The sequence below is a fragment of the Halichoeres trimaculatus genome, unplaced genomic scaffold (assembly GCF_033239565.1).
Source record: "Halichoeres trimaculatus isolate MK-OKI-2021-1 unplaced genomic scaffold, fHalTri1.1 fHalTri1_scaffold_23, whole genome shotgun sequence".
Taxonomy (NCBI): domain Eukaryota; kingdom Metazoa; phylum Chordata; class Actinopteri; order Labriformes; family Labridae; genus Halichoeres; species Halichoeres trimaculatus.
The window spans coordinates 5238828-5369365 of record NW_027437201.1 but is presented as its reverse complement, the minus strand read 5'-3'; the positions used below and the strand labels follow the sequence as shown (position 1 = coordinate 5369365).

Here is a 130538-nt window from a genome sequence, read left to right as displayed (position 1 = left end):
GACGTTATTTCTTTTTGGAATGGGGCTTTATGAGTTACATATCACTACAAATTGTACTCACCACAAGAGTTACCCATTAGCTTAACTCCTTCAGTGAGAAACTGCTGGGAGGAACAGCGCGCAAGCTAGGCTACAGTTATCAGGGCTGAGTCTGCCGTGTAACTCATCTAATTTTGAGAGACTTTGACCTGAGCACTCTTCTCAGTTAAGACATACGCTCTATTGTAAGTTTTTTCAGCAGTTAGCTTGATCATTTTTGCAACATTTAAAGAATTTTTGAACAATTACAGTTGTGCTCTTCTGCCTTCACATAAAGTGCTGAAAAAAGCAGGCTTTCAACTAACAGAGAAAGAAAGAAAAAAAACTAAATAAAAACAACTATAAAACATGTTAAACAGGGGTGTGTCTGAAATTTTTGACTGGGGTGGCCTTGACATGGGCTGGGGTGGCCGGGGTGAATAGAATACAAAAACAAATAAAAAACAGTACAATCTCGGCCTTCTCTTTCTACTTCAAAAAGTGTCATTAAAGTATGAAACATTGGAGTGAAAACAAAATAATCCGCTAAGGGGCCATTTACATGTCGACAGTTTTAGGATGATAAGCAAAGTTGCATTGTAGCATTTCAGTTTCTTGTTTATACTGAAACGGCGTGTTAGCCAACCTTAAATAGAAACTTTTTGAAAATGGCCTCCAGGGTAGATTTTTTTCTGGAATGGAGCAGCCACCGTTGCCATGTAACAGTTAGCTGGAGTTTTAAGTGAAAATGTTGATGCCACGCTCCAGTTTACGTTTTACACTTTCATTATGGCAACTCAGATTGCCTTGCAAAAACTAGACATCAGCACTAGGAATGATGGCAAAATACTGAATCTGCAGACCGCCTTTTAACGAATTAGGGAGGGCTAACAAAAAGACTCTATGGTTATACCGCCAACTACAGGCCTGGCATGTGCACTACAGCCACTCTGCATTCCCGTGTATATGCAGATTTTCCCAAGGTTTTTTTTTCTCCTTTTTGGGTGAAACGGTGTCGTATAAACAGACCTTGGTCTTGTTTGTATTTAAAAATATCTGTCCAAAGCCTCAATCGAAGGAACAAACAAAAGAAAGTGTTCTACATTGAAATATAGATGTACTATGAGTAGAAGGGCTATAATGCAGCAAATATTCAGAGGGTGTCTTTGCCTTCTGCCATGTCCTCCATTTTTAATTAAGTCTATTGTTCATAAATTACTTTTTAATTCTATACTTCTCTTTGAAGAACTATCTGTTCAAAGCAATATCACAGTCAAGGTCATGTTTTTCTATGACATACTCTATCTGTGGTTATCCTCGGCACTCAGCCTGGGACTCAGTCACAATCGCCCCATTATTCAGAACTTCATCCTTCCCTGTTCGATCCGTCAGATTTTCCGATGCCAGGCTGCAAAAACAAAACACACTCAGCCAAGTGCTGGCTGCTTTTTTGACAGCCCATCCAGTCCACTGACCCACGCCTAAACAGAAAGCCTCTCCCAGTCTGAGCATATGAAGAAACCACTGTAAAAGCACTAGCTTTATATATTCCTTTATAACCTTTAACCAGGCAGCTGAATCCACAACTGGTAAACACGCAGATGCATCGTGGAGATTGTTTTTCCACTTGCAAAAGGCATAAAGAGGTGGAAATCAGGTGTGTGAAGATATTGGGAGCAGAAAGGTGGAATAGTATTTTGGGCTCAGTGCGGCGTGGTGGTCCAGGCTGCGTGACCCTTTGTGTGTGATGGTGTGATGGTGTGGGTGGACGTTACAGACAGCGCACTAATATGCCGCCAGCTGGATCAGGATCCCACAGCGCTCTTGGCTTGTTCACTCTGCTGCTGACAGCGGAGCCAGTGCCCTGATTGCCTCCCCACTCCTCACCCCCCCTCCCTCCCTTCTTCCTCATTCCTCCCTGGACCTGATAGCTGCTCCTGTGAAGCCCCTAGATGCTGATTATGCTGAGCAATGCGTGCTGGGAGAGCACCAATTACCCTGATGTGCCTTTTCATGTTTGCACATTGTTGAGCAGCACACACACACACATGCGCGCACACACACACATGTGTTGGAGTCCCAGGTGGACACGGCGGCACACATGTCTGCAGAGGCAGCGGTGGTGACAGCAGAGGTGACTTTCTGTGAAGGATGATGGGTAAGATGGAGGGCACAGGGCTGACTGTCACAGGAAACATCATGAATATAAAACTATGTAGAAAAATCACCTAATGAACTGTGGTCTCTGCTCCACAGAGCCTGAATTTTAATAAAGGGAAGCACCGTGTGGGGGAAAGTGTTATTTTTTTTAAACATCCAAAAATCTATTCAAACATTTGAAGCACTGGGTGTTTGAAAAACAATTCATCTCTTTGTTATCTAAAGTACAGAGAATAACAGAACAAAACTAATCTGGAATAAATTTTACAAATGGACAACCAGCAAATCCTCAAATTTGGGAACTTTATGCAGAGATTTTTTGGCTGTCTTGTTTGCCAAGAGGAAATCATGCATAAACATGACCCAGAAACACCAGCAGCTCTGGAACTTTCACCACAAACTAGGGACCTTTTCAGGAACTGTGTGCATTTTGACCACAGGAACCAGGGTCTAACTTATGTTCTAGAGTGGTTGGTCGAATCCCAGAGAAGCCCTTTCTTGGGCGTAACATATTACATTCCAAAGAATTGACTGCACTTCACTTTTTCTGCATTTTGTTATTTACAGCCTCATTCCAAAATCAAATACATTTATTTTTTCTCCTTAAAATTCTACACACACCACCCCATGATGACAACATTAAAGAAGGCTCAGGTTCATCCTGTTTCCACTGATCATCCTTGAGATTTTCCAACAGCTTCACTGGAGTCCACCTGGGGCAACGGTTCATAAAATTAGCTGATTGGACATGATTTGGAAAGGTACACACCTTTCTATATAAGGTCCAGGCACAAATCTGAGGAAGGGTCCAGAAAAGTTTCTGCTGCTTAGAAGGTCCCAGTGAGCCCAGTGGACTCCATCATCTGTAAATGAAGAAGTTCAGAACCACCAGGACTCTTCCTAGAGCTGGACCCCCATCAAAAGTGATGGATCAGAGGAGAAGAACCTCTATCAGGAGGATACCAGGAACCCAATGGTCACTCTGTCACAGCTCAAGGGTTCCTCTGAGGAGAGACGAGAACCTTCCAGAAGGACGACCATCTCTGCAGCAATCCACCAATCAGACCTGTATGGTAGGTAGGCCAGACTAAAGGCACTACTTAGTGAAAGGCTCATGGCAGCTCACCTGGAGTTTGCCAAAAGGCCCCTGAAGGACTCTCAGACCATGAAAAAGAAAATCCTCTGCTCTGATGAGACAAAGATTGAACTCTTTGGTGCCATGTTTGGAGGAAACCAGGCTCTGCTCATCACCTGGACAATACCATCCCTACAGTGAAGCATGGTGGTGTCAGCAGCAGGAACTGGGAGACTAGTCAGGATTGAGGGAAAGACAAATGCAGTGACATACAGAGGCACCCTGGATGAAAACCTGGTCCAGAGCGCTTTGAACCTTAGACTGGAGCAATGGTTCATCTTCCAGCAGGACAACGACCCTAAGACCACAGCCAAGATATCAAAGGAGTGGCTTCAGGAAAGCATCCTAGAGTGGCCCAGCAAGAGCCTAGACTTGAATCTGATTGAACATCTATGGAGAGATCTGGAAATGACTGTCCAGGTCCAGTGTGGCTTTGTAAACTTTTGACTTTGAGATGAACCTATAAGTTGATATTGTTGTTGAATTGTTTGATGTACATGTTAAAATATCCTCATCATGTACTAATAGTGTAAAATGATGATCTAAAACCACTTTAAAAGGATAGTTTCCTCTGGAAGTTGTTGATCGATGGAGTTGCACTTAAAGCTGAAACACAAGTTGATCTGCCATGACTTTTTTAATCCATTTCTTTGCTATAAGTTGTTTATTTCATGTGTTTTCTTGACACATCAACGGCCTGATTACCATAATAGGCATCAACTTCTGGCCTCAGTGGAAACACAGACAACAGTGGGCTGTACCGTACCGTTTAGTTCCTAGTAAGTAGGTCCAGGAACTGATGGTACCTGGAACTCCTTGTTAATGAAAGTGAAAAAAAAAACGTCCTGTGATCTGATGACACTATTTTGACACTCTTTTTGGAAATTATGGACACATAGCATGGCTATGTGGCAGAAGAAACCAGGTTTGGTGCATCATGAAGTGAAAACTGTGACAAAGGAGACGCCAAATGTTTAAGCTGAAACAACATTTGACATGATTCACTTTCATAACTCCAGACAATAGTTTCCTCATTTCCATCATGGCCCAGTGTTCAGAAGTGCTCAACCCTGCATTTCTTAATATTCAATTTTTTAAACAGTTTTTTCTTATTTCTTTCCCCACACAACAAATAAAAAATTACTAAATTGAACTTAATGTTTAAATTTGGCAGAGTGACCCTTTAATTAATGATCTGTTAAAATGCAGTCGATTTCACCCACGCTCCATTTCCCACTGGAGCTAAAATCTTGCCTGCAGTAATAATATCTCATCGCTGCGAGCCTCACTCTCCAGTTTTTGAACTCTGCTTCCAAAGTGGTTTAATGTGAACGACTGCGAGGAGAAAAAAAAGACGACCTCACGTCAACTCCAAACCGCGCTCTGACCTCTGCGCTCCTCTGCGCTGTTATTAGCCTCGCTGGCACTCAGCTGATGCTGCGTCTCACATTCCTCATCACAGAAACAGGAAGCAGGCAGAAGCAGGCGGACTGCATCATTGAAATTCAGACACGGTGAGATGTAATTTTGTGCAGCTGTATGCTAAGCTGGAGGATAATTGGACTCAATTTTGTGCATTAAATCGTTAAGTGTCCATTTCAGAATAAACAGTAATGCTTTAACGCTGCTTTACGTAATGACTACACAACATTACAAGTTGCTATTGATGTATACATTAGGATGAATGGAAAAGAGCTTGTCACACATTTATCTCTGTTAAAGTTCATTAATGCTTGAAGCTCAGGCTGACTCACTGAAAGCATTGGAGCAGCTAATCTCATTCCCATTTGTGAGGACCAACAGAGAGCACGCCTGCTGTATGTAGAAATAGGTTTTCTATCTGTGATGTGATAACATCTCTGAGCGATTCATCTGCAAAAATTGTTTTGTTATCATCTCAACAGGTCGCAATTTCAATCACATAGCCGAGGTGCTCTGTAGGTTCACGGTGCTGCTTTCACTTTGGGTTAAAAAGCCAATAATCTGCTTCAAGGTCTGTTTGAAAAAAATATCAAATTAATTTCTGACTTCTTTCTGGAGGGGGCAGCAAAGCTGTGTGGCGCTTCCCAAAGGGATCCAGCCCATAATGCCTCTGTCTAACCTCCTGGGCTGAAAAACAATCAGGAGCAGGCTGGAGGTCTCATCTGAGCGTCTGCTTCAAATAATAGAACCTGCCTCTGTCTGCTGGAGGCGTGTCATGTTGGATGGCTTCTAAAGGAGCAGCTTTTGTCATCGCTGGAACAGAGGAGGCTGAAACTCTCCAGCTGAGAGCTATGAAATGTTTGAACAATGTGGAGATAGAGAGAGGAGCCAGTGTCTCACCACGGTGATACTGGAGCAAAGGGTTCAAATACCAAGATACAAAACACATCACAGAAAAAATTTAATATGGGATACTTAAAGAAGGTGTCTTTGGAACCTCTATAACAGGTAAACATGATTCACGGTAGAATGAAAATGCCTGTTTATCCCACACTGCTGTTTAGAAAATCCTCATTTCATTTTCTGTTTAAGCTGCTGTCTCTTTAAGGCCCCCCACCCCTCACACCCACTTTCCTCTGATTGGCCAGCCATTTGAAGGCCTGTCAGGGCGGAGCTATGGGCAGACCTTGGTATTTGAGGCCAACCCTCTCATGTGTCACTGTGTCACTTCCAAAATCTTTATGCAATGACCTCATCATTTCAGCAAGTGTCATGATGATCTTGTGATTTTTTTTTTCAGAACAGTCCATTTTTAGCAGTTTACAGTAGGGCTACACAATTAATTGTTAAAAGACCATGATTTCAATTCACACAGGTACCTGATCTTATTTTTAAACACAGATGATTCTAAAGCATTTTATTTCATGTGCTACATTGTAAACAAATGCCCCCCCTAAACAGCACCGCTGCTGCCTTCTCCTTCAACCAGTGGTTAAGCGTCTCAACGCCTGCCGGCTGCACTGTCCTTGAACAACAAAACATTCCTGGTTAGAATGGATAAGAAATGGTTCAATCCATCATCATTAGCCTCAATGATCAATGATTCCCTAGTTGATTCTTTACCTTACACTAGAGTGGTTGGACCTTGTGTTGACTAGTATGCTCTAGCTATCTTAGCTTAGCAGCTAGAAAACAGTTTTTTAAGAAAAAACTGTTTCAGTTTTTTCTGCTCAAAGAACTGAACACACAAAGAAGTGTACATTAGTCTCTCACAAGATTATTATTAAATACATTCAACATGATATACATCTAATGGACCAAAAATGAAATAAAAACCATAGAAATAGCTTGATGCTAACGTATAAGGTAAATTGTAGCTATACATGCTCACGGTAAGCATACAATGATACAACTTTTTAGCTCCTGCCTACCTGGGGTCCCTTATCTGAATCTACACTTCTTCTGGTCCACTACGCTCTGCTTGTTAAAAGATGCCTGGTGCTCCCAGCCCAGAGTGGCTCTGAATCTCTAGCCAGACTCTTCTCCTCTGTTGTGCCCAAATAGGGGAATTAATTACCTAACACTGTATGATCCACAGATTCCCTTTCCACTTTTAGAGATGTCTGAAGACTCATCTGTTCAGGGAACACTTAGGCCCTTAATCTGACCCTTCTCCTCTTTGTCCTCAGAGGTAGAATGAGTCAGTAGGTCTAAGACTCAGCTCTTAGTGAATTTTCAGCACTATTACTGAATGTTGTTGAAGGTTGAATTATATCATTGCAGCAATTAATTGTGGTTAGTTGGCTTGATTATTCTACATAATGAAAAAAATCCTGCACCTAATGGTACCACCTGCCCGAGAGCACTAACTAGGTTTTCCTTCTGTCTAAACCAGGGGTGTCAAACTGATCCAGTAATGGGCCACTGTGGGTGCAGGTTTTCATTCCAACCAAGCAAGAACACACCTGATCCAACAAATGAACCATGTAAAGACAATCCAGTTGATTGATTGAATAATTTGCGTCAGGTGTGTTTTTGCTTGGTTGGAAAGAAAACCTGCAGCCACAGTGGCCCTTTACTGGATCAGTTTGACACCCCTGGTCTAAACTGTTGCTTGTGTTGTATGTCGCTTTGGATAACATATGACAAAACAGTACAGTACAGTGACTTTTAATTATTTTCATGCATTTACATCCAAAGATACCCGGATCCAGTGACCAGTGTCATATTTATTTACTTATAAACTCAATAAAATGTTGACAGAGAAAATGTGTAAAACAGACTTGTTGTTCATAGAGTGTTTACCGGAGGGATTGATAAGGGAATTGATGAAGAATCGGATCGATAAAGGAGATCAGAAAGGGCATTGGTATCAGTAAAATCTTATCATCTGGTCTTTATGAATGACCATTTAAATGTGCAACAACATTTTGTGAAAAAATTGTGCCAGAAAATCCTGATCTCAGTTCTAAGCAAAAAAAAATGTGAGTCACATTTTTTCCCAGATTCCTGCAGCCCGAGTTTACAGACAGATTCAGGGATTTCTAAAATACAGGAATTTAATAGCATCTTAAAATGTTCACTCATTCAGTTTGGACATCCAGCATTGTTACTTCAGAGCCTGTTTGAAATAAAGGAAAGTGTAATACCCCCTCTTTAAATCAAGTATTCTAACTCTTCCATTTAAAGTGATATTAATGCTGCAAAACTGACTTGAGCTGTGGACGACACCGCTCTGTGGCACCACATCACTGCTCTTCTATTCTTTATTACAGCGTTCCACTGGAGTGGAGAGCTGGATGGCTGTGTGCCACGAAAGCTTTGTCCGTGGAGAAAAAAGCGAGGACAGGTACAAAAACATGAAAGTAGACTTTGAAAAAAAATGGTCCCATAAATCTATACTGGGTTCTCTCTGTCTGTTTTTAATGTACAAACTTTCCAACCTCAGCAAAGCTGGAGAAATGTTTTATTTTCTTAAAGTTTCCAGTTTTTTTCTTTCGCACAAAGTGAAAAAGCTTTGAAACAGGTGAATGGAAATGTACCTTCAGTCTTCGGCGCCAGCTTTCTGGAACAGAAAGGCATGCTGGTTTGGTCCTGGTTTGTGCTTTCTGAATACAAATGACAAGTATTCAGATTTTATTCAGGCATGAATGCGGTTTGAATGTAATAATATATTCCCCCTCAGGATACCATGTGAGATTCACCCACAAATGAAAAACTATGGACCCTACTGGCTCTGAGGAGCATCTTTTAGTGTTCACTGAAGGTGAGCAGCAGCATCTCCAGACTGTGAAACACTACATCATGAAAAGGAACAGTGTGATTTAATATTCCAGGTCAGGATTGTGGGGCTGATAAATTGTCGCTTTTTGAGGGTCATGGATCAGAAATCCCAAGTGGGATGTTGTGGTAAAAATGGGAAAGCAAACACAAGGGATTTTCCACAATTATGGATGCATCTTAATGAATATTCATGACAAGAGGTGAAAAGTGGAACAGAATACAGAGAGCCCGTTTTCATCTCTGAGAAGCTCCAAACTTAGCCTAAATATTCCCAGCAATGAATCTTAGCTTAAGAGAGATTTAGAAAGTTTCTGAGAGCAGCTCTGAGCACAGAGGGGACAGAAACTCTGATCTGAGTGAGGTGGTGTGGTTAACACAGTCTCCTAAAAGCTGTGATTGGTTGATACAAAAAAGGAAAAATAAATTAAATCATTTGTGAGACAGCTTCAAAACATCTGAACATACCATATTCATATTCCAATAACAGTGATTAGCTTATAGTTGTGTTTACTGTCCATGCTGGTAATTCTACTACTTAATGCGTTTGATATTAATAGACTATGATAAACTCAGCTGTCAGCACTTCCTGTGATTCCTGGTGTCGTTTTAAAAAGTGATGATTTGGCAAAACAAGCAAAACAAACAAAATGGATTAAAAAAAAGAACTAGACAGCCCAACTGTACACAGAGCAGAGCCTGCTGTTGGCTCAGCTCGTGGAGGAGAATCAAAGAGTATTACGAGGGAAACTGGGTCCAGAGATCTGGTACAAGGGAAGAGACAGACTTGGGAGCTCATTGCTCAACAAGTGTCAACATGTGTCATTCCCTCTCCTTGCGAGCACATTGCAGGGGTGCAAGAAGCGCTGGTACTTTCTGCAATCCCAAGCAAGAGTGGAGATTACAGCACACAAGTAAAGTTGTTCTCAAACAGTGTTGTAGGCTACTAAGGCTGCTGACATCACTTACACTGACACCAGTATCACCGGCCACACTTAAGCCGCATTTTCACCAAGCGATTTGGTTCAGTTCGTCATGGTACGGCACACATTTTGTGGCTTATACACTGACTTATCCTGGGATAGGTCCTTGAATATTCAAGACAAACTGTTCCACTCTTTGGGACCTTTCCATTGGGGTGCCAGACTAAACCAATCTGATCCCAAAAGGTGGCGCTAGAACACAACAGTCCATTGATTGGTTGAAAGAATTACCACTTCCCACGTGACAACGGCTGCTGTATTTCTCCTAACGGCACACAGTCTTCTCTGAGACAAAGGGTGATTGTTTTTAGTATCAAAGAGCCACATGACAGTCGCAAAGATGATTGCTGGATGTCTTCCATTGTTGCTTTTGTTTACTGAGTCAAGTTTTTCTTTTTGGATTTATTTGCAGGGTACACTGTTACCCCTTTTCCACCAAGCTGGTTCCAGGGCTGGTGCTAGAGCTGGTTCACAGTCGGTTCAAGTGCGAACCGATTAAGAACCGTTTGCTTTTCCACAAACAGTTGCCGGCTTATTAACTTATCTTCTTCCTCTGCTGTTTTGCTTACCCCAAACTCGTTTTTTTTTTTTTTTTTTTTTTTTTTTAAGTGGCACCCTTCCGTGTTTTTACTCTGCTTTGGTTGGTTGGTCAATAATCCAGCCCCAACCCCTGACATAAGCCCGTAGCCCCTAACGTAACATGGTTCTTTCTGCTGGCCCAGCAAAAAGTTGGTGCTTGCCATGCACCAGTTGTTAGAGCCAGCATCCGGTGGTTAGTCGTGGAAAACCAAAGAACTGGTGCTAAGTCTGGCTCTAGCTCCAAACCAGCCCTGGAACCAGCTTGGTGGAAAAGGGGTACCAGTTGCGGTGTCCAGCTCACAAGCTGTCTACCAAGAAGGGCAGGGTTGGCTGTGGAAGCACAAACGGAATCTGACATTACTGATCCAACTTGTACTAAACTGTACAGATCCATACCGGACTGCTTGATGAAAAGCGGGCTATGGGCATCTTAAAAGACCTCTCCTTCCTCCTAGCAGTTTGTCACCTTAAGAGCTCTCTTAAAACATAAGACACTTCGTGAATAACTTTTATCTCACAGAGGGAAAATTGTGAGAAAAAATCTTAGAAAACTCAAATTCTAAGATTTTTCTTAAAATGACATTATTAAGAGCTACTTTTAGCCTTAGGACACTTTGTTAATATGATCTATATCAGCTTTATGAAGAAACACACCAGGGGGGCTTGGATCCTCTGTGGTATCTCTGATTTTTCCCTCCTGCGCTCAGAGGTTATTCATGGTTTACGTAAATCACAAATTACGAGTGTTATTGGCTGAAGGAGAACGAAACCTTCCCCAGAGAACAGGATGTGTCCATAATTCAAAAACTCTGCAGATGTTTTCCATCAGAAAGGAGAGCACAAGGTGACAAATCGGCTAGCTTGATTCATAAACAAGGCACTCAGTCAAAACTTCCCAAACTGCTTCCTTTGTCCCATCCAATTTCTTGTTTTTCCCTCATGCAGCCAGCAAAACACAACGCTGACCTTTTCTTGAATAAATTAACAGGAAACTCTGCGTAGATGTTCTGAGACATGCTGTACCAACTGCTCGAAAAACTTGGAAATAAGAGGGCATCAGTGCTGACCAGAGTGGCTTTTTCCAGCAAAATGTAGCCTTCATACTTTCCACATTAAAAAAACATGAGCACAGAAGAGTTCAAATCCACATCTTCTTATAGCTGCAATCACACTGACAGGCAGACAGGCCGGAGAGTCCTCACAGGTCGCACACGCTCCAGATGATATTTCCATTAACACGCCATAACGGGCCACTGCTGCAGAGCTGAAAACGTCCATCGATCTCAGACTCTGATGTTCTCCATCAAAAGGGAAGAAGGCAGAGATTTGGCCCTCATACAGCGTGTAATTACAGATAGCTGCTTCTCCAACAGCTAATACGCTTCGAAACAGGAGGGACCTTTCTTTTTTAACACAGAGATCAGACTGTTTGAACAAATAAATCTGTGAGCTGTCAAAGAGAAATACTCATCTCTGAAAGGATCACTCTCCTGTTTAAGATGGTGACATTTAAAGGAGAACTTTCTGGACTTTTAAGACTTTTACCCTTAGATGTATTTCAACTTGGGGTTATCTAAAGAGAGCACCTGCCTTCTTTTGAAAACCAATGTTGTGGTTTACATCACAACAGATTTCCTTTTTCCACTGTATATCAATACAAATAAATGGAAGTAGCTTTGAAAACAGTCAGAAAACAATCCCTCACTTTTTTTAATCATGTAAGGGATAATGTATAGTGGATGGGTGGTTGAGTGAATCAGAATCCCTTCAAACTGCGTGGTCTAGCTCACCCTGTCAAGATTCTAATCTGAATAACCACCACTCAAAATTACCAAAGGACACCCTCCAACTAAAAACTATATAATAATAAAATGCTATGAAATAAAAAAGGCTTTGAAAAGGTTAAAAAAAAAAAAAAAAAAAAAAGGCTCGTTTGCCAAACTGTTCACTACCACCCACTCACCATACACTGTCCAGCTTACTACTCTGCTTTCAGTCAACACAAACTATATTTCTCTTCAGGGATTAATAAAGTAAATTATATTGTATTCTACTGACAAAATGACAAAACGACAAAAAAAAAAAAAAAGTTCATCCAATTCCAAAAAGAGGAAAAGACGGAGCCATGAACCATGGGCTAGATGTGCTGTAACTTATTCCCCTGATTGTTTTGATGTGAGTGACGTGTGTGGTCGTCTGTAGAGTCGTCTTTGTTATTCAGAATTAATCATCATTTTCAATTGAGTTGGACCAATCAGAATCAAGTATTTAACCAGGCCTAGAAAGAAAGCAGGGTTATAAAGAAGTATGTTACAGCTCAAATACACCATGTGGTGACTGGGTTCGTCAACTCTCATTGGGTGTGTGTTTACTCCAGCAAGAAGCACGACTGACAGACAGCTGGAGACACAAGACCTACGAGTCCCTGCGCTTCCTACTCGATTGAAAAGCCTCTCTCCATTCATGTTGGATGATGAGCTTACTCATCAGGATTCAGTAGGTCTCTGTACGGCTTGGTGTCCAGTGTAAATTCACCCAGAAAAGGAAATAGATGAGCATGAGAAATAGGGTTTGCAGTGCTCCAACACAACAACAACAAACCATCATGTAACATAACTAACAGGCACAGTATGTAAGAAACATGAAGAGCTACAGCTGCATCCACCTCAGCTATCGTGGTTAATATGTTGTTTCCTCTTTAGGTGAACCAAAGCTAATCTGATACGCACACAGCTTCACTAGTCTTAAAAGGACATGGCACCATCTATTTAACAGAGTAACACATTCTCAACCAGAAGTCCTGTTCTCCTTTCACCATGTACACAAAGACAAGACTAGATTCCCTGTTGTAACTTTATGATCGACTATGACCTTAGTGGAACCACAGTGTGCATGTAAATGTACTGACTGAATGGAAACCTATACGATCCATCACCATGATGGACCGGAGACAGACCAGAGATGCACACACCATCCACACACCACTGACTAGGAGCAATTTGGGTTTTAGTGTCTTGCTAAAGGACACTCCAGCATGTGGCTTCAGGAGCTAGAATCAAACTCTCAACCTTCTGGTTGAAGGACAATGGCTGTGTCCGAAATGGCATACTAACGTACTACATACTACATGGTCGTTGTGTATATACTGTATACTACATACTATAAGTATGATTAGAGTGCCAACCTTTTACACTGTAGTTTACTACTCGGTTTCCCATGATGCATTTCAAAACCTCCAACGACAAAAATTGGAAGCACACATAAGTCTATGGAAGCACACCAGGCTATCAAATATCTCTGTTGATTCGCCACATTTAAAAGTTTTAAGAACATTTTAGGCGAGAAATTCATCACGTAGAATACCAAAATGTGGTCATTTGGGCCATAAAACGCACGGATACGAATTTAATTTCAACATTTCGGACATTCTGTTAAGAGCGCCAATATGCTATCAAAGAAACTTCCGGTCGGCTCCAAAACAAGAGCCCAATTTACAAAAGCATTAAAAGAACTTGAAGGAGATAATAAAGGGTGCTTTTATTTTGAAAACAGGAAGTTTGCTAGTGGATGATTTCTAATCTAAAAGACGAATTCATTTCTTCTTCACTCTTCAAAAAATTAAAAAATGTTTACTGCTCGCAGACACCGAAGACGATCCGTCCGTCGCCTCAGGCACTTTATTTCTTTGTACTTACGTTTAGGTTTCCCTGTAGGGCTAAGTCCATTTTAGTTGCTTCTCATCTTGTCATCTCATTCACTATTTATGTTTATAAATACCGGGCTCAAAATGCATTATGGGGCGTGTCAGTGCGACTAGTATGCCCACCTCCCATACTTACAATTTTTACCGATATAGTATACATCTGGGTATTTCTCGCGCACAAAATCTTTTCATACTATTTAATGTGAACGCACTGCATACTATTTTTGACATCACACTTAGTATGAGTAGTACGTTAGTATGCTATTTCGGACACAGCCAAAGACTCTATCCCTGAGCCACTGTCATTGGACAGAATTTGATGAATATTTAGACAGTCAGGTTGGACTCAGGCTTTAATTAGGGTTAAAGAGTGGGTATTGCAATTTTTAAGGATTCATTCCTGTCCTTCTGGCTCTCTGGTAGTAGCTTTACATGACTTACAGCCCCCCCAAAAACCCAATTTTTCTTTATTTGGTGTTATGGCTTCATTTTAGCTGCTGTCTCTGTAAGGCTTCCTGCTCTACAAAACCCCCTTCTCTCTGATTGGCCAGCCCCCTGGACGCTTATCAGGCAGGGCTTTGGGCAGACCTTGGTGTTTGCGACGTGTCATGAACCAGTAAGAAGATCCTCATATGATGACCTCATCATTTTAGCAACTCTCGTTGGGGTCTCATTAAGACCTCATGCTATTTTTAGATGAGGCTGTTTTTAGCAATTTACAAACAGTTGCAAGGATTTCTACAAAATGTGATCATGGAGCAGTTTTACAAGTCTGCACATGTGTAATTCAGCCGTTGCATTCACTTTGGAAAATAATTGTCTTTTCCTGATTTGACAAGTTTTTTCTGTTTTTGTTTATTACAAAGTTTATCTTTTAAAGATGCTAATTTTATAAATTAATGAGAACAGTATTAGGAATAAGGAGGAAAAGTTTGAAATAAAAAAAAATAATTTCATCCTTTTTTTTTTTTTTTTTTTTTATTTCTTGTAAAAATGTGGTGCCTCAGTTTTACTGACAGATTTTCAGCAATTGCTGAACTTTCCTTGAAGTTACTGTGAAGTTTACTTTTATACGCAAGGCAAAGAGTGTTACATCACGTTAGTGGATTTAACTCAACAGTCAGAGCCTTTTTGATTTCTTAGGTGGTCTTAATAAAAGCTCCCATTTGAATTTTGAGGCAAACTTAAGCTCTTTAATTAAAAAAAGCAGAAGATGTTTTTTCCAAGTTAACATAATAAAGTTGCTTAACCATTCCCTACAAATGAAAACATAAATTAAAAAAAGAAAAGAGAAAACTTGACCACTTTGTTTTTACTTGGCCTTTTTAACCATCAGTCTTGTCTTGTTTCACTGTGTTTTGAATCTTCTTTTCTTAGTCTTGTGTTCAAGTGTAGCTCACTGTAAAGCTGCTGCCTTGTCTCTGCTGATCTTGTGGTTGTAGATAATTCAAAGTGTAGTTGTAAGCAAAAACAAATGATGCTCCAGAAGCAGCTGTGTGCAAGATAAAATCTCTGTCATCAAACAGTAAGTGTGTAAGGGAAATGAATTCTAAACCCACGTTTAGTGATAAACAGCAGAAAACAACGAGGGCGGCAGCTCAGAGTCGAGAGAGGTAACAGATGCGGGTTTGGTTTAGAGCTTAATTCATCAGATTTAATTTCCAGTTATATCTGCAGGAGAGTAATGACCCAGCTGAAAACCACCAAAGTGCTGACAAACAGCTTTACTGGGCATGTGTAAGTAAACTGAGTCACTGTGGCATGGAAAATGTGAGGAGGCTGTGGGGAGTTCGAGGCCCTTCTGCCCGTGTCAGGGGCCGCACTGAGCCGGGTCCACTTTGAACTTTCTGCCCCAGTTTCTCACAGTCAGACACAGCAGGCATCATCCCACTGTTTCCTCATGAAAGCAACTCAGACCGGCCATTATCCGCCAATAAAGCCTTTGGCTACACTGCGTGGTGTCCAGAGCCCCAGGGGAGGAGATAAGACGTGAGGGTGGATTTGGCTCTCAGAGCTGTAAATCTTTTTTACATGCCCTCCTCCCAGCTCATGTTGGAGACTTTTGCTGTCTGAGCTAATTGGTTGAAACGACTCTCAGCTCAAAGCTATGAAAAGAAAAATGAGCAGCAGAGTCTGATTGGCTTTGCCTACACAGACAAGAGGCTGGGAAATGACAAGAGGATAAAGCAGGACAGAGAAATCAAAAGAAAGGATATTAAGAGGGGGTGGGGGGGGGGGGTGGGGTGGGGGTTTATACCTCACAAAAATGATGAAAATCTATGGATGGCAGAAAAATATGGGACACTTTATTCCAATTACTGCCCCTCCGTCCTGAATGGACTGCACTAATTCAATTCCCCTCTGAGTGTTATGCTTATACCACTCTGAAAGCGAACATAAAACTTGGAGATTAGAAAGTAGAAGTGAAAGCATTAGCCTAGCTCAGCTTAACCAAGCAGCAACTTCCTGTCATTAGAAATTTGATGTGCAGTCAATTCAGAATCCTAAAACTGTGATAGAATGGAGAATAGAGTGTTCTTTTTTGATCCCCAAAGGGAAATTCAGGGTCACAGCATCAATACAAGAAATTATATAATGTAAAAAGTTCAAGACTGCATAAATAGAATAACATAATAAGATTCAACTATAACAAAAAGTCCATCAGAGACAACGGCTTGACCATTGCTCTCCTGTCAGCCTTCACCTCCACAGGGTTTAAGACTGAGCTGGCATTCTCCACCAGTCTGTGAATAGCATGATGCTACTCTGCCCTTTGGTATTCCCTCTGTTGCTGGGTTAGCATCTCTAGCTCAGCTATTCTATTGGAGATAGATCTTACATTCCCCATAACCATGGATGGAAGGACAGGTCCATGTCATCTCTTCTAAGCACACACCCACAGCACCAGTATGTCGTCCTCACCTCCGTCTCCTCAGCTTGCAGGGAACACCAGTCCCAGCACCACTTAGCATCAACATGCTACAGGCTGCTTACAGGTGAATTCTCATGTAAAAAAATGCAGCTGTAGTTGCTCATAGGATCTCTGGATACAAACAGGAACCAAAAAAAAAAAACTAAAAATACCACTGCAGACCCAACCAGTTTGGTGTCAATGGCCAACAAATGAGCCATCAAAAGTATTGACTGGCTGCAAATACAAATTGAACCAAAAAGAGTAGGAAAAAAAACAACAAAAAAGAGAGAGCTGCTGCGACAGGCATCCGCTCAGGTGGTGCCTGAGGCGATGCTGGTGGGCTAAAAGGTTGGGTTGGTAGTTGTTTTTTAATCCTTCCTAAAAGTAGTCCACAGAAGCCTCCATGTTCTTTATTTTAGTACAAATATTGTCTCTTCAAAATAAAGTACCATATAACCAAAAACTTAGATTTTGTGTTCTACATTTATGACCTCAAATTGTTTGGTTCTGGGTGTGGAAGGACTTGCAGGAAGTTGACTGAATAGGCAACCACCATGGCAAGGACTACAGCCTCCTTACATGGGGCACATGTCCCCAAAAAGCTAGGTGGTTAGAAATGTAAAAGTTTGTTGTCTGAGTTAATTCAGTGGAAAAAGTTTGCAGAAACTTTGGTAAGATTTACTGTCTGATTTAGCTGTAACTACACTAAATGTTACACTCTTTCATATTCAATGTTGTCAGATAACTACAGAGGGCAAGGCATGACACGATCAATAAAAGTTTAACTGTGACCACACAATAGCTTTATTTTTTTTACAAAATACTAAATTGTGGCCACAAAGCACACTATACTAATTTATAATATTGATAGCGTTCCCAGACAGCTGGGAAAGCAAATTTAGCGCACCTTCTCTAAGGTCTAAGGTAGAGGCCGCAGAGGAGCTAAAGCTAAGCTATGACCAGGGATATCCCATATAGCTTATGAGTGTATGTGGCGAACTAAGTTAGGACCCTGAGCTAAGTAATGCCTCCTTCTGTGACGTATGGTCTAGGGAACTCGGGAACCAAGGGGGTCCAGTAGAGAGAGGTGGCTCCTGACTTCTTTCCTAGTAGAAACACTGTGTTGTTTGCACAAATAAGTATTTGTGGCTACATGTTGTAACTATATTGTGGACACTTTTTTTATACACTATTTTTTTTTTGACCCCATCATGTCTAAGGCTTCAGATGTAGCATCAGATGATAAAATGTAATGTGTCTCATACCAGGGAATGATACCACTCACTGGAGGTAGCTAGATTTAACATTTTAATCAGGACAGGAAATGAGCAAGAGGCTGTGTTTTGGAAACAGCAGCTTGGAGAGGCGTAATGACCTTGGACACGTGCCCACGTCTGTTCCAGTCAGCAGACTGAGCCCTGCTGTGGTGAGTGATGCTGCTACAACACCTGAGTGAGTGTGGAACTATGTAAGCTATCACAATATGGCTCAGGAGAAACTGGGTCTGTGTGAGTGTGCACGGAGGTGTGTGGGTGTTCAGTTTCAGAACGGTGACTTCAAGGTTGCAGCCGGTTTTAAGTACTATACATTTATAAAATCTGATCCCTGCATTACTCACTCTGCTGAGGAATAATACAACATGCCAGAATGAAACGAGGAGATGTGGAGTAACCCCCTGCAGCTGCTTCTAAATGTAGCTATGTCTAATTACCCTCCCCTGTGGGAGTCACATCTGTCAGAGGTCGTTGTCTTTTGACTCTGGTTCAGCTGTGAATTCACATTTGGGCCTAAAGAATTGGCACGAAACTGCAGTTGTGTGTGTGTGTGTGTGTGTGTGTGTGTGTGTGTGTGTGTGTGTGTGTGTGTGTGTGTGTGTGTGGGCACCATTGTCTAGACTGGTAGCAGAAGATGGCATAACACCAGTTAGATTTGTTCTGCTCATGATTTCTGTTAAAACGAAGCAGATCTTTGTAAATACTCTTACAAAATATGGTCTGGACCAAGGGTTCACAAACTTTTCAATAAAATGAGGTGTCGGAATTTGGTGACTCCGTGTAGTGGATATTTGCTACCAGGGTGTACCAAAAACAGATGATAACAAACTATAAAAGGAAGAAAAGATACTTAATTTTTCTGATTGATATAGAAGTAGACTACCTATGGACACATATTACTGTGTTTCCAAAATCAACAAGCTGCCACTGATACTGTCACTATCCTGGCTCAGTCATGATCAGGGACCCAAGGCTTTGAAAAAGTTCTAGAAATCAGACCAACTTGACCTGATTGTTAAAAATTTTAGAAAGTAAGGCATTTCAAGGCCCCACTCCCCAATATAGGGCCCCTCACAATGGTCCTGACCCCCACTTTGGGAACCCTTGGCTTGGATCCTCCCTAAGTCCAGAGATATCCTTTGCCTTGATTTGCTGAAAGTCTCAAAAGTATGGGATAGTACCAGTTGTTATTTTGGCACTAATGAAAGCTGAGGATTCTGCTGATTTCTACTTCCCTAATTGCAATGGGTAATGTAAGTTGGTCTAAAGCCCCATTTCCATCAAGCAGTCTGGTTTAGATCAGTGCAATTTGATACAGGTTGGCACGGTCCTGTTTGCATTTCCACAGCCAACTGTGCCCCCTCGTGGTAGGCAGCGTGTGAGCCAGATGCCGATAGCTGCATCTGTTTAACAACAGCGTGACGCCATAGCAGCGTGACACAGTGTACCCATATAAATCCAACGAGGAAGAAAAACATGACACAGTAAACAAAGAGCAACGATGGAAGACATCCAGCAATTTGTCTTCTTAGTGATTAACATGTGGTTCTTTGTTACAAAGAACAACCAGAGAAGGTTGAGTGCAGTGAGGAGAAATACAGCCGCTGTTGCACGGTAAGTGACATTTCTTTCGACCAATCAACGGACTGCAGTGTTGTAGCTCCACCTTCTGGGATGATACAGTTAAAGTCTGGGACTCCTACAGAAGAGTCCCAAAAAGTGGATGGTTTGTCTTTGACCTGTCCCGGGACTGGTCAGTTGAACTGCCACAAATTGCGTGCCTTCCCAAGAAGAACTGAACTGAAGCGCTTGGTGGAAACAGGGCTAGAGTGGCGGATAATACTGGTGTCAGACTTTCCAAAAGCACTAAACACAATGTACACTCTGGTATTTGGGGGTCTGCCCCAGGATTAGTCAGTGGAAATGCTGTAAAATGCGTGCTGTGCTGTGGCAAAACGAACCAAACTGAACCACTTGGTAGAAACAGGGCTTAAAAGGCCGCAAATACAGGTATGTTTTGCTCTCCTACTCTGTATTTTAAGGCAGCCTAATGACAGTGGCTCCCATGTAACACTTATACAGACCAAGGTTGTGTATTTCATGGCAGCATACTGCTACCTTCTGTGTTGGAACATAGAGGCTTGTTATGTAAATGAACTCACTGAGGCTGTTTTTACTGGATAAATTGCATTACCAGAATATCAGCATCAAAATATTCCAGTTATTGGCCAATGGATTCATTGGACCGTGGCGCCAATGTGGCTCGGTTGGTGGAGTGGGCGCCCCATGTGGAGGAGTGCAGTCCTCATCATTCTGATTGTGGGATCAATTCCTAGTCTCAGCATGATTTGGCGCCTATCGTTCCCTTCCTCTTTCTGAATTTCCTCTCCCTCTCTTTCTCAAGCTGTCCTATGAAAATAAAGGCAAGAAGCCCAAAAGTAATCTTTGAAAAAAGTCACTGGACAGACATCCATGGATGCCACAGTTTCCTTAAAATCTCTGGTTTTCTGTGTTTATTCAACCAGAAATAACAGGCTGAACATGTCCTCATGGTCTCTGGTGGAAATTGTCGACTGCTCTTTGAAACACATTATTCTTGGTGGCTAATTAGCTGCGACATTGTTCACAGATGAATCATTAGTAAGAACGGTCATTAGTTGCAGTCATAATTATGTTGCCTTCTCAGAAGTGTCCAGCCAAACAAGTATTTTCATTTCACAGGTGCAAGTGAGCACAGCCAGCTAAATACTACATGTCCACTTTCAATTTCCTTCATGATTTCTCTTAACCTCTGCCCTATCCCTCCTGTCCCTGCTCGATATAACCTCCCAGTCCTGGATGAATGAGCCTCAGTGTTAATGGAGGATATGAAGTCACTCCCTTGGCACGGGAACACAGGTTGGCACCTGGACGGAGCAGCTGTCTCGCTGCCTGTGACTGACAGATTGCAGCTTGGGAACCTGGACAAGCAGGCACGCAGCCGGGGAGACAGCAACCTGGATACCTGCCATTCAATTAATCTTCACCAGCATCAGACTCGCAGCCATTTTGAGTCAGCCTCGGTGTAGATGTACACACCTGTGTTCCCACTCCAGACTGGCAGAGTTGAGCCCGGTCAGACAATATCCCCTTTATTCCGTTTCAACTACCGTGGAGACTTCAGAACGCAGATCCAAAAGGTTTGAAATTCATCTGGAACAATGAATCATCCACGGCGCTCTGTGTCTTTTAATTTAATCAATCAACATCTGACAGGCCCCATAACTAACGTCCAGCAAGATGTAATTTCATCGACTAATCTGTTGCCCAGAGGTTGATTTTGGCTTCACTACGAATATGGATGGCCATATTTTGGGAATCATTAACCTCAGGTCTGTGTCTTTAATTCACTGTGCTGTCTACTTATAATCTTAGGTTACAGTAAATGGCTCCATGAAAGCATTACTGTCTGTCAAAATGCTGACACAAGACGCTTTACAATTGTCTCAACACTTGGTAATCCAAGATGGAGTGTGCTGGAGCTACAAATGGTTGCTCAATCACTTAAACCAAAAATTTGGTGGACAAGAAGCACTTTGTTCCATCGAAAAACGTGGCTGTGTCTTAAAAAAGTTGCTGTTGGCTGCTTCACTGTACACATCAACCTGTGATATATGTCAACACAAGACTAGCAGCACTCCTGGGTAGTAGCTGTTCTTCTTTATTAGGTCATAACTATGTAGTTAAACATAATGGGGATATTTTATTGAGTTCATAAATCTTAATTAATTTTGTTTTGGTTGAAAAGACTCTTTAATTAAATACAACAAGTGACCAAACTACCAGTAGGTGGCAGGATTGCAAACTTCACGTGATGAAAACAGATGATAGAGCTACACAGCTGCAAGGAAACTTTTACATGCAGAAATGGATAAACAAGAATACGGTGTAAATTTACTTCTAACTGGGCTACACAGAGCTACACATCTGCATTAAAACTGCACTTTGCTGAATCTAAAAGGAAGCCTTCACAAGGACAGAAAACATTCCACACTCTGAGAGACCCTGAAAACAGACAATATCTTCTGAATTTAAGAGGCAGTAGTGAGTCAGATGAAATCTGTTCTGGAGGAGCACTCAAAGGTAAAAACCATTTCCTGTTAGACGCAATAATGTACAGAGTGCAACATCACTACCAACAGCAAAAGGCTTTAAAATGATACTACATGTTTGTCCAAAACACAACATGTTTCCCAGTGTGGTGTCTTCAGACATTATAATCTTTCAGCACAGCAACTTGTTTCATTTTAGATTAGAAAGAGACATGCCATTTTCACCTGTGTAGGACCACTAACGTTAACTTTTCAAACGCACCTGCTCAATGACCCAATGCATTGTGGGTCAGTTGCCAGGTTACAATGGGTGCTGCAAGTTTTGTAAGAACTTGTCAGTGTGAGTAAAAGATGTTCTTCTCATCCGACCCAAGTCCCAATGACTTGGCAGCTGCTTTCAGGCCAATTGAGGGTTGCTTTTGGACCACATGTAGCCTGCGGGCTGCTAACTGAATAGAGCTGCCTTAAATGTTTAGAAGGGGGGCATTTTTGGCTCTTTTTTGCCACTTTTACTGATGCAGTGGTGTAAATCCCTTAACAAAGAGACAGAACACTGTTTTTTAGAGGTGGGCGATACTGGAAATTTTGGTATCGATTTGATACCAAGTAAATACAGGGCCAGTATCGCTGATACTGGTACTTTTTAATATTAAAGGCTGATGTATCATCAAACTGCTGAACCCAGGACAGAATTTTGGCGAAAGCTTAAAGGTGATTACAGAATACTTTAGTGTAATGATTAACATTTATGTTCAGAAACAATAGAACAGCAACGAAACAAATTTTACCCTAAACATTTTTTACGTGGAATTCTGCTCTTAAGTAAATAAATTACAAAAAATTATCACTTTAAGGTAAAATTAAAATAAAATCTTTTTTGAGGTACAGACTACAATGCAAAAAGAAAGTTCTCCCTTTATTGCACTGTATTTTGTTTTGTTTTTTTCAATAAAGTATAGAGGAATTTTTACACAAAAACAAACATTTAAAAAAAATATATATATATATATTTAATCAAGTCTGAGCCATATGATATTTAGTATATTTGTTTCAATTTCACGAAGTTTTTTTTTTTTTTATTTTCTGTAGTTTTTTTTACCTTTATGTTATCAGTATCTACATGTTTTATATTTGTATGATTGTGTAAATATTCCTTAGAGATCAATTGTTCTGTTCATAATCTTTACGGTTACAGTTATCTGATTATATCTTTATGTATCCTTATTTTCATTTTATTTGCTTGTTTCCCTGGTGCCTCTGAGCCACATAACAGTGCAACATCAAAACACATGAGGGGAAGAGGAGCCATAGAGTGCGCTGCTCCATGCTGTGACACAGCAGCCCTTGCACTTACACTTACACAGTCAGGTCGCCACTTTTATAAAATCACAGCAGTCAGTGTGTGCAGGAGACAAAATCAAACTAGAGAATCGATTTTTTTTACACTGGTATCATTCGATATCAATACCAATGTTGGTATCGATATTATGGATATTTGGATCGATCTGCCAACCACTACTGTTTTTACTTGAGTTGCATATTTTGAGTAACAATCACAGACTACTCCATGTTTGGTTTGATTATACAATAGTCACCTTTTGTGTTCTAATTTATACTTTCTACTGTCTTCAAATTGCCTTATTTTATGAAATATCTATTTTCAAAGTCTGATTGTTGGCGCTCATTGTTGACAGTAAAGGAAAAATTTCATAGTACAGGGAAACGTGTTTATTTGGTGTAAACATGACAAAAAACACTTTCAATCATAAATTTTCAATTTGCTAAATGACTGAAAACACATGACTCTTTGAAAGGCTGTTGAAGACCTGCATGAGCTATTCTTTATTTTTTACACAGTACTGTTCAGGCTTTGAATAAATTGGGATGATACTTTTTCTTAAACTCTAACCTCACCTTCTGTGTTGAAGTCAGCTTGTGTACCAGGACTTGGTTGTTGTAAAAACACAGTTTATGCATTAGTCTCTTATACGAGTTCAAACAAAAGTAAACTTTTTCATATCCTGGTAAGCATCTTTATAAAGAACCCAAGCTTGTCCAATTATATGCGCTGCTGTGCACAATGGACTCACACCTGCTCTCACTTTATCCATCATTTACAGATATAATGGCTGGCTGTGCCTCAGACATGCAAACACTCCTCCAAAGTGGAAGTTATTTCCATGCTCAATCTGCATACTATATTTGTTTTAGGAAATTCATGGGCTTTATGACCTTCTGGTCTCTAGAAATCTCCTGCAATTTACAGAGGTAAAAAAAAAAAAAATCCAATCAGGCAGGCGGTGGGGTTTTAATGAGAAGGTGGTGTTATCCACTCTGCTGCTGTAACTCTGCGTGCTTTAGTTCACAGAAACCTCCCACAGCATGTTAACCTGTCAGAAACAAGTGAGTTTATGCATGGGTCAATGTGCAAGCAAGTAGTCATCATGCTGATTTAAATTACACAATGCACAGTGCAAATCTTTCACGCAACCAATTATCTAGGTTTGATCTGTGACCGGCACACCGGAGGTCTCGTGCCTGTGAAATCAGCTTTAATCACACTTATTTGCATGGAAATGGATATTGATTGGCGGAAATAGCCGCAGAGTTCTGCCACTGAGAGGATTTCTCATTTAGCCTCTTATCCTGTTCACTCAGGGCAGATACAATCACAAGACAACTCCTCTTTTTTCTTTTCTTTTTCTTTTTTTTTTTCTGACGGTGAATGTGCAGTACACACGTCCTCCGAGCTTGGATCCCAGCACATGAAAAGAGGAATCAAGACGTGAAGATATCAAACCCGGATACTCTATCAAGCTGTTTCTCGTGCAGCAGAGGAAATGTGATCCCCCTGTGGTGTACACCCCTGCAACACTGAGCAGAAGATTCAAAGTGAAACACAATGTGCATCCACACTCTGGCAGAAATCACAGCTCAGCATCACTTCAAACACCTGCGTGTGCTCTCCATTACTGCCAATATGACAATATACGCCTTTGCAAAACAGATACTTGAGTCCACACAGAACATATTCCTTTGTTCCAAACTGGCCTTAGAAGTCAAAATATATCCAACATTGAAAACACTTATCAAATAATAAACTACATAAAACATACACTGAATATGAAGAATAAAAAATACACCCATTTTCAGAATTATACTCTAAAAACTGTCTCCGAGCAGCAACTGCTCAGCCAAGCTGCACACAGGCCTACAGGCTGAACATAATCCACATTTGACTGACAGGTTTCCATTACTGTGTAATAATTACTTCATCATAACCCTCGGAGAGTTCCAGTTTATTTGCGTTGAGCTGCCATTTAAAAATCTTATTAAAACCCAGCTAAATGCAAATGGGTGCAAATGATACGTGGTTGTGTTTACCTCCAGCCATCCGTCGCCTCATGTTCAGTTCTATGTTTCTATCTGAATTCCTTTGTCGACTCATTAAAACTTTCAGTTCCAAACCGTTGAGGTTACTTTCCTGGCGTTGGGTTGTTTAAAATTTCCTCAGTGTGGAGCAGAGAGAAGACTCCTTGTCTCCTGGAGAGTGGTGTTTACTTCCCACTGAGCGGCACTTGCTACTTCAGGGAGATGTGGATGTTTTCTGTTTCTTTCATACTTTGCCAAGAAGTAACTTAAAGAATTGAGACTGAAATTCAATGAATAAAGTCCTGCTGGTGGTTGTTATTTCTCATAGAGAAAAAAAAGTACTCAAGACTTCATTTTGTGATGGAAGCAGAAAACTCTGAAAAGTGAGTTACTAAAGCACAGGAAGCAAACCTAGATACAAGGAGGAGAAAAGTTTTCGACACCCTTAAAATTTTACATTATCTCAAATTTCTATTATGAAAATTTTATGGGAAAATCTTTTTTTGTGTTTCAAAGAGTGTTGCTGCATTAGACAGACACCAACAAATATGATATTTTTAGATTACTGTGAACAAGAAAACTAACATAACTATTTTTTGTTATTGTTTGAGATTTTCATGCCTTTAACAGGAGAGGATAGTGGACAGAGTAGGAAAGAGGGCGAAAGTGGGAAGTGACATTTCCAGCAGCTTTCATGCATCCCCAAACCCTGATCCTGCCTCCACCACGCTGACAGTAAGTCCTGTAACTGCTGGAGATAATGCATCCTTCTGGGTCCCCTCACATTAGCAGAGGAAGATGAAACTGGACTTATCTGATCACAGAATTTCCTTCCAGTTCCTGCCAGTCCAGTTTTTGTGTGCTTGTCTCTCATTGATCAGGGTCATCTTGACAGCATAATGGACACCAGTTTGGTTCGACCACTGCTGCTGAAGCTTTTCCAATGTCATTCTGTGTTTTTTCCCTGCATATGTGGATCAGGGCTCTGTTCTACGAAGCAGGATTACTGCCTAGCGAGGTAGCTTTGAGGATAGGTTTCGGATTCCCTGTTCTACAACACGGGATCACTCCTCAGCGAGGCGAGCATCCATGGCAACGTACGCTGAACGGCTAACTAACTCACAGACTATAAAAACCCCGCCCACTGACCAATGAGCCCTCAGGAAAAAATGGCTTGTCCGTTCTTAGAGGATCCCGTGGACATCGGAGCCCGACCCACTCTCTTTTTGGGATGACCACCTTTATGAAAGTTACTGGTTTTCCAGGGAGGGGTTGGTAGTACATGATTCTTTCTACAGGTAGTTAAAGGGAATGAAGAACTCTCATTGCCGTAATAAGGTCTTCAATGCCAACACTTCTGTTCCATGACAATTTGACCATGACTTTTTTCCGTTGCTAGGCGCTACCCAAGTAGCTGCCTGTTGCAGCAGCTCTCTCGTCTTTGTCCGTTTCTTGTAATTTTTTTCGTCTCTTTTTCGTAATCTTTGTATTTGGAGTGGATCATCACTTTGTATGGTTCATTGTCGGTCACGGACACCAAACTTTTTGTGGCTTCTGCGATATTTTTGACTACTTTTCTCCTGTGTTTGTCTGGAGATCCTACATGTAACAATAGCTGCATTGTTTACATGTGAAATTAGCTGTTAGCAGCCTGTAGCATGTCAATGCTAACTAGTGAAGGGCTTGATGATTTCCCTCGAGCTGAGGAGGAGGAGGTGAGGACGACGTGCCGGTTCTCGGGTGTGAGCTGGGAGGTGACGACGTGGACCTGTCCTTCCATCCATCGTTGTTGGGAACGTGGGATCCAGCTCCGGGGGATGGACGAGCTAGCTGTGCTAACCCAGCGGCATCGTGCTGTTCATGGACGTGGCTGACGGAGCTGACATCGGACGCCGCGACACATCGGAGGAGCTTCGCCTGCTGTGGGCAGACAGGATCCAGGAGACAGAGACTGAACAGACTGCTGGGGAGGCTCAGTCCTGGACCCTGTGGAGGTGGAGGCTGGCTGGGCTGGAGAGTGGTGGATGAGTGGTGGACGGGATGTCATCATCTAATTTCTTATGGACCTTTTTGCACTTTCTATACTCTTTCTTACTTTTGTTTTCTTAAATGCTGCGGTGACTCCTGAATTTCCCCTCAGGGATAAATAAAGTATTTTCTATTCTATTCTATTCTATTCTAATATTTTATTGCCTGTATTAAAATTGTGACAGGAATTCGTGTAGGGCTCATGTGGGCTACATATCACACAAAAAATGTAAGCATGATAAGAATGAACAAATGAATAAATTTATCTAAGAAATAAATTAGGTATGTTGCATGTTACAGTGAAAGTGCATGGTGAACAGTGCTATTTCAGGATGATAATGGCACAAAATATTTTTTTTGCACTACACCACTACACTTTCGCATTTAGACTGTCAGCAATTTTCTGCCAGCACTCCTTCCGTGCTTCAGCAGCGGCGGCGGTGCTGCTTCTAACGTTAATTACATGTTTCAGCTCGTCAAACTTCCTCATGATCACCTCCTGCTCCTCCTGTGTGAAGTATGCGCTCCTTCTCTCTCCGGCCTGCTCTTACGCTCCAGACTGCTCCATGTTCGTGATTGGTCAGATGCAGCGGGCTCCGCCTTATATGCGTGCATGCGCTCATTGCCAAGATCCACTTATGAGGTTGATAACCAGCGTCGTAAAACCGTGTAGCGAGACCGCCGGCTACCACGCTCAGTTCAGCGAGGTAGCTCTAAGGCTATCTCGCTAGGCTGAACTTGCTTCGTAGAATAGGGCCCAGGATGGTGTCATGGTTTGGGTTTTTGGTTTGTGTATTTCTGGGTTTGGGTTTCCTTGTGTTTTAGTCTTCTTTTGTTTTTTGGTAATTGTTCTTTTCTTGTCGTGTGTGTCTGTTGCCTGTGTTAATCTTAGTTATTCTTTGTGTGTTTTCTGGTCACTTTGTTGCTCCCTGTGTTTGGTTCAGTTCTCCTTGTGTTTCCCTTGTGATTTATTTCCCCTCATGTGTTTCACCTGTGTCTTGTTTCACACCTGTGTTGATCACTCCCCAATGTATAAAGTCTATGTGTGTCATTTGCTCTGTGTTGGTTCATTGTTTCATGTCAAGTGCATCGTGTCTCATGCGCTTCCCGTGCTTTAGGTTGGTTGTTAGTTTCTTAGTGTTTTTGGTTTGTTTCTTTTTGGGTTTACCATTTTTTCTTTTTTTAAGTTTAGTTTATTAAAGCATTTAAGTTCCATCTGCATTTGGGTCTTCCTCCTTTTTGTTCTCCCTAGGTTTTCATGACAGATTGGATCATTATTTGATGATGAAACCTTTAGACGCCCAGATCTTGGTTTGTATTCCAGGCTGCTGGTTGGTCTGTGTTTCTGCTGGGTGGATCCAGCTGCTGCAGGACTGCTGTATCCAACCTGGCTAAAAATCTGTGCCTTCAGGTAAGTTTCCTGTGTTAGGTTCCTTGTTTTGGATGTTTTAGTCGCTGAAAGAAATTTACATTTGCTACCAGCAAAAAAGATGGCCTTTTAAAATGTAGCACACCCTTCATTAGTGAAAAACTGGTACCAAAATGATCCAACATTCAAAATATCTGATATATTTTTATGGAACTGGTCAATGTAAAGTTATTTATGTTTTTTTTTAGGATTTGTTTAGTGTTCTGGCTCAATGAAAATGCACTTGGAGACTTAAGAATGATTCTTAATGCAGTGTCTTACAATGGGGGTGCAAGTGGTGTCCAGAAAATGTCCACCACTGACATAGTTATGACAAAAGACCTGTATGAGTCAGAACTTGTGAGCTGTTTCCTTCTGCTGATCTCACTCTGAGACTCACTTTAACTGATTATAAAATGCTGAGATGCAAATTTTAGAGCGTGTGTTGGCTTCATTTTCTCTCAGCTGAGGACTCCCAATGAGACTGAAACATGTTTGTTTATTTAGAATGATGTGTACTTTCATGTTTACACTACCCCGTAGTGGTCAGTGCAGTCATGAGCTCAACAAACCTAGATCTCGATTTGGCATCACTTAGCAGTACCTCACTGAGACACTGGTGGGCAGGGCTTTTTTTTAATAATAGCCAGATCAGCAGTTTCTTGTATTCTGTCAAAATCTTTAGAGCGCCATGATAAAAATAAAATTAAAAATCATCATACAGTGTTTTTTAAGAGGGGAAATCAGACAGAGATGTGTATGTTTATTGGACAGTGATTCCTTTAATATTGTAAATGCAGGACATACGATGTAGCTTGGTGGACCAGTTGCAGGGTTTACGGTCTGTCAGTGTTGCACATCAGGCTACACTCATAAGCTTCTGCTCTTGCGTCAAACTGGCGAAGGTTTAAGCCAGAGTTGCGCATAAATAAGATTTCATCCTCAGTTTTACTTTGCAATTGGATTTGACACGACTGAATGAATGTAATCAAGCATCTGTCCAGAAAAGGCGAAATAAGTGTTGTAAACACGAGGAGCTCCTCTCAAAAAAGGAAATGAGACGTTATCCCTGTCTCTGAAAACTGTCTGTACTCGGTAATACTTCTTAAATGTGCCTCTTTTTCAAATCTCCCTGCAAAAACAACTCAATGTTAAACTCTAAAGAGTCACCTTGATGGTTAACACGACAACAATACACAGTCTCTGTTCACTGAGTCTCTTCAGCCTGTTTAATCCATCAGTCTGTACAGGCACAAAAACCACAGACCTTCACTTCACTGAGTCTCCTCATCACCACATTTCACAGAGGAGCACAATCAGGGTGGTGACGTTTTCTGCACAATGCTCTGTTTTAAAAGGCTTACACTGTGAATGGGAACAAACTGAATTAAAGCTGCAAGCAGCGATGAACGGGCCCTCGCCCTGTGTGCGCCAGTCGGAGCGTGTGCTAGTCGCCGCATGCGCTCGTTCAAGGCTTGCCAAGTGGAGTATGTCCCAGCTGCCGCAGGAGCAGCGAAATGTGGCTCAGCCAAAAGCCATAGGTCAAGGCATGAGAGTTGAGCCCAAAACTTATGATGCCCATAGCTTAAAGTAGCTGGACAGGCTGCAGATATCAGCCCCCCGGTGGCGCTGTGGAGCATTAATGTTAGTGCAACCAGTGATAGAAATGCACTGAGGCTGTGACACTCAACCTCTGTGTGCATTTTGGCCCTGATCCAACACTGAACCAGAGAGCAATTAAGGTTTTCATGAAACAGTTAAAATGGTCAACTTTGACCCTCATTTGTGTCCACGCCCATTGACGTAGCAAAAATCTGTTTGGAATGTATCATTGTCAGTGTGTGTTGTGTACACAGGTAAAGTTTGGTGTTGATCCAATGAAAAACCTCGGAATTGTTGCATTTCGTCTGAGGCCAAAATTTGTCAAAATCCGATGTTTACGGGCAAACTGCGAACGTCCTGTTCGGAATGGACTATGGTCATAATACAATTTTTTGTAGGTCCTGGCATGCTTGTTATGCCTGCCAAATTTCAGACCAGTAGCTCAAAGTAGCCGGGGAGGCAAAAATTTTGAGCCCCTGGGTGGCGCTATGGAGCATTTCTATTAATGTAACTAATGATAGAAATGGAATACGGCTGTGACAGTGAACATGTGTGTGAATTTTGGTCCTGATCCAACATTGTACAGGAGAGCTACTAAGATTTTAAAAAAGTGGAAAAATGGTCAACTTTGACGGTCATTTGTGGCCACGCCCAAAAATTTTATAACAATCTTTTAATAACTTTTTGTCTTTCATATGTGTTGTTCACACAGACCAAGTTTGGAGTTGATCTGATAAAAAGCCTAGGACTAGTTTGTTCAAATATGTACCCTATGAACGCATTTTTTGCCAATTTCAGGCCACTGCCACCAGGGGGCGCTGTACTTTTTGGTGAAAATAATTACATGGCTGTGTCCGGGACGCCACCCTGAACATGTGTGTCCATTTTGGTGCATATCGGAAAAAGTTGCAAAAATCCCGAACTTTGAGCCCGTGTCGTAGCCACGCCCAATAAGATAGAAACAATCTTTTAATAACTTTTGATCTTCACTGTGGATTGTATACCCATGCCAAGTTTGGAGTTGATACCTCAAAAACCCTAGGACAAGTTCGTTCAAATACGTTTCCCTAAAACCGCTAAATCACGATGTTTAGGTGCAATTAGCGAAGTTCGTGTTCGGAATTCTCAAAATTCGTAAGAGACTTTTTTGTTTGGCTGGGCATGCTTGTTATGTGTGCAAAATTTCAGGGCTGTAGCTCAATGTCGGCCCAGGGGCTGCAGTTTTAAGCCACTAGGGGGCGCTATGGCACGTTGATTTTTGTGCAAGTTGCAGATTCATAAATTTTCACGGGGTAGCTAATTTTGGGTACACGCGCGTTCACGTTTATTCCAAGTGAAAGGCACGCAATTTGGGGTTGTTTCGGCCCAAACAAATAATAATAATCGCAAGGGTTTCAATAGGGCTTTCGCCCCCGGTTCCCGGGGCTCGGGCCCTAACAAGATGTTCAAAATTGGATATTGTGCCCCAGAGCTGCAGCTGATGATTAAACTCTTTTGTGATTAGCCTTTAAATGATCAGCTTGTTTAATAAGATGAGATGTACTTCACCGTCCCTCAAGGGGAGAAATGACGAGTCTAAGTGCAACCCATAAATTTGGATTAACTTTAAGGGACACATAACCAAAAACAGTTTTATACTCTATTAAAAATGCTGAAAAAGCTGCTCAAAGAGGGGGTTTAATGCTTCCTAAATTTTATAGTTGCATTTAAAGTCACAATGCTTGATGTCCACACTTTTTATGTGCAAATTTTCAAAACTCACAGAAATCCCTGAATCTATTCAAATTGGTCTGTGCTGAAAGTAACACAAGATTTCATCGAGATCTTAATGAGACTTGCTAAAGTGATGAGGTCATTGCATTAAGATCTCCTGAGTGGTTCATGACATGTAAGAGGGATGAGCCTTTTTGGGGGCCTCCAGAGGGCTGGCCAATCAGAGGAATGGGGTTTGTGGAGCCGGGAGATTTAAAGAGACAGCAGCTACAACAAAGGGCGAGATGAAGGATCTCTAAAACACCTGTTTCCCCTTTTTCAACCAAGATGATGCTGATCTGAGTTCCAGGCCAGTGTCTGACTTAGCACTGGTTCTTTGTGTTTCCACTAACAAAGAACTGGCTTTATGTACTAAAAACTGGTAGTTAGCTAGCACCAGCTCTCTACTGGGCCAAAGCGAAACACCAATTACATCAGGGGCCGGGGGCGGGGCTATTGTGACCAACAATCAGCAGTGGAAAGCAGTCAGTAGTAACCCCTTGATGCCTGTTGTCACAAATTTGCGACATACCCTGTCAGGTCTTGATGCAGCTGAAATGACCTTTGTATCTCATTATTACCCATTGATTCTACACATACCAAAGATCGTATCGGATCAACTGTGCCACAATATATTGGTCAAGGGATGAACTTCTCATGTCTATATATAACATAATTTAGTTATAACTATTGTGTGTACTTTACTCAAACTTACAGTCTACACTTAATGCAATGTCTGTAAGAATGCAAAAACACATAAACAACTATCTATTTCTATAATTGTGATTAATTCAGGCAGTAAGGAGGTAACTTAACAGTCTCACGTTATTTAATGACAGGATGTTATTTCTGACTCATTTTCGTGCGTTCACATTTCTCCTCTGCTCTCCGTTCCCATAAGGCAGAGTTCGGCCCCGATGTGTTCACAGACCCACAAACACATGCGCTCACACACACAGATAAGCACACTGTGTGTAGCAGATGGTCAGGAAAAATAATGTCAAAAACATAGATCAAAAATAAAAAATCTGTGCCTGTTTTAAAGCACCATCTTTGTTGCTGCTTCCTGCCCCAAACGTCTAGAGCATATGCTGCCCTCCCAGAATGACTACATATGCAGTGATGTACTGACGTTTTACAGTAACACAATGACGCGTCTCCAACTTTGCTCCTTGTTGTTGTACAACCAACCTTTTTTTTTTTTAATAGAAATAATGTGATTCGAACCAACTTAGAACTAGCAACAAACAAGCGCTGGTGGAAAAGGGATATATGAGAGGAATTTAGATTTTTTTTTTAAAGCCGTACATCATGTAAAGACATAGTATACCAAAGAAATGCCAGGCGCCTTCCTATTTGCTATGGCTGCCTTTTGCAGCAGCTCTCTCTTCTTTGTCTGTTTCTTGTAATTTTTTCACCACTTTTTCGTAATCTTTGTATTTGGAGTGGATCATTACTTTGTATGGTTCATTTGTTGGTCATGGACACCAAACTTTTTGTGGTTTCAGTGATATTTTTACTACTTTTTCTCCTGTGTTTGTCTGGAGATCCCACATGTAACCATGGCTGCATTCTTTTTGGTGCAAGGCCTGATGTCTTCCCACATGACGAGGAGAAGGAGGTGAGGACTACGTGCAGGTTGTCAGGTGTGAGCTAAGAAGTGATGACATGGAACTGTCCTTTATTGGGAACATAAGATCTACCTCCAATAAGATGGACAAGTTAACCATGCTAACCCAGCAACAGAGGGAATACCAGAAGGCAGAGTAGCATCATGCTATTCACAGACATGGCTAACTGAGCTAACACCAGACATCAATGCCACATTGGAAGAGCTTCAGCTGCTGTGAGCAGACAGGATCCAGGAGACAGAGACTGAACAGACTGCTGAAGAAGCTCAGTCCTGGACCCTGTGGAGGTGGAGACTGGCTGAACTGGACAATGATGGACAAGCTGTCAGCATCTATTTTGTTATGGACCTTTTTGCACTTTCTATACACTTTCTTACTTTTGTTTTCTTGATTGCTGTGACTTCAATTTCATTGTACTAGTTACAATGACAATAAAGTTCTATTCTATTCTATTCTATTCTATTCTATTCTATTCTATTCTATTCTATTCTATTCTAAATTTTAAAAAAAGTCTTAAAACCTCAATAATAAAGCGCAATAACCCTCTTTAATATCTAAGTTGTTGATATGGTTCTTCATTTGACTTGCTCCGTCCAAAACCAGGTCTGTATTACTTTGAGGGTGTTAAAGAATCACAAAACAAGATCATATTCCAATAAAATGTGAATTTAATATGTGGTGTGATTAAATTGCACAGAAGGTCAATGTCCAGACCTGCATTTGGGATATGCAGCACGAAACTGTGAAAATTGTGCATTCGTGCAAGATTTCAACTGAAGCACACTGACTTGCATCATGCTGTTTGCTTTTACCCTAAGAGCAATGAGCTTTTACTTTTAACAAATCTGTGTTACGATGTTAGTTCTGCATGTGTTCTTAATAGCCTTTAAATCAACAATCTGCTTTATCTTCACTTTTGATCTGAACATTTCTTTAAAACGATGAAAACACCTGATTACTGCATAATTAATAATGAATCTTATTTTATGGCTGTTTATTGTAGCTTAAGTATGTGTGAAGCTTGTTATCTGGTACCTGTACTCCCAGTTTTCTGCATGCATTAATGTAACTTCTGATGAGTTATTTTGTTGTTTACCCCTGGAGACTGTGCATTTACTCACATATCTGTGAAACTGTGTGGCTGTGTGCACCTCTCAGAGAATGGGTGTAGCACCTGTCTGGAAAGCTGATGTATGGCATTCTTCCCAGCACCACAGGACTCAGCTCAGGCTCTCTCTGTAGACAGGACCACTTCAGCAACAAAAGAAAAGCCGCTCCAACAAGAAACAACCTCAAACACAGCGGGCGCCTCATAAATCAAACTCGTATTTCAGAGAATAGACGCTTCACTTTCCCCCAGCGTGTTTCGGTATATTAATTCTATCGAGTGTTGTAACAGAATATTCTGTTTTCCCACTCATCCGCTGATGTGAAGAGCACGGAGAGGTATGACACGAGCGATGGAGTGTGGCAGCTCCGATCGAAAGTCCCTGTGTGGAGAGATGCTGAGGCAGCAGTGTTCGCCGAGGAGTCAGGTACTGATGTCTGCCTCAGATTGTCGAGTCAAACATCTTAAAGAGATTACAGCAGATTAACACGTGCTGTAATGTTTCCCCTTTTGATCCCAGCCCTGGACTGGCAGCAGATGTAGGGCTCTGCTGGAGGTAAATTTAGCCCACTCTGTGTTGAGCCATCAGGGGATTCTGCATTATTCATCTACACGATGTTAGTCCACATCCAATGAGACCTGAAGAAGTGATGGGTTTATTTAAGCTCCCTGTAATTTCATGTCTCATCTCCTGGAGCTGGAATTGAGTCTTTGATTGGAGAAAACTGTGTCTTCAGGGAATTTGTGTGAGGTAGTGTATGATCGTTTGCAGGTGGTTGTCAGTATGTGAACAGGTGCACAGTGGGTGTATAATGAAATCTTAGGCTTATATGACATTAACGCTTTATCTCCACATGTGTCAGCACCATCATGTGCCACACTTTGAACAACCACTTTTCCTAAACAGTTTGCACAACCAGAAAAACTCTTTGTGAAAACTTGTGGTGATTACGTTAATTTCACGCAGGTGTTTAAGGAAGCCTGTGAATACACACAGAGTAGATAGATAAAAGGACAGCACAGAATAATGGAGGCGAGTTTATCCAAAAACGTTAAAAAAAAGAAGATCCTCCTGGGTTATAAAACCTCCACTGAGGTTTCTGCTTGATTTTGAGACTGAAGGAGTAACTTCATGGGGATGAATGAAACTCTATCTAGTTTTTACTTTGTATGTAGCTGTATATGTTGGTTGAAGCTTGTATTGTGTGGTGACTTTTTTGGAACGGTGAACAAAGTTTTATATGTGAAAGTCAATATTTATAATCCATAATGTGTTAGAACTGAGTACCGTGCTGTGTTTGAAGTGTGTGTGTGCCGTGCACTGCGCAATATGGAGCGTGTAATTTTTGTAGAATAATGTACCAAAATAAGAGACAAAGACTCAAAAATGTTATTGTTCCTATGTTTTATCTTGTTCGAATTCTAAGTTTACCCTGTAAAATTTGCCTAGCCCTACTCATGCTCTCGGTCCCTCAGGTCGGCCAACTAGCTGCTCCTGTAGGTGCCAAGGTCCAGGAAGAAGCTCAAAGGGGACAGGGCTTTCTCTAATGTTGCTCCCCGGCTGTGGAACAGCCTTCCTCTGCACATTCCACACTTTTAAAAAGCATCCTAAAAACCATTTTATTTTTTGGCTTTTAACTTTTGCTAGACTTCTGTCTTTGCCTGGTCTTATTCCCTTTTATTTCCTTTTAGTTGTTTTTACTATGTTTTCTTCAATGTTTCTTTTTCCCTTATCTGTTTTTATCATTTTATTTTGATCTACTTTGTTTACAGCTGTTGTTTCTAAAAAGTGCTTAATAAATGAAGTTGGTATTGAATTTTTTGGTAAAATGTATTCCTATAATTGCAGTGTTTTAATATTTCCGTACTTTTCTCCAGTTTAATCTGTTTTGCTCTCATGTAATTTGCTGTAAGTGTAGATTTGTTTTTTTGTTTTAATACTTACTGTATTTATTTTGGACAACAAACTAAAAAATAAAACAACAATGAAAAAAAAATTCAAGGGTATACAATACCTTGATGCCATCCAAACAATACACAAGTCTGAGTCATGAGACATGAGTCTGAAAAGGAGAAGGAAGAAGCAGAAGCTTTTTGAGGCTTACTCTCCTTTTCACAATAACGTCAATGTGCTTCTGTTCCCTTTTACTCTAAATCCTCCTTAACCTCCTCTTTCATAAAGTCACTCATCCACCCAACACAGACAGAGACACCAGAAAGTGTATCTCAATACTTGATGAGTGTCAATATACCCAATTCAACAGTTTGAATAAAGATGAAAAATAATAGAAAGAAAGAAAAAAAAAAAGAAAAATAATGGTTATAAAAAAAACTTAACGTTTTCATGAGGATTAAGCAACACCCCTTTAAGCATCACTTGGCTAGTACATTTCAAGAAACTTTTCTTCAACTTTTCTTGAGTTGTTGGGAATTTTTACTAATTTTTATTTTTTTCTAGATCATTCCACAGAGTTACCTCACAGACAGGATTACACATTTCAAAGGTAATGCAGACACTGGGTTGTTCTAAACTATTCTCCTCCCTTAATTCATACCCTCCCTCTTTGACCTCAAACAATTAATTTAAGTTACCAGGTAGTAGTTTTTCTCTTTATATACCATTGATACAGTTTAATGTTTTAGTAGATCCATACATTTTAATGTATTTGGCTTTTAAAACAGCTGATTGGTGTGGCCATCGTTACTCACATCATGCACCATCCTGAGAGCTTTTTTTGTAGCATGTATATCTTCTGTAGGTTGCTTTTATAGGTGTTCCCCACACCTCAATGCAAAACATTAAATATGGGAGCACCAGTGAACAGTAAAGGAGAAGTAATGAAATCTCATTCAGAATGGACTTAACCTGACCCAGATAAGTCACAGAAATTGAAAATTCCAATTATTCTAGCAAAATGGGCGAAAGTGCCTTCTCACAGGACATTTCTGACCTTTTCTAGTCAAAATAAGAGAGAAAAAAAAAGAAAAAAAAGAAGACAGAAAGGCAGACATTTGAGGGTTTAAATTGTTAAAGAAAGCCAATCATAAAAGCACTGAAAGAAAACAAAACCGATCTCCAACAATACTGCAGGACCCACACTGGCCAGATCTCCTACAGTACCCACGATGCAGCTCAGTCACAAACACTTCAGTCAGTGTGAGATTCAGGCTTCAAACATAAGGAATGGGCTTTGAGCTGAGTTCACTTCTCTTTAACTCATCACTCAAAGATTATTTTTGTTTTTAAAGTTGAAGTCCTGCCTGGAGTGACATTACCTCAGGCAGTTTATTGCATACTGTGCACTTGGCCTGTAGCTATAAAGCTCTCTTAGTACTTTTTTGTTGCTTATGATGCAGCATTTTCCAAGATCTGCAAAAAAAAATCTGTTTGGACTCAAAGATTGTGATTTTGATCCAAAGTAAATTCTGGTTCAAGGTTGATTTCTTTCTTTATGCCACTCTTTTAACTTACAAAATACTAAACATCAACAGCTTATATAAATTTGAATAATACAACTTCGACTTTTTGTGGGCATCTTTTCAGACTTCAGTGACAGTTTTTCTCTGAAGGTTTTCAATTAAATATGATTCAAATCACCTTTTTCAGCCTTTGTACTGGAGCTGAATAGCTTGTGCAAATATCATTAGGGTCAGACGGTAATCACTGTTCATCCTTGACTCACACACACACATGAGTAATGCTGGGGCTGGTAGAAGCACATGGCAGCAGCTGTCTCACCTCCTGGGAGCTCAAACCTCACTTAGTAACAAACACATGCACAGAGGAGAAACAAAGACATTTTATCCGCTCCTTATGACCCAAAATATTGGAAACACACTTTCTTCACTGGAAACGCTGATTCATCCAACATGAGGTCAGCGCCAGTCTTTACCCAGAAATCCCTGGGAAGATTTTATCAGACGTGCTTTAAACCCACTCCCACTTACAGGCACACTTGAAGCTTTTACTTCTGATCTCGTCTGACCGTCCTGCTGAGCTCTTTCAAGAGATTTTAAACTCTTCCCATTATGACGAACACAAAGAGCCGTGTTCGAGCGACACTGGTGGGCCGCTCAGAGAAATGTTCTTCAACAGAGGAGCTGAGGGGGGTCTCACTCTGCTCAGACACGCTGCTGAGTTTCTTTCACATCGTTTAAGTCGCAATGGGTGCAGCTTCCCGCTTTCTATTCTGGCGAGGGAATCAGGCCGACACTGTGAGAGCATCCTTGACTCAACTACAAAATAAAAGCTTTTCGATTCAGTTTGTTGGAGCTCCAGTGTCAGAGACTTAGAAACCTGAGACAACCAACTTTCACAGACTGTTTTGTGGTTCTTTGATCAATGTTGGAGGCTTAAAAACCAGGTGGTGATGGGGGAATCTGGCACACTGGGAAGTGGATTTGCAGACCAGTATGCAGTGCTGTAATATCACTGCGTTTATTCAGGACATAAACGTGTCAAATCAGGCTTAAAATATGCAAAATAAAAAAAAAACCCATCAAATCTGAGAGTCGTCAGCATAAGAAAAATCCCAGAAAGTCACTCCCCTTGCTCTCTCTGATCTGTTTCCTACTCTTTCCACTATCCTGTGCTCAAAGGTGCTTGTTTTGCTGTTGTGAGCCATTACAATGAGCAGAGAGTCTAAAATGCTTTGCTATCTGTATGGTTTGCAGTTTGTTTACAAAGTAAGTGTGCCATCTCACTTGTCACCCAAACTGTGTCCATGCATGCTTCAGCCCTTAACTACAGTTTCTTTGGCCAGTGTGTCCACAAGTGTATCGTGCTCAGGTACGGTACACTCCTCTGCTCTAGAACACTTTGTAGAGGTGTGCTTCAGCACGGTACACTTTATGCACAAGCACAAGCATGCAGGCATGACGTGTGATCATTCAACAATTGTTTTAAACAATAATGAGGGTGTTAGAGGACTGTGTTAGACCAAAATAACATAAGATAAACCAAAAAGTCACTAAAGTTGTTGCCATGTTCTTTCTGTGTTCTCCATCGTGTTGACTCTGATGAGACCGTGCTACTTGTAAACAGACGCTTCACGATGATGTAGGCAGGCCATGCGTGTGCCTGTAGTCTGGTTCATACTGATGCGGTGTGACCATGGGCCACACTGCAGGACCTGCGCTGCAGGGGGATATAATCGTGCTTGAGTATAGTAAGGTTCAGATGGCCAGAGTGACTGCACCCTAAAGACTGTGTTCTGCCCTCTGCACAAGCGTGATGCACAGATTTTAGACCCACATGATCCAAGAGAATCCAAGAGAATGCAAAAGGTTTTTATGCTTTTTAACAACCCCGTGTGGCATCCGTTGATGTCCATTCCCAAACTGCAGAGGGTGGTGTATCACACACGTACGTAAGAAGTTTGGCTTTGTTTACAACACATTTACACAACTGTCCAGGTTGTGTAAACCACCGTGATAACCACTTGGTTATCACAGTGATCTCTGTGTGAAGAGTCATACAGACGCCTGTATTTCTGCATTCTGACCACTTACGGCATCTTGTCTGCATATCTCCGTCCAGCAGGTTTGAAATTTTTGAGTGTGCGTGGTACAGAAATTGTGGCGTGGTGTGGAAATTTTTTTTGAGGAAGCCAAGTGCAACAAAGCCTCTAATCTGTATGTTTTTTAGGGAGTGGGGTACATAAAAGACTATGTTGCAACTTGTATATCGCTATTTCATGTAATGGAATGACCTGTTAGAGTGCCCAGAGAGCGCTGGTTTTACTTACACACGCTTGTTATGTAACCGACACTTTGAACACCGACACAAGCCTTTTCACTCTCCCACCCTCAGTCACTCATTCACACACGTACATTGTCCTCTTGACTTAGCTTAAATATCTTATTAATTCACTCAAACACCCACTCAAATGCACAACTGGCCGCTTCATACTCACTGCTGATGTGCTAATCTAATTCAGTGGCTTGATAGAATAGAATAGAATAGAATAGAAAATACTTTATTTATCTCCGAGGGGAAATTCAGGAGTCACCGCAGCATTTAAGAAAACAAAAGTAAGAAAGAGTATAGAAAGTGCAAAAATGTCCATAAGAAATTAGATGACGACATCCCGTCCACCACTCGTCCACCACTCTCCAGCCCAGCCAGTCTCCACCTCCACAGGGTCCAGGACTGAGCCTCCCCAGCACTCTGTTCAGTCTCTGTCTCCAGGATCCTGTCTGCTCACAGCAGGCAAAGCTCCTCCGATGTGTCGCGGCGTCCGATGTCAGCTCCGTCAGCCACGTCCGTGAACAGCATGATGCCGCTGGATTAGCACAGCTAGCTCATCCATCCCCCGGAGCGAGATCCCACGTTCCCAACAACGATGGATGGAAGGACAGGTCCACGTCGTCACCTCCCAGCTCACATCCGAGAACCAGCACGTCGTCCTCACCTCCTCCTCAGCTCGAGGGAAATCATCAAGCCCTACACTAGTTAGCATTGACATGCTACAGGCTGCTAACAGCTAATTTCGCATGTAAACAATGCAGCCATGGTTACATGTTGGATCTCCAGACAAACACAGGAGAAAAGTAGTAAAAAATATCGCCGAAGCCACAAAAAGTTTGGTGTCCGTGACCAACAATGAACCATACAAAGTGATGATCCACTCCAAATACAAAGATGACGAAAAAGAGACGAAAAAATTACAAGAAACGGACAAAGACGAGAGAGCTGCTGCAACAGGCAGCTACTTGGGTAGCGCCTAGCAACCGTCAATGATGATTGAATGAATGATGACGATACTGTGATTTGATTGGTTTGAGGCCAAAGATGGGGCAGCTTCCCTTGACACAGTCTTGGCCAATCACAGGTGAGCAGTGTCATGACCACAGCCTCATCTGATTGGTTAATCATTCTTCTTTTTTTTTTTTCACCAAGGGACACCAACTAATTTAGCCTCCTTGCGGACAACAGTGTGCAGTAACGCATTTTTACCACTCTTTCGCCACATAACATTTAGGATGGCGCTGTTTTACGCATCGTAAAATGCTCAATAAGTAGAGGAGAGAAATAAGGAAGAGATAACAGTGATGAAAGACAGAATAATTATCAAAACTGTCAAAAGGAGTATTTTCATTAAATCATAGCTACAGTCTGAAGAAAGAGAGGGGGCATGGGGGGGGGGGGGCATAGGTGAAAAAATTCGTCCTCACCAAGCTGCACAGTTCCCACGGACGCGTCAAGCATATATCAGCCTTCAGACAGTAGGTCTCTAATATTAGCTTGTGCAATGTACTGGAGATGTAAGTGTCTGGGTGACTAAAGTAAAAGTAACCGTTGTCCCCCCCGTTAGCCAGCACCAGAAGTCTCAAGCTTGGTTTATGCCTGATTCATCTGGTAAGGATAAATTACGTCTTTTTTCCGTGCCGTGCACAACCCAAAATGTCTAACTGCTGAAAAGAGATGCATGGACAAACATGAGCTTCTTGTGTTCATGGTCGAAAAATACTGGCATTTATTTGATCCAAATTTTCCAGCCTTTTGCAACCAGAGTAGTGAATCAGAGTTTCTGATCGCTTTGGAGCTAAAAACTGCTTTATTGATGATATCTGCAGAAGCTTTGGCTCAGATATCTGGTGTTTCTCTTGTAGAAGTGACTTAATGATGAACACAGGTCTCAGAAACAAGCAGATGCAAACACCAGTTCTCATACAGCACTGTACTTCCTCTCAATTTCCTCATGTGTTATGAAGCAAAACCAGGGCAGTTACGCAATTTTCTAAGGTCTAAAACACAGAGAGTCAAAGCAAACAAAAGCATTGACTTTCCATTCGTTTTGTTGCCGCTCTGTTTATTTCCTCTGGGCTTTGACAAAGATGGAGGCTGTTGCTGAGAGGCTGGTCTAACTGGCTGCAGACGTGGGGGCAAACTGAACTCAGCATGACTCATATGCTCTGGATGGCTTACTGAGGAGACAACCAACCATTACACAATCACTTCACCACCAACACCACCATCATCATCATCACCGTCCTCACTGCTGTTTCCATCAGGAGCTTTGGGGAGAAAACTTGCCTCAGAAGTCAATTTGATTGGGATCAACCTGGAGTGAGATGCAGCGGATAAACACGAGATTTCATACCGTGAGAAGATGAAACTCTTGGAAATCTATAACCTCCCTGGAGCGAGTTTTTTATTGCAATAAAGAAAAGATATACACCCGCAATAAAAGATGCTGGAAGCTTTTGAGGGAGCATAAGGGAACCAGCAAGTGAAGCCAGCACGGTGCAAGTGATGGTCATGATGATGATGATGATGACTGACTCAGCGACAGCACTTACAGACCCGTGGAGGCATCACAGAACACGATATGGGGCCACGTTATTTCAGCTGAGTGTGAATTTTCCTGAAACTACCTCTCACACATCAAACTGATGCTCAAGACGGCACTACAGATTTATTATTTTCCCTCTTGTTTCATTCATCATTATTTATTCCTGTTTTAGCCAAATGTTTTTCTCTCCTTCCTTTCCAAGTTTTTCTGGATGTCTTCAACGTATAAATCAATTTTTATGGTTTTCCTCCAACTCTTATTTTTCTTCTCTCTTCCACCTTCAACTCATTAATGGGTCTACTCCTGCAAACAGCAATACATTTTAAACCTCTATGTGAAAACAGTGTTTTTTAGATGTTTCAGCAGACACCTGACGTTGAGAAGCAGAAGAGGCTACAAAGAAGACAAGCTGCTACTTATGTTAGCTTATGTTGTTGATCTTGTTTTGCTAGTTTTTGGTTCTTTTCTTCAGTATTTAAAGAAAAAAAAGGTTAATTTTCTTTAACAAACCTACCAAGAAAGTCAATCTTTTTTTAAAATTAATTTTTGGGACTTTTTATGCCTTTAATAAGATGGAAGGACAGTGTATAGAGTAGGAAACAGGGTAAGAGTGGAGAATTACAAGTGGGAAACAGGCTGCGGGCTGGATTCGAACCCGGGCCACCCACTCGAGGGTGAACCTCATGGGGTGCAATCTTGTTAGCTAGGCCATCTGCCCCCCAAAGAATTTTTTTTTTTAATATAAATAAAGCAGCCTCATGGCAAAACCACAGATCAGTGGTGTGCACAAAGGGGGGGCAGGGGTGCAGTGGCCCAAATATTAAAAAAGTGCCCTCCTGGTTCGCAAAACACACAAAACTGCCCTTTTTGTGGCAAAAGACGTGCAATATTTGTCTTTTTTTTTTTTTTGCCCCTACCCTTCAAAAATTCTGTCCACACACATCACTGCCATAGATCAAAGCAGGCTTAAAAGCCTAGCTTCTTTCTCTGTTAGCTTAGAGTTTTCTGTGGCGGCTCACTGTTGTTTTGGTTAGCATAGCTTTACCATTTATTGTCCCCTCATTTTAAAGGAGCTGAATGATTTGAGGAGATCTTGTCCTCCCCTGAAAATAATAATAATAAAAAAAACTTAAAGTCACCATCAGTAAAAATTTTCAAATTGCATCAAGCTAGCACAACAAATTACTGTGTGACAAACTGACATGGCATTATCTAACCTGCCAAATCTATTACAGGGTTCCCGCAGATCCTTAAAAAGTCTTGAGGGGCAATGAATTCATAATTCTAAAAATAAGGCCTGAATTGGCATTGAAAAGTCTTAAATCCAAATTTCAAAAGTCTTAAAATTTGAACACACTGGTAAGATTTATGTTAATTCGAAGTAAAAAAAAAAAAAGTAACATTTATCTTTTTTTCTAAATAATTTGCTGATTTAATCTTGTGGCAACATCGTGTAATCACAATAGCAGAACTAACAAAACAGTGATGTAGTTGCACCAGGAACTTTTAAAGCAGATGCATGTCTTGGTTCTACCTAGGGTGCCTGGAGAGAGAAAAAAATGAGGAAAAAATTGGCAAAAAAAAATCAAAAAGTGGCTTAGGAAAATTGATTATGGCAGCAAAATTGAGAATTAAATTTGAAATTAAATATCAAAAAACATGTAAAAATACCAAAAATGACTTTGTTGTGACAGTGGCCAAAAAAAGATGACTGGGGGCAAAATAAGCATAAAGTTGTAAAAGTGGGGTTAAAAAAAAAGGTAAAAAGTGATGTTTTATGTAAAATAAACATTGTGTTCAAATTGCCTCTAACCCAGGTAATTCATTTGGTGTTTTTGTTTGTTAGTTTCATTTGTTTCAATTGTGGTTCGTTGTCGACTTGTTTTTAAATTTGAGTTTCAACGTCATTAAAAAGTCTTAAAGTCTTAAATTTAACTTGCCTTGAGCTGTAGGAACCCAGTATTACAATTTGGGTAAAAAAATTAGTACATTTTACCTAAAAACAAAACTATTAGATAATATTTTTTGTTTTGTGTTATGGGGGTTTACGAATGTTTTCATTCAAGAAAAAAAACCTCATAATATATTAGCTCAAGCTAACAGGTCGCACAAGCTTTAGTTCAAATCTTTGGCTTTATGTCAGAATTTAGTGAAACTCAATCTTGTGTGATGACAGCAGGCTGGAGTGGTTTATGAGGAGTCCCATCTCTACTTATAAGATTTATGAGTTTTATTACTTTGAATGGGTGTCAGCTGCGAATGAGCTGATAAAGATTCTGGCGTCAGATCTGTGCAGTTTAAGTGAGTACATAATCCTGTTCGCATCAGTTTGAACACAACATGAACAGAGTAACACTGAGGTCTGTTACATCCTTTGAAGCTGGTTCAGCTGTAGGAAGATTTCACCCCATCATTATGTTTCCATGCGTTTTGCAGTGCAGATGAGCGTAATGAGAGTGAATTATGCACAACAGAGGCGTCAGAGTTCAGACTTAGGATCAAAAAGAACATTTCTGACCTCTACAAAACCTCTTGTGTAATTACAGGTGGAGCAATACGATTTCTTTTAGGTGTTACAAACCATCAATGATTTAAATATTAATGTCTGTCTCTGTTAGAGCTTACACTCAGACCAGTTACTAAGGTTTTTACACATCCAGTTTAGAGCTCAGTGTCTGTCTCTTGTTCACACACTCAGGAATAAAGAGTTAAAAGGGTTCCAGCTGCATTCAGTCAGGCTTTGATTTGTGTTACTGCCGAATTGTCCGTCTATGAATCATCTCCCACATCTCTGGTCCAAACGTCTCCCTGTTGGACTTCATCATGTAAGAGCCTTGGGGGGTGTCAGTGTCCGTCTGTGCACAGACGAACACACACATTCCTAAATGATTGTGAAATTATTGGGCCTTGTCTGTGGTTATTGCAGCACATTTCTGGTGGATGTCTTTGTCTTGGAGGCAAACATATTTTTTTTTATTCCCCTGAACCTCTAATATTAGACCCCAGCAGTTATATTGAACACACCACTGAAGGAAATCTAACATAGCAACATACTGTGGCCTCCTGTAAATCCTTCTCTGCTTTAATGGTCTGAATAACCAGCCAGAGAGCAGCAGCTGTCTCGTTGGTCTCCGTCCCATCCCCCCACTGAGACCCCCCTTAACCAGCCTCTCTGAGCGCTCTGTGAGGAAAGAACAGCACAATAATACAAGCATGGACCAACAGAGACTCCGGCAGTATTAGGTTTATAGTGTTTTGTATTTATTAGGTTCTTACAGGGGTCTATCTACAGGGCTTGTCCAGGGCAGGACTGGAGATGACATCATTTGGTTAATGGCGGCTTTAAAAGGGTCAGATCACGCAAATAAAATAAAGCCTTATTACCTCATTTGCTCTTTAGCCATGGAGATATTTTTGACTTTATCTTCTTTGTTTTAATGGTGTTTGTCTTTGAGAAATCTGCCTAAACCAATAAAAGCTGAGTGGATATGAATGGAGGCAAAATTTAGAAACAACATTCTCTGATAAAAACGGCATGATGCTAGTCTGCCATGTCACACGCCCCCATTGTTTAGCTGTTTAGAATGAGTCTATACATTTCTGAGCAGGCGGAAAAGCAGGGAGCATGTTGAGAATCAGACTGACATCCTTTGTTTTTGGTTTTTTTGTAGAATTTCCCTCGATGCAGAAGATAAAATGTTTTTTTCTTAAAGGTACACTGTGTAAAAATGGAAATATTAAGCAACATCTGTCAGATTCTAGATTGAAATGCTCTCATGCTCATCCCTCCTGTCGGTGAAGCAACGGTCAAAAAAATATGATTAGTGTGATGCACAGTTTTTTAAGTTTTTACAGTTAAAAAAATCTATCAGTCTAAAATTATTGTGCACAACAACCACCCTTTTCTTCTCCTTTAGCTTCAAACTTGTATTTTTCCACTAAACTAAAACAAAATCACATTTTTTTCTGGGTTTGTCTGTTCTGTGCCACTGTAGAACGAAGCATGGCGGTGCAAGATGGCAGACTCCATGGTAGGGGGCCCGCTCCTCATGTAGATGATTTCTCTCTAATTCTTTTCAATACTGTAATTGATTTCCACCAAGTCTGTTTTTCTACATGCCTCCAATCACTACACACTGCCTTTAGGAGGAAAAAATAAATCAGCATATCACTCACACTTTGACCTGCAAGAAACAACATGTTTGGTCTATATATCCATTAATAAATAACAATCACATGGTTTAATATCTTTAACCTTGTTGTTTGGTTGTTAAAGATTGGATATACATTGGACATTGGATATTGGATTACACTGACATTAAATATACATAAATCTACTGACACCAAGTTGAACCACATGCTTTCAACAGTAAATGAACTGAGTAATCTTAGTGGTAACGGTGCTATTTAAGCACTTTTTTGTTGTTGTTTTTATTTATGTTTTTTTCAAAGGGTAACAAGGAGATGGGAAATGCAACAACCTGCTTGTCTATTTCCTGAGATCTGATTTCAGATACAGTAAAAGTTCAAAGGCAGGGGACGAACCCTAAAAAGCTAACATATACAAACCTGTCAAATTTGATACATGAGTCTTAAAGACCTCTAGCTCATGAACATGATATATAAATTCTTAGAAAACCTCTTAATTTTTTTTTTTAATGTATTCAGCCCCCTTGAGGATTATCATTCCACTACAGGCAACTAAAGTTGTATAATGGCCCTTTCCAGAACGGCTACTGTCACAAAATCATCCACACTTGTTTCAATAAAATCATTGCTAGTTTTCAAAAAGTTGGTATAAGAATAAGATGCAAGTTGCCACTCACTTTTTGAAATAAGTATTTTCTTCATCCAAATAAAGTAAATTTACCAATAAATCAATCAATAAATAGATAAATAAACAAACAAACAAATAAATAAAAAAATAGAATTTAAAAAAATGCCCAAACTGCCCAATTTAAAAAAGAGAAACATATCATAAACCAAATGATATAACAATATTTTTTGTGGATTTTGCGAAATGGGTGTATAAGTGCCTCAGTTCGAGAATCAAACAAATAAATAAATTAATAAATAAAAAATTCTGTCTGAATTTTGATAGCTCAGGCTTTTAAGGGTTAAATTGATACATTATAATCTAAAAAAAATGAAAACCCCAGAAAGACAGTATGTATTTGTTTTCTGTTTTTTTTTTTTAATGAATGTAGAAGAAATCTGGAATCCACTTACATCATACAGTATTATCTGTTTCCATGTGAAGCCATTCTACTGCATGTATTTCACTCTCCATGAAGCACTTCAGACTCCATTTCTTACATGAAAGAGTCTTTACAAATGAAGTCTGTAGACATCTTTATTCAGGTTTGGGATAAAAGCACATATTGAACTCCTATCTCACACAGTATGTTACCTTGACATATTTCACCTTACATTGCTAGCATTGAATGAAAAAGGCTCAAAAGTCACTGCAAGTCTTCCTATCTGGATATATTATAAAACTCAATATCAGTGGAGAGTTATTGGGGTTTGGCACCTGACATGCTGACTCTACAAGGTCTTTCAGAGGGGTTGGAAGCACCAAATTTTGGGAGCGAGGTCAATAAAATGTCATGATGTTAAATCTAAAAATATATGTCGTGGAACAAATGAAATAGGGTCAGGGGCTTATTTTGCTATCATGCTCTTATTCTCTGGGACATCCTATGAATTCCTGCAGTGTGATCCACAACAGCCTCAGTGAACCCATAAACTGAAATGCATTTGTTTGATTACTCTGGGGTTCAGTTGCAGATATGAATATAAAAATGTGGACAAATTAAACAGATTTTATTCCATTAAAGTGATTATTATGACGTTTCTTCAGATTTGTGTTTGGAGTGACTCATTAAATGTGAATTTTAATGATGTTTTCACATTAAATTCGAGCAGTTGCACTTGTTGTGTTTATACGGCGATTAGAGCTCCTCTCATAAAGGGACCCCTGCTCCCTCCCCTCTCTTTCTCCCCTTTCACCCCACACCCTGAACCCCTCCCTCCATCGGAGACGAAGAGAGGGAGTCTGACTCCCACCGTTCATATGGGCAGCCGTAGAAAGAGAGAGAAAAGCAGAGGCTGTCACACCGAGGAGAGTCCACTACAACTTGTTCACATGTACCCACCAGCGGAGGAATAAAATCAATTTGAACGCACGGATTTACAAATGCCATTAACCGCGTGACCGGGATGGACCTGCACGAGCCGTCTGTGAGGGGCTGCTTGATCCGGGTGGTCGCGTGAGAGACCGGCAAGCTTCGGAAAGAAACTCATGGTAGGTTTTTTACTTCACGTAGCATGATTTACCCACGCTTTGTAGATTTATAACTCATTAGCAAATACGTGACATGCATTTGTGTGTTTTAATTTCTATTTCTGGTTCGTGTTTTTTGGAGTTCGCGCCCTCGCTTTTCAGTTTTCTGCCTTTGGAAATGGAAAAGTTTGTTTGTGGCTGATTTGCCTGTGTGAGCGCGCGCCGTATAAAAGCGGAGACATCGCCAATATAACGGGCTCCTTTCAGCGGAGAGGCGCCCGCTGCCCGTACAGAATGAATGGGTCACTATGTATTCTAATCTAACTCAAGAGTTCACTCAGTTTTTGGTGGGTTTAGAGCAGCGCAGGGAGCTGCTGCTGCTGCTGCTGCTGCCTGTGGACTGAGCAGCATCCAGACGCGCGTGTTGTGGAGGAATATCACTGAGATGAAATCAGTCATCACCAATGTTGTGTTAAACAAAAATCGCTCTGATTTCACCAAGATTTCCTCCCTGAAGAGGAGATGTTGTGCTACATTTTGTGTGTGATCCTGCAGGGATGTTTGCTTCCATTCATGAGGTGCGATATTAGTAAGCGCTTCGACCGTGAGAGCCAAAACAAAAGGATTTCCTTCTGACCAATGAGAGGAGGGGAAGCCTCAGGAGGGACGGAGTGGTCCTCTCGCTTCTTTGTCCTCCTACCTGAGACACCAGACGGACCACACACTGCCTGGAGACAGACTGGGGACATTTGTCAAACGGGTCCCGATGCGTAAAAGTAATCTTTAACCAGTTTGGGGGAGAATTCTGCCTGGTTACATACACAGACACACGCGTTAAGGCTTTAAAGTGGCACCAAACAGCTCCTTATTGAGCGCACAAAAGGTCACAACACAGAATCATTAATTGACTCCTATACAACTCTAATTTCCTACTCTACTAAACGCATCAGAAATGTAAACACGTAAAGCAGCTCCTCTGAAACAGCCTATGGATTTATGGAAATACTGATATTTTTGGATAAGGTTAAGACATGCCCTCAGGGTGCATCTCATCACTTTAACCCCCCCTTCCTTTTCCCCTCATTACTCTCAAGCTGAATAAGTTAATGTGCAGAGGAACATGAGGGTTTTTAATTACTGTACTTGAGCTTTCAATTAAGCACATGCGCGCAGCTTGCCGGAGCATTAGCCGCGAGGGTCTGTAACAGAAAGTGAGCTAATCTTTGGAGAGCAGAAGAGCTGGAGCAGCTAATTGATTAGTCAAATGATGAAAAATTAATCATCAATAGAAACGCATGAATGGTTAATAAAGCAAAAACGACAAATATCATCAGAGTTAAGGGGCTGAAACTTGGGATTTGGAGCTTTTCTCTAAATTGTACGGAAGACAAAAGATGCCAAATTTGCACAAATTATTTCTGTCTTCAGAACACAAGGTAGAGCATTCAGCATCTCAGTATGACAAATATAATTCAGTGCTGAGTATTGAGAAAGAAGAATAGCACATTTCTTCAAAAAGAACATTTTGTTTAAAAAAGTCTTGATGCAGACCTTGAAAAATAATTTGTTTCATTCCATCAGATGTGATGTAAGCCAGAAGGATTAAAGCTCACCATTGAAATGTGTCTGTAGAATCAACAGTTTGGTTACATATTGATAAACTTAAGGGTCTTTCTGACTTCATGGTTAGAATTGAACAGTCAAAAATCATGAGGATGTGAACCTCTTTTTCTCGTAGTGTGGAGAATGTTTGACCTGCTGTCCAAAAAACCACCCAAAAAGTGCAGCACCACTGTTTTTATCCTTCTTTCAATGTGAAAATTAAGATGTTTGCAAAAAAATGTGGATATATATGTATTTCACATGTCAGAGTCTTATTTTTACTGGTTGAAAAATAGTTGAAATTGGTTTGGTCTACCACAGCTGGTGTTGTAATTGAGGGTTACAGTAAAACTGAATATCCAAGGAGAAGCAACCCTTGACGGCCTGACATGAAGTTATTCTTCGGTTTGTGTCCCTGAGTTATAACTGGTATCAGTCAAGTGAGCCAAATAACAACACAACATGTAACCCCTCAACTGGGAAAACAGCTCTGCCCACCCTGTGGGAGTGACAGGATCGACCTGAGGGCAGCCAAGAGAGTGAAGCAAGTCATGCAGCGCCATGCCTCCCCCAAAAAAAGCAAACATAAGATATCAAAAACACAGAAAAATAGAGAATGAGGAAAGGCAAGCTCTTGGAAAATGTTCAACTACTGTCTTTGACAAAAACTGAGCAACTGATGTCAGCACTCGCTTGGAGTCTGGGGACAGTAGCTAACTGTGCTTTGCTGCTAATGGTGTTGTTCAAATTTGAGCTCATTTAAGAAAATAAAGCAGGAACCAAGTAGCGACTTTCAGTCTCAAGTAGGGAAGCCAATGCAGAAGTGCTTCAAACTGCAGTTCCTCAAGTGTCCACTTGAGGGTGGCTTCAGAAACACTAAAAACCACATACACACCCATTCAGAAAAGCTGATCTGTACACCAAAAAATAAACATGTTTTCAACCAGGTTCCAAAAATAGTTTGGCTGTTAATAGCTTATTTCTATATCAGAACAAATAGTATACAAGTTTTTTTTTTTAAAACACATTGAAAAGTTGAAGTTGAAGACATTGTTAGTGTTGCTGCTAGCAAGGAGGCTAAAGGCCAACTTCAAATCTGCCTCTTTGGCTTTTGTTTGGCTGACCAAAAGTCAGGTTGAGTCACGGTAACTGTTGACGACAGGCTCCAAAACTTCACTTCAAGAGTCAAACGGTGATGTCACTGAAACTAGTTTTGTGTTTTTTACATGCAGTGGCTTAAATTTATTGTTAGCGATGTCAAGATACCATCAGATGGGCTAAGACAGCACTCTCGATTGGTTAATAACATAAAAAGCAACAAACTAAATGGTGATTTGTTTTATTTTGATTATGGTTGGTTATCTAACAACTCAAAAGTTTATATATTTTTCACTTGAAGAATAAAGATATAACAAATAAGAAATTCCAGTTGCATTCTTGGCTTCCCTGTCTTTGTGCCTCCATAGACTGAATGCTGAGGCGTCTTAAACAGGTTTTTCAGATGCCATCCTTCACTGTTGAAAACTGTGCGGCACATTTTTTTCTTTTCTGACATCGTAATGTTAAAGCAAACAATAAAACTAAAACTGAATCATAAAAATGAAAACCACTCGCAGCCATAAAACGGGCTCTCAGCTTTAAAGCACATATCTCAGAATGATGCATGCATAATCTTGGCACAGCTAGATATAAAAACACTTTCCCTGTTTGTGCGTGTGTGTTGTAGAGTGTGTAGCCATGTGCTTACAAGTTGACACAGAGTGTGTGTAGGAGGCGGGGACGTAGGCGTCGTAAATGTGGCGGGGATTCTCTTTCTCGCTGCGATATATTATTACACAGTGAGTGGGACGGATGATTAGGATGATTTAAACGCCGCGACAGGGAGTCGTGTGTGCGTGGCCTGCAGCAGCCACTCGGTCCTGTTCGAGCTCATTTCATCTCTCAGCGCTGCAGATTTCTCACTGAAGCACTTTGATGAATTACTCCGTCCGAAAGAAGTTGAGCTGGAATATTTCTGGCTGATCGTTCTGGATTTAGATGCAGCGATAACTCGGGGTTATTGTGGACGGCTGATGAAGTGTTCGTTTAAAAAGAAGTTAGTGTAAATAATGAATCACATCGTCTAATCTGCTCATATGAATGAACAATATTTACGTCATAGCTCCTCCATGGATGATGAAGGAGAGGATGTTTCAAACAGACTTTGATTACATGTAAATGTGATCACAGCAGGAGGAGCAGCTTGTAGGCTGAGTTTCCCGTCATCAGAGATCCCACTGATAGTGTCTCTCCCCGTAATAGACCGGCACTACACTCTTAATTATCGCAATCCAGACAAAGAGAGGGGATGCCTTTGTTGTTGAAATCTTTGTCAGAGATTTCTCCAGGGAAGGAAAGTCAATTGAAACAGCTGAGAGAATCTGAACGGCCTTTTTAGGGCCACTTCATCATGAATACGGGGGAATTTGGCAGCAAACATGCGCAGAACTGTTGCCCTTTTGCAGATCCGTGGGTCATTACACAACGACAGTGATAAAACATACCCTCCCACGTTTGTGCAAATGCAATACCACAGACTGAATCTGTCAGAAGATGAAACAAGTGTGTCTTCAAAGCAGATTTCGTTCCCATGTTGTCTTTGAGTTATTGGCAAAACAGGCGCAGTGAAACTCTGCCTTTATTAGTCCAGACAAATGAGTCCAAATGGAGACTTTGGTGTGATTTGTTCGGCTGTCCTGTATTTAATGTCAGACTGATTTAACACGCTGCTGCTCCTGTTTATTCAAACAATTTAAATTCTCCAAAAAGCAACGCGTTCTTTATTGCCGCCCATAAATCTAAAGGAAATGTGCATATTTGGAAAAGCTCGGGCTGTATTCTGATTCATTAAAAGAAATGAGAATAAACAAAGTGCTCAGCTTGATTTGTAGCCCTCTTCCATTTTTTTTTTTGCTCCACTTTGTTTTTGTGTGATATGAAGGCGTTGTTGTCTGGAACATTTTGCACCAGACAGGCTACAACTGACCCTGAGTGTGTCATCTCGAAAACTTCGGACCAGTCCCTTAGCTGACCCTCGTTTCCATATTCTCCCACTGACTCACACATTCTTGCCTTGCTCTGATAACCTCGACACCCTTTTCTGCCTCTCCTTTCTTTGGGTTACGTCTCCTTTTTCAGCCTGAAGCAGCGCTCTGTGTTTCTCAAATGAAGCATTTGACCTCTCTTTCAGGGGTCTTTTATTTCGGTCGCTGCTGCAGGAAGCTGAGTGTCAAGTGAGCATCAGAGGCCTCTGTGCAGCCGCTCCACTGGGCTGGTCCCAGGCACAGGGCACACAGACGGTACATATAGAGCCTCAAACCATATGTACTCAAGCACTCTAACGGGGTCGGATGTCTTTCAAATATGTTGTCCTCGTACTACCCCAAGCAAAACTGCTATGACTTCACAAGAAACTAGTAGGAGTGACTTTTCCTACTTTTCCTCTTTGAAACATTCAGATCAGGAAATCTGAGACCTGCTATAAGATCCAGTAGTGATATAAATCTTTTATGGAATACAGAGGTAAGTAAGCTTTGACGTATATATCTTGGGTCATTATGCTTCACATTGTGTCTAGAGCTTGTATTTAAAGAGGGGGGACATTGATTTTTTTTTAATAGGCTTCAAACTATTCCTTTTGTACCCCTGTAGTAGCTTTACACGATGTACAGCTCAAAACATCTATTTTTTTCTCACATTGGTGTCTTGGAAAACTCTTATTCCAGCCTCTTTCTCATTAACTAACTGACTGTCATTGACATCTACAGACAATTTTTTTTAGGCAGTCATTTATGTTTTTCACAAGGCAAACTGGGGGACAGTCTGGCAGCGCTTGTTCATCAATATCAGGTTTGTAAACTAGTGTATTGATGAACTGACCCCTGTAGGTGGCCCTTTCTTCGGTCCTTTCTTTGGATGATAGATCGGCATAGCTTATAAGGGCACAGTCACATTGGTTATTCAAACTGTGCCGTACTGAAGCACGATTGCCACCCCGCAGCACTGTTTCCCTGCTGGACAGTATGTCCCACGGTCACACTACTCCAATATGAACCAGACTGAAGACACATGCATGGCCTGCCCACATCATCTGTAGCATCTGTTTGATTATACGAAATGTGATCTTGTCAGAGTCAGCGCAATGGAAAACACTGAACACTGCTATAACTTTAGTGACTTTTGGGCTAAAGTCAAGTCATTTGGTCCGACACAGCCCTCTAACACCCCTGCTGCTACTTAAAATGGTTGTCAAGAGGAGTGGTTGCCGTGATCACACGCCATGGATCATACACCATGGATCATACACCATGGATCGTACGCCATGGATCGTATGCAATGGATCATACACCATGGATCGTACGCCATGGATCGTATGCAATGGATCGTACGCCATGGATCGTACGCCATGTTCGCATACTTGCACTTGAGCATGAAGTGTACCGCACTGAAGCTTACCTCTCTGAATCATGCCAAGGCAAAGAAGTAAACAATGGTCAAGCACGGCACGCTTGTGGTCACACTACAAACCAAGGGTCAAAGCATGCTTAAGCACAGTACAGATTGCCTGTGTGACTGCGCCCTGAGAGAAGGATGCAAAACGTTGTGTATTGGACTAGCATCGGGCAGCTTGCACTCAAACAGATTTTGGGATGGGTACCGAATTAGGTACTTTTATAGATATTGACAGAATTCTGTCAAAAGTACTGGATACCGATTCACGTAAAATCAAAAGGTACCATGTTTAGGAACCTAAATGCATCTTTGTGACTGTGAGAAAGAAGAAGAGTAGGCGATTTTCCATGCTGGACATGAACACAGCATTGGAAAATTATATACTGAAGAATAAATATGTTGAATTGAAAATAATTTACATTGTATTATTAAACAAATTGATACTTTTCACCACATATTCACACAAAAGTACCGAAAATTTGTACCCATGAGTACAGATACTGATTGCCAGGTACCGGAAATCAGTACGATATTGTTTCAAATGTGAAAGGTACCCATCCCTAAACAGAGTGGATGACAGATATCATGGAGAGGATCAAAGAATGTAGCTCCAGAGACAAGCAGTATAAATCAATCATTGCTTGCTTTGTCCGATTTTGGTCGAAAACAAGCGCCTGTGTTCCTGATGAAAATAAAGAGTCTTCCCCCTTTTTTGGTAACGTAGGTGTTTACAGAGACACCAAACACAATATCCTGTGGATCTTGAAAGATGCTCTGAAAAAGGCTGGCAGCTCCACAACCCCCTTCCCTCTGATTGGCCAATCATCTGAAACCTGCCAGGTGCAGAGGGTCTCGCCAAGATCTCATGAACCAAAAATTTTGAGCAGTTTACAGCCAGATTCTGTGATTTCTGAAGTGGTTTGAAATTTGTACATGCTCAGTATGGACATCCAACATTGTTATGTGGCACATGTTCAAATTAGGGGACAGTACTACACCCCCTCTTTAAGGTCAGTTCGGTATTCATAAGGTTTTAAGACTGTATTTAACAAAATCAGCACACTCTGATTGAGTCACCGTGAGTGTTTTTAGCTGTATTAAACTTTTTTTGACATCCTATGACAGACTACAAATTCCAGCAGCAGCAGTCGTGTACCACCCTATTATTAGATGTTTATTATTAAACTGGATAGTGAACATGCAGAAAGTGCTGCAGCTGACAGATAAATCTACCTCATCAGTATGCAGGGGGAGTTTTTTCTGCATCAACATAAACAAACCTGACTGTCAGGGACTGTTTTCTTCTGTGAGTCTATTTAAAAGTTAAGTCCTGGGCTATTCAGCAGCCTATCAAAACACGTCAGCCCTTATAGATGCCATCTTTAGCTCCACTCCTGTCACAAGTAACCCCTTTGTTTTGTAAATGTTTCATAGACAGACGGCTGGGTTTTTTTTTTTTTGTGTGAGCTTGCTCCTATGTGACAGCAGGCTCCAGTTTTAGACTGAATGATCTAAACTGAAGAGACGGGATCCGGGTGCTTTGGGTTCAGGGGTTTGGAGGATAATGGTGCATGCAGGAGGCCCAGTGATGGATGGATCCTCCAATGAAGTTATGTTATGTATTCCTGATGAGAGCAGTGGATCAGCGGACAGGATTTATGCGGCTGTGGAGGAGCAGGCACTCAAGAAGATGCTGTCTGTCAGAAGCGGCGGTCCGAGGATGTTTGTCACTGTGATTGATGTGCCTCTGGTGATTAAGCTAACATGCTGACAGACATTAATCTGCTTTATCTCTGGAGTCACTTGCATGGGAGTTATTTTTCTCAATGTTACTTGCTCTGGTAAATAAGGGGCAGCATGGGAACATTATTCTCTTACTGGTTGTGGCTGGTCCTGTCATTGTCTGGGAGGTCTGAACTCTGAGTTATTCCAGCTTGAGGAAATGTCACTGTATTTATGAGTCCAGTACATTCCTTCAAAAATGCCTCTTTATATCTGCCTGGAAACCATAGCCCTGTTCCCACCAAGGGGTTCAGTTCCTATCGTCTCAGTACGGCATGCGTTTTGGGGCGTTTCCACTGACTTAGGATGTATTCACACCTGTGGCTCATTACCTTTGTTCTGATTCAGGGGCAAAAATGAGACAATTGTAGCGGTTGTCACTTGGTTTGTTTGTTTTCACAAGGCAGAAGTTTGTTGTGGTCCAAAGTTGCAAACAAATGCAGATCTTTTTTTTTTTCTCTCATTGGTCAGAAATCAAACCCGGAAGATGAGGAGTTTCCTTTATCTTCATGGAGCATCAACAACATGTGTGGCTAATTAGCGTTATAGTGTTTATGGCTTGTGTAACAGTGTGTGCTATATGATCAACATATGAAGTTTTAAGAGTCCTGACTGCATTAAGGCACTTCAATAAGGCACTTTATTTCTTTATCGTTTCTCATAAGCCTACGACGAGCTGTTGTTGATTCTTCCACTCCTTCTTTGACTGTTTTGACTACTACTGCCCCCACCTCTTATAAGTCAGTTGTGCCGGTTGCTGGGGCGTTGTGTTCTCACTGTAAAGGAACCAATACAGGGCTTGAATGAAAACCAGCCGAGACCACCTGTTTTTGGTGATCTCGAATGCTTGTTTCATCCCACATCCGAGAGCGATTGCTGTGTTCACATATGCCCAAATGAACCGGGATCCCAGGGGAGCTGCTCACTGTTTCAGAACAACTGCCCCAAACAATCCAGGTGGGAAAACACCCTTAATCTAGGACAGATCTCCAAACATCTAAGATGAACTGTCTCACTTTTTGGGACCCTTCTTTTGGGGTGCCAGACAAACTGACCTCAGAAGGTGGAGTTTGAAACACTTCAGTCTATTTATTGGTCGAAAGAACCTGTAATAAAGAAAAAAAGCTTGATTGTTCTTTGTAACAAAGAGCCACATGTCAACCACAAAGAAAACAAATCACTGGATGTCTTCCATGGTTGCTCTTTGTTTACTGTGTCACGTTTTTCTTCTTTGTTGGATTTATTAGTGGGGTACACTGGGTCACGCTGATATGGCGTCACACTACTGCGCAACTGACAGTGGCTATCTGCACATGCTCCCTACCTAAGGCATGGTTGGCTGTGGAAACGCAAACAGGATCAGGTTTTACCGACCCATTCTAAACAGTACTGATCCAAACTGGACCAATTGGTGGAAACATGGATTATATGAATTTCATGAATTTCCCTTTGGGGATTAATAAAGTATTTCATCTATCTATCTATCTATCTATCTATCTATCTATCTATCTATCTATCTATCTATCTATCTATCTATCTATCTATCTATCTATCTATCTATCTCACAGGAAGGCATGGTGCAGATGCAATATCAACAAAAGTTTTTGAATTTCAAAAGTTAATTTTTAAGAGTTGTGGATTGTCATTAATCAGGAAACAAAAGCTCACAGCTTAAAACTGTGACTTTAAGTCTTGGACTTACTCTTTATGTTTTGTGAAGGACACTATTACTGCGCCAGCGCTGCACCCTGTGTGTTCGTTGGACATCATGCCGGGACTCCAAGGTGCTGAGTGAGAAGATAAAAATCTGGCACCTCCGAGTTCCTGTGTGTCTTTGCCAGGTTGGGGGTCATTGCTCGTAGTAATGAAGCTTGGGAAACTTAACTGGCTTTTATTTCCCTCACCATCTGCACTCAGTTGTGTTGTATAGATGGAGTCTGTCGACTGAGGACAGGCCCGGCTTTGCAGTAGCAGTTTGATTTATGAGGCTGCGCGGTCTGAGGAAAATATAACCGATGCAGACAAATGTGTTTACAATTATGCAAATAGCCCTACTTACCCAACACAGCAGATGCCTTATCTCTTTGTAAATACTATATAATTAACGATCATGTGTCATTTATTAATATATTTTTCTAATCATTGCTTTTCTTAAAGATTATCAAGCAGCTGATTGGTTTAACCAGGGTCATGGGAGAGATCTGAGGTAATGGTGCTGCTGTTCAGACTCCTCTTAGCATCATCTGTGTAATACTTTTAGATAAAGCTGGTTTACTTTATGGATATTAATATTTTAAGATGTGCTACATAAACCTCAGAAAATACTTAAATGAAAGAGAAAATGTTCTTAAAAGTGCTTAACTTGCTTGAGAATCATCTCATTTTTTTTTACATTTTCTCAAGCATCAAAAGAACATCCCTCATCACTTTCAGTTTTTTACCACGTGTACATTACAAATAGCAAAGTTAACACCTAGTTTGGCATTCAACCAAAGAATGGCTAACAAAATCTAGAAACCAGACTCTAACAGCTAAATTCCTCCAGATCTTTGTTTGATCCGTCTCTTCTCCGTCGCAATGCTGGAGAAGATTCTAGTCCAGTTGATGTGTTTACCTCAGCAGCCAATCTGTTTCTGATCTGTTTCAACTCCACTGCTCCACTTTTTTGCTGGATGCTGAAGCAAAAAGCATAAATCAGCACAGGCAGATGTGGAAACAAGTAGTAGTGGAGTGGAGACGGACTGAACAAGGATCTGGAGTAAGTCTGGCATAAGCATAGAGGTCTTGTCAGAGGTGGCTTGGACAGAAACAAACATTCTGACACAATCTTACCCCTTTGGAACAATGCTAATGTAAACCAAATCACTGTTATTGCCACAGTATCAACAGGCAGACGTGGAATATGCTGGAGTCATGGACTGATATTCTTGAATCATGTGTTAAACCTGAGCCCTTGAACCTGCCTTCAGTCTGGACTTCTCAGGGTTCTTAGTTTGTGTTGAGCTACAGATACCTTGGTGTATTGATTGATGAATACTCGACTTTTGCTCCTCACATTCAGGGGCTGGTCAAATGTCTGACACTGAAGCTTGATCTGTATTTTAGGGCAAAGTCCGGCCTGTCTTTGGAATCTAGAAACTCTTTAGTGACACTTTATGTCAGTGTTGTACGATGGTGATGTGCTGTACATGCATGCTTCTTCTCAGAGCTTACATGCTCTTGACAGTGTATGATGGAGCTCTGAGGTTCATAACTAACTTTAAATCTCTCACTTATCACAAGTCCCATTTCCATTAAACCTGGAACTGGGCAATACTTAGATATCACAATAAAAAAATTGCAATGGAAAGACCAAAATTTAAAAAAAACCTCTCACATTTTGACAAAAATGTTTTTACGCTCTCATGAGGTGGCCCTTCAGATGTTTTGATGTTGAAGTTTATTGCTTAAGTGCAATAGAAAAACCCTTTACAAAAACACTTTCACTAGATCTTGTTTTACTTCTACGTTTATATTGTGTCTTATATATGATTTTATGCATGACATTTTTTGTATTGTAGTGCTGTCTGTCTGTGCTGGTGAGCCAAAGCCAATTTTCCACTTTGGTGGACAATAAAGACATATACTATTCTATTCTATTCTATTCTATTCTATTCTATTCTATTCTATTCTATTCTAAACACATCACTGGATCTGAATAAGGGACACACCACCCTCACCTCCTTGGTCACGATCCCCTCCCACAAGTCCTGTTACATGTCCACACATACAGACTCTGGTGTTCATACTGTAACAGCTCAGCTGATGGCTTTGTGTTCGGTGCAGATGTTGGTGTTTTTGACCGGGCCAGAGAGGGGCAGAGGTGTGTGAGTGAAAGATCTGGAGATGATGATGTCACAGTATTTTAAAAACCTCTGCCTTTGTTTGTTTGTTGACACCATCAGCCACAATAGTAACGCCCATCAAACTGACAGTTCAGCTCTTAAACTCGTTGGTATATCCATGGTTGCCGCTGGTTACACTCCTTCCTTCTCCTGCATTTCACAAATTGAACCTTGTAAGATGAGATTTACCCAAGTTGTGGGCAACTTTGGTCATAACTACTTTATCTAAACTTCAGAAATATCGTTTTGATCTGCAAAATAAAAATAAAAAGTAAAGAAAACTTTGTTGTATGATCCTGTGGGATGGTCTTCATTGTTTACACACAGACTAAAACACTGGCATATTCTATTGACAGTGTTTTTCTCGTCCTTCTACCCTCCTACCTTCAGACTTACATCATTCAGAAGAGTCCAGGAACTCACAGTCTCTGTTCCCAGGATTTATTTATTTGCTGTCCGTCCTAAAGGTCAGAACTGAAATGGGAAAGAAGGTGTTCAGATTCGCTGTTCTCTCTGCCAGGAAAAATTTATAAAAACTTATCTCACTGGACACTTTTAAGGGAAAGTTGAAAGACTTGGAGGGAGCCACGTCTAGATGCAAATGCTTTGATTAATTCTAAATTTTGTTTGTTTCCGGTAAAAAAATGCTGCTTAAATTCATGTGTGAATGTGATGTAATCTATGTTGTAATAAGGTTTTTGACCAATCAGAATCAAGCATACAATCCAGCCAGGTGACAAGATAGAGTCTCTTGAGTTTTTGGTAGCCATGTCGAATTTTATCGCAGGGATTTAGTTTTTTTGGGAGGAACCACTGATATGAAGTCCGTTCAAGTCACTTGATCAATGTTTCCCTTACTTTACAGATTATTAATCTTCATACAGAGATAATCTTAAGAAACAGTCAGAGTACAGAGTGGTTATGCATCCAGATTTCTGCATTATTGATTTTACTTCACCAATTATTTTACATCAGCGCTGCATCCGTCGAATTACCCGAGAGAAAGAAAATGTGGAAGAATAAATATATTAATAAATAAACAGAACGTTCTGTTTTTATACTCCTGAGTTTAAAAAATCTATATTTAAGCAGCCGCCGGGTCATGGAAGCTTTCATGTGTTGCCATGGAATCCCTTAGGTTAGCAGAAAGACCCAGTATTAGTGGTTGAGAGTGTGTTTCTGTGTGTGTGTGTGTGTGTGTGTGGGAGAGACAGAGAGAGAAATAGACAGTATCTGTCTTCCAGATGTCACTCTAATGGGGCTGACACAGACCTGTGGGGACCTCAGACAATGTAGAGCACTGAGGAGAGATGTGTTCATTTTTAAATTACCTCCAGCTACTCCTCTTAAACGCGCTGCCGTGAAGCCTCGGAGTACTTCAGCGTTTTTTTCCCTGTCTGTGCTTTATTTTTTCCGCTTGCTGTTTACCCCATCTCCTCATAAATGTAAGAGGGCACATGTTTCAGACACTGATTGTGAGTTCAAGCATTAGCAAAATGCTCCGGGGTTCATTTAGCCAACGCAAGAGGCGGCGTCTTAACTCGCTCAGACTGGTAAACAAAAAATAACTTGCATGCACTTGTCACCTTACTGCACGTCTGTCTGAGTTCAAAGGTCAACATCGAGTTCCGTTTACCAGACAGGCTTGAAATGTCCAGCAGGAGTGTCAGACGCACCTGCAGGGCTGTTTACATTTCAGAGCCTTTCTGACAGAGAGGGGGAGAAACGGTGGAGCCAGGCGGTTCAACAACAACAACTACACGAAAAAATGTTTATGGCAACTTGATGCAACGCACAGCGAAGTGAAAGCATTTTATAATAATTTAAGACAATTTACAACTATTTTCCTGAGCTCCACACAAATAAAGAGTCATTTCTAGCATTACATATGCTTCCTAAGGGATTATAAAACAAGGCTGGTGAGTTATGAGTGGGTAGTTATGTGAGTTATTATCCAAACCCACAGTAAAGGTGTATTGTGCTTTCATACAGAAACAGAAATATCTGAAACAATCTTTACCCTGAAATGGTGCTGATGGATATTAATGTTTTTGCCACAGTGTTAACAGGCAAAGGTGAAATATGTCGGAATCTTCTCCACAGACTGATTAAATCGTAGCTATAATAGGGTAATGATCAGTCCACCAATCTGAGTCAAGTATTTATTTGAATTAAGTCTGCAGGGATCTTTGTAAAGCTTTGATTAAAGTAATATCTTTCAGTCAATGTAACCCTCCCTAGTTTTTTTTCAGATCCAAAAGGGGAACAAGAAAAATTTGTTTTTTTTTATGGTGTGCTACAGCTAGTTAAAAAATGACATCAACAATGAAGAAATAAATAAAACCAGAAGATGACAGTTAGCTTCTGATATATTCAACTCTTAAATTTTGGGAGTTTATAAAGAAGACGGGTAGTGCAATCAAATTGACAAGCAATTTAGGTTAATGAATGAAAAAAGGAAATTCTGCAAATTTATGGAATTAAAAACTCTGTCTTTTCAAAAACAACAGAGAAGTATTTATGGGAACCTTTTTGACTCAAATTTGCAACTTTTTTCCCTCAAAATTTTCCCTTCCTCAGAATATTTTTTTTTCTTGCTTCTTTTCTGTGCTATTTTTTTCCCCAATAGCTTTATTCTAAAGGAAAGAATGGATTTAAACCACAAAAACAAATAAAAAATTAAAATAAGGTAAAATAAATAAACAAATAAATACAAATTTTATATATATATATATATATATATATATATATATATATATATATATATATATATATATATATATATATATATATATATATATATATTTTTTTTTTTTTTTCTTTTAAAGCAAAGTAATCTAGAAATTTAAACTCCAGTAAATATTTAATTGTTAAATAAAAATGAGCAAATTGTGAATATGAATTGTTTCTTAAAAAGTATACCTGTTTTCAGTTAGAATGCAGTTATTTTCTCTCAGCTCATACAGTCTGGACTGAGGGGCAACATCAAGTTTGATAAAAATGTAGCTTATGTGAGACTGCCAGGAGTTGTGGTTCGCTGACCGTCTGCTTGAGGCTGGCTGCAGAAAGACCAGAAATCATGTACAAACCAAGCCAACAAAAAAAAAACAGAATTTTACGGCATTAAAAACTGATTGACAGCCCTCAAAAAAAAAAAAAAAGGGTCTGAATTGCTAAATCCCTTATTAGCACACACTGTACAGCAGTTACACTTTTGCCTAACTCAGCTGTTTAGAAGATACTGTGATTACGAGTTCGTCCAATCAGAAACACAGCTCATGTGACTGACAGGTCTGGAGCTCTATAGCTGTTTGTGAGGAAGCTCAAAGCCTGTCTGCATTTTCAATATGGCTGCTGCTGACGATTGGCTTCATTACTCTGCATCAGAAACAGATTGGTGACATCACAGAGACTACCTCCATGTATTATGCGGTCTACTGTCTTCACAGGTGGTGGTCCACCAATAGGTCTGGCTCTGTTTGTGGTTGCTGCCTACTTTTAAAAAAAGGTTTTCCTCACTATTAATATGAAATTCACACTTGAGGCAGATTTTTGTTGAGTCCCAGTGAATAATCTCATGATTGTGATCATTAATAATTGAGTGATTGTGTTTCAAATTGACCTCCTTCGTCCCTAATCCAGCTCCACAGGACACCCACTCCCACCTGGCCTGTGTCACAATCTATTTTTATCAATTTCTATTTCCAGTGCTGCACCTATCATTTTGTAGGATTATCCCTGCCAAGTTAATTTAGAGCCGGAGTTTTTATATATCTGTGCAGGCAGCCGCTGCCAGTGTGAACCTTTGGCAGGGGAGAGGAAATTTCACACTTTGTAAGATGGATGTGCTGTTGTAGTCAGAAAACCTCCTCCCTCCTCCCCCCTCCCCTCCATTTATCAGGATGTGGTCGAGCAGGCAGGTAGAGTTGTGATTAAACTGTTTTCCTTCTTTTTTTTTTTTTTTTTTTTGGGCTGCGATCTACTTCCAGAGCCTCCTGAGCAGAGCTGATTGTGATTTATGGTAAACTTCACTCTCAAATTTCAGCGTGAGAGAGGCTGCAACCCTTAAAAATTAAGACACCATGCAATTAATCCTCCATCTTAAAGGGAGAGACCTGTTTATGCTCCCCCTTAATTTGTTGAATTAACCTGCCTGCCTGTCTGCTAAGCCTGGAGAATTTGTCCGAGCCTTCATTATAGCGGAGTCACATGCATAATGTAGCAGGGGGAAGATAAAGCAGAGCGTCTTATAAGTCCAAAACCCACACTCAGAGTTAATATCATGGATCCGCTGGGATGCCCTCCAGTTGCCTCTCTAAAACTGCTCACAGCCGACTCAGTAATAGCCCACGTTTTGTTAATTCACACATTTTTTCTTGGCAGTCTTAGGCTAACACTCAATCCGTGCGAATATATCCCTTTTCTGGCAGGAGGCTCAGCACAGTTTGAGATGAAACTCTCACTGTTAACTAGGTGTGAAATGCTACAGCGCGGGATTACTATATGTCTCCTGGAGAATGGTGGGAAAGAGGGGAATTAGAGAGCGAACAGGAATCTGTTTTAAAACATCACAGCCAGCAGAGTTTCTCCTCCTCGTCGCACACCGTCACAGATGGATGAGGAAAGTCTTTTAAAACTTCGTTGACTTTTTACTGAGAGTCAGCTGTATCCAAGCTGCTGCTGGGAGAAGAAGAAGTGATTGTTTTAGTTCAGATTTTAGTCGCTTTCTTTGGGAGGTGCTCAAGCTTTCTCTGAATTTCGTCAGAAGTCAACAAGACAGCTCCAGTAGAAATAAAGTTTCACTCAAGCCTCGTTTATCATAACAAATGACCTCCTTTAACTTTCTGTGCTCTGCCGTCCACTCCTCAGATATTTCAGGTAATATGACTCCAGGGGACAATCATCATTATCTTCTGTCTGCTTGGAAACTACCAGAGGTTTTAAAATATATGTGCCAACGGAGAACAATGAATCACAAGAACACGGACCATCTCAGGTGCCTCTTTCATTCTGTTATGATGAATGTGAGACTAATAACAGCTCAGCTTGTTACAAATTTATCTCACAACCATTGTGTTAAACATAAGCATGATGTGTGGAAGCGACCCGTGGTTCAGAATTATAAATAGCCACATCACTGGCAAATAACAAGCTGTAAAGTGTTTGCTAATGAGGATTTAGTGTGATAGATTTAAAACAGTTATGATTTCATTAAATCTCCAAACTGGAGCTGATGAGGAAGAAGTAAGCAGCCAGAACTATGGCGATAAGTACAGTAAATGATTAAAGTAAGGTATGACCAGTTTGGATTTTTTGAGGTCTATAGCGATTCTGATAGTTGGCAGTAAAAAATATCAGACAATGGCCAGTTAATTTAAATAATAAAGACTGAATAAAGTAACTTATTTTTCAGTTTTCAGTCCTTAAGGGCTGAGGAGTATGAAAGTGATCTTGAAAAAGGCTCCGTTTTAGATGCCTGATCGTGACCCACACTTTAAAACGAGATTATCAGCACCAATATTGCTGGTTACAGGTTATTTTAAATCGCTACTTCTTAGCTTCCAGTTTGGGTCGTCCAAGACCGGATTGATTTACAGCACATATGGGTCTCTATGACAACACCACACCAGCTGATGAAGTTTAGTAGTGAGAAGAGATAAAACACAGAGATCTGTGTTTTTCTCTGCTGAAAACGATTCCTGTGATTAATTTTCAAAAAGGACAGAAGAGCAGAAGAAAGTTAAACGGGAGAGTGATAGCCCCAGCTACAGGCTAATCAGGCTAAACTGTTTTTGCTAATGTTGATTCCAACCCACAGTCAGCAGTTATTCTGCAGTGGTCTGTTCAAACTTGAGAGTCTATCAATAAAATGAAGAGTGAGGTTACGTTAGCTCTGCTTGGTAGATGACTGGCAGGACAGAACCAGGATTCACTAACGTTACACATTATAGACATGTCTTAGAGTACTAGCCGATAGCACTACATATAGCGGGGTGCTACAACGTTAGCTTGATGTCACATTTCAAACAGTCGAACTATGTAACTGTACTGATAATTTCCTTACCTTGGTTTGCTGTATCCAGTAAAAAATTGCCCTGAACAAAGAAAATTTGTTTTGATCTGATCTCTTTTTAATTCCAAAACAAATGCACGCCTAGCCAAAACTGAATGGGGTCAAGGGTTCATCTAGTGGCAAACAGTACATTGACATATGTCGACGTTTAATCGTCAGAACTATGATCAGTTAATTTAAAAAAGGGCTGTAATTGGCCAATAAATCAATTGGGCCCCAGATTAAAGTACCTGCTAGTAATTTTTTCTAGGCTCTATTCAACAGTGAAACTGCCCCCATCACTTCCTGTAGTGAACTGCAAGTACAGATGAGTTTTTACCAGCTGGTATTTAATTTTACCTACAACGATACAATACAATACAATGATACAATAGTTGAGAAATTTTTATAGTCCACGTAATCGATCATGTAAACTGGTCGTTACACTCTTACTTCAAACTAGTTCATGACTCATTTGAAGAACAGGCCTCAAACACCATTGCTCTGCCCCCACAGGTCTCTATAGGGCTGACCAATCAGAGGGAAGGGGGTTTGTGGAGCAGGAGGCCTTGAAGAGACAGAGGCTGAAGTTAGGGTTTTCTGAAGAATCAATTTGATGAAAATAGCGACCTGTAAATCATGTAAAGATACTACAGGAGTACCAGAGGAATAATATAAAACTTAAAGAAGAAAAAAAAACACCCCTCTTTAATGTTAGCAAAACTAGAGCCCCTGTGACCACCTTCTGCTGGGAACAATCTGGACTCTGCACTTACATCTGTCATGCTTGAATCTCTTGACCTTACTGGCTCCCAGCTTCCCATTGAAATGTTTACAGTACTGAAATATATACTTTATTTATATGTCACACAGATGTGCTGCAAAGGAACATTTTAGTAGCGGTTCACCAAATAGAGTGTGGTTTGAATCCAGAGCAGACAAGTGTTTACAGATGTGTCCTACAAATGTTAAGGGTGTCAAACTGCAACAACATGTGGATGGAAAAGTACCTCATAAAACATATTGTTATAAACTTAAATTTAGCCTCGGAAGTCCCACCCGCAACTTTTTCTGTCGTCTATGTAAAGAAGTGTTGAGGTTCCCTTCTAGAGTCCCAACCTTTTTTTTTTTTTTGCTGCACTTTGAGTTCAGAGGCATTCCTCTGAAACATGAAACGCTCTCTTTGGATTAATTACCAAACGCTTTCCCCAAATTCCATCTGCTGCTATGAAAATAGAACGATTAGCAGAAGATTGAACTTTGGTCCACATGTAGACAGGCGGCCTGTCAGCTCTCACACAGAGAGCAGGAGTGAGCAGATGAATAAATGAAGAAGTGGTCGTCTGAAAGAAAAGGTCAAACACGAATAAAAGGCTACAATTTACCTTTTTTTTTTTTCTGTAACTGCTGTGTCCCACACGCTTGTGTCCCTCTCATTTCTTCTGTAGAGAAGGTAATCCCTGTATTACTGCTCTTTGGTTAGTCCATCTGTGGGAAGCCTTGTATTTTATCCACCCTCTGGGAAAGCAGTTGCTCATGGCGCTCGATTGAAACGTTACACGCTGCAGTTGCCACCCACATTATTGGCAATTTAAGACGCGAGAGATAGACCTTAAGGGGATGATAATCCGATTGGCACATAACTCATGAATCCCCGAAACATTCACTACGCCTACGCCGCATTAGGCATCCATAAATTGAAGAGATATTTCAACAATTTTTATTCACTTTGCCCCCCCAACTAACACACAGATAGCTTTCCCTGACAGTTTATAATCTTTATGTGTAACCACTTCCACAGGTGCCTTAAACACTTGTATTTTGCATTTATTCTGGAAGTGTTAGAAATATCTAGAAAAGCAATTCCAAGAGATTTCAGGACCTGATTTTTAATGTATGAAAAGGGGCTTGTATCTGTACAACTGGTGCACTTACCAATTGACCAACTGGTGACAGATTCAGATCCAAGTCGATCAATCTTGACAAGTGGTGGCCAGTGGCAGCACAAACACCACAATCAGACTGTCAAGTTGTTTTTTTCTCCTAGCTGTGCAGTTTCCTGACTTGAAAAAAGGAATGACAGACTGCCCAAAGCAAACTGGAATCCACTCATGGCAGCACATCAACAAGTTTGTCTTAGTTTTTCCTTCTTTAATTCAGTTTCAAGGTAAAAAAAAAAAACCCCAAACCCAATCCAAACAAGATTGTAGTCCAAGGTTCTCAAAAGTAACAAAAATCACTATCCTACAATTTAAACTCAATGACAGCTTAATTTATTATTTTTTCTCATAAGTAACAAAATCTACTTTTTCTTTAAAGTTAGAAATCTTGTAGTTTGACTCTAATTTAGATATTTGCTTTATATTAAGTAAAGGATGGTTGTATCATTTCTCATATCCATTTGATATTTATCCAATAATGATTTCTTATGTCTTTATTATCCTTTTTCATGTTTCTTTGTTACGCTAAGTAGACACACAATGAACAAAATGTATAACAGAAATCTAAGCAAGTTTTTTTTTGTTTTATTTTTAGTCAAAATTGCCGTATTATACTTGAAATAATCCACTTTCAAAAGACCAGTCTAAAAATGTCTTATTTCAAGTTGTTTGAAGACAAAAGTGAGGTCTGATTGTAACAAGGTTAAAAAAAATCTGCCGGTGGGGTTATGCTGTCCTCGCAGCACGTGTCGTGAGTGCAACCAGACAGCTAGCTAGCAGGGATCCACACTTTTCAAAAGGACACAGGGCTTGCTTTTCCTGGTCTTTACTTCAGGTTGAATCCACCACTGTATAACTGTAACATTACAGAGAATAAACCAAATCAGTATAAAACACTGACCAAGCTAAGTAACATTCCCAATAACAAAATGAAACTAACTTATGTTCTTACATGCTCTACTTACAGACAAAGGGTCTCCAAGGCTTAAACGTCAAGAAAAGACATATAAATCAGAGCAGAAATACATGTGGGATAGCTCAACATCCGTAGAAAGAAGCAAAACAAAACACAAGCTAACGGGCTAACGGATAAGTCAGAGATTGTCTATAGAATAGAGTGCGTTAAGAGCGCTCACTACGGAGCAACTTTACAAAACCAATACATAAACAAAGACAGAGGAGTCACTCTGGCACTTATTTCAAAACTGAACTGAAACTGCTTTTAAAGTCAGCACAGGGGTTAAGAAAATTTTTCAAGTTTCTCAAAATAAGAATAATATCTTAAAACAAGAAACTTTTCTCTTACCCCATTGTCAGATTTTTTTTTTTTACATGGTAAGCAATTCAAACCTCATTTTTGTCTTTGAAAAACTTGAAATAAGACATTTTTCTGGACTGATCAGGTGGATGTGGCTCATATTTGGCCTGAAAAGACATGTTGAACTGAGAAAAAGACAAAAACACTTGATAAGATTTCAGTTTTTGCAGTGTAGAGACTCTTACTGGCTGCCTCTGTGGTTGTTGCAGTTTATTGTGGCCTACACTGCTCCTCCATTAAGCTTTAAGGGAGCATGCTTTTTGCCTCCTGGGAGGCTTCGTCGCACGTTCTTCACCTGCTCCATGTGCGTCATGTGAAACTAGGTCAAACCTTTCCTGAAGGAAATCTGTGTTTTTAAGTGATGAAAGATGATGACAATTTACTTATTTTTTGGAAATGTTTCTGCCTACTCACCTACCCATCAACATTAAGAGATTATTAAGATTTACAATACAACCTTTTATTTGATTATTTATCTACATAAGACATGTTTGTTTTTATTTGACTGAAATCCTCCAGATAAAAAGCATATAAATTAGCCATTTTTTCTATGTAGACTCTTAGTCCTGTTTTAGTTTAACGAGGTTTAAAAGGCTATTTTTTTTAGATCTTTTAAATCCCTCATTAAACTGCACTTTGACTCGACATGGACACAAGCTGATACGATCACTGATCACGTTGGAAGTGAGCAATGAGGTAGCGATGAGGTCAAGAGATGCAGAGGTGGAAAAACACCAACATAAGACTTAGTTTGGCTTAATTGTTTGAGGTGTGACGGCAAACTTATGGCAGAAAAATACACGAGTTGAAGGCAAATAAGGGGTTTAAAATTCAAAATGTTCTGACAGAGGACAGCCAGTGTTTCAGTTTGATTATTAAAGGAAAGTTTCAATAAATGTTTGATTTTTCTGTTGTTAAAACTTCTTCAAAGAAGCTGACAAAACCAAAGTTGGCAGGTCGGACCTGGAACCAATCTGAAATTGTAATCAGTGAGTTTCTAATCTCTCCTGTGTCTTTCATTTCAACGTGTACCTGAGAGGATGTTGGCGACACAGAGTGATTTTCCAAAAGCAAAGAATATGATTAACAAAAGCAGCATAAAGCTAAAGATAAAAAGAAGACGCTGCATTGAAGTAACTGGAAGATCACAAAAAAAAAAATCTCCATCGGTAGAGGATAAAGAGACAGAAAACATAAAAGAAACGTCTCAGGATTTGTTTGAATTCATCCGAGTATACATTTCTAAAGTTAGATAATAAGTTTCAGACACAACAAATCTGAGTTCATCCTGATAAATTATTCATTGGAAGCCGCTGAGTAGCAGCGCTGCTTTGCATACGCCTCTCAAACCTGAAGCTCCTCTTCATTCACAGACGGTATCCTTGATTATTTATCGTGTTGAAGACGCAGCTCCTCACGTTAAATCACCATCATTCATTGCTGTGTGGTGTAAAGCAGTCTGCAGACATGACCTTTCACCTCTCGTGTCTGAATCATCACTTTTTGGTCCGGTGTCAGCAGCACTGTGTATGTTTCTGAGCACCTCCAGCTATGCACGACATATCCATTACCACGATCAATAATTCAGATGGCAGCCATTGTTTTCTGCACTTTTTAATCACACCGTCATAAGCACTTCTCTACCTCAGAAGGCGCCCCGGCTGTGGGAGGCTGCCAGTGAAATTAAAATAATGAATAAAAGATAAGACAAGAGGAAAAGTGCTGAACCGGGACCGAGCAGCAGTTATGAATCCAGGGCAGAGGCCACGATTCTCAGCACCCTTCACAGCGGCGTCAACGTCCAAAAGACTGCGTTGATAATTTGACCCCGCAGCTCTTCGGTCGGGTCATGGTCAGGTCCTCTGGCCTCCTGGGGGGGGACTCTGCTGACTGACTTCCTGGAAGATTAGATTCTGATCTGTGGTCAGCAGTGTGTGTGATCTGCGGGAATGTGACGGATGACTTCTCTCTCCGGGTAACGCGGCGAATGACTGGCTGATCTTTGCTTCTTGCTTGGGCAGTATGGTTGTGATTTACATGATGAGATCGGGCTGCAGCCCCCTGGGGGTCGCCAGAAAAGGAAGTGACATATTTGACAGGTCATAGGGCGCCTGCACGCTCTATTATCTGCGTGGCTTTGTGCTGCTTTGCAGACATGTAGTTCAACCCAGTCCAATTTCCAGATGTGTTTTCTTGCACTCCTGAGCTGTTGTGAGGATTAATTTCATGCTTCGGTTACTTGCTGTGCCTCTCGCTTCATTTACGCCCACAAATGATTCTTTTTCCAATCGATTGCATTTGTTTAAGAAGACACTTCACACTGGAGCCCTGTTGTTTTCATTTTACTGTTATTAGAAGAATTAATACGACAATTAACATGGAGGACAGGGAAAAATGGCTTAAAAATAAGCTTTATTGTGCAGAGACTCCAGAGCTTATTTGTTTTCAGTGAGTTTAAAAAGATTCATGTTCTCTGTACTCCTTTGATTGTTCTTGTCTAATTATGATGAAATGCTGATTCAGCATTTATTCCTCCATAAATATTTTTGGCTTGCTAAAACTTCTTTAAATTTTGTCAAATTTTTACTGTTTAAATTTAAACTATTCAGCTCCTTCAGGAGATGATTGCTATGACTTTTCTCATCTCTAACCCTTTTACTTATTGATTTTTCAGCTTTTTCTGACAAAGTTTTCCCCATTAAAATGAATGGGGAACATTGGCATTTCTGCCTAAAACTCCCTCAACTTTGAGTTGCTAAAACTTTAACATACTTCCACTTACAGACTTCATTCTTGATTTAAAATATTCAAAAATCTTTAAACTCTTAGTGTATGATGTATATTTTATATATATTTCACAGTTTTTTGAGATTTTACTGTTTAAGCAACACAAACTTTCACAAAAATCTCAGCTCTTACAGTGCATGACATCATCACTCAGAGTGAAGGAGGCTGCTGATAAGACAAAGAAATGTTCTCAAACAAATGGTCACAAGTTCTAATATCTTCGGTCTAGAAACATTAAAAATACATGAAAACATTCCCTACGGTCTCCTGTTTTTAACAAAGGGAGTATCTGAGAAAAAGTTTTTAAAATTTGGCCAATAAATGCTCAAATTTGAGACAGAATCTTATTTTCCTGTAGCCTGCTATAATGTTAATTCTGGCCTTAATCTTCGGCTCTGCACCATTCATAACCAAATTTTAGCCTGCCTTCCTGCCCACATCTCTGGCTCTACAGACATGTAAAACACATCACCGTGTTCATCAGAGTCTGCAGATTCTCATGATGTAATCGTTTTTCTGATTACTCCTTCTGTCTTTATGCAGTCACAGGAGATTCAGCCTCTACTTTTCACTTTTTCGCATCTGTCTCAGACAGAAGTCACACAGCTGCATTTCTCCCTGGCCTAATGAGCAGGTTACCATGGAAACCTTTCATCTCACACAGTTGTTTACACCAGGTAATCCCAACGTCCAAAACAAAGACACATATATAAGTGCTTTTTTGGGTTGGATTTATTAGCGTGCACACTGTGTCGTGCTGCTATGCAGTCACACTATTACGTAGCTGATGCAACTATCCGTATCCAGCTTACAGGCTGCTAACCAAAATCTAACCCGTACCAAACTGTAGTGATCCGTACCGGACCGTTTCAGAATCCTGACCCGCAAATGACGCCATCGCCAGCCCCCTTCCTATCCGCCCAACCTGCTCCACTTTCACACCCGCTCCCTGACACCAGCTGTGATTTTTACATGACTGTGTTTTTAACTATTTTTAAATTGCGTCTGCTAAAATAGTTAAGTGTTTTAAGCATCTCTAAATAAAATGTATTTTTACCATTTTGTTGTTATTACTACATAGGTTTAAACTGCAAAATATTGCCCCAAAAAGAAAAAAAAATAACCCTTTGGCTGAAAAAATTACAGATTTTTTTTTTTTCTTAAACTTTGGACACCATCTCAGTAGCTAATGTAAAAGTGTATTGAGCTGCAGTTCTTCAGCAGTCCACTTGAGGCAGGTACCAAAAGCTGGTGGTGACCCCATTGACACCCATGTAGAAAGAAAAGAAATCACATAATACAGTTTTAGTCGGGTGGGGGAAAAAAATTTGGTCTGATAAGTGTGTTTTGTGATTTTTTACCTAACCGTTTTAAAATAATAAGACTAAAGTTATGCAGATTTGTATAATTAGGAGCACACTGATTGGCTGACAGGCAAACGGGCAAGTCAGGAAACTTGAAGTGACATCAGCCACACAGTCTATGATTTTAGGACAGAGAGAGAGCTCCTGTTACTTTAAAATCTTTGAGCTGAATCAAAACCACCTTGACATTGTAGGAGTGCCCGTGTCATTTATCACCAGCCCTCTTGGACCAATCGAAAGCCTTCATCAGTGTCACATATCAACCTGACGCTCAGCACTGCCTCCCTCACTGTGGCCTCACTCTGAACTTTAATTATTGAGAGTGTTCTTGTGGAAAAACATTTTTTTTTCTCCTTCTGCTGCTGACACAGCGGTGACATCCTTTGTTCTTCATCAGACGACTTCTGTCCTGCCCTGACTGCACTTCCTGTGTTTTTGGTGGACATGAACCAAAATCCACTTCCCGTCTTTTGGGGAGTGTGAGGAGGTCAGAGTAGGGAGGATGAGCAGATGGGAGTAGAAATCAGAAATGTGTGTTTACAGCCCTCTGGCTAGTCATGGCGTTTACAGTCAGCTCTTTAGTTGTTTGTGTACAAAAAGCCATGACGGGAAACTGCTCGAGTCTGCAGGCGGTACAGAAATTCTGCTTACAGTCTGAAGTCATTATCTGTTTACTTTACTCTTCACTTCTTTGCTTATTGGTTTTTTGGAGGATCAGTAAGTGGGCCTAGAGGGGGAATGCTGTGTGGAAGGGCTTGTTCCTGAATGACAAACCGTTTCTGTAGACTGACAGTGGATGGTTGGAGTCAGTCAGCGAGAGAAGGTTGAGGAGAGCTGCTGTTCAGCTGCACACAAAGGCTCTGTGGACAGAATGTGCTTTTTCTCAAGGCCTCCCGAGTGCCTTTGCAAGGTTTTCAGTCAGCTCTGTCATTTTGTGCTTGTGTTTTATTTTTCTCCTCACCCTGAGCTCTACGAAAAGTCCCTTACTATCTCTATCCACCTTCTCTTTCTGGCTGTGTGGTTGCACAACAACCTCGCAGGGACCTGATGTTCTGCACATTTGCTAATCTGTTTCTTTTCTCTTCTTCTGTCAGATAACAAAGAGATTTCTCCCACATTTGTCGCTAAAAAGATGAAGCAATAATGCAACATTCATCTTGTATTGCTTTGCAAACCTACTTCCAGTATAATCACTTGTTTACATCTCCTGTTCGTCAGTCAGTATTAAATAACCTGCTCTGAACATCGCTCTGTATTAAGCACCATTCAGCGAGACATGGTTTACTCTGTGTCCGTGACACCTCGGTTTCCTCCCCCATTATCCACACATCTTTTATTAAACTCATCGTGATAAATTGAGCATCCAGTCTTTAATTCATCATGGAGGATTTAATCATTTTTTAATGACCGTTTGCAGTTAAATAGATCGGTGCTGCAGGAGCAGAACGTCTCACTTGATGGAAAATAACTCTCCTCTGCAGCCCAACCTCTGATCTGCCTGTTGCTGCTGTAGAGAGAAGTTTAAACCGTCACGCCGTTGTAGCAGCACTGAATGATGAAAGGTATTTTTGACTTGCTGAACCCCTTTCTTCTTCAGGCCCTCTAAGGATGAAACAATTTACACAAGCAAGTTTGTCTTGAGGCTCATTTGTGCAATGCCTCTGATACGTACAAAGCCTTCTGTGTTCATTTCATCCACATTTCTGCATGTTTTCAAAAAGCTTCAGATATGGACCAGAAGCTGCAGCACGATCAGAAATAATGGAAGAAGTATCAAACAGTGTAGATGTTTCACATCTTCAAAAATGAGCAAAAAATACTGAGAATCTTGATGTCAGAATACCACTTAAAGAATCTCTGGGAAAGTTTAAAGTTTTATGCAGTAAAGATTTAATTTCTAAGCAACACAGATCCAAACAAACCCTGATTCTTCCTTATATGGAAATGTAATTTAAGCTGATCTAAAACTGACACTTTTGAAAACAGCCTCCAGAGCAGAAAATTTTCTTAAACACTGTGACCACTGTTGCCAGTAAGCCATAGTTTTCAGAAGAGATGTCAAATCCCTCTTTGTACATGCACATAACACTTTAACTGAGGCAACTTAAATTCTAATGCGAAAACTGGACAACAATCCAATCCAATCCAATCCAATCCAATCCAATCCAATCCAATCTAGGGATGCACAATATTATCGGCACAATATCAGTATCAGCGGATAAAAGCTTAAAAACACGTTTATCGGTATCGGCAGATATGAAAATTTCTGCCGATAGGCACAGCCGATAAGTTGCTATTCAGTTAGGATTATTATTATTTTCCATCTGAAAAATAAGCTCCTTAAATAAAATGTAGCACTTCATTTATTTGCACTGCAGAGCTCTGTGTCTGTCACCAGGTTGTTACAGTAGCTCTAAAATAATCAAATGCAACTTGGTTATGTTTAAAAATGCATTGTACATTTAAAGTTCATGTGATCTAAAGAAATTATTTTTCTGTATTTCAATACTGAATGTCTTGAGTTTAAAAAAATAATACATTTCTTATTTATGGTAAAATCAAACGTTTTTTTGTCTTGTTTTATGTGTGTTTCTTAAACAAATAAGACCGTCACAATAAGAGTAACATATAAATTCCAGTACAGGATAGACTTAGCTTTCTTTACAGTGAAAAAAACAAACAAACTATGATTATCGGTATCAGTATCGGTATCGGCCAAAAGGGTTTCGATATATCGGCATATCAGATATCGTCAAGAATCCAATATCGTGCATCCCTAATCCAATCCAATCCAATCCAAAACAATTTATTTATATAGCACATTTTAAAAACAATTAAGTTTACCAAAGTGCTGCACAGTGAAAAAAAAAAAAAAGGACAACAATTACACAAATAAAATTAATTCAAATAACACAAAGAAACACATAAGAGTCATAAAAACAAAGGGGTTAAGACCATAAAAAAAGGACACAGACACACAATTCTCATGCTGAATTAAAAGCCAAGGAATCAAGACGATTAAAGAATAAGATGCGATTAAAAAGTCAGTAGGGTGGAGGATTTTTTTTATTTCTTAAGGCAGGTTGTTCCATAGTTAGGGGGCCACCACCAAAAAGGCTCGATCACGTCTTTAAACGGGTTTTTGGGATCACAAGGTGAAAGAGATCAGCAGACCTCAGGGACCGTGAGGAAGTGTAAATATTCAAAAGGTCAGAGACATAATGAGGTCCTGCTCCATGTAAAGTTTAAAAACACGTAGTAAAATTTAAAAATGACGCAACAATGGTCGACCTCTGTGTTCTACTTGCCTGGCTGAATCCGCTGACTGCCTCTTGAAGAAATGTGTATCTGTTGCACCACTTCTGATATCAGCAAAGACGTATTCAATTTATACCTCAGATGATCAACCTACCTCTATTACAGCAGAGGGCTACCAAAAGACTGTATGGTTACAGCGCCAACTACAGGCCTGGCATACATACTACAGCATTTCAGTGACTCAGCGTTTCCGTGTAAATGCAGATTTTTCTCACTGCATTTTTTTTTGCGTTATCAGGTGAAATTTTGACATGTAAGATGAGGGGAGAAGAGTCTGTGTGTGGGTTTGTAGCAGAGAAGCAGATCCAGTACCACTGAACAAGTGGGCGACTCCAGTGCCAGTTGAAATGACACGTAACAATAAGCAGGAATATTCATGTAAAGGTTGACTTTTTATTTTTTTAGTAGGGCTATCACTTTAACGCGTTAATTAGATTAATTAATTACACCACAAATTGATGCGTTGTAAAAAATTAATGCAACATTAACTCATGGCTGCCAGCCATTTTCAGAGCATCTTGAATGATCTTTCAAGACCCAAATAATACTGTTTTGTATGACAATGTAAACACCAAAACTACCTAAAAAGCGTGGACTCTCTTCTTTCATGTCTCTCTTCCTGTTTCTGATCCAAAAAAACCCCAACAAGACATACTTTTTTTGATCACGTTCGTCTTGGGTGCCCCATCCTTTGATCCTCTCCATGATTTCTATTGTCTTTTTTTTTTTTTTACAATGGCACCGCTCTTTCTCTCTGAACTACAACGACACACCTTTAGTTGGAGCGTGAGCTGCCTGAACTTTTCTGACTTGCAGCGTCTTTCTATGTCTCTGTCATCCTACATCTTCTCCTCATATCCATGCTGAGCTCTCATCCAAAGAGTGCACCGCTCTCACCCACAGTAGTTTATCAGTATGATTTTGATTGACAAGCTCTGCCAGACCCATTTGTAGGCGCAGTGAACGGTTGCAATCAAATTGAAGTCAATAGATGTCAATGGCAGCGAACGTGGAGATTTTCATATTGGCCAGTTAAAAAACCTGTGGATTTACAAATCTTCTCCTCTTTAATTATTCATTTGATTAGTAATTACTACAAATCTTGCAATGTCCTAGAATTCAAATTCTTTATTTGGGGACCCTAAGCCGATATGAGATTAAAATGCAAATAATAAGATTAATTAATTACAAAACCTGTAATCCTGTAATTAATTACAAATCCTATAATTAATTAGATTAATTTTTTTAATTGCCTGATAGCACTACTTTTTAGAAAAATCCTGTAGACTCTAAGCCAAGGCTACAGACTGGTGACTCAGAGGCACTTGGTACTGGGGAAGGGAAGCCTGGAGTGACACTCACATGTGTGTCCAAACTGTAGCATAGCCACCTGCCACTGGCCTAGCCTGCTAATAATGCTGTTGTACACTACTACCATCTGCAAACAGGCACAGATGACAGATACCATCTGGTAGCACAGAGTGGTTTGGCAGTAATTTCATCTTCAAATGGAAATGAAGTTGTGAGTAAGCTGGTATAAAACCACTCCATCAGAGCAAAGTGTTACCAGCACAGGGTTATGGACGATAAACTGTTAGCACCCTGGTGGTGCTAGCTCTGCTAATGCTAGTCAAACTAATTTGATACTGGACTGGTTGTTAGTCTGAATTGGGACTTTCACTGAAAGTATTTCCTTAGAACATTCCTACTCCAAAGACACAGACCAGACAGATATGACTCTGACAGTACGTGAATAAACTCCAAAACAAAACACTTCTACTTTAGCTGACTGCTGGCACACCACTGAAAACAAAGAGAACATTTAAGGTCTCGTCAGCAGGCCTTGACATTTATTTCCTCCATTTCCTGTGTCAGAGAGCTTAAAATGTGTGCTTCCAAACGCACAGACTGCTCCTCTGGCTAGGTGTAATGATGGTTTTTTGGCTGTGGTTGTTAAGAGCTGTGGTGTGTGTTTGACTCTGCAACTGTCAGAGATCCCTGACAGAACTATGAAACCTGACCACCGAGTGTGGACGCTAGAAGACAAATATCTTTACACTCTGGAAGTAGTGTTTCTTTGAGTTTGTTTATGTTGCCTCAGTGATTTTTCTTCACTGTTAACGCCACAGAAGGAGGTTTTCACATTGTCAGAATGAGAAAAACAGAAATGTGAAAGCAATGTCTGTGATTGGGACTTTTATTAAAGTACAAATAAAGACAATCTGTCCATCAAAACTGTAGCTTTCCCCCAAAATAATCAATCATCCTTTGCTGACAGCAGCAAGCACAAAGAAAGGATTGTTAAGCAGAAATGAAAAGACACAAAGGAAGAGCAATAAGCCGCCTGCTTTTTTCAGATTGGCTGGTTTTCCCACAGAGGAGACGGACAGCTCAGAGGGTGAATTTAAACAGCAGACTTTAAACAAATGTTCCTGATCGACTGTCTCACTGATGTGTCTGTGAATGACAGAGCAGACAGTACAGAGAGGTCTCCCTCTGATGAGTTATTAAGGCCACAGCAATTCCATTTCCCCGTCACAGGGAGGGAGCCATCAGCACAGCATGCAGGCCATTACTGCTGATGTCTGTCTTTGAAGTTAATTACACTCATTCGGAATTTGAGTTATCTGACTGGTTAATGTGTTTGATCCTTCCAGTCAGATGACACTTAGTGTTGGAACTTTTAGATTTGCAGACGCTCAAAGTCAGAGATAAAGACTGAAAAATTCATGCTGGAAAATACGAGCTAACAAAATAAACCATTACTGGAGCAAAATGTATACAGACGAGATCAGTATCAAGGCAGCTCATTGGTTGCATAGGTTGTGGTCTTCATTTGTTCTGTGTCAATCACAGAGAGTAAATCCCAATTGTACTCCTTAGTCCTTGTTTTGGGGCATTCAAGTCTAGTAAAGAGTGTCCCAACTCTCTGTAAGGTTATAGTAAAAAGCTACACAGCCTTTGAAACGAAGACAAACTCACTTAAAAGTTGCAAATAATAATACTCACATTTATATCAGATATGCAATTGTTTGCTACTCTATGTAAACATCAGCCATGTTTTGAATTGTTGGTTGTTTTTTAAAATCTAATGCTAGTGCTGCTATAGCGACAACTAGAGCCAACAATAGCTACACAGATGTCAGACCAGGGTGTCTTAGCAATGAACTGCATTTCATTGATGATTAAACAGCTTAGCTGCATTCAGGAGCTACATTAGCTACATAAGCTACAATAAGCTAACGTTTCAGTTAGGGATGGGTACCGAATTAGGTACTTTTTTAGGTACCGACCGAATTATGTCAAAAGTACCGGGTATCGATTCATGTAAAATCAAAAGGTACCATGTTTAGGTACCTTAAAGAATCCTTGTGACTGTGAGGGAGTGGAAGAGTAGGCAATTTTCCATGCTGGACATGAACACAGCATTTCAAGGTTATATATTAAGGAATAAATATGTTAAATTGTAAAAAATATATATTTCATTATTGAACAAATTGATATTTTTTACCACATAAACACAAAAAAGTACCGAAAATTGGTACCGTTGAGTACCGGTACCGATTGCCAGGTACCGGGCATCGGTACCGTATTGTTTCAAATGTGAAAGGTACCCATCCCTAGTTTTAGTATTCAGAAGCTGCATTATACAGCTTCTGAATACTGGAATGTTAGCTTAACATCTGCTTTTCATAGCTTAGCAGTCTCATCACTTTTGTAATGTAGAACATCGCAGTGCAGTCTGTTTGCCCCAGTCACCCCAGTCTGACATTGGTTTATCATCACTTTGTAAAAATGTGTTGCAATGAACATCATAATGCTCGTCTTGAAGTAAGGTCGCCACAAAAACTGCTCCCCCTGGTGGCTGGCTGCAGTATAGGTCAAAAAATCTGTCTCCCCAGTCATTCCAGATGAGCTGTGGTCAAACTGTAAAATATTAATACACCTTGTAGAAATGTTTCTCACGTCCAATTGTTGTGGTGATTTGAAGATATCATTTGGCTGCCTTGTGTTCAAGTCCTCTTTCTTCTGAAAAGTTTCGTTTTCAGTAGTTACAAGAGGTTAAAAACAAGGTTTTACGTCACATTTAACAATGATTGACAGCTGCTGTTCTTGTGTGGCAGAGCCACGCTGTCCACTCTATATACAGTCTGTGTTTCTTAGGGGTGTGTTGTGCCAAGGGGAAGGGGTAAATGAAAGGGTAAGGGTGATAATTAGGACTGGCTCTAATTAAAGCATGGACGTAGTCTCAGTGACATCACCCAGTGGTTTCCTTAGAGGTATTTTGAAGCCCAAAGATGACAATCACTGTATCTACAATGCTTACGCCAACAAACTTCCATATAATCTGTAGACTTTCAAAGAGGTGGGGTTTAGCTACCACATGGCCAGCCGACAGTGAAATCAGATTTATGCGTTCATATTCTATATAAAAGGAACCTCCAAAGTTTTGTGTTCACACGAAACACAAATAAAATCATTTAAGCCAGTAAGTTACAAGTACATAAGTTAGGCTAATGTAAATATGCAGGTTCTTGTAGGTTAGCAAACTAACCACAAATTTGGTGATACAAAATGAGCAAAAATCAACATATACAAGTACGAATGAATTGTACAAATAACTGAATTATATAAGATTATCTAAATGATGTATATGATGAATAAGAGCAAATTCCAGATGAGTTTAATGCTCTGTTTGCTTTATTCACAAGACTTGAAAACTTTGGACTCCAGCAAAAAAATTACTGACCATCTTTTTCAGGGAAAATGAATGACATGGTGCTTGCTTTGAGGAAAGTCTGTGATTGGATTGTTTGACAGTTTGTGAAAACCTTTGTTAGATGCATGATTCTTGCTATTGGTTGTATTGGCAAGTTAGCCCTGACCTGAATTATTAACACAATTTAAGAGAGGATACTACAGAGGCTACAAAACAGTCAAGTTTTTATTGACTTATTTGATTGAGTTGAGTGTGAACATACTACAACAGTCGTTTTGGTTTGAGAAATAGTGGTTGTTTTTGTTTTGTCTCAATATTTCAACTTAAAAACTAAAAGTATCCAACACCCCATCACCCCTCACAACAATCTATTAACCAATGTCTGCAGATACTGACCATTTCCCTCAAAACTCGAGCTGATAAGGCTTTATAATGTAAAAAATGAACTAGAATAAAAAGTAAAAAGTCTGATCCCTTTAACTACACTTCAGCCTTAAAAGCAATAAAACTGAATGTGTGTATGGAATCCAACACTCAGTGTTCCAAAGCACCAAATCGTGTCAGAAGTATCAAATTTAATGTCATGTACATCCTCTCAACAGTGAAAAATTGTTCAAATCCACATCTTTTGAAGCTTAAATGAAAATGGTCGCTGATGCAACCCTGTGTCCTTTTGTCCACTGCCCTCCAGCCATATTCCTGCCGCCGTTTAGCCATTTCATCATGTTTGATGGACAGGGGCAGCGAATTTGCTTTATGAATAGAGCCGATCTGTCAAGCTGCCAGTCCCTCACTGCTACAGTTAGCTGACTGATTGATTTAGATGCAGGTTCCCTTGGGAGTGACATTGCCTTGTCAATGACAAAGCCCCTTTTTCCTGTCTCTTTCTATTCATCTTCCTCTCTTTCTTTCTTTCTCTCCCTCCATCTCTGACCCTTACTCCCTATTTCCCACAGCTATCTATTTTAAATAACCTTCAGCGCAGGATTCATGTTGCCTTCGGCCTTGACAGGGACACAGTCAATAAGTGCTAACAGCACGACAAACACAGGTACATATGTTCATCAATAGCAAACGACCACAGACTTGAGCACACCATCAGACTGTGCTGTGAGAGTGGTGTCTTCATCTGCCGACTGCAAACCTTTCACTCTGTTTGAAGCTCTCACCACTCCAGAAAATATGAAAATTGGCGAAAATGAGACCTTACACTATTCAGACTGTTTTAATAACAGGACATATGAACAGTATTTGTTCTGGTGGACCATTGTGCAAGACAAGCACCGATACTCCTATCTGCACTGTGTATGTGTGTGTGTGTGTGTGTGTGTGTGTATAACCCTAATTGAAATAGCCACTGCAATTCTAAATCCATTACTCTCACTACAAGTTCTTTCATTTCTTGTTTTTCGGTCTGATAAAAAGGAATCCGGCTCCAAAAGTTCATCCTCTGGCTAAAAGCTGAAACATGTTCACATTCAGAGTTTACTAAAGTAGAAGTGCAGACACTTCAATGATGATGCTAAACAGAAAAAGCACAGAATGGACAAGTGGTACCAAAATGAAAATGACCACTCTGATGTATTTTTCTATGAAAAGCTTCCTTAACTTCACTTTTTGGTTTGTCTACCATTCAACTCAAATTCTTCTAGATAGTAATAGAATTAACAACCCGAATTGTGGAGATATTTTTTTTAATGAGTTGGTTGTGGAATGTTTTCATACTTTTTTTTCTGTCATTTTAGTTGGTTCACTCAGTCCATGTTGCTACAAAAAAATTCCCGAAAGAAAAAAGTCTTCCTGTTTGCAAACTTAATTTAGTTTCTGAGGCCTTGTACACAAGTAGCCAGGTATTTTAAAAATACCTCATTACTTTCTAAAAGAACTTTCGTCCACACGCAACTGGGCAGATCCATCAATAAGTGCGTCTCAGCATGCCATCCATACATGGCAGTCTCAGATGTTAAACCTGTGCCAGCCAATCAGAATGAGCCCCCGTCACTCAGCTGTGATGTTTGAGATCCAAAAAGTCTGTTTCTCAGTGTGTATATGAAACCATGAAACCAGAGTATTTCAAAATCCAAAATTTCAGAAAACATCATTTTGAATGAAAACTACACTTTCGTGTGTAGAACAGGCCTAAACATATAAAAATACATGTGGTTTATCAGATACCCAGCTATGTGTGGACATGGCCTCAGAATCTGGTGCATAGTAGTCACTGAAGTGGACAGCTATTTCAGTCATTTTCTCTTAAATAAAATATAGTAATAGTAGAATATCAGCCTGTAATTGTTTTTGGGCATGAACAAAAAAAAAAAAAAAGGTTTCTTTTTTTTTCCTCAAATATTTACATTTTTATAAAGTTACAGATGTGCATCAGTGGGTTAAAAAGTGTATTAAAACTAATACATACACAGTTAAGATGTGTCAAATTTGATAAATGCTTTACAAAGCATAAACAGTAAAAAAGTATTTGAATTTCCGACAAACAAAATTAAGTTCATTTTTAGAGTAATCTATAATGTTTAATATTGAATGCAATCCACCAGAGTGGAAAATATAGAAAATAGAATAAAAGGTTAATAAAAAATAAAATAAAGTACACTAGATTAAATAAAACAAAACAAAAAAAATATGATTTAACAAAAAATAAAAACACTTGAGGAAAATAAAATCTTGACAGATGCTTTCATATTTCATGCATCAGAGGGTTAAAAATTGCTGCAATACATAAAATACAATCTGGGTTAAAAAAAAAAAAAAAAAAAAAAAGTTTACACTGTGTCCCCAAGTGAGAACTTTGATTGCATTCAGCAATGGGCAGTTCCTATGCAGATGTGTAGCTCCCTATAGTGCCATCTATTATTACCACTCTGCCAGTTACCCATACAGCTGTTGAGTTCTGCATTAGTGGTGAAAGTTGTTATCCATAGACAAATATATATAACTCAACCATTTCACAAAGGCTCGCAACAGCTCCCCTACTGGTCACTTGACATCTTAAATTACAGTCTTTTCAATTAAGAAAACATTCAACGACGTTTACTTAATAGCACATTTGTATACAACTGTTTTCTTTAAATATATGTTTCATATCAAATAAGGGTACCCAGAATGCTTTGCGTCATAAATTAATTGCAAGTTCATTCAGAAGGGCCTTATTTTGGACGTGATGAAATACCCATCTCTGAATTTTAGGTCGCACTGGTGTAAAAAAAACACAACTCTAGTTTTACTGTGCTGCTCACTGTCAAATTTTACAGAGCGACTTGACTTTATTCCAGAATAATCTAACCCAGACATGTGCACTAAAATTTAGTTTATCACCAATCTTTTCCCTGATGATTCTTTTAACCAAGCAGGTTGCATCAGTGTAAGAGTGACAGTATTTCACAATCTGTGAAACAGCCCTCACTGAGCCTTTAAAGCCAAAGAAACAGGCCTTTGTGACTATTCAAAGGGTAAAAAGCCCAGTTATCCGTCTTCAGTGTAGAAGTAAAAGTGCAAAGTCATTAGAAAAGTAAATAGTGAAATAAGGAACAGATTTATGAAAGCCCGTCTTGGGTACAGTCAAACACTCATTCTCTGCTGCTCTCTGTTCTTATCTGACTCTAGTTCCAGCCTCTCTCGAGCCACAGGGAATACTTTATTCTTTAAGCACCCTCTTTTTCTCAGACGAAAGTTGCAGTCAGACAACTTCTTAAGGGCTGGAAATCTTTCCTTTCACACCGCTGCTCGTTTATTCCCCCCACCTGAATCTGGGAGAGTCTGCTGCTGGGACGAGACGCTGAGGGCACAGCTGGGGGTAAATGACACTGCTTGAGCGGGGAGCCAGGTGCTCTCCAGCCACTGTCTTATCAGCTCAGCTGCAAGCTTCACAAATACAGAGATGTGCAGGAGGTGTAGGCGATGGGCGGCGGCGGTGATGGTTGTGGTGTTGGTTGGGGGGCAGACACTATCAGGAGATGTGAGGAGGAGGAGGAGTGATGACTCATTTCGTATCTTATGATGTATGCAGGCAGGAGCAGGCAGCAGGTGTAATATACGTCAAACTCATGCCGGAATCCTTCTATTTTCAAAGTGTGAGGGTGTGAAGTATTACCAGAGGCTTTAAGCATATTCCCCAACATCCAAGTCATTCTTTAAAAACCGTCCTCGACCCTCAGCTCTGTTGGCTCTTTGTCATTATGCCATATTGTATTCTGCCATCATGTTGGCTCCACTCCAGACACAAAGAAAGCCTCAAGGATAAAACTCAACGTTCCTGCTGCAGGAGCATTATCATTAAAAGATCCTCCATTCTTTCACCCTTTAGACATCGGCCTTCCCTTTATCTGTGCACGGCTGTTGATCCATGTGACTCCACAGCGAGGAATACCATTTTCTGATAATATAATCCCTTCTCGGGTCCAGACCCGGTATCTTTTATATTCGTGTCCCACCCCAGGAGAGTCAGACACGTGGCCTCGTACTTCCTAGGCTGAATGCGTCCCCCTTTCCTTATCGCTCCCTCCATATTGTGACTCTGATACACTGGGAGGATGGACTGTGGCAGGGGAGCGTGTCTCCGAGCTGTCTGATTAAAACAGGAAGTGTAAGAGGAAGTCTGGGGAATTGGTTTAACCTTGCGTGAAGAGATTATTGCTCAATAATTAGTCACAATCAAAACTGTGTCATTTTCCGTGTGACTCTCTGAGCTGAGTTGTCATTTCCAGGATTTTGTGTTGCCCCTTTGTGGTATTTCAGGTCATCTATATTCAAACAGACAGGTAGATGTTCTTTCAGGTCATCTTTCAGATGTTCAGCCTGAGGTTAGATTCCTACAGCTGCAGAAACAGCCTGAAGGGGAAGTCAGGAACATTCTGTTTGTCTTAGCTGGAGTAGAAAGACTTCAGGATGTGATGAGAAGCTCTTGATGGAAAATTTGTTGGAAATGATTAACTTTTAGTACAAGTTTGTGGCCACGTTTAATGTTCCAGAGAAAGATGGAATGTCCCAGTTGAAATATCAGCTTCCATCCTCAACACACCAGGTAGACAAAGCAATCAAAAGGCACGTCTGAGTATATTACAGTAATGTTCCAAACATGGACACAATGGGACTATCACAAGTTTGGCCTGGAAAAAGTGAAACATAGAAGTTGTTGACTTTCCTGCTCCATTGGCTGATAACCTCATGATTTTTTCCCCTTATTTAACATTTCTTCGAGGAAAGACTCGGAGAGAACGACCTTACTTAACTCACTGGCTGTCACTGACATCTATAGACATTTTTCAGTGGGGGGAGTCCGTCCCTGGCAGAGCTTGTCAATCAATATCAGGCTTGTAAACCACTGTTTACAAGGTGGGAGTGGGAGTGGTGCTCTGTTTGGATGAGAGTAGGAATGGGTACAGAGTAAGGTACTTTAATGGGTACTGACCAAATTCTGTCAAAAGTACCAGGTACCAATTCACATGAAATCAAAAGGTACCGTGTTTAGGTACCTAAACGCATCCTTGTGACTGTGAGGGAGTGGAAGAGTAGGCGATTTTCCATACTGGACATGAACACAACATTGCAAGGTTATATACTGAAGAATACATGTTAGACAGAAAAAAATATATATATTATTAAACAAATTAATTTTACCCCATTAACACAAAAAGTACAGAGAATTGGTACCGTTGAGTACCTGCTGATTGCCAGGTACCGGGCATCTGTACCGTATCATTTCAAATGTGAAAAGTCCCCATCCCTAGATGAGAGATCAGCATAGATGTGAGAAGATGTGAGATGACAGAGACATTGTGAGAAGTCAGAAAGCACTCAAACAGAGAACATGTTGTGGTAGTTCAGACAGAAAGAGTGCGATCGTAAGAAAAGACGATGGATGATCATCATGGTGATCCATCAAGTATGGAGCTCCAGAGACAAGCACTATCTAAAAAAGTATGTTCCTTCTGATTTTTTGATCAAAAACAGGAAGAAAGACATGAAAGAAGAGAGTCTACTCTTCTTTGGTAGTTTCAGTGTTTACATAGTCAAAGAAAACAACATTCTGTGGATCTTGAGAGACTGGCCAAAATGCTCTGAAAATGGCTGGCAGCCAATGAGTTAGTGACGCATTTTGACATCAATAGCTCAAATTCACCCTGTGTTGCCTTTGAGATTGTGGTTTATAATGTCTGGACAATTCCTCAATAAAACCAGGGGGGGAGATCCAAGTACTTTGTACCAATCTGTAACGTCAGCCTGGGTCCCAGAGAAGTGGTTACAGAATTGCAATTATGCAACAAAACCTTTGACCATCAGTCTGTCTTCGTCACCGATTTGCATCAAAGTTCAGATGATTAAAATGCTTCTTTCAGCTCTTTCCAAGAGTTACTTTGAATCATTCTGTGGTTGAGAAAGTTGCAATGTCAGCTATGAAAGTGAGTCAACACTGATTTCTAAGTTTTCCTTCCATTTCCTCTTTCCAGGCTGATGCCAGTGGATGAGAAAGGGGGCGGTTCTCCACGTCTCATCATGGACCTCAACCCTTGGCCATACCTTCATCACAAAACCACCCACTTGGCTGGCTCCCAATCCACAACGTCGCCCTGTGTCTGAGCAGAGACACCCAGGACGAGCAGCTGAACTGACAACATGACACACATGGACTACAAATACAGCCTGCTGGGCTCCACGGTGGACGACTACCGGAAGAGGCCGCTGATCCTGCAGGTGGATGACACGCCAATGAACCTCTTTGCCGTCCTGGAGGTGAAACGGGAGCTACCGAGGCGTTGGAACACTTTAGGTTGTTTTCGGAAGATCCGTCTCTACAGCTTCCTGTTCGGCCTGGCTGTCATGTTCCTCATCATGGCTTCGTACATCCTGACAGGAGACAAGAAGGGTCTCCTCCTCACGCCATCCCCTTATCACTTCAGCAGCCTGGTCAGCCCGGGACCTTTCGCCTTCAACCTGTCTTCTGTCAAGGACTATGCACATATCAAGCTGGTGGTGAAGTCCATCACATCCAAGGTGGAGTTTCATAGCAGGCGGCAGCTTCCAGAGCTCAAGGCGCTGGTGAACAGCGAGCCACATGTGAGTCTTTTTCTTCTTTTTCAAAGTGTCTTCATGATGCAAATTTGATCAGACGTTTAATTTCGTTATCAGTTTGATGAATGTTATGAATCCCTCAGCGTTTTATCGTATCAATGTTATCTATCTAATTAAATCATAATACAAACATCGCCCGGCGTGATATTGATCTCTCTTTTAATTGGCAATCACAGATGTAGGTCTGAAGCATAATTAAATGCACAGTGAAAAGGTGATTCAAATCAGCATTCGTGCCTACACGTCGTCTACAGAGGGTTCAATACAGCCCCGCTGTTGTAATTCCCCACTGGTTGCAGTTTCTAATTTAATTTATAAAGTGATAAAACTGCTCTGCAAACCTTGTACAACACCTCATGTCACACCAGATAATTGCATATGTCTCTACCAATTTCTTCTTTCAGATGGGATTTAAAGCTCAAAGTCATCCCACAGTCTTCCAACATGCCGTTCCCAGTAGCTTTCTCCCAAAGTGTCCGTCTCACCTCGAAGCCTGCTTCAATTAATTGTTAATTCTAATGATAATGGCTTGTGCCAGGGCTATTTGCAACATAACTAATTTCTTATTGAACCAACTAATGAATGGGAGAGTGTGGCCGCGGGACAATCAATACCACATCTGTGGACGGATCCGGCATTAATTGTCCTCAAAGTAGCCGTCTCTCACGGGCGGTGAGTGAGTCATAGTTACACGGGGCCTGCGTTGTGTTTGATCACCAGAAAACACTTTGAAATGCGAGCAGAGAAAGGGCAAAAGTTGGAAACGTCTTGTCTCACATCTGAGGATGAAGCTGGTTTCCTCTCCCAGGGCGGTCTGGGTAGCTTCACATAAACTACACTCAGAAAGTCTAAAAACAGATGTTTTTATTGCATTTCTTTCTCACAGAAGTCCGGAAGCTTGAACTTGAATTAATTAAACTGTAAGGCCTTAGTCTGGAGGGTGGACAAAACCACATTTTGTGGACTCATGATCAAATGTTCTGTTTCATGCACTGGCATGTTTGCACATATCCACATATGTGTCTGAATCTGCATTCTTGTTAGAGCAATATCTTAGAAAGTCCAAAAAGGAATTGCTTGAAATTTGATCCAAATGTCAGCCACAATGTAAACTTCTAATACCTGAAAGGCGCTTTAAGTCCACATAAACAAAGGTCAGTGATGATCAGTGGTGTGGCGTGGGGATTTTCTTTGAGGAGGCCAAGTGAGACAAAGCCTCTAATCTGTATGATTTTTAGGGAGTGGGGTAAATAAAAGACTATGTTAGAGTTTGTATATCGCTATTTCATGTAGCAGAATGACCTGTTAAGAGCGCCCAGAGAGTGCTCATTTTACTTACTTTGAACACAGACACACGCCCTTCACTCTCCCACCCTCACTCACTCATTCACACACGTACATTGTCTTAGCTTGTCTTGACTTAGCTTAAATATCTTATTAATTTACTCAATCGTCCACTCAAATACACAACTGGACGCTTAATTACACTGCTAATGCGCTAATCTCCCTGATTTCATTCAGTGGCTTGATGATGACATACTGTGATTTGATTGGTTTGAGGCCAAAGACGGGGTGGCTTCCCTTGACACAGTCTTGGCCAATCACAGGTGAGCAGTGTCATGACCGCAGCCTCATCTGATTGGTTAGTAGGGATGGGCACCTTTCACATTTGGAACGATACAGTACCAATACCCGGTACCTGGCTATCGGTACTAATACTCAACGGTACCAATTTCAGTACTTTTTTGTGTTTCTGTGCTAAAAAGTATCAGTTTTTTAATAATAAAACATACTTCTTTTTTCAATTCAACATATTTCTCCTTTAATATGTAAACTTGTAATCATGTGTTATGATAAGCGTGGAAAATCACCTACTACTCTAGTCCCTCACAGTCACAAGGATGTGTTTAGGTACCTAAACATGGTACCCTTTGATTTGATGTAAATCAGTACCCAGTACCCAGAATTTTGTTGGTACCGGATAAAAGTACCTAATTGGGTACCCATCCCTATTGGTTAATCATTCTTGTTTTTTTTTTCACCAAGGGACGCCAGCTCTGCTTGGCCTCCTTGCGGACAGCAGTGTGCAATATCGTATTTTCACCACTCATTCGCCACATAACACTAAGGAGGGCGCTGTTTTACACATTGTAAAATGCTCAATGAGTAGAGGAGAGAAATAAGGAAGAGATGACAGTGACGGAACACGGAAGAATTATCAAAACTGTCAAAAGGAGAATTTTCATTAAATCACAGCTTCAGTCTGAAAAAAGAGAGGAAGCATGACTTTCTTTGGGCTCTGGGAGAAAACGCCACTGGTGATGATCACTCTTACTTATTGACCCATCAAACCAGGTTCATCCACTGATGTCAGAGGATGTACAATATGGGATCATCAGACTGATTCCATCAATTAATATACGATCACACACACACAGCGCTGACTGTGTGAAACAGAGCAATATGGGGCTCAGTGTTACTGTGGGAGTTTACATTGAGCTGCTAACCATCTGATAGAGAGGTGACCCACTCTACTACTGAGCCACAACCCCTCTGTGGGACACAAAGGTGCAAAATCAAGATTGTGTTGTATTTAAAAGAGTTGACTACAGTAAATGAGGTCATAACTTTAGGAAGAAAGTGTACTCTAGTGATTTGGATCAAGTGAGCTGACACAAGCGGTGTTGCCCCCTGTTGGCCATTGGAAAGAATGCAGGTCTGAGACACTCTTGAACCCTGGAGCTATGTTAAGTGCTTATTTATAGTCTATGTTTTAACTAAATTGAACAAGATAATTAGCTCTGATTGGTTAGCATAAAAAGGCAAGGGTATCTCACGTGGAGAAAAATGTGATTTGATTTGTTTGCTAACGTTAGCCCTCTGATCCACTCTGACCATAAAAGGATCAAGGCTTAGATTTCACATTTAGAAGTTGAACTTGTTGTTTGTGTAAGGTCAAAGGTCAAAGTAACTGTGGCCTCCAAAAAAATTGTTTATAAGTATTGTAGTACAAAGAAATGTCGCAAAGGTTAAAGGTCAACATCTGATATATCAATCAATATATATCAATATATCATAACACTATAATGTCTCTGAAAACTGTTCCCCAGCCATTTATCTGCCTCATTCTTCAAGACAATAGAGGAACCGTGCCACCTTTCTTCCTCCAGACAATGACACACTCTGCAGAGAATTAAAAAATGTGGTGTGACCTCCTTTATTTAATTTATGCTCAGTTTTACTGCCTTGTTTTCTAAGATAATGCATCTTTAGAATATGTCCCATCTATAAATGCATCCACTGTTTTCTGTCCCTACCAGTTACCCAGTCATTGAGTTTGAAACAATGACAGATGGACCCTGACTGGTTGGCATAGGCAGGAGAAGTATTGTTTATTCCAAACAGAGGAAAATTTTGACTGGCCGAGTCCGGCCTGACCTCAGTATGTTTTAACTGGACCAGACTACAGGAAACAAAACCCCAAACAAGGAAAATATGAAGATGTTGGCTGTACAGGCCAGGCTGAAGAAGAAGAGTGTAAATACAGAGTGTTTGCTGATGTTGTCTGGACTGCAGCCTTCAGGTGGATACTGAATCCAGAGTTTTGAAGTGAAATATGAAGAATTATGGCTTTCCTGAAGTTTATTTGAACTGTCTAATGACTTCCTGTCTTTTAAAAGTGGAGGAAAAGTCTCTGAAGTTCAGAGCGAACTCAACAAACACGATGTCAGCGTGTCTAAATACTGTCTGACTGCGCTGTGTGTGAGCGAGCTCGATTGTGTCAATGTGTCTGTGAATTTAAAGCCAATTTGCTGCGAGCCGGTCCCTCCAGAGACTCCATCCTCCTGCTCTGACTTGTCGTGAAATGTTCAGCTGGAAACCCACACAGACGGCGGTTTCCTACACCTGCCAAAACAGTGGCTTGTGTACAAAAAAAAAAAGAATTGTTTAAACAAAGCGCTTCCTTTATGGGATCAGAGAAATGACAGGAATGTGTTTGTGTTCAGTCGCGAACCATCGTTTCAAGAGCTTAAAAAAGGCTTCGTCTGATGTGTTTTTTAAAATTTAATCATCATGGTGACTCTGAAGTTCATTGCTTTCTTTTCTTTCCCAGATGTTTTCCGTTATCCCCCACAAATTCCTTCCTGGCATCAAGAACCCTTGCTGGTATGAGGAGTACTCTGGGAATATCACTTTGGACCCTTACAGGACAAACTTGTACGCCCGCTACTCAAGGCGCTTCCGGACCGTGTTTCAGCACTTGAGGAACACTTTCCGGGAACATTTGTTTCACCACGATGGGAAACTCTACCGCATGCGGTGCCTTCCTTATTTCTACATCATCGGGCAGCCAAAGTGTGGCACCACGGATCTGTACGACAGACTGAGGCTGCACCCTGACGTCAAGTTCACCACTTTTAAGGAGCCACACTGGTGGACCCGCAAGAGGTTTGGTGAGTACAGAAAGCAGCAGTTTGCTGCGGTGGAGCCTCCAGGCTGGTACACACTGATGAAAGCCCGAGAGCATTAGATGTGTGAATGTGACTAGTAGATCATTTTGTCAGAGCCGTACCTCAGGGGGCCACAGCAAAGCACTCAACAGCTGATGCTTGAAGGGGTCTCAGCTCAAACTCTGATTCATGGGCACACTGGAGTTATTATCTCCTGTGATCATTTCTTTTAAAGGTGCAGTTTGTACACATTAGAATATAAGCAACATTGCGCGTTCAGATTTCAGAATGAGTCCATCTGTTGCTAAAACATCCCATCACTAAGTGACTCAGCCTTTACCGATCAAACAGGATCCTGAAGATGGCCTCATTTATCCCGATCATCACGTTGATGGGTGTTGATGCTGTGGGACATGTCTCATACCTGCAGAAACAACAGGCAGAAAGCTCCATGACAGCCTCATCACCCTCTGAGAGCCCATGTTCTGTTTGACAGAGCTAGCCTTCAACAATGAAGCACAAACACACCTCTGACTGTCAGAGGGGAAAGAAAACTCTCAGATTGAGAAACGCTGAAGTTTGTTAGACTCATAGACTGTTTGGACGTATTCTCCCTAACGTCACCCATCTATTTCTGAAACAGATTTTGAAGTAAATTGCCTATCGTGGCCATATTGAAGTGACGGGGCTATAGGGCGCCTGCCGGTCACATAGGCTGAGCTGTGCCCCCTGATTGGGCAAGCTTGTGATCTTAGTATCCTCTAAACTGCCGAGTTAGAAAAATACCCCCCCCCCCCTGTACAGTGTGTGTTAAAGTAAAATTTGAGACATTTTTTGAACCAGGCTGTAACAAGGTTAATTTCTGCTGTGAAAATGGCTTTTTTTTGGCTTGGTGTGTTTGTGACTTCCTGTACAACTGACACTTGAGAAACAGCAGATTTTAGCACTTCAGCACTGGACGATTAATTGAATTTTAATCTTGATTTCTATTTCGGTTACGAGCATAAAAACGTTTTAATTAAAGAAAAATGATTAATATGCCGCAAGGAGCGGCGTGTATGTTATGTCCTGTGCTGCCAAAGCACCATGAATGCACCTGTGTTGCGTGTGCAGTAGTAGCAGCAGCAAGCATTTGTTGATGAGCAACACGTGAAGAAAACATTTTACAAACATGGCAGAAAGGGAGCTTTTAGTTGACAAGAAAGGTAGGACTATTTAAGTCATCTGGAAGCATTTTGGCTTCAAGTCGTTAGACATCCAGCTGAAGGGCACTTTTTGCAAAATTTGTCATGACCAAGTCTTGAAGGACTAAAAGAGCTGAAAAAGTGCTAGCTTGTCAGTTTCAGCCAGCGCCACAGCAACAACACAGTCTTCCATTAAGGAAACTCTTTACATTTCCACTCCATATCCCACCAGCTCCCAGAGGCATGAAGAAATAATAGAGGCCATTACATTTATGCTAGCAAAGGACATGTTTTTGATTGTTCTTTCAAGTTGTAATTCAATAGGTACTCAAGTTTTGAAATTATGAATAATTGTGTTTATTAGTCGTGATTTCAATATCTATCAAAATAATTGTGATTATAATTTTTGCCATAATTGTCCAGCCCCACCACATTGTCTCATTTTTTAGACCAGAGGTTGCTGCTTGGTTAGACTACACCATAAAAAATAAAGAATGCAGTGTAATGCAAATAAACATTGTTACGGAAAACAAACATCCACCCCCTCTCTTCTTCTCTGCCTGACTTCCAGGTAGATTTTAGGGCTGGCAGCCAGGCTCGGAACGTGTTTTGCTCTTTTCATCCCCCAAAATCTGCCTCAGACAAACATAGCTGTTTGTTATGTCTGCCTCCATGAACAGCACCCACAATAATACAAATATCAAAAGCTTTTTTCTAACTTAATAAAGAGAAAACTCATGGGGATTATTGTTCACTTACTTTAAGATACTTCACATACATATAGAAAGACTATGTCTCATTTCCACTGTCTCTGTTCAGTGAAAATCTGCCGACCTGTACACACTGCACCTTTAAGTTTGAGGATCTTCTCTAATCGTCTTCCAACATCAAATACACCAAAAACTCACAGCTGTCTTTTTCCCATCAGGATGTGCTTTGGGCCTTGTATGTGACTTGAATTAAAGAACCCTGGTGCCTGTAGACCAATCTCCAGGTGCAATTTACAAAGAAATGAATATTCAAAACCCATTCTGTTCTCAGCATCATAAACCTAAACGGTTTATTCTCTACCTGAGAGATGTTGGCTGCAAATCTACAGCCTGAGAGGAGTATTCATGGTCAATTCAGCATTTCAATGCCCTCTTCTTCCTGTGTGCTTTTACACAATTATCTTCCTCTTTGCCATGAGTTCCTTTTTTCTTAACACAATGCTGCCCTGAGCTCACGCTGAGATAACGCTCATTAAAGTCTCACCTAGGTCTATATCCAGCTCTACATCTAGACTGATGCTGCTCCGTACCGCTGTGGTGGAAACCACTTGAAGAGAACACGAGAAAAACACGGCGTCTGAAGCCTCCTCACGCTTTGAACCCACATGTGTGGGTGCACTGTTTCCTGCTCTTGTTTGGCGAATGCTGCACTCGTTCCTCACGACACTCCTGCCCACCATAAACTTTGCTTTTCTCAGCTCCTTGATTCTGCTTTAGTTCACTGCTCCCTCTGCTCAATGTGGATTTTATTTCCCCATTTAGAAGAGAAACAGAGTCATCGCAGATTTATTTAACTAGAAAGCAAATCATCTCAATTTATGAGGCAGCCACGGCAGATTCAAATAATTCTTTGAGGCATATTTCAGAACGTTATTTCTCTCTGCTTTCAAGGGAATGTTTCTCAATTTATCCGGTGTAGATTTATACGTTTGCGGAGGCAATTTTCAGCCAGACTTTTAAAAACACACACACAACCTGGTGCCACAATTGCGGCTCACGCTGTGGGTTGTCTTAGAGTTTGAACAGGTGGTGATATGTCACTTCCCCAAACAAAGAGATAAACCCTCAAACTGTGTGATGAGAGTTAAGAGCCGCCTCAGAGCAGACATCTGGTCGTATGGCAGATCTGTTATCTAAATGTGTTGATGCCATCTTGCTTTTTTTTTTTTCCTCGCCATGTGCATGTGTGATGTAAGGAGAACCAAACCACCCACAGCAGATGGGATTAAGAGCCAACGCGTGATCTTGGAGTAAAGACTGAAACCTAACACAATCAGGCCTTCTTTATCTGGCAGATGCTTCCATGCTCTGAGGTTTGAGTTCGTGTGATGATGATAAAATAAAGCATCCTGCATTTGTTCTTCCCATTGAATCAAATGTAGTTGATAATTCGACTGGGTATCAAGATTTAATGAGTCAACACTCCTATTTATATTGGTTAAGAAAAACTAACTTCAAAATGAAATCTGCTGTTGACTTGTTCTTAAATAGACCCTGAAATGAAAGGATAATTACATGAGGGTCTGTCGCGTTGGAGGTCCAATCACTGCACCTAAGGGCCAGTCTTTCTGCTGATTTTAAAGAGGGGGTATTCTGCTTTCCCTTACTTCAAACATAAATATAAGTAACATACAAACACAACAAAGCTGGATGTTCAGACTAAATGTGCAGAATGTCAAACAGCTGAAGTAATCCCTGAATCTGTAAACCGATCAAAATATTACTTTCTAAGAATAGCGCGAGATTAACACAAGACTTGCTGAAGTAATGAGGTCATCACATAAGGATTCAGCAACTGGTTCATTACATGGTGTGTGTGTGTGGGGGGGCTCAAACACCAAGGTCTGCGCACAGCTCTGCCCCCAACATGCCTCAACAGGGCTGGCCAATCAGAAAGAAGGGGGTTTATGGAGTGGTGAGTCTTAAAGAGACAGCAGCTAAAATGAAATATTTCAGATGTTGGCTGAAATAATGGGTTTCCTGAGCCCCAAGTGGGAGAAAAAAAAATGAATAAATAGAACTATACCTGCTGCCTCACAGCAAGAAGGTTATCAGTTTGAATCCTGATTTAGACAAAGTGTGGAGTTAACATGTTCAGGTTAATCAGGTTAATGGTGATTTTAAATTACCTGTAGGTGTGAGTGTGCACATGAGAGGTTGTACGTCTGTGATTGACTGGCGGCCAGTCCAGGGTGTACCCTGCCACTCACCTGAAGGCAACAGGGATCAGATTCAGCAACTTGTGACCCTGAACAGGATAAGTGGTAGAAAATGAATGGATAGATTGAAAATAAATACCCCCACTTTAAGATTTGGAGGCTACTTCCTTTGCCTCCTTGCATGTTAACTCCTGTCATGTATTTTCATGTTGGTTTGGTGTAATTTAGCTTTAGCCAAACTTTTGTGAGGTGTCAGCAAAATCTGTTGTGTTGTTTCCCACCTCTTATACCTGTTAAAGGAGCTTTGACACACAGTGACTTCCATCACCTACTGATGATGTTGTTTTACATTTAAACCCTAAATCTGTGGTTCCCAACATCTTCCAACTCAGGGCCCACATTTGAGTCCCCCAAATTTTTGCTGCCAACCTCCTGCCCCATAAACATGGAGGCCATAGAACGTATTCTTAGGGCACTTTTTTATTGAGGGTCAACTAAAGGGGACTGAACTAAACACAGGAGAAACATGTTGAAAGCCTCACAGTCACTAACACAGCATCCATAACATCCTGCAACACTTTCAAAATTACAGTTTTTCAGCTTTATTTTTAAATTATTTTTTTATTTATTTATTTTAGTTTTTATTCTATTTATTTGTCTATTTTTTATTTCTATTTTATTTTACTGCATTTTATTTTTTCATTTATTTTTTCATTTATTTATTCATTTATTTATGTTTTATTTTATTCTATTTTATTAATTAATTTATTTATTTATTTATTTATTGTATTTATTTTATGTATTTAATTTTTTTTATTTATAAATGGTATAGTATAACAAGTGGAAGAGTTTTATTTTATTAAAAAAACAACAACAACAACAAAAAAACAATTGCAATACCTTATGCCCACAGGTTGGGACTCACTGCCCTGAATGCATCCAAACATCAAAGTGGTAGGCACAGGAGCAAAGGGTCATCACGAGAGAAACAGGACTGACTGAATCAATACGGCATTAGTATAACATTTACTGCAAAGCATTGATGAACAGATTTTATACTCTGTTCCAGTTGATAATTAAGATTCATCTTCGTGGGAAGTTTGAAAGACGCTCAGAATCTAAAACGATCACCTGCGCTCGCTCCAAACAAAAAGGAAATCATCACTCTCAATATCTCCATGCCGTCTGTTGTCTTCTATAACTGGCTCTGCCATTAAGACTCATGAATTATGGAGAGTCTTCAGCAGCTCAAGAGGCAGAGATTGTTGCTGTGAGTCAACGAGTGTGTGTGTGTGTGTGTGTGTGTATGTGTGTGTGTGTTTTACTAATGTCTGCCTTTGTGAAGATATAGTAGAAGGAATAAAAAATAAGAGCAGCAGCTTAACTATGGGGCGCTGATGTGTTCAAAGTCAGCTGTGATTACCAAATTGAAAGCAGATTAGATAATGACTTTATGCATACATACAGAGTGTAGATAATCTCATCATAATTCTGCTTTAAGACGAGCAGCTGCACTATCTCATCAGCGCAGCGTGGGGGCTCAATCCTTACACGCTGATATCTGACTGAGCACGAGCGCTGACTGATACACTCTGCGCCGCCCGCAGTTATCCCTCTAAAAACTGTTTAATAACGTTCATAAATTCACCCGTGGGTTTTGTTGTAATACTTCTTGAGGGGTTAGATAAAGCATTGGTCACATTTTATAAGAATTTTATCCAAAATTCTCACCATAAAAATCAAAAGAGGCTTAACGGTGGCAGCCAAACAGATCCTTTTGAAGTTCATCCAGCTGCTGACAATGCCCCAAATCCCTCTGAGACTCACAAACCCTAACCGCTGCATTGATCAGTCAGCGCCATGCTTGTTTTAATGTTGTTCACTTTGAGTTGATAATTATTTGAACCCTCATAAAGCTGCAGCATGTGCACGAGTTGTTTGCCTTGTGCTTCGTGCAGACTGTGTTGTTGCGTAGCAGCTAAACGCTGCTATATCCCAAGGACACGAGTCCCTCTCAGTTATTGTCCTCCCCTCTTCCCATCCTTTCATCTTCCTCTATCTCTCCATCCCCTCCAGTGTTTTGCTTGCAGCTATGCACTTGTAATCAGCACTTTTCTCTTAAGACATCCACCGAGAACACTCTGAATTCAAATGCTCTTGTTTTGTATTTATTTATTTCATTCCCCCTCCTCAAGGCTCCACTCATGCAGCGCGCTGAAAAGGTGATTTGATGCGATCCGAGCCACATAACTTTCTTAGAGGAGCAGTTTGAATGTTAATCAGTTGTTTTCTGCCCTATACAGCGCCCATCAAGAAAGTGTTTGGAAACTGGGTGATGCTTTATTCATATCAAAAAGCAAAGGAAAGGGAGAAAGTAGGAAGAAGGAGAAAAGTGCCCTCGAGTGAGACACACAGGTCCTATCACACTGAGCCTGAATACAACAAACACAACAAATACAAGACGCCGGGTAAATAATGCTGCAGAGTGCATGTGTGGAGAGTTTACAAGAGTTTCCTAATCATGTTTCTCTGCTAACTGGAGGAAGGTGTTTCACTGCGACACCATCAAAGCATCAGAGAGTAGCAGACGCCCGAGCTACCTCATTATCCTCATGCTGCAAGTCCCACTCTCAATCCCCACAATTGCTGAGTAAATTGTAATTACGCCGCCAACCACGGCAAGCTCAGATGGGAAACACATTTGCTTGTCCTGCATTTAAAAGCATTAACTCTGGCTCCTGTTTGGAAACACTGGAAACGAAGCAGGGTGAGGTCTCCACGCTGCGTTTGGGATTGGATGTGAGGTTGGATGAGGTCAGTCTACAATGAGGACGGCAAGAAAACGACCCAATGACCTCGTTTAGTGTGATCTCAGAAACACATGGAGAGGGAAAGTAGGAATGAAAACACACTTGGTGGATACACACCCATCTCTCTGCTACAGATCCCCACCCTAACTTCGTCTGATCTTAATATTTGTCCCTGGAAAGAGAAACATGTTATTTAGATTCTACTTTCACATGTTTCACTCCTGACTCATCAGATACAGCAGAGTGATCTGAGGCTCCAAGCTTCAGAGTATGATCCGCACCCTGGACTAATAGAAAATAAGCAGTCCACTTTCTATAACACATAAACCACAGATAATTGAACAAAGACTGTCGAAACCTCGACGAATCATTCATCGATGTGCCAAACAAATCATTAAGCATCAGTTTGTCTTCGTTTCAACACCAGAACTACTCAGTTAGATCAAAACATCAGGGTTAAAATTAAAGCTTCTGTAAGGAACTTTTGGCTTCTCTTAATTGTGGCGCCCCCGGTGGACAAAATATACATCTTACCTTTATGCTAATCTTTCCTTGTACATAGCAAGCTTTAAACAAAAACACTAATTCAGCTTCATTTTACAGTCAAATTGTCACTTGTTGTTTCCTCAGTGCTATCAGTCGATTGGTCTGACACCTACCCCCCTTGTAGCTGTTTCAGGCAACAAAATAACTAAACAGAAATTGTCAGTCTTGTTGATGATGGTCTTGTTAGCTTTTGTAAGGTGTAATAAATGCATTTGTCTGGGATTCAATTTGTTTCACAACTAGAAAAAAATTACCTCACAGGAGCTTTAAAAAGTACTTTCCTATTTATGCAAGTTACAAAAATACAACAACCGTGATATATCTTATAAACACAAGTTGGGTGATTTCAGAGGAAGACAACTTCTGGAAAAATAAGCATCAATTTTGGATTTCCAAATTTGAGTGTCAACCTTTTGACCCCTTCAGGACATAGGCTCTTTGTACTCTGTCGTGTTATTTCTCTGGTACAACTTTAAAACAACTTGTTTCCTCATTCAAACCTTTAAAGTGAAATAAAGCTGCTACTTTTAAAAAGATGTGGGGGTGATGTCTGAAATCAGCAAACTGAACCTGCTCTAGACAAGTAAAAGCACCCCACTGCTTGTATTAACTGTTCTCCTCTCTTACCTTCAACCAGGCATCATTCGTCTAAGCGAGGGCTTTCACGATCGATACCCAGTGGAGGACTATCTGGACTTGTTTGATCAGGCGGCGTACCAAATCCAGGGTAACCTCACAGCAAACTCCAGTGGAAGCCCCGGCCAGCCTAACATCATCATAGGTAAGAGGAAAAGGAAACACCAGGGTTACTGCACTCAGCAAACAGATATCTTCTGAAGTCTGCATTTATCTTAGAGTATAGAAACCAAAGCTGATCTGATGACACTGTTCTCCCACCACTGTTCAAATTAGTAAAATCAAGGCACGAGTGAATCCATATAACTCAGTTTGCCATATAATGTAGGTTTTGTAGTTTTTTGGTGGTTCATTTGGATTGTCTATCAAAGATAATGAACCACAAGTGCTGCTGCAGTTGGCGACAAAGACTATGGCCTCATTGTTTGTGGCGTTTTTATGGACTTGATATCCTCCCTCTTTTCCATCTAGTTCAGAAATTAAGCTTGGCAGCTTCAACCATCGCTTTTACAGACGGTGCAAATAACATGGGCGTAGGGTGTGGTCTTGATGACGTCATCCATTGGTTTTCATAGGGTTGTTTGAAGCAGACTTGTGAGCGCCATGATGGAAATGCTGACTCAACGAAACTTAGTTAAGTCCCTGCCAGTCAACTAAGCAGTGTCACCATGCAAGTTAATGCAAAAATGTATCCTTAATTATTAATTCAATGGATACATCATTAAAGTCTATATGATTAAGTATACCAACAACCAGGACTTTTTTTTTAAAGAGACAGTAAGGAGGATCTGTTTGAAGTAGACTGCAAGGACACCTTTGGCTCTGAGTCGCGCGCACACTGTCGTGAAGACATGACTCGTAACAAGGCGTGTGTTTGTTTTGGATTTTTATTCATTTATTCATTTTCTGGCCAAAATTTATGGAGTTGTGTGTTCAAGTTTTTAATTACTGATTCTATAACATTAATAGTTCTGGGCCCGTATGCACATTCAGCCATTAAACAAATGAGGCCATTAGTCCTAATGTTATGTTATGAAACGGCACAGTTGGCTGCTCATCAGCCGCATGAACAACTGCAAATAATCGTCCAGTTATCTTATTACACCATAAAAGCGACGCAGGTGCAGATTATGTCATAATTAAGGGGAACCTACTGGAAAACCCCATCAAACAAATTCGAACTGCCCATGTCTACCACTCATAAACTGATAAACCTGGTGAGCAGTAACAGTGTGACTGAGAGAAGATCAAGAAAAACATTTTTCTGCCGGAGAAATGAAGATTTTATTACAAGAATACACAACAGCTGTTATCAGTGAGTCAATCTGGTAAACAAAGAGAAAGAGGAAGTTTGGCGATCTTGAACAGAGTAAATGTGCATGGTGTTATTGAGTGCACAGTAGAAAATCCTCAAAAATAAGATCAGTAGTATGAAAGCTGTTTTGCGAAACAATCGCTGCAGCAATGCCCTGGTACCTTGATGAGTAACTCTTAAAGCAGTTTATGAGCTCTTACGTTTCACCAAACACATCTTGGAAAGACCCAGACCTATAAAAGCAAAGAGCGAATCAAACTTGTAAAACTGACGGCAGTGAGTCTCGCAGGTTAGAGATGTCAGTTGCCTCCCTTATCTCATCTGTTCACTGAAAAATGTTGTATCTTAATCAAAATTTGCTGTACAGCTACACATTGCCATCTTTCCAAAGGATTGTCCACTGTCTGTACCTATTTCCTCTTATATGGTAACTAATTGCGCAAGTTCGCTTTCAAACAGCCGAACAGGTGCTGTAATCCTGCCATTAGCGCCTGTATTGGTGGGCTATACCTCCATTAAACTTAACACTCTATTGGCCTGTTAACCTGACCCATGCATTCCACTAACGCATTTTTTTTTTTCGCCATTAGTACCAACAGTCTGTTTTCCCTGCTAATGGCTGGTCATGCATACAGACCCTGGATCCTAACTAAACTGTCATGTTCATTGGGAAAATAAAGAGTGTCAAGTTACTTTGATGCCTGAAATACTGACTGGGTCATCTTTGAGGTAAATATAAGAATTAATATGAGTGAAAATCCAATATCTAAAGACCCAGATCAGAATTATGGTGGACAAAAGAAAAGGATTTCAACATCTCATCTCAAATAACTGTCAGTTTTTGAATTGAAACAGACGGCTCTTCCACCAGCTCAGTGTAGTTTTTGTGAAACTCAACCTTTGCCCCACATTCCCCTCTGACCCTGAGCCTACTTTTGATTCTATTTCTAAAATTACTCAGTCTCAGAATAAACCCATTCCAAGGAACTCGATGTCAAACTCAGCTTTACTCAATAGGTACGCCAAAGAGTGTGTCAGAAACCTTTTGATTGGCACACCATGACAGGAAGTTTCTCAACAGCTTTTCTGTTCCAATGAAAAACCTTCAGATCTGTTTCATAAAGATTTATCAAGAGGAAGAGGTGCAAATGATCGCTATCATCTGAAGCTAATCAGATCTGGAGGTGGTTTTAGCAGCACTGATACAACCTGTTTGTTTTTTTCCTCTGACTTCCTGTTTAGTCAGTGCTATGTCAGAGAGCAGACTCACCCCTCCCCTCTCTGCTGTATCATATTAGCCACTCAGGTTGTGTATCAGCACTCTGACCTGTGTGTGAGACATGTTCCAACAGTCCTCTGTGCCCTCTTCAGGCCTCAGCCAATAACGTTTGCCACTGGGAGACCTGACACTGGCCTAAAACTTCACCTGTAATCTGTTAGATGATATTACAGAGCTGCTATGAGAGCTGCAGTTAGGGAGGCAGAAACACAGAGCTGACGGTGACTCAGCCCTAAAGAGAGGCTTGAACGGCTTAATAACACTGGACTTCCTTCTGCCTCACTTAGCCACTTTACTGAAGTGCTGCAGAAAGGCTTTTTTCAGAACTGCAATATTATCTGCAAGAGGGCCGGAAAGTCTTTCAAACAACCAACCTTGATACTGTCCTCGCTGTAAATAACTTCACATATAGCTCACAACTCTTAATGCAGTGTTATTGCCAGGATGACGCCATGTCAGAGGAAGATGGCGAGGCAAACTGGCTCATTTCTACACATAGAAGGTGTAGAATATATGTAACGTACACTCTGTGATGTCATCCATTTCTTACTGATGTGGAGTTTTGAAGCCCATCGTCAACAGCTGCCAAAGTGCTGATGCTAAACTCAACCTACGGAAAAGAAGTGGGCCCTTAGCGTCTATGCTAACAGCTACAGGATGCCTGCCTGACAGTCAAGTCAGCCATGCCCTGATATGGGCGAAACTCATAAGTGAACCAGTTTTTTCCAGAGTCTGTTTTTGAGGTTTGTGCTTGAAAACAACACACTCAGCATAAATGGGGTTTATCTCTGAAACCACAAGCTCTGTGTGCTTTATCTTGGTTTCAGAATGAAACTAACACTTGTTAGATTTCACCAGAAGTGTAAAGATCATTATCAGTGCAACTGCGTCAGAGGAATACAACACAGCAGAAGTGAGAGACTTCTTTTCTACTTAAAAAAAATACTTCACTTTATAATAAATGTCTACTTTTTGAAATATGTAACAGAAACATAAGAGACTCAAGCAAACCATGGAACAATACCGGTACATCAACTGTGACACATTTCAGGCTGTTTAAGTAAAACAGAGGTTTCAGAGGCTTTAAGCTTGGCACATTTTGGCACAACTTGACAGTTAGGATTTCTCTTTACATAAAAATCCATACGAAGACATCATGTTAGACTCCAACAGGAACATATTTATTCACAGCAAAAAAAAAAAAAATGATGATGATCTAATAATTAAAATCCATAAACAAGAACAAAAAAGAGCAGAAAACCTAGAAACTCTCTGCTGAGCCATTGGCTAACCACAACGAAACAAATCTACTGAGCGTCAGTTGATAGTCATCAGCCTTCTAGAAACGAAAGCCTGTGTCAAATATCAGAAAGTAAACTTGAAGTATGACTTAAAGATGAGTGAAGCAGGGTTTCTCCTGTTTAATCTGATGTGCATTATGACTATACTTATAATAAGTGCTGCGTTTTATGTCTTTCTTTGTGTAGCGACCTGAGTTCCAATGTTAAAGAACAAGTAATTAAAAAAATAAATAAATAAAAAGACAAAAGAAAAAAGAAAGGAGAGAAATTAGCCTTTCAGACTCTAACTGTGTGGGTTTTTTTTGTTTAAACCATTCCATTAACTCATTTATTCTGGTGGTAAAACTCTTCTTTTTCTGTTTTTTTGGCTTGGTGTCTATGTGGCTGTTTCGCTTTTCAGCAGCCAGCCTCTAGTGGAACATTGAAGAACTGCAGTTTTTAGCGCTTCTGCATTGGTTTCATGTTTTTAGACCAGGAGTTCCTGCTCATTACTGCGCCCGGTATTAGAAAAGAAGCTCAACCCACAATGAAAGATAGTTCACAATCTTAAGTTCACACTATGTTTTTCACCCTGTTTTCTTTTTCTTTCTTTTTTTTTAAGGTGTAAGGAATACAGTTCTGGGGAAGCAATGCCTAAAAATATAGTAATTAGATTGAGTTTTTTTTTTTTTTGCTGTTTTACTGCCTTGCACCTAGATTAATTTATTTCCTATCAAAAAAAATGTGTTTTTATAGTGAAAGGACACAAAAGTACTTAAAAAATTAAAAACTATTGGAGCTAACCACAACACGAGATAACCAATACTGAAAAACAATGTCACCTTTTTTGGACTCAAAGGGCTCCGTAGAATTGTTCTCTGTGCACATCAGTTTTTAACTGTCCTTATGCTGCTACATTTCTATCACAGCCCTCTGGTAAAGTCTTTCATTCCTTTTTTATGGTTGAAAATTGGGACCATTCCCAGTTATTTCCAGGGGTCACACATTTCACTAAATCTTTCTGTCAAATACTGAGTTCCAAAGAACTGCTCCGCTGAGAGGAAGAAGGAAACTGTTTCAGGATTTCAACAACAGCCTTTTCACGCCGGTTTTGAGTTGCTGAATTGAGCGCAGCTTAGCGTGCTGCCCTGTTTTGTTTCCCTCTTTAAATAAATAATCCTTGTAAGAGAACGGGGAGTGTGCCAAAACTCCACTCAGTATTCACGGCGTGCCCTGAGAGAGCGCAGCAAGGTGCAGGCCTGTGGCCAGGATCTCAGGCTTCTTACTCTCTTCAGCCACCAGCCAACACCAGAGGCATGCCGGTCTGGCTCTGCCGTTTGTTTGCCCTATTACGGCCTCGCCCTGCGCCGCAAAATCAGCTCTTTTAATGGACACAGAGACCTTTAAATAGACTTGATCACACCGTGTATCATTTGAGACGTAGCGGCATTAGCAGCGATCCTGTTTCACTCTCACCGCTGTCAGCGCAGAAAATAGGCCCTGGCTATCATCCCTTTCTCTGTGGAAGCGAGGGAGATAAGGCCCGTGTTGTGTTCTCTCTACAAATACATAGCAGCTTCCCTTCACAGATAAGAGGATAATGAAGGCGCAGACAGACTAATGAATCCTGGATATCATTTCTCAGCTCAGCCTGATAAAGTTTCTGCTCTCAAACTGTTTGAGGAACAGCGTCCTCTGACTTGTTATGAGCACCACAACCGCTCCAACTCGGCGTGGGGAGCAGTTATTCCACAATTTTACTCACAGTTGGGGACGTAATTACTCTGTTTATGTCTGTTTATTCTGCGTTAGCATTTCTCATTTCATGCACTTGTTGCATGTGTTGGGGACATGCTGTGTCGGGTACCCCCGGCTATGATGAAGAGGCAATTCTGCTTGAACAAGGCAATCATAACAAACTCTTTGCACAGCACGTATGGATTTGTTTCTTTTTCTGAGGGAACTACTTGCTTAATTAAATGTCAAAATGAAATGAAGATTACATAACTGCAGAAAAATCTTGAAAAAACTTTTGCAGAAACCTCAGCGGTTCTAAAATTTCTTCTTTTTTTGGTACATGCTGATGAAAGTTTGGAGCTTTATCAGACGTGTATTGGTGTTTTCTGCCCATATTGATCTAAATTTTCTGTTGTAGCAATAACTATAGGGGTTTGATGATATGGTGTTTATTCAATGGGCTAGGTTTGGTTGAATGAGTAGTGTTATTGTTCCAAATATGGAACCATCAGACAAAATTCTTGGTCTTATACCTTAAAATAAAGTGGCTGAACAAGTTTTGTAATTTTTTTTAATGAATGGTTTTTACTTTTTGGATCATCTCTGGTAAACTTTCTGTTGTTCACTAATCAGTACTCCTGCACTTCCCTTTTCAATAACATCAATAGTTATACATTTTATTAATGGGTGCCTCAAGGTACCCAAGGACAAAATACAAAATGAAGTTTAAAACGCTTCAGCAATATTAAAAAAAAATAATAAAAGTTGAAGATGAATTACTTTGAAAAAGATACGATGGATGGCCATCAGAGTGGGTAGGTTAGGCAGAGTAGAGGGGTTTTGAGGCAGGATTTGAAGATATACATGAGTCAATGTCAGGTGGGAGGGAGCTCCAGAGACAGGGGGCAGAGAGACTGAAGGCTCTGGACCCCATGGAAGTCAAGCGGGCCAAGTGGGGTGAAGATCTGAGGATACGGCTGGGGCTGGGTTTGTTTATGAGGAGATCAGTGAGTTACAGTGTGTCAAGGTGATAGAGGTCTTTGAAAGAGAAAAGCAGGATTTTGAGACTAATGCAATGGGTGATGGGAAGCTTGTTGTACAGGGTGAGCCAGAAAGATTTACCCATTGTATATCTCATTTAGACTCATTTAGGTCATCAGAAGCAGCTGGAGTCATGGTGTGGGCTGCTGTTGCATCCGATGGCTCAAAGTCTCCTTTGGTCTTCATTCAGGAGGGTGTGAAAGTGAACAGCCAGGTGTACCTTCAAATGCTTGAAGAAAGAGTGTTGCCTTGGTGTACCAATGTGTTAAGAAACCAGTATGTCTTCACACAAGATGGTGCAGCAGCTCACACATCCAATGTCGCACAGGCCTGGTGCAAGCAGCACTTTCCTGGCTTCTGGGACAAGAACATGTGGCCTCTGTCGAGTCCAGACATCAATCCAATTGACTTTGCAATCTGGTCTATCCTGGAGAAGGAGGTCTCAAGAGTATCTCACAGCAGTGTCACCGCTTTGCAGACAGCTCTGATGAAGTCATGGTCAAAACTTGAAGGAGACAGTGCGGCGCTCCTGACAGTGCCAGATTGTCTCCAGGCTATGATAAAGGCAAAGGGCGTCCATATTGAGATGTAAATCTTTTTGATGACAGAGAATAAAGTATAGAAACTGTGTTCAATGTTTGTTATGTTAGTCTGAAAGCATTTTTTGATAGTGCGGAAAAAACGGTGGGTCAATCTTTCTGGCCCACCCTGTAGAACAGGTGATGATGTGGTGGAAAGAGGAGTCCTGGTGGTCTGGGCTGTAGCATTCTGTACCAGATAAAATTTATGGCAGAACTCGAGGGGAAGACCAGAGAAAAGGTAGTTGCAGAAGTCCAGGTGGGAGGTAAAAAGTAAGTGAACCAGGATGGGGGTGCTCTGGGGGGGTGTAGACAGTTGATATTGCACAGATGGAAGAACGCAGACCAAATGACATTACTGATGTGTGTGGAATGACAGAGTCCCATCAAGGAAGACACCCAGACCCTGACCTGTGCTTCTGCTGGATCTTATTTCATCAATACATCTCTGTTGCAGGGAGGAATTTTTCAGTTAACGAAATAGGACTGGGACAATATGCTATTCTTGCAATTCAATTCTGTTTTTGTTTTTGGGGTGCCGATTCAATTTAAGTTGCAATTCTTTCTTAATATTTGTGATTTTTAGTTTAAGTTTTTTACACCAGACCATGTGAAAGAAGTTAAATGATGATGATAATGTCTACAGACTGTATCAGGAGACAGATTTTCCCATTAAATGCACATCATGTGAGTCAGAGAGAAACATTTCACCCTCTGCTGGAGAAAAGCGGTAACTTTTTTCCAACCCAGTTTATAAACAAAGACTGAAATGAAGAATTTGAATTTGAAAAAACAACTTTTTGGCAAAGAATACTGATTTTGATATTGTCTGACAAAAAACCCTGATTTATTATGTTAATGATTTTTTCGCCCACCCCATGACATAAAAATTTTACATTGTTCATTTTCTTGAAATACTTGTGGCACACATTCCCTAAAATGGAATTTTGTTTTTGTCCTTTAACTCGTTACACTGGATGCAGCATTTACCTTTAATGCTGGATGCACGTTTCTCATTTTTGAGATCGGATGTGACGTTTGGGTCATTTACACATCTGGTCAGATGGTGTCATCCATCTAAGTTGTCCAAAAGCAGGTCATAAAAAGAATTACATTCAACACAAACTTTCTAACCTCCTTACATGTGTTTCAGCGAAACACAGTGCATTTCATTCGTCACGTCTTGAAAAAAATGACATTGTCTGAAATTACCTACACTTACTAAAGGGATAAACATGTAGATGTTGCATCCGGTCTAAATGAGTTGAGATGGTGAAAAACAAACATGGGGTAGATAACGTTTTTTACTCTCAACAGCCTGTTTGTTCTTTTTCTCTGTGTCACAGTGAAAAGGGTTGTTAAACATAATTTATAGGGACTTTTATTGGCTGTTTTAATCTGATAAAGCTGTATGGTTAGAATAATAAATAGTCCTTTTATAAGTGTTTTAACTTTACGGGCCAGTATCTCTTGTGCATCCATAACCATAAGCTAACTTCTTGTTATATTTCAAGGTCAAAAACAAGTCTTTCACTCCATAAGGCAGTACTCACATTTTAAAAACAGTAAGAATTTGTGGATGCCATGAAATAAATCCCCAAAAACTCCCAAAAATACTTGCAGCAGTCGTACATGTTTTGTTTGTCTCTGTGGTCGCGGTCTGTGTGCATGTTTTCTCTGAACCACTGTGGGCTGTGTGTTTTTCAGGAGAAGCCAGCGCGTCCACCATGTGGGATAACAACGCCTGGGTGTATTTCTATGACAACACCACAGAAGGGGAGCCCCCGTTCCTGATCCAGGACTTCGTCCATGCCCTGCAGCCCGACGCCCGCTTCATCGTCATGCTGAGGGACCCCGTGGAGAGGTGGGAGTCGTCTTTGTTTCACAGTATTACTCATTAAAATGTCAGTAAATAGAGAGTTTAGCTCTGACAGGCACAGAGCCACCTTTGTGTTTCAATCACAGCTGTTTACTGCAGATACAGACAGATACATTCACTGTGCGCTGCAGACAAAAGACCTGCTGTCACACAGGATGTGTTGCCTTTTACTATCTGTCACATAACTTTCAATATGACGTCTTTATCGGAGGCATAACGACCTTGCAGCTGAATGCCTGATACTTTCTGTTCAAACTGGATATTCTTTATGCTATTAAAGTTGATTTTTACTTGTCTGAACACGCTCTGTAATTGCTTTCACCCTTTTATTCAAATAAATTATTGATATGGCTTCATCCATTCTCGCACTCATATTAAACTCTTCTACTTTATAGCAATTTCAAACACAGACGCGACCCAAAGTGCTTTAGAGCAAGCAAAGAAAGGCATTGAAATGACATTAAGAAAACAATGAGCACCCAAAAGCTCGTCATAATCTGGATTTAAAGTCCACTTTTCAGATATTGTTCATTCACTTCCCTCACTCTGTGTTCACAGTCCCCTTTCTCTCTACATTTGTCTTCTAAATCTCATTCTCCACTCATCCATATTGTAGCAGGAGCTATTCAGTCATCCATCCAAGGTCGATAAGTTCTCTTTCTTTTATTACTTTTGTTTCCCCAGTGATCCGCTCAGCCTAATCCACGCTTCTCGTCCTCGTCCACACTGACAGTATTTTGTTTGGTTGAAAAGAAGCCTGCTTGCTACACTTTTTTAAAGTTTCTGTTTCTATTTCTGGCTGAGAGAAGAAGACAAGATCCTCACTCTTTCACTGCAAGCGCCGTAAAGACGCAGTCTGATCCCCCAATGACGTCCCCAAACTGACACTTTCCATGACGTCCCGGTTATGGTTGTGATTTGAATGAGTGGTGTTTGACTCACACTGAAAGATTTTTAAAACCTGTACATATGCTAAAAGAGTAAGTGACTCTACAAATGACATCAAATAACAGATTTGACATTTTTGCTCTTGTGATGTGACCCCAACACATCACTGGCTGTCAAAGGTGCAAATCTGAGGAAATACAAGCGCTGCTTTTCAGTACAAGCACAAGTATGGTGGATAAAGATGGTTGCTAATTGGGATAAGCACCCTTTAACCCTTAAAGCTTCATTTCCACCAAGCGGTTTGGTTTGGATCAGTACAGTTTGGTTCAGGTCGGATCAGTAAAGCCTGATCCTGTTTGCATTTCCACAGAAAACCGTGCCATTCTTAGTAGGCAGTGTGTAAGCCGGATACTCCGTTAGCTATGTTATAGCTGGACGGCATAGCAGCAATCCTCGCTAATAAATCCAACAAAGAAAAATGTGACACAGTTTTGTTCCAACATCAGTTTCACGCTGTTTTGTGACGTCATTTTCCAAACAAAAATGAAATTATCTTCACAAAGATAACTGGAGATTTAAACATGGGAGAGTTATGTGTTGTTCTCTATTACTGCTGTCACACAGGAAGTGATGATTAATTCAACCAATCAACACACTGCAAAGTTTCTAGCTCCACCTTCTGGTGTTGGATCAGTGTCTGGCACCCCAACAGAAGGGTACCAAAAAGTGGGACGGTACAGGTCATTAATTTGGGAACCTGTTCCAGTTTTTGTCAAAAGAAATGCCACAAAATGTGTGCCGTACCAAGATGTACCGTACTGTGGAAATAGGACTTAAGTCAAATACTCAATTAAAAGTTGTCAAACTTACTAGCTGGCACTATAATTACTACTTAATAAAGTAATATTTTAGGACTGCAGGTTTAGATTTGGGGGAATGAAGGACGAGGATGCTAGCCCAGCTAACATTAGCCACATTCAGCAAGCTTGCTAACATAGTTTTCCTGCAGACTTTCTTTCTGTATCAAGCCGTGTCAAATTTATGAGTTGAGTTTTTCCCCGACTTCAGACAACTCCAAATTTTCATTTCCATTAAAACGACTGGCAAACTAATCATTGAAATGGACTAACTTTCCCTTTAAACATCCCTGACTGTTCAGTTCAAAACTGCTTGCTGCTTAGCTAAAACTTGATATATATCCCTAAGCAGTTTCACTTTACCAAGAACGATAAAGTGAATGAATAAATTTTAAAAATCTAGACTTGGCTGACTCCTCAGGAGGGAGAGCGTTGAGTGTTACTTGTACAAGACATGTCAAAATTTGAATCTTAGTAGAAAAAGTGTGGATACTGCTGAAGAACAAACAGAACAAAGGCTGTCTTCACATTTTTTTGGAAAGTGACGGCAAAGTTTTCTTTTTATTCGTGCCTTCTTTTTGAACAGAAAACTTCTTTATTCAGAGAAGTCTGACAAATCTTTTGAAAATATGCACAAAACTGTGTCTTTAAAAAAGGAATGAAAAAAATGATATAATTTTTAGTTTTGGGGGGGGGGAAGAAATGTTCTGTCCTTTTCAACAAAACTGAATTATAAGCCTTATTTTTTGTTGAATGTCCCCTCTGTTGTGTCTTGCAGGCTCTACTCTGACTACCTTTACTTCGGTATTGCCAATAAGTCTGCAGAGGATTTCCACGAGAAGGTGTCAGAGTCGCTGCAGTTATTCGAGGGGTGCCTTACAGAGTACACAATGCGCTCCTGTGTGTACAACACAACCGTCAACAACGCCATGCCGGTGAGTCCCCCCCTCGCCGCCCTCACCGCCCTGCAGAGCATCACACTACAGCCACCAGCTCCTCCTCCCTGGTGTGGAGAAAGACATAAAGAGGAGTGGAAGAGGCAGATGGAGTGAAATCCACACTTCATTAACACACACTGAAGCTTTCATGATGGACTTTATGAAGGGGCTGGCAGGGCAGCGTCCCGGGCCCCTTTTTGTTTGAGAAAACCAAGTTTAGCAGTGGTGTGAACTCCCTCATCCACTCACAAAGCAGACTGAGTCTTAGTGCCAGGCGGTGCAGGGCCCCAGTGTTGGGCCCCTGGCCAGCTTTTCCCACAGTGCCCCAGGGCGGACTGGCTAAAAGGGGGAGGAGGGGGCTGGCTTGTCCTTTTTTGGCTCCCCTTCCATGTTGCCTCATATTCAAATGGTCCTCATCTCCGACTGCCTCCGACAGCGGCCCTCTGGGAACATGCGCAGCTCCTGCCACCGGCCTAATTGTCCATCCACTAATATGTCCTCGAAGTTATTAGACCATGTTAAAGCATTACAGCTGTCCTGACGGGGTCCCTCATGCCTGGGCCTGCGTGATAAAAGTTCTGGAGCTCAGATTAGAGTCCGGGGAGAAAAGACCAATAAACGCCAGCACGAAAACACGATTGATTTAACAAAGGAGGGGCTGCTGGCCTGGAGCGGGATCGTTTATTCTGAAGGGGGATTTCATTTTTGCTTAAAAAGCAAAAAGACACAGAGGTGGTTCAGGTCCGTGGAATAAGGTGGTTTGTTTTGTACATTAACCTGAGAGCTCTTTTATGGAAATGTTTACAATGATTCATGGCTTCTGCTGCCACTTTTTGCAAATATGTGTTAGGTCGATAACTGCTCAGTCACAAACAAGAAATAGAAAAGTTCAGATGCAGCTGGCATAGAGAAAGTCAACTCAAGGTTGTTCTGACTTCTGATTCAAAGCTCGGACTGTCAGAGAGACGTAGTAAATGACAATATCATGTAGCTGGATGGAGTGAGTATCTGCTGAAGTGGCAGGTGATAATGCAGGTTTCTCATTTCTTCATATTTCCCTGAACACTCAGACACAACCATATCTTTTCAGGTTGCACTGCAGAATGCTTTAACTTCACATCCACTCTCCTCTTTGTCTCCAGGTGCGATTGCAAGTGGGCCTCTACATCGTGTACCTCCTGGACTGGCTGACCGTCTTCAGCAGGGAACAGATCCTGGTCCTGAGGCTGGAGGACCACGCCTCTAACAGGAAATACACGATGCACAGAGTCTTTGATTTCCTCAACCTGGGTGAGTACACAGCAAACAGCCTGATGCACGTCCTTATTATCTCAAACTCAGATCATTTTGAAAGTAAACAGACAAACGAGGATATGTGATGGAACGCATGTGGCTGGTTGTGATCATTAGCAGCAGGGTTTCCCTGATCATTGGAAACAGCTGTAGATTAAAGTGAATCAATATGAGGAGATAATAAAACAGCAGGGCCACACTGAGATTAAAACCTGCTCACAGTGAAGAGTCCGATAAAAGTGCTAAGCTTCAGGTGTTATTAAGAGTTGGTTTCAAGCACCAGTTGAAAATTGAGAAATTATGTAGGGGGTGCCGGTTGGCCCTGGGGTTAAAATGTGGGTATACTCCTTTATTCATAACTAAATAAGTTGAGGGTGTATTCAAAAACACAAAGAGACACTAAGGCCATGTCCACACGTAGCTGGGTATTTGTGAAACCATATAAAGTTTTATACATTTAGGCCTGTTATCGACAGGAAACTGCAGATTTACATCACTGAGAAAATGTTTTCTGAAAACTCGAGCCAAAGTGAGGATTCTGGAAAACTTGTTTCATGGTTTTGCGTAGATGCCAGAAAACTGAGTTTTTAGTTCTCAAACGTCACATTTGAAGGATAGGGGCTCACTCTGATTGGCTAGCACAGGTTTCACGTCTGAAAAACACTGCTACCATAAAGCTTTGAGCCGCTTATCGGAAGATTTGCCCGGTCACACGTGGAGAAAAGTAATTTTTAAAACAAATGCGGGTAGCTATTTGTACACCTGTCAGTTTTTGGATGTGATAGAAAGGGAAATTTTCCAGCACCCACCCATAGACTTTATATAGAGCAGGGATCTCAAACTCGTGCCATGGAGGGCCAAGAGGCTGCAGGTTTTCTGTCCAACCAAAAACTCCATTAGCTGATGTCACTGATTACCTCACCTTCAAACAGAGAGCAGGGATTAATCAGTGAAATCAGGTGGAGTTTTTGGTTGGAAAGAAAACCTGCAGCCTCTTGGCCCTCCATGGCACGAGTTTGACATCCCTGTTATAGAGGGAACAGTCTGGCTCCACCTTTTACCATTTTTTGATTTTGAAGCCAAAAATGGCGTCGCCATTGGGTAGCCAGAATGGCGCATTAGAGACTATGAAGGACTCTGAGAAAATCTGAGTGGAGCCAGGTGACAAAAGTAATTTTATTTTCATCTTTTGCAAGTCTAATCTCTTCTTGACTCTCCCCCTTGACATACTTTACTAATCCAGAAAAAAGTACACAAGAAGCAGCAGCTCTCATATATCGTTAAAAGTGACATTATACTTCGTTTTAACCTCTACTAACTAAAGAGAAAGAAACTTTTCAGAAAAAAGAGAACTTGAACACAAGGCACTCAAATAATATCTCAATATTACCACGGCATACCGATGTGAGAAACATTTTTACCAGGTGTATACATTTTTTAGAGTTTGACCGCAGCCCATCTGGAATGACTGGGGAGACAGAGTTTTTGACCTATACTGCAGCCAGCCACCAGGGGGAGAAGTTTTGTGGTGACCTGAGCAAGATGGTGGCCATTTTTTTACAGTCTATGGTTCTACCTGAGAGTTTGGGGGTGGGTAGGTGGTAAAATATGGTTGTTTCTTGGCCAAAACAGGAGACTTGACAGCTATGGTTTGTTCCCACCCAAGTGACTGCAGGTGGCAGTTCTCAGGAGGCTAGTGACAGAGTTCAGTCTGGAGAGGCAGAGGAATGTTTTTTCTTAAATTACATTATGATATGGGAGATTTACAAGAGAAAACTCATACTGGATGATGTCAGATAAGAGGGGTAAAATACGGTAGTTTCTAGTCCAAATCTGTAGACCTGACAGCTATGACCTGGCAATGTGTGGACAAGACCTAAAGGAGTTTTTTATCCAGCAAACACAGCAGTTTCTATCAAAATCAAGAGAAAAGCAGCAACAGTCAACGCCCCCTGTGATATTTCCTATATTCCCTTGTTTAATATGGACACATGAGAAAACTATCTCTGTCATGTTGGATTTATTCCCTCCAGAGTTCACATAGTAAAGCACAAAGCATGGAGTGAAACAGAAACGGCATTATCACACAGGGATCCCAGCAGAGTCCGCTCATACTCAGCTTCTTTATATAAAAACTGTCTTCATGACAAACAGCAGAGCATTACCACTGAGCTGGGAGTGACCAAAGAGAGAATCACTGTGATGCTTTCTTTCCTAAAGTTATTTTCTTCAAAGAAAGAGAAAAGAGTCTTTTCCCCACAGCAGTAATCTGATCTCTGAATCTGTGGTTGATTTATAAATCCATTAATCGACATTTTGGTATGAATTAATGTAAACACTGTATCTGATATTGAAACCCAGTTCTGTCCCAGTTTCCTGAGACCCCCTCCTCCCACTGACTGCTCCCACTTGCCCCAGAGCGCAGACTTATCTCCTCAAAGAGCTGCCAACACTAGCCGAGGTGTGACTGCCCACCAGAGTGTCAGATCCTCTGCGCACAGCGCTGCTGATACATCATGACGTCTAACAGTCCAATTTTTCCTCCACTTGTTTACTGCTGGGGCAGAATCTGGAGTCCAGAAGCAAAGATGTTAAAGAAGTGTTTTGTGTGTTTGCACAGGGCCGCTGACGAAAGAAATAGAGTCAGAGATCACAAGAAGTCCAGCTTCAAACACCCGGAGGCCCGCAGACAAAAACCTGGGACCCATGCTGCCCATCACGAAAGACATCCTGCGGGATTTCTACACGCCGTTTAACGAGAAACTGGCCAAAGTGCTGAGAAATGACTCTTTCCTCTGGGAGAATGACTCTTGACTCTGACGAAGCCCCCTGCTCAAAGAAACCACTGATGTGTCAGCCGGCCCCTTCCTCTGAGTCTCATCTCGCTCAAGTGCCCACGGAGATCCATGTTTTTTATTTAAATTATTGTTTAAGTTATAAAAGCAGAGATGAATCAAAGACAGAGAATAGCACAAAGAGAGAGTGGTGATTTTGTGATGTGTGTGTTTGAGTGAGCGAAAGAGAGAAATGTTGGCGAGTCTTGGTTGTTGTTTTTTTTTTCCTTTGTGACCTGATGTAAAAAATAAATAGTGAATTGAAGTCTCTCAGAAGAGAGTCCGGTGTTGTCTGTGAAACGCTTTCGAGTCCTTTAGTGAGATGAAAGTCTCTATTCAGTGCCCGTGTTTGGTTGAACAACACTGCCCTCTAGTGGATACAAATTGTCATTGCATTTTTATATTAGGCTCCATCTAACACTGGTAGTAACAGTAACAGCAAAGTGAAGTCTTGGAATAAAGAATCAGCACCATCCTCTGCGAATGACCAAATCTGATGAACTGTTTGGCTTATGCATAACTTTACAGCTCCTGTGAGGAATTTTCAGCTGGTTATTAAACACAATGAAATGGATACCTATGTATCTATGTGACCCACAAAAGCAAACTGCATCATCAGGAAGAGGATTATTAAATTTTATAATGTTATTTTTGATGCCTAGACAGTGTGAAGGAAGTAGGATTACAATAAAGCACAATAAGAGCAGTTACTTTCAGAGTCTCCAACCTTTTTTAAGACGCGAGCTACCTCCAAACAATAGAACAAGTTGCAAACTACTTTTATTTCCCTATTTACTGATTTATTTTGCTGGTTATATACTATTGAGCACACCTTATTAAAGGCTTATATCATCTTTTTTTTTTTTGATGGACCTGATTCTACTTCTCCAAAATGCACACCAGCTTTATTCACACAATAAAATCCAGATTCGTAACAATAATTCTGTTCACTTTTAGTTTTGAAAACAATAGCTGACAGCTACATGAGTCCATACACTGGCTATCTCTCATTAGGACGGATAATAAATTCATAGATATTGATGTAATTGGCTGATATTCTTCGAGGGGAGGACAGGTTGAATAAATAAAGAGCTGTAGTAAGTAGATAGAGTTAGTGTCAATTCTTTATATTTTCCTCCATATTGTTTGATTATCGGTTATTTACCAGTTGGAGTCACCTTGGTTAATAACATTTTTCGTGTCTAAGATTCTCTAAGTCAGTGGTTCTGCAGTGGGGTCCCAGGACCCCCAGGGGTCTGGGTAATAATTCAAAAACGACAGTAAAAGTTTGTCAATCTTTGAAAAAGTACATGAACTAAATGGGATGTTTAGCACCAATGAAATCAGCTATTTTTCTTTAAAGCTCCCATATAATTTAATTTTGTTCAATGACCCTTACGAAAGAGAAACATATTGCAGCATATTGGAAAATATCATGTCATATATTAGGTAATATATTCCCTTATATGAGATTTAGTATTTATATTTTCCAATATATTGCAATATATGGAAAGCGGCAATCATTTGTATATTTTGCAATATATATATTTCATGAATATATAATATATTGTATATGTGCCCTCAATATATTATTCCATGTATATCATAATATATCAATAATATTTTACAATACATTTCAAAAAATATATCAGTACATATATTTTTCTTTCGTAAGGGGAGATCACTCTTGACAAGATCATAACATTTTTACCACTTCTTAGTGCGCAGCAACGGGAAAAATTCAAACAGGAAAAAAAACAGAACAACTTCAAAACAAAAACCACCTCAGAGACAAGATTTTCTTAAAAGAGACAAAATGAATTACTTAGAAAGTATAAATGCTAACTAAGTCTATTGCAGCAATGAACACTATTAACACTATTAGATAGTATCAATATCATGATAATCAGTGTTATAATTAGAGGGTCCTTGGAAAAACGTCACACCTGAAAGGAGTCCATGGTCTAAAATGTTTGACAACCTCTGCTCTAAGTAATACATGATTTTTTTTATTTATTCATTTATGTTTTGTTTTTGTTTTTTTAGCTAAAACTATTCTGCCTGGACTTTTACAAGACAAAAGTTGGTTGAAAAAAAGAGTCGAGTCATTATCCAAAGGGGGCACCTAAAATTGGTGTAAACTGAAAGGTTTTTTCGGGAGCTATAAGTACTTTTTTTTTTGGCTCTTTAAGATGTGGTTTATTTCTTTATCAGTGAATGGTAAATGAAATAATATGTGGTCTTAAAGGTGCTTTTACGTTACATGTCACATTCACACACTCTCATCATAGTAAAAATTTTAAAAAAATAATAAGAGGTAGACCATTGTCAGAAGGGGGCGCCATACTTCACATAAACTTAAAGTTTCTTTGAGAGGCCTAAAAAAAAAAAAAAAAAAAAAAAAAAGGTCTGATCCCAAAAAAAGTGATGCTGCATTGGTCGGTCCCAACTAAATCTATTCATAATCTCACACCAAATTGTGTTTTTTACTTAATTTAACATGATAATCATTGACTTATATATCGTGTTTTTGAAATCAATTTATGCAACCTTAAAGATTGGTATATGATGTTTAGGTTATGTTGTTGCAGCCTTTAGTGAAACTGTACCGCCTCTGGACACTAGAGGGCAGACTAAATTTATCTTCTTACAGTTCAAACTCCACCTGAAAGTATTCAAACAATCAGGGAAACATTAAAATAAAGAATTTCTCCTGCATTAACAAAACCCAGATGACTTAGAGTGTTTCAAACACAACGCTGCTTCATCCCAAGCTCCGAAGAAGAAGAGAAAATAAATCCATCTGTCAGTAGTCACGTCTCTTGTGGTGAGCCTCCCCAGTCTTTAAATCAAGACAAAGTGACCCAGATACCTCTGGAAAGTCTCCACCCTTAATTAACCTGCAATCATCCTGATTTATTCAACAACAGAAGATCCCACAATCCTCTGCTCCCACTCTGCAATCTTAAGACGCCAGCAGCTCCGACTGCTTCTTCTTACTGCAAATCAGTTCAATCTGAGCGGACAAAAAAAGTGGCTGCGAATCATTTGCATATTTTGTTTGGAGTTGGAGGGTCCATCTGGCTGGCTGAAGAGGTTCTGCTTCGATGCGAGCCTCCAACCAGCTTCAATTTCCCTGGAATTCACAAATATTATCAGAGCGTCTTTCATCCTTGTCTGTGCTGTATCAGGATACAGGGACTGCCACAGAGAGGAGTCTCCACTCTCTGGATCACACGTTTAGACTCAGAGACTGAAGTCCATATTTCTTTGCTTTGCATCTGAGCCGATGTTTGGCGTGTTGGGGTGTCCTAAAACAAGCTGCACTTCATTTCATGGAGAAGAAATGCTTTTTCAGATGATGGGAGTATATTAGCTGTCTGTTGGACTGAAGAAACATCAATTTTACTAACTCATGTGGAACTGATTTTGATGTAACAACAGAAAAAGTTGGCGTCTCGGTTTTGCACTCATCATTTTCCAAGTGGTTTAGCTTCAAATAGTCAAGACAGGAGAGTAATGACGCTTGTGGAGAGTCTGATAAATAACTGTAAAAGTGCAAAGCAAAAGCAGGATCATAATGTAGACACTCAACAGTAATTAAGACGTCTTCATTAGCACCGTTTTACCTATATAACATATACAACCAATGAGGCAAAACAGATAAGCATGAACAAAGATCCATCCCTAAGAGAGCAACTTGCTAATACACGTGACAGCAGATAATTAAAGCTAGTAAACAGATTAAAATCAGATTATCATCAGCTCACATGGAAACATGCCTCAGGCTTGTATTTCTAATGATATCAAGTGGCTCTGCAATGTAAATTATAAACTAGCTGGTCAGTTGATTACTGGTAAAGCACCGTAGAGAAAACTGTCACCGTTTTTTTGGCATAAAATAATCCTCTGAACACTTGGTTGGTTATAAAAATTGTGAATTGGAACTGGCACAATGAACCTGTGTAATGATAAGACATTCAGAGTTCCCCAGTAAGCTCTGAAAGATAAATCTACAACTAGCCTGACTTAAAGTCACCTTTAAATCCTTATAACTGAGCCGATTAAATAACCAGGTAAAAAATTTGGATGCACCTAAATTTTGCACAAGGGCACATTGAAAAAAAGTTACGTGCAAGTTGTGCAAAATGTTAGTCTAAAGCCCTGTTTTTGTGTATCAATGTTCATATTTCTCTTATCAGACAATATATTGGTTAATATGGGTATTGACTTGGACCCCAAAATTCCCCATATTGGACTGGCTTCACATCAAACTCTCTTTCGCCGCGTTTCTACCAAGCAGTCCGGTTCAGTTAAGTATGGATTGGCACGGTTTGGTACAGTTTCCACAGCAAACTGTGCCCTCTTGTGGTAGGTGGGGTTTAAGCTGGATGCAGAAAGCTGCAGCTGTTAAATAATGGTGTGACACCATTGCAGCGTGACACAGTGTACCCCGCTAATAAATCCAATGAAGAAGAAAAAATGCGACACAGTAAAAGAGCAACCATGAAAGATATGCAGCATTTTGTCCTCTCTGTGATTGGCATGTAGCTCTTTGATACAAAGTGCAATCAAGCTTTGTTTCAGAGAAGTCTGTGTGCCGCCAGGAGAACTGCAGCCGTTGTCGAGGTAAGTGACGATTTTTTTTGACCAATCAACGGTCTGCAGTGTGTTGCTCCATGTTCTGAGAGCGGATCGGTTCAGTCTGGCACTCATACACAGAAAGGTCCCAAAAAAGTGGGACAGCTCGTCTCGGTTATTTGAAGATCTGTCCCAGGATAAGTCAGTTGAAACGCCACAAAATGCGCGCCGCACCGAGACATACTTTGCGGCTCTTTTTTTTTATTCCAGTGCCTGAGGTCTGAATTACTCGAAGAATGTGAAAATTTCCCAACCAAGCCATAACTTACTTTAAAATACATTTTTCTTTGTGCCACTATCTTGAAATACTTGATTTTTTTTGTTTTAGCTTTGACATGATATTGAGAGAATAAGGGTAAAATTGTCCTCATGGTCTAATCATAAATCAAAAATAATGAAAAAAAAAAGTCAATACAACAAAAGGAAAATCTGATATTGTGAAAAAAGTTACTATGAATATGATTTTATCTATTAAACTGCAAAAATTAAATGTAAAATGACTTCAAACCAACTGACCCAAGGACATAGAGAAAAAGTTAGTGTCTACAGCATCAACAACAAAAACCCACATGATCTGTGTTTAGCGACAAATTATTATTTAAAATGGTAGAAATGTGTTACCAGCTGTAAATTGTTGTGTATGTATGTGTGTTTTCTCCCTGCTCTTAATGTCCACAGGTGCAGCCTTGGCCTTCACTGCAGCTAAAGGTGGTTGGGTTCACCTGTAGCTGCTTGACATTGTGGTCATCGCACTGAAAAGCGGCTCAAATTCATCAGGTGTTATGTTAGGGTGTGTTCAGGACCATAAGTTATTTTGTAATGTTGTTAAGAATGGTGCTGTGCATAATTTTCTAATGACAAACTGACTTTATGTAATGTCATGAATACCAATCTGCTTTTATTTTCCCCTGACTTCCTGGGATTCATGAGAAATGATTAATCCGACCCCGATGCAACAAAAATTAAACATTTTTAAGTTTCATTGTCCCCTTGCCAACAGACCTAAAAGGCAAGCTGTGTTACAAATGTGCACCAGGAGTTGCAAACGTTTAGTCCCTCAGTTACCATGAAATTCACAGGAATACTGGTTTCAAACTGAGCATCACTGGTTTGGATTTAACAGGCGCTCCTGGTTATTATTTTTCATCAGACAAACTTCCTCTTTGAGGAATCAAGAACTGACTAAGTCAGTTTTGCCAGCACATCTGGATTGAGTGTATTTGCTTCCCTTTAGGTCTGAACACCTTAACGATCCCCAATTTAATTGCAAGAGTTGAACAAGTCAAACTTTTTTGTTTATTTGCTTTGGAGGAAGCTCTTCTCCAGGTGATCAAAAATGTGGCAACTTTCCTCTTTTTCAGCCTGGAAGCTTTGTTGTAATTTTGTTTTTTGCAGTTTTTAGTTGCACTGGGTATTTTGGAGGTTTTATGTGGTTTGGCTCAGGAAGATTTGCTGCTATTTGATGTTAATGGATTTGTTTTGGCTTTTTTTTTTGGAGCAAAATTGTAGTTGTTTGTGACTCATTTTTGTTTTCTTTGCTTTAAAACTTGTCTGACTAATGTAATGTTTCCAAATTTGATTTGCAGCCAGTGTGTCCTCATAAATACATACATTTTAAACCTTTTTATGTCTCATTTGTGGGCCACTGACACTGCCTTGGGTCTTGCCTGTCTTGTCTTGGACTGTCTTGGGTATTTTTTTGTTCCTGTGTGTCTAGAGATCCTACATGTAACCATGGATGTACTGTTTACACACAGCAGCCTGAAGCATGGCATGCTAACTGGTGCTAGCTGAGGAGAAGGAGGTGGGGATGACGTGCTTGTGCTAAGAGGAGTAGACATCCACCTGTCCTTCTATCCATGGTTATAGGGAATGTAAGATCTATCTCCAATAAGATGGATGAGCTAGCCATGCTCATACCAGAGGGCAGAGTAGCATCATGCTACTCAGAGACATGGCTTACAGAGCTAACACTGGACACAGACACCACATTGAAAGGATTTCACCTGCTGTGAGCAGACAGGATCCAGGAGAGCTGCACAGAGAAAACTGGTGAAGAAGTCCAGCTCAGTCCTGGATCCCATGGAGGAAGAGGTTGACAGGAGAATGATGGACAAGCTGTCGTCTTTAGATGGGAATTTTTGCACTGTACATTTTGTTTGCTGCTGTGACTCCTGAATTCCCCTTTGGGGATTAATAAAGTAAATTCTATTCTTGATTTATATATATGTGTGTATATATATATATATATATATATATATATATATATATATATATATATATATATGTATATATATATATATATATATATATATATATATATATGTATATATATATATATATATATATATATATATATATATATATCAAGAATAGAATATTTATATTCTACTAGAAAATCTGGCATGAGACACTGCCACCTTGCGATGGGTATCGAAGATCAGTTCCTTTCAAGAATTGATGAGAAATGGTCCAATCCATTGGCAGCCTTATGGTACGGCCACACCAAAAGTGAATTTGCGTTGAGATTACATAAAAAGTCAATGCATGGAAGCGTTTAGGCGCTGATTCGCCCTGGACGGTGCATCGGACATGTTTGCGTGGCGTGTTTGGGGTATTGCCGCGTTTGGAGCGTATTGAACTTTCGCGTGAGGCTGTGCCGTGCCAGCCAATAAGCAATGACATTCCCCCACAATGTCATTGATTTCATGACGTTGGGGGGGAACCGCCACCTGCTCCAACTCCAACCCCACTGGAAGATGGAGGAGAAAATAATCTGTGCGGTGTGTCATCATCCAGAGTTTTATGATACGACGTGTGTACTCCACAGAGACCAGAAAAAAAGGAGCAGGCTTGGGTGAAAGTCGCTGAGGAGACAGGTTTTGAAGGAAGTTCTGAAAATATTCGTTTCCAGCTGGATTTGCCTGCACGGGTCATCACTGAGTCCGACTGTGTTTTCCTCTGTGGAGTTTTGAGCCTGATAGAGAGGAAAGAGCGGGGCACGGGCAGAGCCAGGGAAAAGATGAAAGTCCTCTGCGGTCCTCTCTTTCCTCGACCCCTTCATTATCACCAGGGAGACCTCTGGGAACATGGGTCGGGGGTTCGAGGATGAGGTCGCAGGGAACAGCCAGGCAGGGCCAGTAGAGGTGGATTACCAGGGAGAGGCAGCAGGCCTTGATTGTGATCTCCAAAGCTCACTGATATGCTCATGGTTAGCATACATCAGTATAACTTAATATTCAGAATTTCAACTTTCATTGCAGAAACATGTCACTGTCAGTCTTTGTAAACGATACTAAGAACTCTTAATAGTAAAAAAAAAAACTAACAGGCAAATGTTCCCAAATGGAATGATAAAAGAAAAAGTATGTGCAGGCTCATGGCTAACTTCAGCATACCTACGGCTCAAAACATTGCTATAACAACTTTTAGACACTAGATGGCCTACTTCAGTCAATCATATATAGCAAAACAGCACATTAACGTCACGTCTTGTGATTTCAAATCATTTTTATTCAGTAACGTCCAGAGATATCCAGATCTAGTGACCAATTTTATGTTTATTTACTTATAAACTCAATGATATGTTGACACAGAAAACCTGTAAAGCTACTTTTTGTTTAGAGAAAATTCACAGGAGGAATTGACAAGGAATTAGATTGATAAGGAGAATAGATAAGATAAGAAAATCTTATCAATACCCATCCCCTGCTGCCACCTCTCTGGGTTTTACTGGATTCATGGCAGAGTGTTGACCCAGCAGGCAGAAACTTTCTCTCCTGATCCGTTCCTCCTCTGTCAGGTTGAATAAAGCTTGAATCCTCTCTCTGTCTAAAGTTTTCAGCCTCTCTTCCTCAGTGTACCTCAGCCCGCTGTGAGATCAAACTGAATGAACTTCCTTCATGCTCCCAGACTTTTGAAGGTGAGGGATGTTTGTTATTGCTCTCTGAACTTAAGTCCAAAGTTAAAGACCTTTAACCGTGACTAATGTAGCAGAAATTACAGTCCAGACCACCAACAAAGTGTCTATCTATCATTAAATCCTGTGTTTCTCCCCTTCCTCCCTCCTCCTCCCATGATGCTTTGAAATGACAAATCCTCTTTTGGAAGCACAGCTCTGTGTCTCCCTGTTTTCAATAATTAATGGAGGTTTTCTTGAGACAACAAGAAAGAGAGACTCGGATAAACAACTTATACAACAAACATTTGCGATCCATCATGCTGATTGAGTACTCTGATAGTCTGCCAGTTAAATCTGAAGAGGCTGAATGAGGCTCGGCCGTGCCTGCTGATGATAACCGAGCCAGGAATGCTCCACACAAAAAAAACTTTGGTCTGATTTTTGTCACATTTTTTGAGGGAATGTGAAAAATGTTCTTTGTATCACACATGATGATCCAAAAGTAGCTAACAATGTTAGCACAGACGCTCTGGAGACTTCTCTGACATTTGTGGGATATTAAGGGTTCAGTCCAAAACATCTGTTTGTGATATACAGCGCTATGCAGTTTTTATCTCTTTTGGACACACGCTGTAGGAATAAAAAGGGTTTCTGGCAGGGATGGTGATTTCTAATTGTCTGCTTACTTCTTAGCACAGTGTAAGCACGGCTAACATAGCTCTGCATGATAATGTTTCGCGTTAATTCACATATTTAAAAAACGTCTTTTCACCAAAAGATGATCTTTTGAGAGTCTCATGGATGTTCGCACTCTAATTATTCGTCTGAGTGGCTCCAGCTAGCGTTGTTGAGTCTCCATATGGGGGTTATATTTTGTTCCTATCAGACCAAAACCTTTAGCAGTGTAGGATGTGTTAAACCAGATGTTTCTTCTCAGTTTCCACCCGTCCTCTGAGAAATCCGCTTGTGCCCTTGCAGTCGAGTCATTGTTCAACAAGGCTTCGATGGATTTGAGGTTGTTGCTCTGAATTAGCCCTCACCTCCGAGTCCAGCCAAGCATTTCCCCACAGGGACGCCGCTGAATTCTAATGCGGTTACATCTGTGCCTGGGCGGGCCGTCCCTTCACAGCAGCTAAACTGCCAGATGTCCTTCAGGGTGCCTGTTCACTACTGCCTCACTGTCACATCCGCTCCACAGCTGGATTCTTATTCATGATGATGTGTGGAGGAAGTCTGCGGTGATTAAGGGATAAATCAGTTTTATTCTGTCATCAGTGAATCATCAGTTTAACCAACGTGATGAGTCCACTTTCTTGAAACATACAAGAAAAGCAAATGTTTGCTCAAAAATATAAGCAACTGGATACATTTGTGCTCATCTTCTTGCACTTTCACTTTAAATCTGTCACGGTGATTCGACAGGAACATCCAGCCTGTTTTGGCCCATCCTCAGAATTAGAAGCACAGGTGTTCAGGAAGGGAGCATTTTCAGGGAGGAAACCGAGAGTGTGTGCTGGGATCGAGGCCACCGAGTCGTATAACTCACAGCGCCACAAAACAGTTTGTTGTCTGAGTGCATGATAAATATAAAGATCAAGAACTTTTTCATCACCAGTAGGTCTCCAAAGGGGAGACAGTCTCAGCAACTCCTCCGAAACCAGCAACAACAATAAATAATCCCGAAATGTACAAATGTGACAAGAGTAATAGTCTCTGCAGAGGTCGTACATTACAGAGTCGAGTGGAAAGTAGAAAAGCATGAAAGTAGGCTGTAGCCAGTGTAAAAAGACAGATGTCCAAAGAGCTGTTTTTGTCTCAATCGGTCTGGATAAACAGTTCTCTGTGCACTTTGAGAATATATTACTCGCACACTATTGAGAACATCTGCTTAAGACTCAGCTCAGACCTGAATTTACGGTTTCTTTCTTCTGGAAGAGGCTGTCATCACAACTTTACATTTAGAGGTATCAACTTTATAAGGTAAGAGAAAAGCGAGAAGAGAGAAAACGTTTTTATAGGGTCTGGACCAAGCAGCAACCACCAGTGTAACAATATGAGACAATGCAGAAGTGCCTGCTGCAAAAAAAGTCTCATCTGAATGGAGTAGAATTTTCCAACAGCACATGCTGCAGGGGGTCAAATTTTTTCTAACTCAGCAGTTTATGAGACATTATATTATATACACCAACTACACTACACTAGTAGTGCCATAGACTGTATAAAGAATAGACAGTGTGGATCCTCCATTTACTATTGTACGGTTTTGAAGCCAAAATACCTCTGTCACAAGCGCAGCCATTGAAGCAGTTGTGCAGCCTGAGTCTGCGCAGAAGAGAGTGTGAGGGATTCTGGGAGAATCTGAGTGGAGCCAGGTGACAAAAATAATATATATTTTTTTTTTCTTTCCGGAGTCTAATCACTTCTTGACTCTACCTCCGGGCATATTTTACAATCCCCGAAAAAAATACACAAGAACAGCAGCTGTCAATTATTGGTAAACGTGACATAAAACCTTGTTTTTCACCTCTTATAATTAATGAAAACGAAACTTTTCAGAAAAAAGAGGACTTGGATACAAGGCAGCCAAATGATATCTTCAAATCCCCACAACAATCTGACGTGAAAAACATTTCTACGAGGTGTAATTTTTTAAAGTTTGGCCACAGCCCATCTGGAATGACTGGGGAGCTGGATTTTTTGACCTGTACTGCAGCCAGCCACCAGAGGGAGCAGTTTTTGTGGTGACCTCACTTTGAGCCAAGCAAGATGACGCTCATTTTTTTTCAGTCACTGAGTAGTTCCATGTATTTTGGCTGAAATTTAGTATGTAGAAGGCAGTATGTGAAAACTCGCAAAATCTACATTATTCTAAAAATTCCAAGCTGTCCTGCTGATCCAGGAAAATTTCTCAGTATGGAACGGACCAGCCTACCTGGCATACTGTTTTCCATAATGCAAAGCGCTAACGCTGTTTGGCTATGTGGGTGGCAAGTTTTGGTGAATTACCGCCATCTACTAGAATGAGTCAGCATTGCAACTACAATACAACAACACTAACATTAGATGGTCTGTGAGATAGAAGAGAAAGTGACTTCTAGTTGTAACAGAGGTGTTTACTTCCGCCAAATCATTAAAGCCCATATTAACCACTACTTCACTTTTTGAAACCATATGTGGATTATATAGAATTGGTTTTTCCATCAGCTGTAAGAACAAAAATCCCTACCAGATTTATTAGTAGTAAACAATATAAATCAAATATGATGATTCTGCTATGTTATGATTGACAAAATAACTAAAATTCCAAGATCTACCCAAGTTTTGTGTTGTATTTAAAATAAAGGTGAAATAAAATCCATCACCTGTAGCTCCACTTTCTGAAACTGAAAACCGGAGTATAATACTGCAAAACTGACCCAACAGAACAGTCATACTACAGACTACAAGCAAAAGCAGTAGGTAGTATGTAGTGCCTACATCATGCTAGATTCACATGTAGTATGTAGTAGACGGTTTGGAAAACAGCCTCTGTTTCAGAATATACAGTTGATGTCAGGGGAGCTACATCCATTTGTAATACAGTCTGTGATCTAAACAAGAAGTACGGTAAACTTAGAGTTCAAATCTTTGTGATCTA

At 40.5% G+C, this 130538-nt stretch overlaps 1 protein-coding gene across 1 annotated transcript; it reads left to right on the top strand.

Moving 5' to 3' along the window:
- Positions 1-49299: 49299 nt before the first annotated feature.
- On the top strand, positions 49300-118629 carry chst15 (carbohydrate sulfotransferase 15). Its single transcript, XM_074663303.1, has 8 exons — positions 49300-49564; positions 89263-89869; positions 93999-94338; positions 102442-102585; positions 111378-111534; positions 114073-114229; positions 115375-115522; positions 118146-118629. The coding sequence occupies exons 2-8, from the start codon at positions 89429-89431 to the stop codon at positions 118337-118339; spliced, it is 1581 nt and encodes a 526-aa protein (XP_074519404.1). The 5' UTR covers positions 49300-49564; positions 89263-89428; the 3' UTR covers positions 118340-118629.
- The last annotated feature ends 11909 nt before the right edge of the window (positions 118630-130538 follow it).

What these genes read in the sequence shown, in the direction of transcription:
- chst15 (XM_074663303.1), top strand. Translation starts at nt 89,429, where the DNA reads ATGACACACATGGACTACAAATACAGCCTGCTGGGCTCCACGGTGGAC. An exon ending in CCAGCCTAACATCATCATAG is followed by an intron (nt 102,586 to 111,377) that starts GTAAGAGGAAAA and finishes TGTGTTTTTCAG; the next exon opens with GAGAAGCCAGCGCGTCCACC. An exon ending in CTGAGGGACCCCGTGGAGAG is followed by an intron (nt 111,535 to 114,072) that starts GTGGGAGTCGTC and finishes TGTGTCTTGCAG; the next exon opens with GCTCTACTCTGACTACCTTT.